Here is a 144179-nt window from a genome sequence, read left to right as displayed (position 1 = left end):
AGTTCTTACAGGCCCGGACGCACTCAACTCACTAATGAAGCTACTGAAGCGGGAACGTGTGAAGATCGCCGTGTGTTTGGCAGACGCGAAGCAACGAACTAACGGCAGCAATCAATTTGGAGTACGCGATGCTGGGAGCCTGTGTTAAGCTCCACCCACGTGGTTCGCGGCTAGCGAAGTCAGATTGTCCGATCCCGTCTGACGAGTACCGTTGCCCTCTTCGCACTACGTTGTGCTTTCGTCCCAGGCGCGTTAGTCCGCGCCATACCGTTGCCAAAAGGAGGCCTAACAGTAAATGTTCGCACAGGTACCGGGCCGGTCACCACCCAGGGTCAGGGCCCGGGGTGGGAATTTCAGCCCCCAGCTCACCCAACTCTGCGGTACGACTGCTGCGGTATGACTGCCACACTTCTTCCCTTGCAAGCTCGCAAGTAAACGGATGACGCACCTTAGACGAAAGCAACAATGAGAACATGATAATGATGATTTAGTTGTAAATCTTTTGAAATGCTTAACTACTACATAACACTTTTTTCAAAATTAATAAGCAAACATATTAATAGTAAGACTGTATTAAAAACTTTCAGTGTTCGGCTCCACAAATTTAAATTATATGTAAAGTTTTACTCCAGTGCGTGGGAAATAAACATCCCAGGTTGGGATGCATAACCTAAAACCAGAGGAGGGGATGGTCTGATCCAGGGGGGGGGGGGGGGGGGGACGCCCCCCCCCCCCCCCCCCCTGTAAATCGCACACTGATGTTGTCCACAGATTCTGAGCACGATAGACAACATATGGTGGTAATAGCTCTCCCACAGCATTCCCACACAGCATAACAGACGTTGAAGTTTTTGAGCTATTCATGATTTTCTCCACATATTTAATCCCTTTCTTGTAAATTACGTTGACTGTGCCAGGATTATCACTAAGGCTGGTCTCATCATAATTCCAAATGTTTTCTGCAGAGACATCCTTAACTGAAACCTCAAGGTGGTCAAAATACTCATTAATGGCAGTCTTGTCAATTGCTGCTCTCACACGTTTGATATTGCTACAAAATCGTGTGGTTAGTTCTTTATGCCTTCTAAGGAAGGATTTAATAAATTCGCAACCAGGCAGGTTGTCTTTGAAGCAGTTGATCACAATGCCTTTCTTGTCCAAATAGCTTTTAATAACAAATCTAACAAGGGAACCTCCCCATCGCACCCCCCTCAGATTTAGTTATAAGTTGGCACAGTGGATAGATCTTGAAAAACTGAACACAGATCAATCGAGAAAACAGGAAGAAGTTGTGTGGAACTATGAAAAAAATAAGCAAAATATACAAACTGAGTAGTCCATGTGCAAGATATGCAACAACAAGGCTAATATGAGCTCAGGAGCGCCGTGGTCCCGTGGTTAGCGTGAGCAGCTTGGTTCAAGTCTTCCCTCGAGTGAAATTTTTACTTTTTTTATTTTCGCAAAGTTATGATCTGTCCGTTCGTTCATTGACGTCTCTGTTCACTGTAATAAGTTTAGTGTCTGTGTTTTGCGACCGCACCGCAAAACCGTGCGATTAGTAGACGAAAGGACGTGCCTCTCCAATGGTAACCGAATACATTTGATCGCAAGGTCATAGGTCAACCGATTCCTCCACAGGAAAACACGTCTGATTTATTCTATTCGACACTGGTGACGGCATGTGCGTCACATGACATGAATATGTTGTCGACCCACCTAACTTGTACACTTGGCGAATGGGTAAAAAGATTCTTCTACCTTGCCCGATTTAGGTTTTCTTGTGGATGTGATAACCACTCTCAAAAAAAGTGATCGCATCGGACGGACAGATAATAATTGTCTGAAAATAAAGAATTAAACTTTTCACTTGAGGGAAGACTTGAACCAAGGACCTCTCGTTCGGCAGGTGCTCACGCTAACCACGGGACCACGGCGCTTCTGAGCTCAAATTAGCCTTGTTTTTGCCTGTCCTGTGCGTGGACTACTCAGTTTGTATATTTTGCTTTTTTTTTCATAGTTCCACACAACTTCTTCCTGTTTTCTCGATTGATCTGTGTTTAGATTTTCAAGGCCTGTCCACTGTGCCCACTTATAACTAAATCTGAGGGGGGTGCGATGGGGATGTTCCCTTGTAAGGTCAGTTTGAACAAGTGGGAAGCTAAATTCAGCCATTTTACTGATGTGATCCACAAACATTTTCTCCTCCTCAGGGCTGAATGTTGCTGGGTGACCATGTTTGTTACTAAATTTCCCTTTCAGTTTATTCTTTAAGGTGCTTCTTGGAATTCCATACGTATTTGCAGCAGTTCTCTGACTTTTTTGCCCTCACCTAATTTCTTACAAATACTTTTCAAGATCTTCTTTTGTATAATTTCCGTAATTTCTCGCCCCAATCTTCCTTTTATATAGACGAACCATATTTATAATCTGAAATTTAAAAAAAGAAAAACAAAACATTGAAAAACAGACCTAAGACAAGTTGAGAACCTAAAGCTAATTTACCTGGGGCTACTTTGGCCCGGGACAAAGTAGCCCCAAAATTGGTGCCAAGTAGCTCACAATTTAATCATTTCCAAATTAACTACAAAGAATTAACCAACCTTATCTTCTCAGCGTAAGAGTAAATGCCTTAGAGGATAAACTGTCTACTTACCAAATTTTTCTCGCTTGTGCTAGTCAGTCAACAGCACAAAGTAGGAACAGAACAAAAATCGTACTTTTTTGTTGCAGTCAGAAAATGACAACACTGCACTCTGGTGGGCATTGTGGGAAGTTTTTGCGATATCACAAAAGGTAGCCGATGCTGCCATCTATGATGTAGTATAAGTACTAGGAGCAATTATTGACGTGTTTGCACGCAATGAAAATCAAAAACTTGTTTTTCGTTGTGAGCCAAAGTAGCCTCGCAAGGGCCAATGTAGCCCCGGTTGACGGTAGTCTTGTGGGCAGTTGATGTGGTGTGTTGTCGTTTGATTGAACACTGCTGCTATGTCTACAAGTAAATGCACCTTTTTTCTAACATAAAAATTGGCTCAGACAAACTCTTAACAGTAAAGCAACTGAAACTTCCACAGACTGTAGAAAAATTATAAGACCAATTAACGAATCAACGCTAAACAAATTGATAAGTAAACTGAATTTAATATACCACTGCAGGTGCAAATGAATCTACCAACAAAGTTCTAGAATTGTTAACTGAAAATTTTGAAGAATGTTGTCCTAAACACTGCAAGAAAATATCAAAGCAATCATTACACCAAACCACAAAATCTAAAGAGCTGGTACACCCCACATCTAAGTAGAATAAGAATCATAATGCTACTCTATCATGATAGGTCCAAGCACAATAATGCTGACAAGGAACTATACATTAAAGTGAAAAAGATTTATAGGTCTGAAATCAAGGCAGCTAAGTGCATAGCAAATGATACATATATACTGAACTCAGTAAATAAATGCAAAGCTGCATGGGAAATTATTAAAACGGAACTGTGAAGATGAAGTATACCAGGCACCAATCCCACCTGATATTGTAAATTTTGTCAGTCCTCAATCAAATAACAGCATAATGGAGAACGTGAGCAAGGCAGAGGCACTGCTGCCAGAAACGAACAATAAGCAGACAGGCAGCTTTCACTGGACTTGTGTAACTGAGAAGATGGTCAATGAATTAATAGCTAAGCTCATGATTCTAGAGCAGACAATTACTATGGTCTCAGATTATGTTATTAAATACATCAGAAATCAAATTGTAACGCCACTGACTAAAATAATCAACAAAATTTTAAATGAAGGCAACTATCCAGAATGTTTAAAATTGTTTTTAAATTTAGTTAAACCAGTACGTAAGAAAGGAGATATAGCATCACCAGATAATTATCGACCAATATCACTTTGATGTAAAAAATAATAGAATACTGCATGCAAAAACAGAAGAGTCAATATTTTGAAGATAATAATATACTCTCCTCCTCACAGTATCGTTTCAGATCTAGCCTTTCTACACTCAAAGCAGTTGAGAGTATAAGAGCAAAAATATACAATTGTTTTAAAAATAAAGGTATTATCTGTGCAACATTGTTTGACCTCAGGAAGGCTTTTGATATGGTCTTCCACAATATTCACATAAAAAAACTCTACCACTACGTAGTGAGAGAGAATGCTCTATGCCTAATGCAGTCATACTTGGACAATAGAAAACAGTTAGTTAAGGTAAATAATCAAATGTCAGAATGTCTCCCAGTTGTAAAGGGTGTACCTCAAGGATCTGTTCTTGGACCTTTCCTTTTCATTATTTATATAAATGACTTACCTGCAGTTGTATCATGTGATGCAGTCCTATATCTATGCTGATGACACAACTCTCATCACATGTGATACCAATCTTGAAAATGTTCAACACAGCATGGCAGTGTCAATGGAGAGGTGCCCTACTTGATTTGAGGCAAATGTACTGCAGAAGAATGATAGTAAAACTGAAGCTATTGTATTCAATCTGAATGCTCCCAGTCATGGTAACAAAACAGTAAGATTATTAGGATTTCATATAGATCGAAAGCTCAACCAAGATACTCACACAGGGAAGATATGTGGCAAATTGGCACATGCCATATATCTACTGTACAAGCTGAGGAGCAGTGTCAGTAAAGAACTTCTATGTATGTGTATTTTGCATTCTTCCATTCGCACCTGAGTTATGGAATACTATTATGGGGAAATTCCATAGGCTCAAAATTAGTGTTTAAATGGCAAAAGAAAGCCATAAGATGCATAACATAACTTTGCCCATATGAATCATGTCAAGATTATTTTAAGAAACGAAATATAATGACAGTGTGTGGCCTGTATATTTACAACTGCCTTGTCTTCATTAAAGAAAATCTGAGTAAATTTGACATAAGGAGAACAGTTCATGACCATAACATAAGAAGTGGACATACAATTAATATGCCATATGCTAGGCTTGCAAAGACACATAACAGCTATAAGTATCTTGGTCCTGTCTACTTCAACAAATTACCTGAAAATGCCTACACAGAGCCAGTAAATAAATTTAAAACTAGTCTTTCGAGGTGGATCAAAAGTAAAGTAATTTACTCTGCTCAAGAGTTCCTTGAGTATGTGGCAAATGACCCATTTTCCTTATGAGAATCAACTATAAATTAACTAAGAACTATTCATATGCCATACTGTGCAACTATTTTATTACTGTTTCATGTACTTATTGTTAATAATCTGATTATTTATTTGTCATTCACTGAACTATGTAGTTCATTTATCTTGTAATTGACCTATTAGGAAACTTCTTGTTGTTATTTACATTTGCACAAATATGTATTGCATCCATCCTGGATCATTATAGTGTAGTTAGTAACATTTGTCATGTTGAAGTTTATAGTATTATTATTGTTATTATTAGTATGTAAACACTGATGACACCAATTGCATGTAAATATGCTCAACAGTGGAATAAAACATTTGCAACATTTGCATTTGAAAATAACTTTTCCTTGAAGAGAAAAAGCTAGTTAAGAAGTTTAATATAAAATTTGCAATGGCACGTACTATTTGACTGCAATATTTGACTGCACAGATTGGGAACTTTGATATCATGCGGGCTGCAGCACAATAAATGAGACAAATGAAACTTGGTTTCTTCTTCTTTTTTTGCCAAAAAAAGTAACTAAGTAAGTAAATAAATACAATTTTTAAACTGTTGTGAAGGGTATTTCACACATTATTAGATATTGTGCTTATGTTCTGTTTGTATAAATATGTGTTTAAAAATGTAAAACATTCCCAGTATCAACATGTTTTGTTAAACAGGTGTCATTAAATCAAAGCTCAGATACTGAAGACCACAGAGCTTTCACATTAATTACACTAATGGAGGGTTGACTTGATACTTCCCCATAATTTCTGCAAAAAATTTACGTAGAGTTGGGTTTTACATACTGAGGCCCACACATGTTACAGTATTTAAGAAACTGCTGATTAATTTATCACAGCTTTTCAGGGGTCCCAGTATTTTCACACGGAAAATATTCTCGAAATAATACTGTTTCAAACATTGTATTGTAGATTGCGGTCCTGACAACTTACTTCAAAATATTTCGAACAATCATAAAGATTTTATCAGCCAGAAACCCAATGTTAAATTTCCATTCAAAGCTTATTTAAACTAGCAAGTTGTTTAGCAATATTAAAAATTTTTGTCGACTGTTCACAGTATTTGGATGCAACAGAAATGTATATAAAGGTACAATTATGGAAAATTCTAACGTCAAACTAACATGAAATGCATACAAATTTACAGTAAACGTAACTTACAGAGGTGATGTTCCATAGTACTGCTTCTCATCATACAGTACGAGTACAGCTGTGCAATCAGTGTACAATATTTACTAATAAAATACATGGCAATGATGCTAGGACATCTGTCTTCAGTGTCGAGAAGAGATAGTAGTCACTTGGGGGCTAGATCTGCACTAGAGGGTGGTTAGTCAATCTCCTGGAAGCCACATTCTTTTACTGCAGCCTTCGTAACTGCCACCGTGTGCACTGGCACATTGTTGTGGATAACACCATGTGACAGCTTTCCTCACCTCTTTAGTTTGATGGAGTCGCGTAATTTGAGCATAAGTTAAACATAGTTTCATGTGTTCACATTGGCATTCCTTCCTTTGAAATCAAATAAGAGAATTCCTCTGGAATCCCAGAAAATTGTTGCCATGACCTCAATTGACTGAGTGACCATCTTTCATGGTGGTGCTTTACATGGTTTATGCCATTCAAGAGATTCTTGTTGGAACAGATGATCATAGTAAGGAACCAGAGTTTCATCCCCTGTAACAACGGATTCTTTCTGGTTGCCATGGCACAGCTCCAAAAACTTGGTAAAACAAGTCACATGCTGCTAATTCTGTACTGCAGAGAGAAGTCTGGGCACCCATCTTGCACTGACCTTTTTCATGTGTAAATGATCATGCGTGACCTGGAAAATGATTGTTTCAGATAATACTAACTATGCTGCAATTTCCTTGAATTTCAACTGCCTGTCATTCAGAACTTCTCCAATAATAGTTATGTTTTCCTCAGTCGCCACCTCAGCAGGTCAATCAACACGTGGGTCATCATCAGAAATGCTCTCTCTACTTATACAAAACTGTTTAGACTCTTCTTTCATTGTGGAGTATAAAGGGGAAGCAACACTACAAACACCATCCAAAAAGACTTTGATTTCAGCTGGTGCAAGCTCTTCTTTTGTCAGGAACTTCACCGCTGCATAATACTTGATTTTATCCATTGTAGCACCACAGTGTGCAATGTCTTACTCAAATGAGTGTTATTTTAAAACGTAAAAGGTTAAAATGAGTAGAGAGCAAAAAAATGCCACCGCCCTTAAGGTGCCGCCCATAGGCCCATGCCTAGTGGGCCTGTATGTAAATCCGCCTCTGTCAGGGAGAGTATCCGGAAGAAAAGGGCAGATCTTTGACACACAGGCAACTGGTTGTTCCACCATGACAACACGCCAGCCCACACTACCCTCTCCATAAAGCAGTTTTTGACCAAAGATGGTATGACACTGATTGTCAAGCCCCCCCTCCCCCCCTACTCACCAGATCTAGTTCCCTGTTATTTATTTTTGTTCTCAAGACTCAAAAGGGACATGAAAGGAAAGCATCTTGACACTGTGGAGCAGGAGAAACAAAAATCGCTGGAAGGCATAAAGAACATCCTGATAAGTGAATTTAAAAACTGTTTTGAACAATGGAAAGATCGTTTGAAGAAGCGTGTTTGGTCAATTGAGAATACTTTGTAGGTGATCAAAATTTGGTGTAAAAATATTAAGAAATAAAGACATTATGACGAATTTCCCATTTTTTGGGTCCCTTCTTGTATTATCTAGTGGACCTGTTGCCTGGACATCTCGCAGGCAAAAATGTGTTGCCAGATATACAACAAAAGTGGAGAATGTTGCAGCATCTGACGCACCTGCTGAAATTATGTGGCTTCACACATTCTTACAGGAGGTCAATGTCAACATGGAACAAGCAGTTCAGCTCTTTGTTGATAGGATAACCAAAGTGCATTGAAATCCTGAAAAAATAATTAACATTAGCAGAAGACTAAACATGTAGAGATAACATTTCATTATGTTTGTGAAAAGATAAGTGATGATTCTATTCTTGTATCCTATGTCAAGTGACATCAGTTGGCAGACATGTTTACAAAATCAGTTACCAAAGAAAATTTCCAAACTAGTCAGAGATCACTAGCAATTGTGTCTTTAAAATCAGCAAACAAGAGGAGAAGTGTCATGTCCTTCAATTCCATCCACGAATTTCTATTTAAAAAATACTACCTTGGAAAAAAGATGTAGTTTTTAAATATAGGATTAAAAACTAATGCTTCATTAATGTTAACACTTATGATGTACATGAGTTTTGTAAACTGAGTTTTTCCACATCATTTTGATAGAAGAATTGTTCAGATGAGCTATGGAACATGTAACAACTAATAAACTAGTATGGCTTGTTCTGTTGATTACATCATGATGTCTGTGTCTGATTTTTTTATATTTTTGCTTCTTTCATATAGGACATGATTTTTTATTCCTTTGCTACTTATTTGTCTTATTACCATTAGCAAGAGAGAGTGTTCTGTCCCTTTTGTTTCAAGTACCTTCTGCTTTATTCAAGTAATAAGATTATTCACCCCAAACTGTAATAACTTGATTACATTCCGTCCAACAATCCCTAAATTTTGTCCCCCCCCCCTCTCACACACACACACACACACACACACACACACACACACACACTCTCTCTCTCTCTCTCTCTCTCTCTCTCTCTCTCTCTCTTCAGAGAAATATATTGGTGAAACACTCTCTCTTTCTCTTTCCGTGTGTGTAATACTTACTTGCACGAAGCAAAAACAACATAATATGTAATAGGGGAATGGGAGGGGAAAAAATCTCAAATAAAAATGGTGTGGGTATAAAATTTCTTGTAATTTTTCTTTTACATTTTCATAGAATATATCACAGTTAATCTTGTAGGACAAATTGTTTGTCATCTTGTGATGTCCACACTGTATCAGTTAACATATTTTCTATATCTGCAACATATACGTAACAATTTCAGTTTACATATTTACTTTATTTACAACATATATGTTAAAATATTTTCTGTATAAAACATAAATTACAAATTCCCTACTATGTTTACAACACACTGATTACAATGTCAGTCAATAAAACATTTGACAACATTCAGCTCACAGTCCCTGTTTACATCTTACAACATAAAGCTTACAGTTACAGTAGGTGTAAGATGGCAGGTCTTCTGGCCCTTCCAAAGGTGGCTATAAGACCTACTATGCCAGTTGACTTTCCATTATTATGTTTGATTTCGCATATATGCAAACTGCCTTTAAATATGTGATGAACATACTTTGTTATGCAAAGCAATGATCAGTCACTCTGTACTGGTATGTAAGGGAAATAATTTGGTTGAGTGAGGGATATAACATTTTTTAAAAATCATTTCTCCTTGCACTTTGCGACTGCTGCCAGCTTTGAGCATGGTCAGCGAGGGGAGAAAGCTGATGGATTCCCAGGAATGCAGCCAACTTGCACAATAGCCACTCCAGCCCAGCAGTGAATAGACTGGGGGCAGGTGAGCTTACCAATTGTAGGACAGGTGCCTAAGATGATGATCGTCTCTCACCTTCTGACATTAGCAATCGTTGACTGGTGGATGCCCTGGACACCATTTAACAAGGGTGAACGCTGTTGTCCAAAGCAGTGCATTTTGCAAGAGAGGATGGAGCACAGATTCTATGGCCTATGGCATTGTTTGCAGGGGATTCAAGGAAGCAGGCATCCATCTTGATGGAGGGTGTGCCACTACAGCACCTCACATAGGCACTGTATTAGCTTAGTCCGTTGCTGTCTCACACCCAAGAGCTTCCCACACAGACATCTCGTGGAGGCTGTGATTGGAAGGTTCGCTCCTATGTCAACTCATGATATGGCTGCTGTGGAGACTGGTGAGAAGAGCTGTCATTAGCAGCTACAGTAACATAATTTTGTAGTAGGAGATTTGCCATTTTTGTTTTATGGCCGTGACTAGCAGAGAAATGGTTGTTGGGCTATGACTGGCTGATAGCTAGTGCAATGGAGCAGAGCTTGTGGCAGAGCTGTGGTGAAAAAAACACAAGAGAGGCATCCTGATTCCTGCAGGAGTTTGTGATTATGTACTCTACTGTACTTTGTTGGAAAATAATTTGTTAAGGTCTTGCCTGTCCAGTCATGCAGACAAATAGTTTTGCACTTGAGTTTGGAGCCCTCAATCTTGAGTGCCATCAGCCTGATAGCTGCACACCCAGCTACGAACTGCAGTAATTGTCTAAAAGCCGAAATTTGCTATTTGTGATAATATATGCTTCTCCAGCTAATAGAGAATCCATCAGTCGATTTCACACCCCAACACAGTAGCCTTCTCCTCACAGTAGATGCACTTAGCATCACTTTCCTGTCATTAGCAATAGTGTGGCAAAATGTTCGATCACTGACACATTAGCTGTGTTCACAATTAATTTGCATCTCTTCGCGACCCCAGTCACATATAGGTGCCTCACAGCAGTTTGTTCAGAAAGCTCCAATACTGGATTTTGCCAGTGCCTCTAGCTATTTTTGTCCATAAATTTGTCAATAACTCATGGTGCTTATGGTTCTCACACAGCTCATATTTGAATTTCAACCTTATATTTGTCTTTGAGCCAATAAAATTCATTTTAATACACTAGGTCAGAATTTCTCTATTGAACTACACAATTCCCCTGTATTCCAACCCATCATTATTTTTAGAGTGGAAAGAATAATCAGTCTCTTAATTAAATTTATGTGAAGTTTAGCCAGCTCAAGATATGCTACATTGGGGCCAAGTTAATTCAGTGCCTTTTCTTTGGTGTAACTGATATGTATAAATCAAAGCTTCATTCCCATTTGATTGCCAGTTAGGGCACTTATGTGGAAGCACAGGCTTCCTTCTGTAGGTTACTGCTAAATCAACTGTTATTCACACAGCAATGTCCCTACACAGCAGCGCTCACTTTATCATTTAGTATCAAATGCTTATCATCTTTTGCTGTAAGTGGCAATCTGCGCTGCTTTATGTTCAACACTGTTTTCTGCTTCAAGCAAATTACACAGGTATAGTGCAGAGTCAATGTTTCAATATCATTTAACACACATTCCCAATAATCATTAGTGCCTATTTCTTTTACTGGTGGGCAATTTATGCCTTTCACTCTATGCATTACACATTGTGCCTCATTTTAAAAGTACACATATCTGCCCTGAGTCCTACGATTTCTGTAATAATCTCTCCTGGCACTTCATATTTTATTAAATCCTCTTTCTTTTTATTGACATGTGGGATCTTATAACTCTTATTTTTGGGATAAGCCACAGTGTCAAACAACATAATCATGTCACTTTTAATAACATCATAAATATTTGCAGTGCTTACACAATATATTTGGCTACCCATGTCTGTTTAATTCATTTTAATATTTTTTGGTTCAAATGTCTTCAGCATATAGCCATAAACAAAATCTACATACAGCATCTTGAAAATACCTAAACACTCGAGCAGTACTCAGGAATAGGATGCACCAGCATCTCCTTTACAAATGAACCACTCTTTCCTAAAAATCTCCCAATAAACCAAAGTCGACCATTCGCCTTCCCTACCACAGTTCTTATTTTGCTCTACGCCACAACATATTCAAAGCTGATTCAAATCAAAGCATATTCCTTTGATAGGATCACTTGTCACTGAAGAAAGTACTCAAGCACACAGCTGAACCAAGGGCCCCAGCACAGGGTTCAGTGACAGTAGCCTTTGGGGCAAGCCTGCAGTAATAGTGTGTGCCCACACAAGACAGGTAGCAGCTCGGAGCTTGGCAGCTAGTCACACCAAGGCACGAATCATGGACCCCAAGGTAGATACCATGAAGTTGGCAGAAGTTGACCACCAGATGGTACTTCAGTTGGAAGACATCAGTTTGACTCGCAGTGATGTTAGGCCTAGGCACAACCAGTAGTTCCAAAGATAGCAAAGGTGGCATCTAGTAGTAGCTACTAGATGACCCATTTCAGTTTGAAAACTGGTGTGGAGTGCCTGTCCTTGCTGGCTGCAGATGGTGGCAGATACTGAATAGCTGAAACAGGCAGTATATAAGGCAGCTCGGTCCACCACTGTTTTGCAAATCCATAGGCCATGTTATGTAGAACAAGGAAGTAACCTGGTGACACCCTGTATGTGTCATAATCTATGTCATCTGCTTTCATACTTCTGTGATGGCAGTGGTGTTAGAGCCCTGGCAATGATTCCTGCAGTACTGGCAGAGTCCGCTTGTAGCTTCTTGTGAAAGTGCCCCTTATATACTAAGATGGTATCTGTTCTTTCGGACGTGTCCGAAAGAACAGATGCCATCGGTGACAATGCAGCTCATTAGAATGAAATTACAATGAAATGAACACCCTTAGCTGCTTACAGGCGTTGACATACGTCAACGGGGACAGATGAAAATGTGTGCCCCAACTGGGACCCAAACCCGGGATCTCCTACTTACATGGCAGACGCTCTATCCATCTGAGCCACCGAGGACACAGACGATAGGGCAACTGCAGGGATTTATCTCTGGCACACCTCCCGTGAAACCCACATTCTCAACGTATTGTCCCGCACTACATTCGCAGTGCCCCCGCCCCTTATACTCATTACTCGCGGCGCGTTGCCGATTCCTGTAAGAGTTCAGGCACTGTTTGTGCATTCGCAGAGAAGAAGAAGATGGTCAAGTGGCCAGTGAGCCTTAACTATATATATACATACTAAGATGGTATCTGTTCTTTCGGACATGTATATACTAAGATGGAATCACGTCAGACATGAAGATTGATTTAATAGCATCACAACTCACCCTGTCATAAAGCAACATGTGTGAGGCAATGCTTTATGGACAATAACATTCTTGAAATGGATTGACCTGCTCAGAGTCCTGATCTGAACCCAATGGAACACTTCTGGGATGACTTATAACAATGACTTCCCTCCAGACCCCAGTGTTCAACATCACTACCTTTTCTGGTTTCTGCTCCTGAGGAAGAATGGGCTTCCATTCCTCCACAGACATTCAAACACCTCACTGAAAGCCTCTGAAGTAGAGTTCAATCCATCATAAAGGCACAGCATGGGCTCATTCCATATTAATATCCAACAGAAAGTGATAGGCTCTAATTCACATGAAAATACAGTGAAGAACTCAACTGCAGAATGGCAAGTTGCATATGAGAACATTCCACCAGTTGAAAAACACCCGCAAAAAGTGCATTTTGTGTATTTGGAAACATTTCATGTCATTATTGCATAGAATTCTGCATATAAAACAGCACACATTGGATCTTGGAAACAGATGGCAAGGGATTGTATTTGATTTCAGAGGGAAACTGAAAATACAGGCCAAATTATAGCCAACATTACATGTTGACTTGGATGCCTAACTCAGTGGCCTATAAAAGGAACCGATCACACAAGTGTCTGTCTTATCTCACCCTCCCTGGAAGGAGGCCAGCAGCCACTGGCAGCTGTTTTGATGTGTGAGATGCGACAGTCTGGTTTATCACACACAACTTAAACAACAGTAGTTAATTTTACCTCAAAATTGTGATTATTGCCAGCCAATGTAATCCATGCAGCACACAGAAGCAGCAAGTGCATTTGAGTCCCTTGAATGTGCATACCTGTTTTTCCTGTTGTTTGTTATATGAAGATACAATGTGTGCTTTTGGAATTGACTTACCTTGAATACATGTATCCTGAAGTGCACATATCTTTGAGATCATGTTCCTTGAAATGTGTAAAATGAAATGTGATGCTTATGTCAACAATCCAGGAATTGCTGACTTATCACATTTTTTGCCTGTCAGGACAAGTTAGAACTTGTTGACTAAGCACAGCAGTGTGTTATAAAAGCAGAAGACCCACTATGAATATCTTATCATTGTGGCTGGAACATAAGATATGTTGCCATCATTTTAGTCATTATATTCATCATCATCATTCAATGTGTTCTTCTTCATGAACACAAAATCTAAGTCTAATATGTACTACATACTATCTCTACTTATAAAATTTACATTTTGTTCACCAGTTACTTGTTCTAATATAAGAAAGCAGGGATTCTTCTGCTTGTACATTGCAGAATTCAAGCATCTGGGTGATGGCAGAAGTGCAATATGTATTGAGAAACTAATGAAACTGGGGAAGAGAGAGCACTACTGAGCACAAGTTGCAGCAACACCAAATTTGGAGTGGCGGCATTTGTAAATGCAGAGAAGTGCAAAATGTATCTACCATCGAGAGTCTCGACTATCAACGATGGTGAGCTAGATTTTCTCAACAGCAGCACAACATGATACAAAAAAAAAGGTGTAATGTAATGAATCAGGTTGGCCATAGTGAAACATATGATACCAGTCATATATAACTAGTGCAATATGACATTTTGTAAATGTTTGATACGAGGGTTGACTGAAAAGTAATGCCTACACCTTTGTAACTCTTCAACAGTTGGCAGCATTGGTGTGCGGCAGGTACTGGCTTGTTCCATAGCCTCTTCTCTACAGCTCCAGTTGGTGGGAAGCCTTAGCACTGAACGGTTATGTTGTTACATAGTAACTGTACGTAGTACAGTGTAATGTATGGAACCCTGTGCAGCCGGTTGGCCAATGTGATTTAAGCAACGTGCAGTCATTGAATTCTTGATAGCAGAAGGTGTCACCCCAAAGGAAATTCATCAGAGAATGAAAGCAGTTTATGGTGATTGTGTTGATGTGAATACTGTGCATTGTTGGGCCAGAAGTTTAAAGATGTTGAAGTGGGAACATCTGACCTGCATCACAAATAAAGAGCTGGGCATCCTGTGACAGCAACCTTCAAGTTTCACAAGCAAAATGTTGACAGATTGATTCAGGATGATTGTCGTATCACTCAGAGAGAAACTGCAAGCACAGTCAGCATTTCACAAGAATGTGTGGGTCACATTATTGGTTTCATTGGTTATTGGAAGACCTGTGCACGATGGGTACCCTACATGCTGACTCCTGAAATGAAAGCGCACAGATTTGAAATTTGCCAAGAACTCCTCTCGCGTTACGAGAATGAAGATGTACAGAACTCAAAATGGTTCAAATGGCTCTGAGCACTATGGGACTTAACTTCTGAGGTCATCAGTCCCCTAGAACTTAGAACTACTTAATCCTAACTAACCTAAGGACATCACACACATCCATGCCCGAAGGAGGATTCGAACCTGCAACCGTAGCGGTCGCGCGGTTCCAGACTGTAGCGCCTAGAACTACTCGGCCACTCCAGCCGGCTACAGTACTCACATCAACACAATCACCATAAACTGCTTTCATTCTCTGATGAATCTCCTTTAGGGTGACACCTTCTGCTGTCAAGAATTCAATGACTGCACATTGCTTAAATCGTATTAACCAACCATCTGCCCAGGGTTCCATACATTACACTGTAACAACACAACTGTTCAATGCTAAGGCTTCCCACCAACTAGAGCTGTAGAGAAGAGGCTATGGAACAAGCTAGAACCTGCCGCATACCAATGCTGCCAACTATTGAAGAGTTACAAAGGGGGAGGCATTACTTTTCAGTCAACACTCTTACATCAGTTACATGATTATCCTTTCCATATTTCATTATTCAACATGATAGCAATTGTGAATAAATGTCAACAGGAAAATCTCCAAAGCTACTTTGTAAACAAAGTATAAACATTGATTTTTCATTGCTCATGAATTGTTTCTATAAAAACTAAATGTAAAGTTTCGAAGTCATGTCACTGATAGGCCCACCTATGTATCACCAAGGTTTTTTCAACTACGCTGCAGAAGTTTCACTAGAAAATTTCCATATTTTTGGGACCCGGAAGAAAGACATTCATGGCCGTGAATTTGCTTTGGACAAAGAGCTGCACAAATAATAGACAATTTACTTACTTTTTTCCATCTATCTCACTTTCATTTGACTGTCCCTTATATATAAAGTAGCATGCACATATGTAAGTATGCATGTATGTATGTATGTCTGCCTGGAATCTGCTACAAACCACTGCTGTGTCAGTATCCGTTCATAAAGTATTAAGCAGTGGAACTATACAAGATAATGTTCATTCTGTAAAAGAAGATTGTTGTGGCACTGTGTTTAATTTGCAATACTGTTTAGTTCTCACATACAAAGTCGTTGGTATGGGTTATGACTGAAACACTTTTTCAGAAGTAACTGTGAAAATAATGTAGTCACTTATGATGGTGTGTTTGCTTTTGTTCTACAATATTACTTTTATTTTTGTTAACCGGTTTTCAGCTTACAAGGCCATCTTCAGACATTTACTGAGTATTGTTACCAAAGAAGTTACAATGTTTGCAAACAACATTGGAAGAGAAGTAACACATCTAGACTAAAGCAGAAACATACAGTAAGAAACATCTTTGACAGAGTCGTGGTAATGCAATGAATTGAACAGTAAATAAATGAAAATGGAGTAGAGAGGAAAAACTTTAACACAAAATAGGGCAGCATGCCCACATAACAGGTTCCATTAATAAACAATACTAATAAAATAAAATTAGTACTTGACGACGCTACATCAGGAGGTATAAAACATGGAGAGTGTTGCACAAACCAATTAAAAAAAGAAACAATTATCAATGTAGCTACAGGATACATAAGGAACTTACGCAATATCAATAAGATAAACAGAAATAAACAAATGTAGGAAAATGGAGATATTTGAGGGAATATACAGAAAATGCTCCAATGAGAACTGAGCATCAAGACCCCCCCCCTCCCCCCCCCAAAAAAAAAACAGGATTATCTATGCCACCTTTTCAGACATATTTTTTACAGCACAGAGAACCATGATACTGCTTGCGCCTTCCGCTCTGTAACAATATAATTAAAAATGTAAATGTTTATTTGTTTAAAATCATAAATCTCTGAACATTCTTCACTGATTGCTTTGAAATTCTGATATAACATTGCCTTCAAATAGATGTGTGCTTTTATATTTAATATATATTATGTATAAATAAATGTGTAACATGTTACCAAAAATCTCAATAAGCTCTTGACCAATTTACTTCAGATTTTTAAACAATATTCTTATACACATTTGAATGGACATGGGCTTTATATTTTTAATATGTGTAATACATAAATATAAATGTAATATACAAAAAAATCCACAAATCTCAAAAAGTACTCAACTGATTTACTTCAAGTTTCACACATTACTGTAATAAATGAGATATAGGTAAACAGGAAAAGTGTATTTATGGCTTTTCAGCATATGATTAAAATATTACTACATAATTTGAATTTGTAGTAACAATGAACAAGGCACAAGGCCAGAGGGGTGGGGAGGGGGAGAATAGCCAGGTTGTATACGACCCGGGACAACCAGGAGATCCGGGAAAACCCGGGAATTTTTTCATCCGAGAGAAAACCTGGAAAAACCCGGGAATTTTTTAGAATTCCGGGAATTTTTCATTTTTTTTGTTTTCAGTTAAATTTTTGTAATTTTGACTGGTTAAGAACCAATACTTTAACAAAGGAATTACTGTATCCCGCTACTGCAGAATAATATTGCAGCAATAAAACATGAACGAGAGAAAAAACGAAAATAAGACTTAAATTGCAAAGGAAATGAGCCATATACAGCAACAAAACACAGTGCTCATGCAAGCGTCTGCCAACAGCAAATGATGTCAAAGGCTTTAGGAAGACTATGCAATGCTTCGTAACAACAAATTGCCTCTGATGAGCGTGACGTCCCAGCTGTTTACATTCGATTCGTTTTAGCAGTTACAAGCGGGATCATGCGCATGCGCAGTTGAGTGGTACCTTCTCCCGCTTCTGGCTACAGAAATGTGGCTGTTGGCTGTGCAAGCAGTCGCAGCAAGCAGCTGGATGCTACCGGGAAAAATTTTACTGGAGCGCCCACGCTACCAGATTCATGCATGCGCAGCAGGCCCAGATCTAAGGGGGGAGGGGGGCAAATTCATATTCTTGAGGGGAAAAAACCTTGTTTCACAAAGCGACTAGCATCCAGCGCACAATTAGTCAATAGATTATTCATATGACTTTGAAACGCATCCCTGTCGATTTTTGAACACATTCTAAGTTGATTACTGAATGAATCGTAAGTTGATTTGTGAATGTGTGCATAATGTACATGATGTCTCTGCCAGGGGAATCCTCGTCACATGTAGAAACAAACTTCCGTACATACAAAAGGGGCTATACGAGCTGAGCGGAATTAAGGTCGAATGGATGAATGCCAACCGCTGTCTGATTGTGTGGTTGATTGGGTTTGTGAATGATGAGCGTTGTTATAATTACTAGCGAAATCCATAGATTCAGACTACAGAAGTGTAAATAAACGAATAACAGGTAAGAAAGATTACGTACTACCTTCTCGGTGTATACAAGAAAATGAAATTTTGACAGAAAATTTTTGGCCATATCGCTATACTAATAAGGGCCAGTTGTACAGTCCCCGGTTAGCAGCCGCTTTAAGTTCTATTCTGGAAGAAGCGCGGAAAATGCGTTGTACGAACATGTAACAACGCCTAACCGGAGAATAATCGCGGGGTAACTAAACCGGTGATTCTGGCAGAATTAGTGAAGTTAAACTGCGGATAAGCTTTGACATTGGTAGGAATAGTTGCAGAATTAGTGATAACAAGACTGTTTGTTAGAACGTAGAAGGAGAAGAAATGGGGACATCACACAAATTATGAAACAATATGACGATTCCAAGTTTTTATAAAAATTTCGTACTACTGTTTTTGGATCTCATGCTTGAGAAACTGGAGCATATGAATGAAGTGTGAACTATTTCCTAACGTAAAGCTTTTTGCTTGTAGTAGGCCTAATAGGCATTTGATATTGGTACTTGTGAATTACATTCCGTCGTGTTATAAAAATGGCCATTTGTGCGTTTATTTGGTGCGTGTTACAAAATTGCTGCAATATTAGAAAGGCCTATTTTGTTTTATCTAGCAGACAGTGACAAAATAGACGTAACCAGATCGAGAAACCGCACCAGTCTAGGGTATTATTTGTGTTAACAGCTTTTTCAGTATTAGATAACGACATTTCGATTTTTCATGTATCAAAACGTTTGGCGAACTTTGATGAGGTAATAGATTCTTTCGCATAAAGGAAAGCACGCCATGTAAAGCTGTAACAAGATTAGAGAGAAAAAAATTCACACAAAGCAAGAAGTTGTTAGCTGATAGGGAATAAGGAGTGCAAATTAAAAAAAAAAAAAGAAAAAAAAGAAAGAAATTGACAGGAAGTTAAACCGGCCGACTGTAAGGAGGAGAGGCACCACAGGACATTTTGATTTCCACTGTCCTGAATATGGCTTGATGGCATCCATTACAAAATATACACTTTTCATTTCCACAGAGCGAAATACAGTGACATGCGAAAGAAGAATGCTGTGTGGGTAGGCGTGGCACTGCACTTTGGCACATTTACGATCAAATAACATGTCTTACATGCCCTCGAACACATATGTTTTATGCATCAGGCTCTTCAGAAAGCTGTGCGCTACAAAATGAACATATTTTTGAAAATCAGATTTTTTTAAAATCTCTGACGTCCTATCTCAAACGCTCGAGGGAGTGGTGGGGTATTGCCCCGGTTCGGAAATACCGTAGATCCGGAGCCGATGCGCAGAACAGTCTGAGTTATAGTGGGGAAGTGGGCAGTCACCACGTGACCCGTGTTTACATCTAGTGATTTTGCTGTTTCCTCTTCGTTTACTGCTCTCACGTCAAAAATGAAAACAAAACAGATTTTTGTGGCCGGGAGCTATCAAGTGAATTAAAATACATTCACATAATTACGGAAGGCTAAAATGTGTTATTAGTTGCAGATTTTATTTTATTTCCACCTTCCTGACAGTCAAGCATTAATTGTCTTGCAGAACAATGAAGTTATTTTTGTCCGTTTGCTAAAGAAATTTTCTTTCATTAATCTTTTCCGCTGAGGCACACAGTATATTTGAAACGAAGTGTTTAATTCCACACGTTGTTGCTGCATTTCAAGTGCACATTTTCAACTTCTAGCACGTATGGCATTATGCCATAATAAAAAACCGAACATTAGATAACACAGTACTAGTACTCAAAGAAAATTTTCGTCCAGAAAACAACACTGAAAAGCTTAATATCAGGTCGTGGCCTTCTTCACGGGGAATCTGGACATACGAATGTGCACTTTAAATGTGCACATTTTTTTATGGGTCATGAAATTCCGATGTTCGTCGAGTATCCTCTGATGTCTTGTTTCTTTTGTGACATAATGTAAGATTTTTTAATGTTTCACGCGTACGAACATACGGGCTCCCTACGACATCGTGGCTGCGCAAGCGCGGTGACGAGTCATCTGGCGCTCTCTAGCAACTGCAGGAACGAACCTATTTCTAACAGGTCGCGGGAAAATATTCCGAACGGTGGTTTGAAAAGCGTTACCATCAAAGTAAATTTCCTTTTACGCAAGTTGAGAATGTACGATGAATTTCTTAAATCACAGAGCGTTTGACTCTCATTTAAAAATCAACTCTTTGATGACGAGCTATTTACATGAATTTCGAGCCCAGAAGATCAGACATAACGTCATTATTAAAAATTTTACTGGCACATTTGTGTAATATATTGTAATACGCGCATAAAAGACCAACATTGTATGTGAAAGCTTAGCTTCTCTTGTAGCGTATTAATCTTATAGACCAATATTATATTTGAAAGCTTTGCGTTTCGTGTAGCGACACTATGTATATTAATATAAACCATTAACTTTTTCTGTTTGTGTGTTCGCGCTACTTAACAGTGATGTTGCTATTGGCTGACTACATCACGAGTCCTAAGCTCTGAATACCAGCTGTCATCGGCTGGCGAGATCATGTGACACGAGCTATGACTGGCTTACAAAAGCGTTTCGTAATCTCGATTTCAATGCTTCGGAAAGTAAGATGCGGACTTTGGTGGAATTCGAATTTATACTTTCGTAATACGAAAATATGCAGCATACATGTTGCTGCACATCAAAGATTTTTCCAAAACGTGTTTTTTTCCCTGTGTTTCGTTTTCTAAAGCGCCGGGAAATTCTATACCCGTGTATAAAACCATAATCATTCAAAGGAATGATAAGTCATACATTTCCTGCCGGTTAACAGGTAAAAAGTATGTTTTCACCCGGGAGAAAGTGCATTTTTATCCGAGAAATCCGGGCGAAATCCGGGAATTTTATTTCCTTGTCCCCGTATACACCCTGACAGCAAATCGGGAGCAGGGGGGAAGTAAATAGACACAGAAAGCAGAAAGAAGGAAATGAACAGAGAGTGAGGGCAGGAGGAGATGGAGAGAAAGGGGATGGAGAAACTGGACATAGAAAGGTGGGGAGAGGGGGGGGGACGAGGAGATGGACAGAGAGAGGGAGCAAGAGGAAATGGAGAGAGAGAGAGAGACAGAGAGAGAGAGGGAGAGAGAGAGAGAGAGAGAGAGAGAGAGAGAGAGAGAGAGAGAGAGAGCTGCGAAGGAGGAGGAGATGAACAAAAATGGGAGGGGGGTGGAGATGAACAAAAAGGGGTGGGAGTGGAGGTGAACAGAGACTGGGGGACGAAGAGCTTGGCACATATTTCCAATTTCCATACATATCAGCAACATGTGCTCTCTCTTTTCTTTATTTTCCATTTAACCAGACTGAGCCATAGCAACACGTGGCCAGGAAAGATTGTGTATGAAATCAAATTTAATGATGAGAGAGCACAGCATTTACAAAGGTGAAATATTAAGGAGAAAGAGAGAGAGAGAGTTAGTTTTGCTGATGAACATTATATGAGCAAGTTACACCCTTTATGTTTTCTTTATGACTACTTTTGAAGATGGTGCAAAAATTTCAGATTGTTTGGATCCTTTTAGCCATAGCCAACATAGCTGCTTTGGGGCTACATTGTGACTGTCTGCTTCTTTTTAATAGTTGCTAAAACTACACTGTTTACATTTAATGGTGGGTAAAATAACAGGTTCTGATAGCAGGTGAGGGGAGGGGATGGAGAGAGGAAAAGGGAAGGCATGATGACATCATTCGAAGCAAGCATGGCTTGTCATGTTGTGATGATTTCATAGATAAGGAGGCTAGGGCTTGTAGTGTCATTCCTCCTCCATGTGAGCAACTGGCAACCCTCCTCTCAGGCACTAATCACCTTGGAAGTGTTCCAGAAGTGGCATCACATCCCTCCTAAAATTTATTGTGAATATATCTGCAGACCATGCAACTGCCTTATTATCAGAGGCTATGTTAATACTTCCTCGACAGAAGTGTGCTCTTTTTGCTCTCCAGTTTACACTGAAAACTGACCTGTGAGTCCAAGTTACTGCAGCCCGGTACCCATATGTGAGAGTACTACCCTGCCAAACAATGACTGCATAAAAACCAACATTGTGGCATATACTCGAGGTGGACAAAAATATGAAATCACCACAAGAAATCCTTACTTGAACATAAATGCAGATTCTAACTAGCCCTGCAAGTTGTGCTGTTATATTTGGCCATGAACAGCACCTGTGCAATGTACTCAATATGTTGCAAATGTCAGTCATGGTCAGAACAGTGTTCTGTGTAGTGTGAGTGCATTATGTTGGAGCTAAGTGAATTTGAATGTGGGCTAACTACTGCAGGTGCTCAAGTGGAGCGTGCTTTTGTAACCAAAGCAGCCAAGGGGTTCACTGTTTCAAGAGGCACTGTATCGAAGATTTATACTGCATACAGGGAAAGCTTTACTGTATGATTAAATGATGATGGTGTCCTCTTGGGTAAAATATTCCAGAGGTAAAATAGTCCCCCATTCGGATCTCCGGGCGGGGACTACTCAAAGGGACGTCATTATCAGGAGAAAGAAAACTGGCGTTCTACGGATTGAAGCGTGGAATGTCAGATCCCTTAATCGGGCAGGTAGGTTAGAAAATTTAAAAAGGGAAATGGATAGGTTAAAGTTAGATATAGTGGGAATTAGTGAGGTTCGGTGGCTGGAGGAACAAGACTTTTGGTCAGGTGAATACAGGGTTATAAATACAAAATCAAATAGGGGTAATGCAGGCAGGAGTAGGTTTCATAATGAATAAAAAAATAGGAGTGCGGGTTACCTACTACAAGCAGCATAGTGAACGCATTATTGTGGCCAAGATAGACACAAAGCCCATGCCTACTACAGTAGTACAAGTTTATATGCCAACTAGCTCTGCAGATGATGAAGAAATTGAAGAAATGTATGACGAGATAAAAGAAATTATTCAGGTGGTGAAGGGAGACAAAACTTTAATAGTCGTGGGTGACTGGAATTCGTCAGTAGGAAAAGGGAGAGAAGGAAACATAGTAGGTGAATATGGATTGGGGGGAAGAAATGGAAGAGGAAGCCGCCTTGTAGAATTTTGCACAGAGCATAACTTAATCATAGCTAACACTTGGTTCAAGAATCATAAAAGAAGGTTGTATACCTGGAAGAATCCTGGAGATACTAAAAGGTATCAGATAGATTATATAATGGTAAGACAGAGATTTAGGAACCAGGTTTTAAATTGTAAGACATTTCCAGGGGCAGATGTGGATTCTGACCACAATCTATTGGTTATGAACTGCAGATTGAAACTGAAGAAACTGCAAAAAGGTGGGGATTTAAGGAGATGGGACCTGGATAAACTGAAAGAACCAGAGGTTGTAGAGAGTTTCAGGGAGAGCATAAGGGAACAATTGACTGGAATGGGGGAAAGAAATACAGTAGAAGAAGAATGGGTAGCTCTGAGGGATGAAGTAGTGAAGGCAGCAGACGATCAAGTAGGTAAAAAGGTGAGGGCTAATAGAAATCCTTGGGTAGCAGAAGAAATATTGAATTTAACTGATGAAAGGAGAAAATATAAAAATGCAGTGAATGAAGCAGGCAAAAAGGAATACAAACGTCTCAAAAATGAGATCAACAGGAAGTGCAAAATGGCTAAGCAGGGATGGCTAGAGGACAAATATAAGGATATAGAGGCTTGTCTCACTAGCGGTAAGATAGATACTGCCTACAGGAAAATTAAAGAGACCTTTGGAGAGAAGAGAACCACTTGTATGAATATCAAGAGCTCAGATGGCAACCCAGTTCTAAGCAAAGAAGGGAAGGCAGAAAGGTGGAAGGAGTATATAGAGGGTTTATACAAGGGCGATGTACTTGAGGACAATGTTATGGAAATGGAAGAGGATGTAGACGAAGATGAAATGGGAGATAAGATACTGCGTGAAGAGTTTGACAGAGCACTGAAAGACCTGAGTCGAAACAAGGCCCCGGGAGTAGACAACATTCCATTAGAACTACTGATGGCCTTGGGAGAGCCAGTCATGACAAAACTCTACCATCTGGTGAGCAAGATGTATGAGACAGGCGAAATACCCTCAGACTTCAAGAAGAATATAATAATCCCAAAGAAAGCAGGTGTTGACAGATGTGAAAATTACTGAACTATCAGTTTAATAAGTCACAGCTGCAAAATACTAACGCGAATTCTTTACAGACGAATGGAAAAATTGGTAGAAGCGGACCTCGGGGAAGATGAGTTTGGATTCCGTAGAAATGTTGGGACACGTGAGGCAATACTGACCTTACGACTTATCTTAGAAGAAAGATTAAGAAAAGGCAAACCTACGTTTCTAGCATTTGTAGACTTAGAGAAAGCTTTTGACAATGTTAACTGGAATACTCTCTTTCAAATTCTGAAGGTGGCAGGGGTAAAATACAGGGAGCGAAAGGCTATTTACAATTTGTACAGAAAGCAGATGGCAGTTATAAGAGTCGAGGGGCATGAAAGGGAAGCAGTGGTTGGGAAAGGAGTGAGACAGGGTTGTAGCCTCTCCCCGATGTTATTCAATCTGTATATTGAACAAGCAGTAAAGGAAACAAAAGAAAAATTCGGAGTAGGTATTAAAATTCATGGAGAAGAAGTAAAAACTTTGAGGTTTGCCGATGACATTGTAATTCTGTCAGAGACAGCAAAGGACTTGGAAGAGCAGTTGAACGGAATGGACAGTGTCTTGAAAGAAGGATATAAGATGAACATCAACAAAAGCAAAACGAGGATAATGGAATGTAGTCAAATTAAATCGGGTGATGCTGAGGGAATTAGATTAGGAAATGAGACTCGTAAAGGAGTTTTGCTATTTAGGGAGTAAAATAAGTGATGATGGTCGAAGTAGAGAGGATATAAAATGTAGACTGGCAATGGCAAGGAAATCGTTTCTGAAGAAGAGAAATTTGTTAACATCGGGTATAGATTTAAGTGTCAGGAAGTCGTTTCTGAAAGTATTTGTATGGAGTGTAGCCATGTATGGAAGTGAAACATGGACGATAACCAGTTTGGACAAGAAGAGAATAGAAGCTTTCGAAATGTGGTGCTACAGAAGAATGCTGAAGATAAGGTGGGTAGATCATGTAACTAATGAGGAGGTATTGAATAGGATTGGGGAGAAGAGAAGTTTGTGGCACAACTTGACTAGAAGAAGGGATCGGTTGGTAGGACATGTTTTGAGGCATCAAGGGATCACAAATTTAGCATTGCAGGGCAGTGTGGAGGGTAAAAATCGTAGAGGTAGACCAAGAGATGAATACACTAAGCAGATTCAGAAGGATGTAGGCTGCAGTAGGTACTGGGAGATGAAGAAGATTGCACAGGATAGAGTAGCATGGAGAGCTGCATCAAACCAGCCTCAGGACTGAAGACCACAACAACAACAACAACAACAGGGAAAGCAGAAAAGCATCATTTGCTATGTTAGAATGAGGATGAAATTGCATGTTGGGTGCTCATGACAAGCAGTTGTTGAGAGGGTTGTTATGACAAATAAGAGTATGACAGCTGCAAAAGTCACCGTAGAACTGAATGTCACTCTCGCAAATCCTGTCAGCATCAAAACAACACAAAGAGAGCTCCATATGCAGAGAATTGCAGGGCAAGCTGCAAATCTAAAACCACTCACCAGCGATGCAAATGCCTGTAACAGAGAAACATGGTACAAAAGCCATAAAATCCCAACTATGGAGCATTGGAGGGACATCATTTGGTCGGATGAGTCTCCTTTCACACTGTTTCCAACTATTGGCCAAGTTTACACCCCAAGAGTGAAACATGATGTGGATTCAGTGATAATTTGGGCAGCCATATTATGGTAATCCATCGGCCCTATGGTTACTCTGCAAGGCTGCATTGCAGCCGAGGGTATTTGATCATTTAGGGTGATCAGGTCTGTCCAGTGTTAGAATGTATGTTCCTCAAAGCGATACTGTGTTCCAAGATGACACCCTGTTCACACAGCTCACTTCATTCAGGACTGGTTTTGTGGGCATATGAGCATGTGGATGAACTGTTGCAGCCCCCTAGCCCACCAGAATCAGCAGATTACAATATTATTAAGTCTTTGTGGTCTGCAAGGGAGAGAAGGGTTTGTGATTGCTATCCACCTCCATCATAATTACCTGAACACTATTTTGCATGAAGAATGGTACAAGATATCCTTGAAAATGATATAGGACTTGTATTTAACCATTACAATATGGCTGGAAGCTGTTTTGAATGCCAGAAAGTTTCCTACACTGTACTGGGCATTGTAACATGTTGTGGTTTTGGTGTTTTCACATTTTTATCCATCGCCTGTACAAACACAGGGAGCTAGAGGTTATATTTTACTAATTTTGTTGAAGGAGGTAGTAATTGTAAAATTTGGCTCAACCACATAAAATTTCTGAAAAGAAGACAAGTGACATGACAAATGCTAAGAGGTGAGATCTACAAAAATACAGGGTGATTCAAAAAGAATACCACAACTTTAGGAATTTAAAACTCTGCAACGACAAAAGGCAGAGCTAAGCACTATCTGTCGGCGAATTAAGGGAGCTATAAAGTTTCATTTAGTTGTACATTTGTTCGCTTGAGGCGCTGTTGACTAGGCGTCAGCGTCAGTTGATGCTAAGATGGCAACCGCTCAACAGAAAGCTTTTTGTGTTATTGAGTATGGCAGAAGTGAATCGACGACAGTTGTTCAGCGTGCATTTCGAACGAAGTATGGTGTTAAACCTCCTGATAGGTGGTGTATTAAACGTTGGTATAAACAGTTTACAGAGAATGGGTGTTTGTGCAAAGGGAAAAGTTCTGGACGGCCGAGAACGAGTGATGAAAATGTAGCACACATCCAGCAAGCATTTGTTCGCAGCCCAGGAAAATCGACTCGCAGAGCTAGCAGAGAGGTGCAAATTCCACAATCAACTGTATGGAGAGTCCTACGAAAAAGGTTGGTTATGAAACCTTATCGTCTGAAATTGGTTCAAGCACTGTCTGCAGCTGATAAGATTAAAAGAATCGATTTCTGTGATTTTATCCTTGCTCAAATGGAAACAGATGAATCTTTCATTTCAAAGATTGTGTTTAGTGATGAAGCAACTTTCCACACTAACAGGAAAGTCAACCGTCACAATGTCTGTATATGGGGCACTGAGAATCCGCGGGAAACAACTCAGTATGAACGTGACTCGCCTAAGGTGAACGTTTTCTGTGCCATATCAGCCAATAAAGTTTTTGGTCCCTTTTTCTTCGAAGGTGCTACTGTAACTGGACTACAGTATCTGGAGATGTTAGAGAATTGGCTGTTCCCTCAGCTCAAACAAGAAGCACAACAATTTATATTTCAGCAGGATGGAGCGCCACCACATTGGCACTTATCTGTCCGTAACTATCTGAACGTCAACTACCCGAGGCGATGGATCGGCCGCCAGGCAGCCCGTGACAGAGCACTTCATCACTGGCCTCCAAGAAGCCCTGATCCTACCCCTGCGATTTTTTCTTATGGGGGTATGTTAAGGATATGGTGTTTCGGCCACCTCTCCCAGCCACCATTGATGATTTGAAACGAGAAATAACAGCAGCTATCCAAACTGTTATGCCTGATATGCTACAGAGAGTGTGGAACGAGTTGGAGTATCGGGTTGATATTGCTCGTGTGTCTGGAGGGGGCCATATTGAACATCTCTGAACTTGTTTTTGAGTGAAAAAAAAACTTTTTAAATACTCTTTGTAATGATGTATAACAGAAGGTTATATTATGTTTCTTTCATTAAATACACATTTTTAAAGTTGTGGTATTCTTTTTGAATCACCCTGTATTTAAAAGTATGGCCTCTCTCTTTTAAGATTCTTGTACATTTTACATGAGAGTGAGTGCCTGCTCTCAAAACATGCCATGGGATTTGTGAGTTTATCAAGATGTTTGTATGGTTGAGCGAAATTGTGATACTTACTTGAATGATCGTTCATCCACAACTTGCACAGAAATGATACTGCTGTTATAAAAGTCAAAGAACACAAAAACGAAATACCAGTTGGGGTTTAGAAGAGAGTGACATGAGGTTGTAACCTTCATTTCTTCAATCTGTACTTTGGACTAAAGGATGATCTTGGAAAATGAATTAATTGAGAAGACATAAAGACTCTAAACCTGCCACTAACATAACAGTCTTGTCAGGGATGGTAAAAGAAGGCAATAGATATGTGTCTTGAAGACAGGTTATCAGATGAAGGTCAATAAAAATCAAACACAAGTAATGGAGTGTAGTTCAATTTAGACACATGATGCTAAGGGGATTAGGTTAGGAAAATAGATGGTTGAAGTAGTAAACAGATTTTACTTTTTGAGGAGAGAACTAAATAATGATGCCAGACATAAAGTGTTACTAAAATTATATGTACATCAAATAGGAAGATTAGGCTGATAGGTCATACTCAATCATCAAGGAATGTTCTTATATAGCCTTCAATCCAAAGATTGCTTTGATGCAGCTCTCCACACTAGTCTATTGTGTACAAGTCTCTTTCTCTCTGTATAACCATTGCACCTGTCAGTGGAGTTTTCTCATGGTGTACAAGTTGTTTGTCAATACCCAAATAAAACTGAATGAAAAACAATAAATTATTTTATTTCATTTGTTTAAATACAATGTTTCATTATAGTGTGTCTCCCTCTAATTATAAGTTATTGTTCTGCTCCATATACTATAGTTACTTTCTGTACTGTCCGGAGTTGTCTGTTACTGTCATGCCAGCTGCGAAGGCATTGGATCTGTTTCCAACATCTCAGCAGTTTCACTCCCTGGAAAAGCACATGTGTGAATGTGCTCTCAGTCCTCTTGCCTTCTGCTTGCTAAGCCTAACCATGGCATTGGTTTGGTTTCCAGCACATTGTGTTGGTTGTTGTTTCCATGTTGTGTATGATTGTATTACTGGTTATGCAATAAAGTTGGAAGTTAAAATATTTAATATTGGTAGTGAAAGTATAGTAAGACACGTATTAAACACCAGTTTTCCATCTCATGCTTCTAATGAAAAGAAACGAGAGACTGACAGTGGGCAGCCATGTCCATCTCTCAAGATGGCAACACATGTGCAAAATACAAGAGGAAGGATTGAAAGACATTTCTATAGAGAAATGTGTGATGTTGCAGAGCAGGTCTATGGGTGTGATGTGGTGAACAAATTTTACTGTTGGACATGTTTGCTACTTTCAAACAAAAAGAACTGTATGTACATCAAGGATACTGGGATCTGAATCATCTGAATACTGCAGTGAAAAAACACACTGAGTCTCAAATCCATCTTTCTAGTTTCTTCAAATTTAACAAATTTATTTCATCTCCTACTGGAATTGATATTTTACAGGTTTGCCAATGAAGAGCTGAACTCTAGCTCTGCAATGAAAAAGTGAAAAAGAGAAGACAGATATTAATGCATGATCTTATTTAGGGAAACAGGAACTGTCATTCCAAGATCACAATGAAATTGAGATTTATATACAATTTCTTACTGCTAGTGCTGAGTTTGATTCTACACCGAAAAACATTCAGCAACTTCTACAGTCTTCCACAGAACCTCAGCAGGTGTTCACAGTGATTTAATAACTTCAGTTGCTGTTGTATTGAGAGATGAGATATATGAAAAGTTCAGAAAACGGACTTTGTGACCATCTACTTGATCAGATATCAGATGTGAGCAAGAAGTCTCAGCTCTCACCCATGTTGCAATGCTTTCGTGTGTCACAAAAAACTGTTGTAGAAAGATTCATTGGATTTGTTGACTTAAGCACCAATGGGAACTGCAAAAGTCCTATTTAATAATGTAACCACAATCATGGACAGATACAACTGTGGCAATAAATTCATTGCCCAGACATACAAATGGGTGGCTACCTTAATGGTCTTCAAACAAAAGTACAGGGTGACACACGGGAGACGGACGGTTTTGAACTGTGTAGTACTGACGACGCGGTGGTGGGAGGTGGTCGTGGTGGGGATAGTTCAGATCCACACAAGATGCCATTTAATTTACTCAGTCACTATGGAGCAGTGGGACTTGCAATGTTGAGTGTTTGTCTATGACAGTTTTGTGAAAAGTGGTGAGTCTATTATTGCTACGCAGCGATTGTTTCGTGCACAGTTTAATGTCGGTTGACATGGAGCTGTTCTGAGCTGTAACATAATCCTCAGATGGGTGGAAAACTTCAGATCAACTGGAAACATACTGGATAAGAAGCATCCTGGCCCGAGGCACAGAGTAACAACACCAGAAAATGTTGAAAGGGTAAGGCAAGTGGCAGTCAGAAGCCCAGGATGGTCAGCCAGACGTCATGCTAGTGAGTTACGTATCAATCGTGAATTGGTTAGACAAATTTTGCATAAAGAATTAAAATTCCATCCCTACAAAATGCTCATTGTCCAACAACTTAAGGAAACTGATTTTGCTGTACGAGAAGACTTTGCTTACAGAATGCAAGTGATTTTGGGATCGAATGAAAATGAAATTTTATTGATGAGCGATGAAGCTCATTTTCATTTAAACAGGACCGTGAATAAGCAAAACCTACATTATTGGACTCCAGAGCATCCACACCTTATCCACCAGTGTCCTCTACACTCAGAAAAAGTAACAGTCTGGTGTGCTCTTGGCTCTGTTGGCATTATTGGACCTTTCTGTTTTTAAGAGAATGGGGCGACAGTTACTGTTAATTGGGTTCATTATATTCGTATGCTTGAAACATTCTTGAAACCAGAACTAAGAAGACAATGAATCCCTATAAAACGCGTTTGGTTCCAGCAGGATGGGGCAACATCGCACACCGCAAACACTTCAATGACAGTTCTTAGATGCATGTCTCCTGGCCGGATTATCTCAGGTTTTGGCAATGTTCCTTGGCCTCCCAGGTCTCCCGACTTGTCAGTATGTGACTTTTTTCTGTGGGGGTACCTTAAGAACTGTTCTATAACCACAAACCATGAAATTTGGACAACTTGAAGAATGTAATCATTCAAGAAATTGCTGCCATCCCTGCAGAGATTTTAGTCCATGTGATGGAGGATTCTGACAAGAGACTTGAGTCCTGCATTCAAAACGATGGACATCAACTTGACGACATTATTTTTCACAAATAACTTTGTTAACTAAAATGGCAAATAATGAGCTTTGATTTTGTGTAAATAAATGTGCATTAATTTTAAAGTTGGCTGAGTATTATTTCATTAAAAACCGTCCATCTCCCATGTGTCACCCTGTATTAGCAAAGTACCCTTAAGCTCTCTTCACACATTACTGTGCTCATATTATTAATTTAGTACTTCAACAGTCTCTAGAGTCCAACAAAGAGCTTAAAGTCTTCTTCAGTGTCTTAAATCTCTACCATCTTTCTTTTCTTATTCTCCTACAAGACTGCACGAACTTTCAGTCTTCATGTACAGAAAGCTACCATCAGTATGGAATTTTACTTTGAGATTTATCCATACAGTAGTTAAGAACAAATAAGAATTGATAATGTTTTTTGAACATGTCTGTGAAAGTACAGATTTCAACAACTTGTCTGAAATGACAGCTAGAGGATTTTCTAACTTTTTGAAGGATTTCACAAATATATTTTTAATAGAAATGTTGCCAAACTTACTGGCATTTTCAGATGTACTGTTCAGTGTACTCCAGTCCATGAATTCTGACATTACTGTAGTTTACTGTAGTAATAAAATTGTTGACTTTCAGCAACAGCTGCAAAAGGAAAGAGATAACTTTCAATCATTATTGTCATCTATTATGGATAAAACTGGGGACGAAGAACTTACAGCAATAAAAAGAGGAAGGCTGAAAGATAAATCATCTGAGAACTATTTTTGAAGATTGTGTTTTGAAATCACAGATAATATCAGCACTCAAATAGAAATTAGACTCTCTTCTTTTGAAAAGTTGCAGTACTTCAGTTTGATAAATTCATCAAAAATGAGTCACTTTAAGAAAAGAAAAAATATTCCTCATCATTTACTGAAAAAATTACAGGAAATCTATGGAGATTTTTAATTTGAACAAGCTCCAAAACGAAACTTTCCATATGAAGTGCTTCTAACGAAGGATCAGAAAAAAAAAAACAATTGTTAATTATTTATTAGAAATTACTCTGCAGATTTGCTTTACAGAAATTTACAAACTTGCCATGCTCACTGCAACAATTCCATCCACAACATCACTTTTTGAAAGGTCATTTTCATCCTTGAACTGCATTCACACATTCTGCTCTGCTACACACCCGGCATTGCACAGTTAATCTAAGCCTCATCTCCACTGAGGGACAGTTGCTTCTACTACAACATGATCCAGAAATTCTTATGGAAAGAATGAAGAATGGAATATTAATTCAAATAACTTTAAGTAATGTGTACAATTTGTTTTTGTTAATTTAGCTTGTTTTTAATTTTTACCATTTTACTTCTATATTTTACTAAACACTCACACAACAAGGCTTTGAATGACACAAGGATGGGAAGAAACCAGGACTTGGAGAGTAGCATCCATGGCCTTAATTAAGGTACAGCCTCAGTGTTTACCTGTTGTGAAAATGGTAAACCACAGTACGTCATATTCAGAGTTACAGTACTGCCAGTCATTATGATGACAAATCAGAATTGGAATTCATGAACAGTTACTGCAAGGGAATGGATTGACAGGCACTGTTGAAGCATGGACAAGTTTCTCACAAAGAAATGCAACTGTGCTGCTTAGGCCATAGCAGTGGTACCAGAGACAACAACAGAGGCACAAGGTGTGTTACGGCCTGTACACCTGAATACGGCATTGTCAGAGCCTCAATTTTATAAAGCCATAGCTCATAGGAGAGAGTGTGATTTATTGTTCATTCATAAAACCAAAGAACCTGATCTATGTGGGAAGGTAGTTTTTGAAATGGTTATTAAAACTGAAAATCACAAAATAAGCTTATTGACCAAGACATTGATCGTTAAGCCATTTTGTACCATAGCAGTACCTCCACAACTGCTTCCCCCCCTCCTGCAGCAGTCTATGTGCTTCTTACCTCTCCCTAAATGATCCCCTCCTCCTGCTTTTCCAATCTTCAACAACAGCAGCAGCATGCTCACCAGATTTGTTTATGAAGTGCCACTTGCACCTATACCCAATGAACTTGCTAACTTTTGTCAATCCTTGGTCTCACTCCAATGTTTATACCCCCCACACAGTTCCTTCCCTTCCCAAACTGATAATTCCTTGATGCCTCAAGATGTATCCTATGATCTTATCCCTTCTGTTAGTCACGTTGAATCATAAATTTCTTTGTGATTCTTCAATTTCTCCAGGCGTATTTCATGACGAAATAAATCTTGGGTGAACAGTGTGGTGTGAGTGTACAAAGGACACAATATTTCGGCAATCGACCTTGTTGCCATCATCAAGTGTGCTGATGTACTGCCAAGGGAGGTGTGAGGTATATATCAGATTCCCCCTATTACTATTGGGCAGTATGTAGTCAGTTAACATTGAACATAAAGAAAACAAACACATGCACAACACAGCATAAACAGGGAAAGCAACTCTGTCACATTAAGCTCAGATGGTAAATCTATAGACTGTGTAACAAACACAAAGTTTTTAGAGATGAGTATTGACTGTCAGTTAACATGGAATGAATATATAAAGATACTGGCAGAAAGAATAATCAGCATGTTATGCTCCGAGGGTTCTTTCATCAATTTGTAACAGCCAGTTGTAATGGTCAATGTCTCACGGTGACATACTATTCCTATATGCATTCAGTTCTTAATTGTGGAATTCATTTCTGGGGACTAAAGGCACAAAACATGGTCATAATTTTTAATATGCAGAAATGGGCCATAAGAATAATAACTAGAAATAATAGTCAGGCTCATTGTAAAGAACTGCTTAAAATATTTCGTATCCTACGTGCACCAGAAAAAACATTATTTCCCTAATAGCTCTATACAGAATAGTGCACCACGATCCAGTTTGGGGCTGCATTTACCAAGGAAAACAAACAAAAAACTCAAAATTGTACTTTCTACCAGGGAATAAAATTGTATAATAAACTGCCCAAGGAAATGAAAAAGGCTTCTGCAATATCTCTGTTTAAAAAGCAGCTAGAACATTCTTCATAATAAATGCTAAGTACACAATTAAAGATACATTAGATTACTCAGAGTAGTGGCTAATAATGAAAGGGATAACAACAACATCTTGTCACATTACAATACATGATCACAATGGAATTTTTTTACAGGAAAATCATGTGCCAAGATTTGTAGTGCAGTAATGTCTTGCCCTTCTTATGAGTCCAACATATCACTCATTATGAGTGGAAGCTGACACAGTTTTTCAGGTTGGTGGAGGGGAGGAAATGAAGACATGCATGGGGCATAGTTGCATATTTACAAGCCTTGAGTCAGTTCTCCACAGCAGATTAGAGTTAGTGCAAGGGCAGAGCAGCATGTTCATGATTCAGAAGTCATCAGCAGGTATCCTGAGTGTGTGCAGTGATGAAGAGCAAAACCACGATTCATACTATAAGACATCTGGGGCAAATTGCGTGTAAATCAGTGAAAGGTGTACAGCTAAATGAGTCAGCACAGTTGCTAAGACACTGAAATATTCAGGAGAACTGAGTTTTCTCTCTCCAGCCCTCCTGATTTAGGTTTTTTGTGGTTTTCCTAAATCATTTCATGTAAATTACGGGATGGTTGCTTCATCATGGCCACAACAGACAACCTTTCCTAAGCTCATAATATTAATATATTTTGTGTGTATGTATATTTTTGAGATATTTATTTTCACTGTATTACAATGACTAATCCTATATCATTGTAAGATGATCAATCACTAAATAAATATTCATTCTGCTTTGGCCATCATCAATTATTTTGCTGTCCAAATAGCAAACTTCATCTACTACTTCTAGTGTCTTATTTTCCTAATAAGAGTGTTGACTGAGAAGTAATGCCTCCACCTTCGTAACTCTTCAACAGCTGGCAGCATTGGTATGCGGCAGGTACTGGCTTGTTCTGTAGCCTCTTCTCTACAGCTCCAGTTGGTGGGAAGCCTTAGCACTGAACGGTTGTGCTGTTACAGTGTAAAGTATGGAACCCTGCGCAGATGGTTCGTCAATGCGATTTAAGCAATGTACAGTCATTGAATTCTTGATAGCAGAAGGTGTCACCCCAAAGGAAATTCATCAGAGAATGAAAGCAGTTTATGGTGATTGTGTTGATGTGAATACTGTGCATTGTTGGGCCAGAAGTTTAAAGATGTTGAAGTGGAAACATCTGACCTGCATCACAAACAAAGAGCTGGACATCCTGTGACAGCAACCTCCAAGTTTCTCAAGCAAAATGTTGACAGACTGATTCAGGATGATTGTCGTATCACTCAGAGAGAAACTGCAAGCAGAGTCAGCATTTCACAAGAATGTGTGGGTCACATTATTGCTATGCTTGGCTATTGGAAGATCTGTGCGAGATGGGTACCCCAGATACTGACTCCTGAAATGAAAGTGCACACAGTTGAAATTTGCAAGGAACTCCTCCCATGTTATGAGAGATGAATCTCCTTTGGGGTGACACCTTCTGCTGTCAAGAATTCAATGACTGCATGTTGCTCAAATCGCACTGACTGACCATCAGCGCAGGGTTCCATACTTTACACTGTAACAACACAACCGTTCAATGCTAAGGCTTCCCGCCAACTGGAGCTATACAGAAGAGGCTACAGAACAAGCCAGTACCTGCCACATACCAATGCTGCCAACTGTTGAAGAGTTACAAAGGTGGAGGCATTACGTTTCAGCCAACCCTCATATATTAGGTTGATGGATAAGTTAGAAGTATTTTTCCATAAGTTTAATAAACACAACATATACACATAACAGAGGCTTTGATCATTAATTATATATTCTCCTTCACTCTTTAGAACAATCTGCCAATGCTGAGGGAATTTTTCGATTCGATGACAGTAGAAATCACCTGGTTTTGATGTGAAGATCTCATCAAGCCATATGCTAGGAACACATTTCCATCCAGGAAAGGAAGTTTCTTGAAAGTTGTCTGATAGAAAGAGGGAAAAGTGAAAATCTGAGGCTGCAAGATCAAGTGAATAAGGTGGGTGCAGTATGACTTCACAACTCAACTCCTGTACAGAATTTCTCCCCCCCCCCCCCCCCCCCCCCGGTCTAGCAGAATGCAGGCAGACATTATTGTGGAGTAGCAAAACTTCACAGAGTCTTCCTGGCCATTGTTCTTGGACTGTGTGTGCAAGACATCTCAGTTATTGACAATAAATGTGAGCAGCAATGGTTACTCCTCAAGAAAACAATTTTTAGTACATCACAATATTGCTGTTCTGTCAGATGCATAACATTATCTTTTGGGTATGGGAAGTTGCTGATTTCTTTGAACTCTACCATTTCTTTCTTTTCCTTATGTTAGCATAAAAACACTGGTAACAAAACAGGATAGGAATGGTTGGTGTTGTTCACAAGCCAATTGATGACGAGAAAGTAGAAATGCGACATATGGCCATCTACTGATTTCTATGATTCTGGCTTAGAGTATGTGGTACTCATACACCCGATTTTTGAACCTTCCCTGTTCCATGCAAATCTTGCACAATGTTGGAACGATCACAGTTCATCACATTTGCCATTTCTCGAGTACACTGGTGTGGATTATTGTGGATTAATGCTTTTAAACAATATTCATCAAGCCCAAATGTTCTTTTTGAATGTGGAGGGTCACTAATGTCAAAATGATCCTCCTTAAAACAAGAAAACCATTTTCTTGCCACGCTCTGCCTAATGGCATTATCCGCATACATGGTGTAAATGTTTCTGGCTGCTCTATATTGAACTCAAACAGAAGAGTATCTAAGAAATGTTCGAATTTCTCCACTTAGCACTCAATTTCCTAGCATCCACAGCTCCACTCACTATCTCCAAATGACAAAATATAAACTCAAATAGTAACAGTGAACTTAAAAAGAAAAGGATTATCGATAAAAAAATCCATGGCAACCAGAATACCAACATGCAAAACAAAAATGTCACAAACTTATGCAGCAACCTAACAAATCCTGAAGCATCCCTTGACTTAATGAAACTGCACTATGGTACCTTGATTTGACTTTTATTGACATATAAATTATAACCTCTTTTTCAGACTCTTTCCATCCTTTCAATTGAACTTCCAAGTCCTTTGCTGTCTCTGATAGAAATGGCAGCCTCACTCAAAGTTTCTGTTTCTTATCGCTGAACTTTAGTTTGCTTTCCAAATACTGCTTGGCTTACTTGCTTGTAAAATGTACATACTGAATTATATTGAGGAATAGGCAACAACTGTGTTAACTCACTCTCCTACTAGTGCTTTCCTTTCATGCCCTTGAACTCTATAACAATATTATGTTTCTGTACAAGTTAAAGTTAATTTTTCAGTAACTGTATTTTATCCCTGCTACCCTCAAAATTTCAAAGAATGTATTTTAATAATTAATGTCTAAATCTAGAAATGCTGTAACTGTAAGTTTACCTTTCTCAAGTCTCTCTTCAAAGACAAGCTGTAAGAAAAGTCATACCACAAGTGTTCCTAGCCAACAGCCTTGATGCAGTGGTAACACCAGTTCCCATCAGGTCACCGAAGTTAAGTGCTGTTGGGCCGGGCTAGCATTTGGATGGGTGACCATCCTGTCTGCCGAGCAATGTTGTCAAGCAGGGTGTGCACTCAACCCTTGTGAGACAAACTGAGGAGCTGTTTGACTGCGAAGTAGCGGCTTCAGTCTCGTAAACTGACATGCGGCCGGGAGAGCAGTGTGCTGACCACATGCCCCTCCATATCCTCATCTGGTGATGCCTGTGGGCTGAGGATGACATGGCGGCCAGTTGGTACCATTCGGCCTTTATGGCCAGTTCGGGCAGAGTTTAGTTTAGTTTAGTTCCAGTGTTCCTAGATTTCTCCAGTATCCACACTGCATTTCCACATTGTCAGCTTCTGGAAGTTTTTCCATCCTTCTGTAAAGAATATATGGTAGTATTTTGCAATTATGACTTATTCGGTGGCAAGATTCACACATGCCAACACGCCCCTTGTTTAAAATAGAATCTATTACAATATTCTTGATGTTTGGGGGTATTTATCGTGTCTCATATATCTTGCCTACCGGTGGAATAATTTTGTCATGGTTGGCTTTTCCAAGGAGCTCATGCCTACTCTTGGGGCCTTATTTCAATTTCAGTCTTCCAGAGCTCTTTCAAACTCCTCTTGCTGTATCGTATCTCACCTCTCATCTTCATCTGCTTCCCCTTCTCTCTCTACAATAGTGTCTTCAAATTCATTTCCCTTGTATATACACTTCGTGTTTCCTTCCATATTGCAGTCTTCCCTTCTTTTGTTAGTACTGGCCATCTGAGTTCTTAACATTTATACATACATGCTTCTCTTTTCTCCAAAGGTCTTTTTAATTTTCATATAGGCAGTATTTATTTTTCCTATGGTCATATATACATCTATAGCTCTGCATTTATCCCTTATCCTTAAGGCATTCCTACCGCATCATTTTGTACTTTCTGTCTGTTGGATTTTACAGACATCTGTTTTTTTGTCTGATTCATTTGCTGCTGCATTTTTATATTTTCTCCTTTTGTCAGTTAAACTGGATATCTTGCGTGTTACCCAAGGATTTCTACTGAGGCCTGTTTTTTTATATTACGGCAGTTCATTCTGTACTGCCTTCAGTATTTCATTACTCAAAGCAATGCATTCACCTTCTACTGTATTCCTTTCCTGCGCTTCAGTCAGCTGGTTTTAATCCACAGTTCATAATCAATAATTTATTGTCAGAACCCACATCTGCCTCTGGAAATGGTTTGTAGATTAAAATCTGGTTTTCAAATCTCTGTCTTACTATTACATAATCTACCTAACATCTTCTGGCGTCTTCAGGTTTCTCCCAAATATTGATCCCTCTTTCTCAAGTCTTAAACGAAGTGTAGCAAAGAGTAAACTGAGTTCTGGACAGAATTCTACAAGGTGGCTTCCCCTGGCCATGTTCCCTTAATATTTTCCCTTCTCTTTCATTACCTGTTATCAAATAAGAGGGATATTTCTTAAATAAGGGCCACTTTTCTATAATCCTATAGTTTGCACACACGTCACGACAAGCTTGTGTGCTACCTCCTGGCATCATTTATGAACAAGCAGGCATCAGCTGCAGCTGTGTAGCTAACCTGCACGCATCTTTAAAATTTTCAAGATTACTGAATTGCCCTCCACTTGTAAGATATGGTCTGTGGTATATTTTCTTAGTGCAAGAAAATTGTTGGCTGCAGACATTCATCACGAGTTTTGTGATGTGTTTGGTAAAAGTGAAATGATTAAAGTGCAAAAATGGTTAAGAGAGTTCAAAAGCAACCATAAAAATGTTCCTGATGAAGAACACACAGGTTGACCATCTGTAATCACAGAAGAATTGGTGACTGAAATTGACATGAAAATTCATGATGGCAAGAGATTCACAATAACCTCACTCTCAATGGATTTTCCTGAAGTGGCTAGGTTTGTAATGTACAAGATTGTGTCTGAAAACCTAAACTTCAGGAAACTGTGCTCCCAGTGAGTACCCATACTCGTCACAGAAGACCACAAATGAAAGAGATTGGCCGTTTTTGACTTACTATGGTGAAGAAGGGGATAACATATTGAACTGAATGATCACAGGAGGTGAAACATGGGTCACTTCACCCCTGAATCCAAGCAACAGCCACTGGAATGGCGACACTCAGCCTTTACTGCCAACATCAAAACCAAACAAATGCTATTGACTCCATGGAGTGTCCTGTGCACCACAACCAGATAATGGATATACTTAGAAGGAGAGACAGCCAGCATTGGTCGTATTTTTCCGTTTTATTAACTGCAAAATCGATTTTCGGTCACTAAGTGACCATCCTCAGTGCTGAAATATACAATTTAAATTGGTAGGCACTGGTGTCAACAAGCTTAGAGCGATTTATGTGATCGCTCTAAGCTTGTTGACACCAGTGCCTACCAATTTAAATTGTATATTTCAGCACTGAGGATGGTCACTAAGTGACCAAAAATCGATTTTGCGGTTAATAAAACATAAAAATACGACCAATGCTGGCTGTCCCTCCTTCTAAGTACAAACAAATGCTGTCACAGTGTAAGATCTTGGCAACTGTGTTCTGGAACAGGAGTTGTTTTGCTGGTGGACTTTATGCCATGAGGAACAATGATCAATGCAGAAACCTACTGCACAACCCTGACCAAACTCCAGAGGGCAGTTCAGAACAAAAGACGTGACATGCTGACAAGGGAATTTTGCTCCTCACGATAATCCAAGGCGTCACACTACTGTCCAGACTCAGGAACTGAGTGACTGTTTTAGGTGGTAAGTTTTGGATCACCCACTGTACAGCCCTGACATTTCAGCCCTTTTTGGCAGCTGAAACACCATCATTTTAGGAAGTGCTTCAATGATAGTGAAAAAGTGGAAAAGCTGTGAACTCTTCACTGTCAGAGCAGGTGGCAAACTACTTTGAAGAGGAATTTAAAAACTTAATTTGACCTAAATGAACAAGGCAACTATGTAGAAAAATAAACATATGTAAAATCTAAAAGTAAATATAGTTTAAAAATAAAATGTGATTTTTTAATAAAAATAAGGCACTTTCTTAAAAAAACATCCCTCATACCACCATACTGCCACAATTAAATTTTCTTTTTACTTGCATGTCTAGATGAAAAGACATTCTTGATGAAATACAGTTATCTGAAATTTCTTTGAAATAAACTCGCTAAATGCAAATAACTTGGTTTCAGCTGTGTTAGATATTAATGCATTATCTATTGGTGATATGGTCCATGTCTCTGCTCCATACAGTGCAATGTTCCAAAGGTAGCACTTTATCAGTTTTTTCCTCAATGCCAAACTCAACTTGCTGGTCAGCAGAGTCCTCTTCTTGTTGAAAGCAGCTTTGGCCATGGTGATTCTTGCTCAGATTTCATTGGTGCAGTGGGTATCCTTTGTGATAAAACTTCCCAGGTACTTGAACTGATTCACATTTTCCAGTTCCCAATTGTCAACAGTTTATCAAAAATACTTAGAGAGCTTTGAAATGTGGTGCTGGAGGAGAATGGAAAAGATCAAGTGGACAGATCGCATAAAAAATGACAATGTACTGCGAAGAGTAGGAGAGAAGTATTCTGCATACAATTCTTCAGAGAAAGGCCAACTGGATTGGACATGTACTTAGACACGAGGGACTCATACATGATGTCACTGAAGGGAAACTCAGAGGAAACGCAGGACAAGGAAGAAGAAGAATTCAACATCTGGATGACATGAAGGATGGAAGGGGATACAACAGACTGAAGGAAGAAGCTGAAGACAGGGAACAGTGGAATCAGAAATTCTTTGTACGAAGACATGGACCTGCCACTATGCAGAATACTACATAATAATAATAATAATAATAATAATAATTGGTGATATACGAAATTTTGTACCGTACCCGGACTCAAATTGAGATTTCCCACTTATTGCGAGCAGTTGCCTTAACCACTAGGTTATCCATGCATTTGTCCTGGACCACCCACAGGTATTACATTAATACCAAATACAGCTGAAGCCAAGTTATTTGCATTCAGCAAATTTATTTTGAAATTAAATTTTCATCTTCCACAAGGATCCCATAATTTCTTTTGGCTCACCATAGTCAGTATGTAATGTTGTAGTACTACAGTAGAGTGTGTTGACTTTGTATCTATCTCAGCTACAAAATGTGCTCACTATGCTGTTCATAGTAGATCACCTGCTTTCCTATTTTTTATTCATTATTATGCCTACTCTAATATTACTTCTGTTGTAACCGCGACTGTTCTGGTCATGGGGTGGCCGAGAACAAAGCATGGCAGGGCCAAACGGAGAGCGGCCTGCAAATGAACAAATGAACGGAAAGGACGGACACGAAACAAGGATCGAGCGAGACCTTATGACAACACCACACAAGAAGTAATGGGATGACAGAGACAACCAAACAAATCCAAGACATCCACCAGTAACGAAAACAAAGAATAGTAACAACGCTGTCCGTTGTCAAGGCGATATGTCAAGAGACGCATGCAAAGATTAGACTGACTGGCCGAGCGAGAGGCAGGCACTTAAATACATGATTGGGGGCACTGCTGTTGGCTGCTCGGACCACGTGTTCCACTGTGGCACCCTCACATTAAACATGGGCCAGGAGGCGCATGCTGCCACGGCTTACGGCACGATGGTGCAGAGACCTCTAGGGGTCTTCAGCGTCCATGCTGTCTGCTGCGGATTCAAATTTCGTGGCACGCGGTACCAGAACTTCCATTTGATTTTAAGATTATAACGCAACACTCACCTGACCATAAATCCTGTTTATTCTGACACTGCACTATATTTATATCTACTGCCTCTGACTGCAACCTAGTCATCTAGGAGCACGTGGAGAATTTTTTGCACAAGGTCATAAAATTCAAATAGTACTTTTTTAAAAGTTTGTTCAATTTAAGAAAAATCCGAAAGAAAATATGCAAAGTTACTGTATCTTAAAAGTTTGAAGGTTATGTAGCCGATATTTTTTAAGTTACCTTACAGTTACACCTTAAAGGAAAGCATATTTCATCAGTACATCCAAAGGACATCTTTTTATATTACTATTTCAATGATGATAATTAATTCTAGAACATATAACTGGATGGACAAAAAATATACCCACCTAGCAGCAGCAACAGCAGCAGCAGCAGGAGAAAACACATATTAAAATTATGGAAATGTGCAAGCTTTTGGAGTCAGTGGCTCCTCTTCCTAGCAGAAGAGTTTAAAAAAAGTCACCCAGAACCCCAGGTCAAGGCATACTACTCACAAGCTGGGATGAGAAGGAAAGACTGAGTGCTGGGGATTGCCCTCGAAGAGATTTAAGAACTTGAGAGTTTAGAGGTGTTAGATAGGATAATAAACAAGACAGAGATTACTGATAAGACACCATGCAAGAGTTAATAAGAGCAGAAAGGTACGTGCATTATATGTGGTAGACATGTCAGAAAATAAAAGATATAGGAAATATAGAAAACTAAAAGGGGACAAAGAACAAGAATAGTAGCCAAAAAGAAATGCTGAGACCAAAGAAATTAACACAAATTTTGGTCAAGTGAGTGGAGAGAACCAGGCACATGTTGTAGCACCAGTTCTCACCTGCAGAGTTCTGAGAAATGGGTATCAGTGGGGATAATCCAGATGGAATTTATGGTGAAGCAGGCACTAAGGTCACGACTATCATACAATAGAGGATGGTCTGCAACTGGATATTGTGTGTTGCCAGTATACATCCTCTGTCTACTCCATTCATCCTATCTAACAACTCTGTGGTAGTCATACTTATGCAGATGGCTAAACAGTGTTTACATAACAGCTGGTGCATAACACTTGTCATTCCACAGGTCACCCTCTCTTTGGTAATATATGTTTTGCCAGTTACAGGGCTGGTATAGATGGTGATAGGGTGGTGCATTGAGCAAGTCACAGTAGTAGGAGCCACAGGGTAGGGAAAGGGATGCAGGAGGAATATAGAGTCTGATCAGTTTATATATATATATATAAAAACAAAGATGATGTGACTTACCAAACGAAAGCGCTGGCACGTCGATAGGCACACAAACAAACACAAACATACACACAAAATTCAAGCTTTCGCAACAAACTGTTGCCTCATCAGCAAAGAGGGAGGGAGAGGGAAAGATGAAAGGATGTGGGTTTTAAGGGAGAGGGTAAGGAGTCATTCCAATCCCGGGAGCGGAAAGACTTACCTTAGGGGGAAAAAAGGACGGGTATACACTCGCACACACACACATATCCATCCACACATATACAGACACAAGCAGACATCTCACAAGCAGACATATTTAAAGACAAAGACTTTGGGCAGAGATGTCAGTCGAGGCGGAAGTGAAGAGGCAAAGATGATGTTGAATGACAGGTGAGGTATGAGTGACGGCAACTTGAAATTAGTGGAGATTGAGGCCTGGTGGGTAACGGGAAGAGAGATGTCTGCTTGTGTCTGTATATGTGTGGATGGATATGTGTGTGTGTGCGAGTGTATACCCGTCCTTTTTTCCCCCTAAGGTAAGTCTTTCCACTCCCGGGATTGGAATGACTCCTTACCCTCTCCCTTAAAACCCACATCCTTTCATCTTTCCCTCTCCTTCCCTCTTTCCTGATGAGGCAACAGTTTGTTGCAAAAGCTTGAATTTTGTGTGTGTGTTTGTGTTTGTTTGTGTGTCTATCGACCTGCCAGCACTTTCGTTCGGTAAGTCACATCATCTTTGTTTTTAGATATATTTTTCCCACGTGGAATGTTTCCCTCTATTTTTTTATATATACCTAGGACATGGTGTTAGTCATACCAAGGTAGAAGGCCGATAACTTGGTGGTAGTCATCCCATTGTAGAAGGTCGAACAGTGTTCACATAACAGCTGGTATATATATAAAAAAACCCACATCCTTTCGTCTTTCCCTCTCCTTCCCTCTTTCCTGATGAGGCAACAGTTTGTTGCGAAAGCTTGAATTTTGTGTGTCTGTCGACCTGCCAGCACTTCCATTTGGTAAGTCACATCATGTTTGTTTTATATATATATATATATATATATATATATATATATATATATATATATATATATATATATATATATATATATATATATGTTTCTTTGGTCTAATCATTTCTTTCCAGTAACTATTCCTCTTTTATACACTCCCTCTTAGTTTTCTTTATTTTCTGTATATTTTTTATAGTCTCCCACAGTCAGTCTTTCCTTCTCATCTTGTCCAGTAACACTCCCCTGACTCAAGGGTATGGATGACTTTTCTGTAGCATTTCCTTAAACTCACCATTCCCTTTCCTTCATCACTCTTCCTGCCTCTTAAAACCTTCTGCCAAAAAAAAGCAGCCACTGATCCCAATATCTTGCACATTTCTGTAACTTCTGTATGTGTTTTCTCCTATAGATGCTTGGGGAGCAGGTTACTTTATCCATCTGATGATATTATATTTTTATATTACTTATGTGAATAATGATGAAAAAAATATTTCGAAACTGTTATAACGTCAAGTTTAACACATATATTTCAGAACGACACAACACATATAAGTCACAGAGTAAGTTGACAAGCAAGACATGTGTACACATTAGCATTCGAATGAGCACTGAGTCCCAGTCTAGCGGCCGCTGCTCGGCTGGCCGCTTAGGTGGCGCAGCTGCTGCATGGCTGGCAGACAGCGCCGCACGTAGAGGACGCGCGTAATTGCGCGGCGGCGCTTTGAATGATCGGCGAGTCACAACACTTTTCCCCCCTTTGAAATTGTTGCACTGGTCTTGATGGAGGTTTTCTGGAGATGGCTAACGTCCATAGGCATTGTTTGACTCGCCGTAAAGTCTCAAGGAGGAGGCTTCCCGTACGGACAGAAGTGTCCCTGATGATAACGGGTTGAGATGACAGGAGATGTAGGGGTCGAATCTGCTGGGGCCCCATGCACCAATCTACCCGTTGTGGCAAGTCCAGTTGATAGGACAGGAGACATGGGCGATGTGTCGGCATCCATTGGAGGAGGAGGCGAATAGATTTGCTCTGACAGAGGATGGTCATCCGGTTCCTGCATGGGCACGTCTCCTGGTGGTGTACGTTCTTGTGCTGGCATCGCAAAGATGGTGAGAGGGCTGCGTTGTGAGTATTGAGAGATGCCAAGATCCTGAGCGTCAGGTAGAGCTGAAGGTGGTGTAGCGGCATTCAGAACAGGCGTTACCAGCACACGAGGCTGAAGCTGGTCCGAATGACGCACTGCAACACCCGTGTCCGTCTGGATTTCATACAGGCGTCTGCCATGGTGTCGTAAGATGCGGCCCGGGCTCCATTTTGGCCGCCTACCAATCCCCGTACCCAGACGAGGTCGTCGGCGGTGAACCGGCTGTGAGGTGGAAGGCCGCAGAAGATGAAGTAGCATGCGGGGCTGTCGGCCATGTAAGAGCTCAGCAAGGCTGTGGTCGCCCATGGGGGTGAAACTGTAAGACGCAGAAACTGGAGAAGCGCATCATCAGCAGCAGAAGAAGTCAGAAGTTTCCGCATATGAGTCTTAAATGTGCGGACCAGTCGTTCAGCCTCACCGTTGGATTGTGTATGGAACAGCGGGGCCGTGAAATGCATAACGCCGTGACGAGCACAAAAATCCGCAAATTCGGAAGAGGCAAATTGTGGACCATTATCAGTAACAAGAGTAGAGGGGAGGCCTTCCAAAGAAAAAATGCGGGCGAGAGCACTGGTGGTTGCCACGGTGGTAGGCGATGTGCAACGGACAATGAAAGGAAAGTTAGAGTAGGTGTCAATTACGAGGAGCCAATAAGTACCTAAAAAGGGTCCTGCAAAGTCAGCATGAATGCACTCCCAGGGCTTCTCAGGCGAAGGCCACGGTTACAAAGATGACTTCGGGGCAGTGGCCTGTGACGCACAAGGGCCGCAGGCAGCGACCATGTGTGCTATTTCAGAGTCGATGCCAGGCCAGTACACATGACGGCGCACCAGAGATTTTGTGTGAGACACACCCCAGTGCCCTTGGTGAAGGACCCGCAAGACCAAAGTACGCAAAGACGCAGGTACCACAACACGCGGCGAAGCATTGTCAGTGGAAAGGAGGATAACACCATCCCTAGCCGTGAGGCAAAGCGTAGTAGTTCCGCAACGGATCAGAAGTCTTAGCGGACGGGCGATCTGGCCAACCCTTCTGAATACAGCATAAAACCCGGGAGAGGGTAGGGTCAGAACCCGTAGCAGCCACCAGCCTGTCCCCAGTGATGGGGAACCCGTCCACAACCCGCTGCTCAGCAACATCCAGATGGAAACACAAAAGTTCGTCCCTATCGAATGCCTGATCAGGACCCATGGGAAGGTGAGACAGAGCATCAGCATTTGCATATTGAGCCGTTGGCCAGAAATGAATCTCATAATTGAAACGAGACAAGTAAAGAGCCCAACGCTGGAGGCGGTGTGCGGCCTTGTCAGGAAGTGACTTTGATGGATGAAACAAGGAAACAAGTGGTTTGTGATCCGTAACAAGATGAAATTTTGAGCCATAGAGAAAAACACCAAACTTATGAAGAGCATAAATAATGGCCAAAGCTTCTTTCTCAATTTGAGAATACTTTTGTTGGGCATCTGTGAGCGTTTTGGAGGCATAAGCAATGGGTTGTTCCGAACCGTCAGAAAAATGGTGCGCAAGGACTGCACCGACCTCGTATTGAGAGGCGTCTGTGGCAAGAACAAGATGTTGGCCAGGTCGATAAGTAGCCAGGCACAGGGCCTGTTTCAGCATAGTCTTCAATTTCTGGAAAGCCGCATCGCTTGACGCGGACCAGTGAAAAGGCACGTTTTTATGCAACAGGCGATGCAACGGCTGAGCTACCAAAGCCGCAGACGGTAAAAAGTTGTGATAGTATGCTATTTTCCCCAAGAAGGCCTGCAGTTCCTTAACAGATGTAGGGCGAGGAAGGGCATTGCTCGCAGCGACAGTTTGCTGAAGTGGACGAATACCATCCTGAGAGAGTTGAAACCCCAAGTACGTGATAGATGCCTGAAAAAATTGTGATTTCTGAAGATTACACTTAAGACCGGCAGTCTGTAAGACATGAAAAAGTGTGCAGAGATTTTGAAGATGTTCTTCAGTGGTGGAGCCAGTGACAACAATGTCGTCCATGTAATTGATACACCCAGGGACAGGGAGCAATAATTTTCCCAAGAATCGCTGAAAGAGAGCAGGGGCGCTAGGAACCCCGAATGGCAAGCGTTGGTATTGATAGAGGCCGAAAGGCGTGTTAAGGACCAGAAACTGCTGGGAAGCAGTGTCGAGAGGAAGTTGATGATAAGCTTCTGACAGGTCAATTTTAGAAAAATACTGGCTTCCAGCAAGTTTAGTGAACAGTTCTTCAGGACGGGGCATAGGGTAAGTGTCGATGAGGCATTGAGCTTTTACAGTGGCTTTGAAATCGCCACAGAGACGAATACCACCATTTGGCTTAGCAACGACAACAACAGGAGAGGATCACTCACTGGAAGTGACAGGGAGCAAGACCCCTGAAGTAGTGAGACGATCCAACTCCCGTTTTACCCGATCACGAAGGGCCACAGGAATGGGCCGAGCCCAACAAAACTTAGGCCGAGCAGTGGGATTGAGCGTGACATGAGCTTCAAAGTCGAAACCATGGCGTAACCCAGGAGAAAAAAGAGACGAAAATGTCGTCGACAAGGAACCCAGTTGAGCATAAGGAATAGCATCAGAGACAATATTGACAGAGTCATCTATGGAGAACCCAAAAACGCGAAAGGCATCGAAACCAAAAAGATTTTCTGCGTTGCTCTGGTCAACCACAAATATGCGAACAGTGCGAACGACGGATTTGTAAGTTACCTCAGCATTAAACTGTCCCAAGAGAGAAATATTCCATTTATTGTACGTCCGTAATTGCCGAGTGATAGGTGACAGGAGTGGAGAACCCAACTGAAGATACGTCTGAGAATTAATTATAGTGGCAGCCGAACCGGTATCCACCTGCATGCGAACATCTCCACCAAGGATTTGGACAGTGGGGAATAACTTCCCTGAAAGGGAAGAAGTGCAATTGACAGACAACACAGAATCAGAGTCATGTTCATGAACATCATGTATGCGGTCGGATTTGCAAATGGAAGACACATGACCTTTCTTTTTGCAATTGTGACACACAGCCCAACGTTGGGGACAATCCTCGCGTGAATGTTTCATAAAACACCGCGGACATGAAGGAAGTTGCCGGGGGTTTTGCTGCAGTTTCTTAGCGGGTTGTTTATGGCTAGGCCGAGGCTGCGAGTGGGAGCGCACTGCGGCAACGTCGGCCGGCGGGGACGCGCCGCACGCGTCGTCAACAGCGCACAGAGGTTGTATTTCCCCGACATCACCCCACGCCTCTATTTGCGCCCCAGCGGCGCGAGAAATTTCAAAATGGAGAGAACTTCATCTAGAGTCAGATTTGCCAACTGAAGGGCCCGTTGCCGAACTACTTTGTCGGGCGCTGACCGGATAATAGCATCCCGTACCATGGAATCGGCATAGGATTCTTTGTGAACGTCAGTAACAAATTGACACTTTCGACTGAGGCCGTGAAGTTCATCAGCCCAAGCGCGATAGGATTGATGTGGCTGTTTTTGACAATGATAAAAGGCAACACGAGAGGCTACCACATGCGTTTGCTTTTGAAAATAGGCAGACAGAAGTTAACACATTTCAGCAAAGGACAAAGACGCAGGATCCTTCAGAGGAGCCAATTGCGACAACAACTGATACATGTGAGGTGAAATCCAGGAAAGGAACAGAGACTTACATGGTTGTTCGTCCATGACATGAAATGCCAAGAAGTGCTGTCGAAGATGTTTTTCACAATCAGACCAGTCTTCCGCCGTCTCATCGTAAGGAGGAAAAGGAGGTATAGCCAACGATGAGATACGCCCCGCATTTGACGCCGGGACGAAATCGCGAATCGCCGCTGTTAGAAGCATTTGCCGTTCAAGGAGATTTTGCAATAGTTGCTCGACAGTAGCCATGGAAACCTGTGGGTCAACGGTGAAAAGGAAAAATCCACTACCTCGTTGCCAATTGTTATAACGTCAAGTTTAACACATATATTTCAGAACGACACAACACATATGTCACAGAGTAAGTTGACAAGCAAGACATGTGAACATGTTAGCATTCGAATGAGCACTGAGTCCCAGTCTAGCGGCCGCTGCTCGGCTGGCCGCTTAGGTGGCGCAGCTGCTGCATGGCTGGCAGACAGCGCCGCACGTAGAGGAAGCGCGTAATTGCGCGGCGGCGCTTTGAATGATCGGTGAGTCACAACAGAAACAACCATCATACTGTCTGGTAGAACCAACTCGTAATAGCCTAGGACTGAAGCTAAATGATCTTTGTTTCCTGATTTGACAACTGGACTACATAACTCATAATTCTATGACTGCCTACTATGCTATGTATCCATCACTTCAAATTTTCTATTCTACTTACTGTGAAGACGTTTGGGTTTTGGAGCACTGAACTGTGCGGTTATCACGCCCATACACATTCCCAATCTGTACGCAGTCCAGTCCAGCCGCTTTCATAAATGATGATGGAATGATGAGGACAACACAAACACCCAGTTCCCGGGCAGAGAAAATCCCCAACCCAGTTGGGAATCGAACCCGGGACCCCATGATACAGAGGTAGGAATCCTACTTACTGTGAAGATAGTGCTATAGTCCCACATATTTCTTTTTCCTTCTTTTTTCTTTTTATGTCACATCAAAGAGAATTGCATCAGTGCGGGTTTTGTGATTCTGAGTGGTGGGCATGCACTCGTATTGATTCTTTCACTTGTAAAACTTTTGAGTTTTGTTATCTAGCTTCTCTGACACCTCGAGTTCAGGTGCAGCTCATGCTATGAGGTCTGCTGGGGCTTGACTGTCAGCAACAGAATCTCTCTAGATTGTGGCCTGAAACTGAGAGCTCTGCTGGTTCGCTCACTGTATTCGGATGGCGTGCTGCCTCAGTTGATGGACATGGCCCTACATACAGCATCCTCAACTCTCATAGGCCTGACACAGGAATAAAATGGTGAGCACCATTTCTGTTGTGTGGTAAAAAGTCTGCCATGGTTCATGAAAACTCCTGCACTTTTGCCACTAAGTTTTGTTTGGTGTTCTTTCTGTTTTGTTTGGTGTTCTTTCTGTAAGCTGAACTGGTTTATTCCATCAGCTATTATTTTTGTCAGTGCACTTAACATGGATCAGCATCAGTGTGACATAGTAAGGTGTGTTCTTCCAATCTGTTGTGTGTTTCTTTTTCCTATTCCCAACATAACCATTTTTTCTTTTCTTTTTTTCTGATATTTATCTTATTTTCAGTACATTTACCTACTGGTATGTAACAGTTAAATGAAAACCTCAGTATTTTATTTAGATTTAACTTCACTTGAATTTATGGTTAGGGTTACCATTTTGGTTGTTCTGTTTATATTCATGTAATTTTTCATTAGGGCAATCCTAATTTGAAAATGTAATAAAGTGATGTTAGCATTACAGCTTGTAAAATGCAAAACTTTTGAGCTAATCAGTATACTTGAGAAAGGTGATCCACATCAAAAATAGTCTGGCATCCCATATCATACGCCCTCTGCTGTTCCTGATCTAGATAAATGATTTAGGAGACAGTCTGAGGAGCACTCTTAGGTTTTTTGCACATGATGCTGTCATTTATCATCTTATAAAGTCATCGTATGATAAAAGTAAATTGCAAAACAGTTTAGACAAGATATCTGTATGGTGCAAAAAGTAACGGTTGTCTGTAAATAATGAAAAGTGTAAAATCATCCAGATGAGTACTGAAAGGATTCCACTAAATTATGGTTACCCAATAATTCATACAAATATAAAAGCAGTAAATTCAACTAAATACTTAGAGATTACATTTATGAATAACTTCAGTTGTAACAATCACATAGATAATGTTGTGGGTAAAGTAAACCAAAGATTATGATTTATTGGTAGAACACTGAGACAGTGCAACAGGTCTGCTACAAAGACAGCCTACAGTACACTTGTACATTCTCTTTTCGAATACTGCTGTGCAGTACAGGATCTGCATCAGACAGCATCGATGAAGGACATCGTAAAAGTTGATAGAAGAACAGCTTGTTTCGCAGTGTCTTGAAGAGTGTGATGGATATGATATGTGAATTGGGCTAGCAATCATAAAAACAAAAGCATTTTTTATTGCAGCAGGATGTTTTCATCAAATTTCAGTCACCAACTTTCTCCTCAGGTGCGAAAATATTTTGTTGGCAACCACCTACACAGGGAGGAATGATGATCGTACTAAAATTGGAGAAATCAGAGCTTGCACAAAAATATTTAAGTGTTCATTCTTTCCATGCATTCTTTGGGAGTGGAACAGTAGAAAACTTGCTTGAAGGCAGTTCAATGAACCCTCTGCCGGGCATTTAATTGTGAACTGCAAAGTAATCTTGTTGATGTAGATGTAGATTCCAAATTTTGACTCCATCAACAATTGCAGTTTGTGGTTTAAAAACTCCCAAGCAAGACCAAGTTGTGTATGCTCCCAGTTTTGACTAACACCACTACTATGCCCATTCTGTACATGAAAATATGTGCACCAACATCTGTGAAACTAAAAACATTAATGTTAAATAACCTTTGAATGATTTCTGTATATTAGACAATTGAACATTTTCAATGAACTGTGTTGTAATTACATGTGTGACGTCATTGGGGCAAGATATTTTTGGAAATACGGTAGTGCTTCTTATTATGGAGTGACATAATTGAACTGCCGCAGTGTATTTTTCTCTGACAAATTACTGCAGGATAATGTTAAGTGTGAACTGTGATATTTTTGTGTAAATGCGAACTGTTTTTTGTGTCTAAAATATGATATCTATTTCATTTTTTAAAAAAAAACATGAAAAAAGGGGCAGAAATTGGATTGACAAAATTTAATGAACATAGAATTTTAGCTTTCATATATGCACTTAGATGATCCCAAATGACATTTTACAGTTGTTCTCTTGCACTGTCACTGTATGTTTCGCTTTTATGTGTTTTATCAAGATGTGCATTTTTGTCTGAACACTCATACATTATTTCTTCATTTTAATGTGATTTACAATGTAAGACCTTTCACCATGCCCAATAGAAAAGTTTGATACGCACAATTTGCATTTTATAGTTTCTCTACTACCAGCAGTAAGAGTAAACTCACTTTTTATATTACTGCTAAATTTACGCTTTCATTTTGGTATGATGGAACAGTGAACATGAACTGGCACTACAAACACGGCAAAACATTAACAGTAAATAAATAAAGATTATAGAGCAAATCGTACAAGTAGCACTTTGCAGTGTATATATACTTGTGCAATATGCAGTAAATTGCAAATCAATCATCTGGTAGTGTAAGTACTTTATCCACGTGGAAGCACAAAAAAGACAGACACTTGAGTGTAACCCCCTGGCCCCCCTCAAGGAAAAAGGGGGGGGGGGCAGATTTTGGAAAAAAACATGAGACTGACCTGGGAAAAACCTGGATGAATGGACATTGTGACTAAAATAAAGGGTGTACATAAAGTCCGGGAACACATTCAATTATTTATTGCACAAGTACTAAACATTTTACAGATGTCATCCATATTGCATTTTGAAGAGATACTCTGAAAGTTTTGTTTACAAACATTCGATATGCAAACCATGAGTGACCCGGCAGACTTTGGACTCCTTACGAATGTCTCTCGTATGTGCTCCACATTCACTTCATTCACACTGGGACGTCCGCTTATCTTTGCCGTGCACACGCAACCTGTCATAACAAATTTGTTGTGCCAGTGGTAAATGGCCTTCTCTGTTGGTGGCTTCTTACCATACTTGGTTCTAAACACCCACTGAACAGCTGTAGTACACTTGTTTTTGTCGAACTCCAACACACAGAAAGCTTGTTCCGCACCTGAACTCGCCATGTTTGCGACTAACGCTGACTATCAGCAAATTAACACACTACACTGTGGCAGTATACATGAAAAAAACTTTCAGAGTTTCTCTTCAAAATGACATACATATGATACCTGTAAAATGTATGGTTCTTGTGCAATAAATAATTGAAAGCATTTCCAGACTTTATGTACACTCTGTAGAATAATGAATTTTTCCACTAAACTGTTAGTGGGTAAATTTAGATGCTGATCTAGTTCTATGTGCTGAGAGTTTTCCTAGTAAATAAACTGGTCATCATCACTAATAACTGAACTTTGCATGGAATAAACGTTTGTATTACTGTAATTCAGATTGTGGTGTTGTGACTCTTCTTGAGCAAACACCGTCTAACATTTAGAGTTTCAGATTCAAGGTGACCAGAAATTTATGCTGCTGAGGAGAGACTATGAAAGCCAGGTCAGTAATACCGTATTCCAGTAATACTGACATGTCAGAGTTAAACAATGATTTAACTGAAAGATGGCTTGCATTTTATGTAGTTCTGTTTCTCGGTGTCTGATCTAGAAAGATTTTCTTTTACCTGCATCACCGGTGTGTGTACTTTTTATGCTTAGGTATATTTAAAATTTTTCATTGTCAGTTAAGCAATGGCAACTCCACATTGGAACATCAACAATATAAGGAAAAAGATAGATTGCTAGTCACCCTAAAGATGACACACTGGGTTCCAGACAGGCACAATGAAAAAGCTGTTAAACTTTTAGCTTTTAGCCAAAGCCTTCTTAGGAAACGCACATATTATATATACACACACCCACCCACACACACACACACCCACACACACACACACACACACACACACACCCACACACACAAAAAAAAAAAGCAAGCATGGGTCATGTCCACCTGATTGCCGTCACATTGAATGGAAGCAGCAGTCTGGAGGGACCGGTGAAGGAGAAAGAACTGCAGGGTACCTGTGGGGTAGAAGAACACTGTCTGATGCAGCATGCAAGAACTAGGAGGCGTAAGACTGCCAGCAGGCACAGCATGAGCAGGCTGTGACAAAGTGAAGAAGGGGAAGGGAGGGAGGGGGGGGGGGAGGAGAATGGGAAGTGGAAAAGGAAAAGAGCAGAGTAGGAGAAAGATGGGCAGGTGTGTTCGCAGAGAGCAGCACACAAATCTGGTGATGGGACATGAATAGAGAGGAGGTGATAGGACAGAGGGGCCAGAAACTGTTGGGTGGAGGGTGTGGGGACAGTAGGTTACCTTACATTGGGGCTAGGATGATTTCTGGAGCGTAGAATGTGTTGTACCTCCCATCTGCGCAGTTCTGAAAAGTTAATGCCGGATGGGAGGATCCAGATGGCCCAGGTTGTGAAGCAGCCGTTGGTGTCATGCATGCTACGGTCAGCTGCATCTTTTACCACAGGGTGATCTACTTTGCACCTTTAGCAGTGGCTGTTCATCCTGGTGGATAGCTGGTTTATAGTCATACAAATATAAAAAGCTGTGCAATAATTGCAGCAGAGCTAGTATACAACATGACTGCTTGCACAGGTGGCTCAGCCTCTGATGGGGGCCAGGCCAGTTATTGTGCATTGGCTAATCCAGGTATTTCAGCCTCTTTATTGGGTTTGAATTTGTCCTCTGTTTCTCTTGTAAATAATTGCTTATGATTGTTGATTTGTTAATACCCCATTTCTTCTTTTAAAGACAGCAGTCTGCCATATTGAAAGTTTTTTTTTCAATGTTTAAAATGTGAGGCATATTTTGCTTGTTGCAATATTTATTTTCAAATAACTGAAGTAATTGTTAACTGCTTCATTGTCTCTGGGGGCAATTTTTCTAATGTTTATCAGTCCAAAGGTTTTGATTTGTTATTAATTAAAGAAAAAGAATTCTCTGAAATATTTAATGGACAGTAATTTAAAGTTTTGCTAACTTATTGTGGTTCCCTTGAGCTTCATTGTCTCTCATTTTTTATGTTGAATTCGTTCTCTGTGGCAAACAAATATTGTTTGTCTTTGCTCTGATAAATTTGGCCAAGAGGGCTGCTTTTGGTGCATAGCATAGACTGTGAGGTTAAAGTACAAATATGCTTCTTGTCATGGACTAATATTTCACAAAGTATAGCTCTGATGCTTGGACAGTGGAGTAAAATGTGTACCACGTGAATTGTTTGCGACACTGAGCAAGTGCTCCTAATTATAAATATAGATGTGACGCATGTTTGCTTTGCATCACTGGCTGCAGATATATCAGTCAATGAGGAGACTATAAATAATTCACTTATGAATGCATCATTAAACAAGTGGCCATTTTCAAGAGGACAATTACAGTGGTAATACTTAAGAAGGAGTACGCCAATATGGTTTATGGGCTGCCAATTTAGAATAACAAATGCAATATCCCACAGTAAAATGTTTCTTCGTCGGACACTATGGCTGTTAGGAAGTTCTCTGCTTGTAAACTTGTTTAAAAAGGTCTACATAAGAAACATACAATTTTTTTCTGAAGTTATACCAATGACTTCTCTTTTTTGTTCCCTATTTCACTTAACTTACTTTGTAACTTATTTGCTTTTCCCCTCTCACATTTTACGTGAACTTGACTTGTTAGTTTTTTCATGTCGAACACCATGAAACACACTGGTATCTTAAGAGAGAAAATAATGATGGTTCAAACTCTAAACACCAACTTACATGTAAACTGTCTGTATCAGGAATCTGCAGTCCAATAGGGGTGTGTGGATATACTGCATAGCAGACCTACATTTTTGTTTCTGCATCTTCAAAGTCCAACTGCACAACCCACACCTGTCAAACTTATCTAGTCATACCCACAGGACACCAACAGCATATTGCACACCAGCCTATCAATTCTGAGAATGAATGTGTTATGAAAATAATATTCAGGGGAAGTTGTTCTACTTGTAAATAAACCACAGGTAAATCTGGTAAAAGCTTAACATATGGTAAATTTGCAACTGCATTATTTATGTAATATGTGCAAAGACAAAGTGATTTTGTGATAACTGTGGAGCCACGTTGTACAACACATCTGTGTGCTGCAGGCCCCAGCCACGTTCTCCCTCCACACTGCTGCCTGACTGGTGCAACAATGATGTCATACCACCACCTTTAAGAATTGTTAATGTTTTTATATTAAAATAGCTTCCATTGATAGTTCCAACTGGTACCCTTGCAGAATGATATTTGTGAGAATTTTACCTCTCTCCTAACTATTACAATTTGTAACTTTAACAGGCCCTTCTTTTTCTCTGACTTTTTAAAGTCACTTTGGACTCTTCCACCTGTTCTGAAAGAAGGGGTGAACTCTACTGCAAACTATGTACTATTTTCACTCAGGACACAATTCATATCCATCCAACAGCCTCCAAACTTTTCCGACACTGTAGCTCCACCCACGTCCCAATCATTTGCATTTCCATGACCAACACTGCCCCATTCTGCCCAATTGCAGAACCCACTTGCCTCTGTCACTCATGAATTCAGATTGAACAGCTGAATTACAACTTGCTTATCTCATGATTGGCTACTCCAATCATGTTGCGATTTTCGCCACAAGTAATCTAATAAAATTATCTGTACAGCTAGATATGCTTACACTTGCTCCTCAGTTCTTTCTTCCATTATTTTAATTTGTTCAATCATGGATGAGGAGGAAAATGATCAGGGACACTGGACAGAAATACCACTGCCAAATCTTAAGTTACCAGGCGCTCTAAATTGTATTTTCAGTGGTTAAGAAAGGTTAACTCTAACCAATTTCTTTTATTAAATGTTTTTCCATAGGAAAATATTATTTGTTAGCAAACACTTTTTCTTTGACATTGTTTTCATTCTTGTAGCATTTATGTGTGGTATACAGGTAAATTCATCCAAAGTGATGCAAAGCTTTCTGTTTTCTTAATTTTTATTACATATAAATATGTATTTGCAGTGTATGTTTATGTATTCTTCCCCTCTTTTGCGTGTTTATCCAAATTTCTGGTCAAATTCACATTGTTTTATGGAATGTGCTAATAAAATATGCATACTGTGTAGTGTTTGCCATTAAGTCAGTTGGCTATGACCAATTAAGCAAGAGTAGAGGTGTTTGCATTGGTAAAGCATTCAGGCCATGTGAAAACTTAAAATCTGACAGATGCATATAGACTGGGGTTTATCTATATCTCAGAACTTGTCATACCATAGTATTCCAGAGCCATCGTGGAATCTTGCTTATGTCTTTTGGTGAATGTTTCAGTCCAGGCGGTTGTTACATTCAGTGAATTCTGAGAACAGCCAAAATTTTATGTTTCAGTTATTCCCAGATTGAAACATAAGTTATTCCCAGATTTTCCTGAAGAGGCGCAGCAACCTTTTCAGTAGTTGCAAGGGCAACAGTCTGGATGATTGACTGATCTGGCCTTGTAACACTAACCAAAACGGCCTTGCTGTGTTGGTACTGTGAACGGCTGAAAGCAAGGGGAAACTACAGCCGTAATTTTACCTGAGGGCATGCAGCTTTACTGTATGGTTAAATGATGATGGCGTCCTCTTGGGTAAAATATTCCGGAAGTAAAATAGTCCCCCATTCTGATCTCTGGGTGGGGACTACTCAAGAGGATGTCGTTATCAGGAGAAAGAAAACTGGCGTTCTACGGATCGGAGTGTGGAATGTCAGATCCCTTAATCAGGCAGGTAGGTTAGAAAATTTAAAAAGGGAAATGGATAGGTTAAAGTTAGATATAGTGGAAATTAGTGAAGTTCAGTGGAAGGAGGAACAAGACTTCTGGTCAAGTGACTACAGGGTTATAAAAACAAAATCAAATAGGGGTAATGCAGGAGTAGGTTTAATAATGAATAGGAAAGCTACTACAAACAGCATAGTGAACGCATTATTGTGGCCAAGATAGATACGAAGCCCACGCCTACTACAGTAGTACTAGTTTGTATGCCAACTAGCTCTGCAGATGACGAAAAAATTGAAGAAATGTATGATGAAATAAAAGAAATTATTCAGATTGTGAAGGGAGACGAAAATTTAATAGTCATGGGTGACTGGAATTCAGCAGTCGGAAAAGGGAGAGAAGGAAACGTAGTAGGTGAATATGGATTGGGAGGAAGAAATGAAAGAGGAAGCCACCTGGTAGAATTTTGCACAAAGCACAACTTAATCATAGCTAACACTTGGTTCAAGAATCATGAGAGAAGGTTGTATACATGGAAGAAGCCTGGAGACACTGACAGGTTTCAGATAGATTATATAATGGTAAGACAGAGATTTAGGAACCAGGTTTTAAATTGTAAGACATTTCCAGGGGCAGATGTGGATTCTGACCACAATCTATTGGTTATGACCTGTAGATTAAAACTGAAGAAACTGCAAAAAGGTGGGAATTTAAGGAGATGGGACCTGGATAAACTGACTAAACCAGAAGTTGCACAGAGTTTCAAGGAGAGCATAAGGGAACAATTGACAGGAATTGGGGAAAGAAATACAGTAGAAGAAGAATGGGTAGCTTTGAGGGATGAAGTAGTGAAGGCAGCAGAGGATCAAGTAGGTAAAAAGACTAGGGCTAGTAGAAATCCTTGGGTGACAGAAGAAATACTGAATTTAATTGATGAAAGGAGAAAATATAAAAATGCAGTAAATGAAGCAGGCTAAAAGGAATGCAAACGTCTCGAAAATGAGATCGACTGGAAGTGCAAAATTGCTAAGCAGGGATGGCTAGAGGACAAATGTAAGGATGTAGAGGCTTATCTCACTACGGGTAAGATAGATAGTGCCTACAGGAAAATTAAAGAGACCTTTGGAGAAAAGAGAACCACTTGTATGAATATCAAGACCTCAGATGGAAACTCAGTTCTAAGCAAAGAAAGGAAAGCAGAAAGGTGGAAGGAGTATATAGAGGGTCTATACAAGGGCGATGTACTTGAGGACAATATTATGGAAATTGAAGAAGATGTAGAAGACGATGAATTGGGAGATATAATACTGCGTAAAGAGTTTGACAGAGCACTGAAAGACCTGAATCGAAACAAGGCCCTGGGAGGAGACAACATTCCATTAGAACTACTGACAGCCTTCGGAGAGCCAGTCCTGACGAAACTCTACCATCTGGTGAGCAAGATGTATGAAACCGGCGAAATACCCTCAGACTTCAAGAAGAATATAATAATTCCAATCCCAAAGAAAGCAGGTGTTGACAAATGTGAAAATTACCAAACTATCAGTTTAATAAGTAACGGCTGCAAAATACTAACGCGGATTCTTTACAGACGAATGGAAAAAGTAGTAGAAGCCGACCTCGGGGAGGATCAGTTTCGATTCCGTAGAAATGTTGGGACACGTGAGGCAATACTGACCCTACGACTTATCTTAGAAGCTAGATTAAGCAAAGGCAAAACTACATTTCTAGCATATGTAGACCTAGAGAAAGCTTTTGACAATGTTGAATGGAATACTCTGTTTCAAATTCTGAAGGTGGCAGAGGTAAAATACAGGGAGCGAAAGGCTATTTACAATTTGTACAGAAACCAGACGACAGTTATAAGGGTCGAGGGACATGAAAGGGAAGCAGTGGTTGGGAAAGGAGTGAGACAGGGTTGTAGTCTCTCCCCGATGTTATTCACTCTGTATATTGAGCAAGCAGTGAAGGAAACAAAAGAAAAATTTGGAGTAGGTATTAAAATCCATGGAGAAGAAATAAAAACTTTGAGGCTCGCCGATGACATTGTAATTCTGTCAGAGACAGCAAAGGACTTGGAAGAGCAGTTGAATGGAATGGACAGTGTCTTGAAAGGAGGATATAAGATCAACATCAACAAAAGCAAAACGAGGATAATGGAATGTAGTCGAATTAAGTCGAGTGATGCTGAGGGAATTAGATTAGGAAATGAGACACTTAAAGTAGTAAAGGAATTTTGCCATTTGGGGAGCAAAATAACTGATGATGGTCGAGGTAGAGAGGATATAAAATGTAGACTGGCAATGGCAAGGAAAGTGTTTCTGAAGAAGAGAAATCTGTTAACATCGAGTATAGATTTAAGTGTCAGGAAGTCATTTCTGAAAGTTTTTGTATGGAGTGTAGCCATGTATGGAAGTGAAACATGGACGATAAATAGTTTGGACAAGAAGAGAATAGAAGCTTTTGAAATGTGGTGCTACAGAAGAATTCTGAAGATTAGATGGGTAGGTGACGTAACTAATGAGGAAGTATTGAATTGGATTGGGGAGAAGAGAAGTTTGTGGCACAACTTGACTAAAGGAATGGATCGGTTGGTAGGACATGTGTTGAGGCATCAAGGGATCACTAATTTAGTATTTGAGGGCAGCGTGGAGGGTAAAAATCGTAGAGGGAGACCAAAAGATGAATACACGAAGCAGATTCAGAAGGATATAGGTTGCAGTAGGTACTGGGAGATGAACAAGCTTGCACAGGATAGAGTAGCATGGAGAGCTGCATCAAACCAGTCTCAGGACTGAAGACCACAACAACAACATTCCCAGATTACGTACTAGAGATCTTATAATCATTTCATTTAAAAAACATGAAGTTTTCTCCACTTTTAATATTTTTGGTCAACTTATGTTCCAGTGTGAAACATCAGTTATTATTAGTAAATTTTTTGGTAAGAACACAGTCATTTCCGGCACAATGAATATTAGAAAGGTTCCTGTTTTGTTGTATATAGTATAGTTTATGAAATAAATGGAAAACATGGAGCATAAATCATGTTTAAATTGTGTTAATGAACATACAATAAAGGATGAAAAGGCAGAAGCTGTTAGAGAATCACAAAAAGAAGCGGTCAAAAAGATAGAAAAGCTAGTTAAAAAATTCTAACAAAAATTGAAGGAATTTGTGCGAGAATAAAAATATGTGTTATGAATAAAAATCTCTGAGGCTATGATAGAAATATTATGGGGAATTTAAAAATGAATTTCAGAAACAATCAAAGTAGTTAAAGTGTGTGTCATAGACGAGTGTCATAGACGAAAAGCTACGCTTCTTAGTTACAAACATTAATGCCCAAGCTGTTTAGCACAAAGAAAGGAGAACTGAAGGAAAGAAATATTGTGATCAGATTTTCCATGAACATGGCAGGAAGAAAAAGAAATATTGTGATCAGCTTTTCCATGAACATGGCAGGAAGAAAAAAAAGAGGTAGAAGTGGACGAAATTAAAGAGACCATTTCTGAAATTATGAATTGGGAGGATAATTTAGAAAATAAAGTACAAAATAAAAATTTTACATCGCCACTTGTGGTACTACATGTAAGATATGCTAATACCTTTAATAATAAAGAGTGAGGCAAAAGCATGTTAACATTAAATAGGTTTTTAATTATGTGAAATTACAAGGCACGGATTTGTTACAGGATTTCAATTTGGCACCCATCCTGCTCAAAGCATTTATATAGTCTATACACTGTTGATTGTGAGGCCCACAGGGTCATTTGGGCAAGGATAGAAGCAATGACCTCACTAATGCAGTGCTTCACGTTGTCCAAGTTGCTATGTTTGCTGGCATAGAAACACTCCTTGATCATGTCCCACAGCCAAAAATCACACGGAGCCAGATCAGGTGAATGTGCTGGCTGTGTGAGAGGACTACCTTTACCAACTCAACATTTACTCAACTTGTTAGTCAGGTAATCCCAAACCATCTGACTGTTAATGGGCAGGGGCGTTGTATTGATGAATGTAGCCTCACTGGAAAATGGCAAGCAGTGTGTTGTCCTCCATCCATGGACTTGCTGAGCATGGCAAGGTAACTCTCTCCCCTGACAGTCTGTTCTTCAAAAAATTAAGAATCCAATCACTCCAAATTTGCTCGCTGCGCACCAAAAGTTCACCAACAGGCAATCCTGCATATGCTCGCCAACTTCCAGGGTGCGCTCAGTCACCCAACTAACACAGCTACACTTATTCATATGACTGTTTATGTGGAATGTTGCTTCATCAAAAAACATGAACCGAATGTCAGGCTCCATGGGCACCATTTGATTGGTTGTGTTGTAAGGTACAGGAACTAAATGGCAGGGTCATCGGTCCCTTTCTTCTTAGGCACACAGGTCTAGGATTAAAACCACACCCCCAAAAGAATCCTATCGCCTGAAATCCGGAGAAGGAACAAAATGTGCAGAACTAAGTGTGTAACCACACTGAAGAAGAAAACAAAACAAGCAAGCCAAAAGTGGAACAGAGATAGAAGGTGTTAACACAATATAGCAGATGGCCTGGGCTGGCTGATTACAAGAATAAAAAAGGATGAGCCAGCCATTCTGCGACCCACTAAAATCTCCAACCTAAAAACACAAGGCAAGAGAAACCCATATGGTGAAAAGATGAACATGAAGTTGAACAGACAGCACCTGGGGGAGGAAGGAAGAGTTAAAATGGAGGTAGGGTAAAGACCAGGGAGAAAAGGCCACATGCACACCCTTAGATTGAGTGATAAAAATCTCCCTCTCAAATAAAAGATAAAACTAGATCAGCTGTTGAGGCATTGTCACCTACCAATGTAGGTAGTGCATTAGGAAGGTTAAAAGTCTATCTCAGGGTAGCTAAAGTTGGACAGTCCAACAAGATGAACTACTGTCAGGCGTGAACCATAGCAACACTGAGGTGGTGCCTCACGATGTAGGAGGTGACTGTGAGTCAGCCAAGTATGGCCGATGCCGAGCCGGCAAACACAATGGAGTCCTTGCGAGAGGCTTGCATGGAGGACTGCCACATATTCATTACCTCCTTTACCATATGTCGCTTGTTCAGCTAGGTCAGGGAGCACCATTCCATATTCCAGAGTCCAGAAACTTTGTGGCGTAATACCGAGTGAAGTTTGGATTCCAGTATGCTGATCACATGACTCAGTTCACGAGTAGCCTCTTTGGCTAGCCTGTTAGCAAGTTCATTTTCCAGGATTCTCCTGTGTCTGGGGTTTGTACAAAGACCACTGACCATCCACATTGTAAGAGGATTTAAATGGACTCTTGGATGGTCATTACCAAAGGATGGCAAAGATACCACTGGTCAAGAGCTTGTAGGGTGCTCAAGGAGTCATTACACATGAGGTAGGACTCTCTGGCGCAGGAATAGATATGCTCAAGAGCACAACAGATGGCTACGAGCTCTGCAGTTGAAACACTGCAGCCATTTGGCAAGAAGCACAGTTCAGTGTGCACTGTATGTGACCATCAACCATCTAGCCATCAGTGGAAACTACCTCTGATTCCTGGGATGCATCAAAATCAGAGAGTACAGGTGGTGGAGGGCAGGTTGAACTGAGTCTTTTGGGATTTGTGATAGGTGCAGACAAAGCTGTGGTCAAAGTATACACAATGCAGGTGTATGTGAGTGGACTCGGACTAGGAGTGGAAGAAAGAAAGACTCAAGTTCAGTGAGAAGGAACCAGACACATACTGCAATTGTTATCCCTGATCTGGGCTGCCATTGTGGGAGACAGATTGTCGTGTCAGGGAAAAGGAGATGGTAACTTTGATGTTTAGGCAAGCTTAAAATATGTGCAATATAGTTAGCAAGCAGTTGTTGTCACCTGATCCGCAATGGAGGAACCCCAGCTTTCACAAGTAGGCTGTTTACAGGGCTTGTCAGAAAGCTCCCATCACAAGTCAAACTCCATAGTGGTGTATAAGGGTACAGCATCCACAATGCACAGGGTGATGCCGAACCATATACTATGCTCCCATATTCAAGACGGAATTGTACAAGGACTTTGTACAGCTGCAACAGTTTAAAGTAATTTACACCTCAGTCGGTGTAACTCATGCATCAAACAATGTTAAGGTGCTCCAAGTACTTTTGCTTAATCTGATGAAAATGGGGAAGCCAAGTTGGACAGGCATTAAAAACCAGTCCCAAAAAGTGATACGGGTCCATTAAATTAAGGAGATAATCATCAAGATAAAGTTGTGGTTGCAGGTGAATGGTTCAATGATGACAGAAGTGCATGATACAAGTTTTGGTGGCTGAAAACTGAAAGTTGTTGGTGAGGGCCCATGACTACACCTTTTGCATGTCTCCCTGCAGTTGACGTTCAGCCACACCAACAGCAGATAAGCAAAAGCAAGTACAAAAGTCGTCAGCATATACTGAGAACCCCACAACTGCTGTGACGCCATTAATGGCCACTAAGAAGAGTGAGAGACTCAGTACAGAGCCCTATGGGAAGCCATTCTCTTGTATATAGAGGGAACTGTATGAAGCACTGACATGAATGCTGAAGGTGTGGAGCGACAAGAAGTTCAGTGTAAAAATTGCAATGCAATATAAGGAGGATGTGGTGTTGCCAAGTGGTGCAATAGGCTTTCGTCGGGTCAAAAAAGACAGCAATAAGGAATGATGGTGGGAAAAGACCATTCAGATGGCAGACTCAAGGTATACTAAGTTGTCAAATGATGGAGCGACGTTGGCAAAAACCGCCCTGGGATGGAGCGAGAAGGCCCTAAGACTCAAGGAGCCAACACAACTACCGGCTCACCATACGGTCGAGTAGTTTACACAGAATGTTGGTGAGGCTAATAGGATAACAGCTATCCATATCTAGTGAGTTCTTAAAAGGTTTTAGCACTGGAACGATGATACTTTCTTGCTACTGGGAAGGGAATTCGCCAATGCTCCAGATGCTGTTGAAGACGGCAAGGAGGTAGCACCGGTAATCCGACGACAGATGTTTAATCATTTGGTAATGGATGTGGTCTGGCTAAGGGGTAGTGTCAGGATAATCTGCAAGGACATAGAGAAATTCCCACTCATTGAATGGAACATTGTATCGCTCGGGGCGGCGTGTAGTAAAAGATAGGTGTTGTCATTCCACCCGCTGTTTTAGGGTACGAAAGGTGGGGTGGTAATTCTTGGATGCAGAGGTTTGAGCACAATGCTTGGCAAAACACTTTGTGATTGATATACAGGCCCCATGTGTGGAATGCCCAGGTATACCTGCAGGGGTCTGATAGCCATAAAAGCATCTGAGAATAGTCCAAACCCAGGAAGGAGATGTTTGTGTTCAATGGTGGAGACGTACCATTCCCAGCACTTCTGTTTCTGTCTTTTGATTAGCTGACAAACCCAGGCAGGATGCTGGTTGAAGGCAATGAGGTGCTCCATTGATGAGTGTCACTTATGACATGGTAGGGCCTGCCTACAACTCCTAACCCTTTAACTGCTCTGGACGTGTTAACGTGCACGCCTTTGTACCTGTCCCTGTGTGATCTGAACACGTTTATGCATGCCACCAGTCCTTCTACCTGGTACTCTAAAAGTGTCTACGCACAGACACGTTCAGAGTACCATGTACAAGGACTGGTGGTGCGCATAAACACGTTCAGTGCACACAGGGACAGGTACAAAGGTGCGCACATTAACACGTCTAGAGCAGTTAAAGGGCTAATGGCTGCAGCGATTACCAGCAACCACCAATGCACTGTCTTCTGCTGGGGGCAACCTGAGGAACAAGGGATTGCTGATTCAGCTGCAGAAACAATGGAGATCCAACAGTGGTAGTGGTAGCAGCGGTGAAAGTGTCCCTGTCAGCCTTGGTAAGAGCTCATCTGGGCAAGTGTCCAGGTGAGTGATAAAAGGGGGGGGGGGGGCAGGAGCAGCAGAAAGTCATCACTATCATACAAGTCATCGTGAGCTGTCCAAAGGATAGATGGTAGAAGGCCAGGAGATTAATGGCCAAGTATGTGCCATGTGCCATGTGCCAACCTGAAATGAGTGGCGGAACCTGTATTTAGGAGGGAAAGGTCGAGTTGAGTTAGTAGATTCTCGATATCTTTACCATGGCCAGTAATCTTGGTTCCATCCCACAAAGGGTTATGGGTGTTAAAATCACCCAGAAGTAGAAATTGTGGGGGGAGTTGAGAAATTAGAGCAGCAAATACATGTTGTGGTACTTCTCCATCTGGAGGAAGGTAGGTGTTGCAGGTGGTAATTTCCTGCATTGTCCTCATCCTGACGGCCGCAGCTTCTGAAGGTCTTTGAAGGGGCACAGGTTTGGCATACTCCACCTGACATGCTTTTACACTCAGAACTGTAGTGATACATCCCATTCCTTGAACGAGAGGTTGCATGTCCTTGCCGGCCGGGGTGGCTGAGCAGTTCTAGGCACTACAGTCTCGAACTGTGCGACCGCTGTGGTCGCAGGTTCAGATCCAGCCTTGGGCATGGATGTGTGTGATGTCCTTGGGTTAGTTAGGTTTAATGAGTTATAAGTGCTAGGGGACTGATGACCTCAGAAATTAAGTCCCATAGTGCTCAGAGCCATTTGAACCATTTCTCATGTCCTTAAATGCATATGTCAGAGAAAAGATGTTTGTGGCAGAGCAGTTGTAAATGGTGAGCACCCCACTGTTTGGAGCTGTTTTAAAACATAGGTGCTGATATCAGAGCTAACGATCCAGTGACTGATGGAGCAGTCATATGGTAGCAGTAAGATAACCCTACCTGCTGAAGTGGAGATAGGAGTTCCGTGGAGCAGGTGGTTTGGAAGAAAGATCTCCATGAAATCTAAGAACACAAAATGTCAAAGACAACAGATGTATTGCAATTATTAATAATCAAGTTGATCATGAGCTCTGTTATATATGTAGTTACGAGAGGCATTAAACGAGTTGGTAGTTCTCCTCATTTATCACATAGTGATTGAATCTCACTTATTTATGTGGTGGAATGAATGAGAATGAGAAATTAATTTTCAGCAGCTTTATCTGCAGCCTGTCAGGAGATGAAGTCTGAGCCAAGTTGGAGGAAGAAGGCACACAGATTCAGGACACAGACTAACTGGACCCTGATTAATAGTACTTAACACTGACCAAATATTCAGTAAAAAACATTCATTGTATATAAAAGGAGTGTTCAGGTGGCAACTTATTTAAGTGTTTGATGCATGAGGTGAAGACCACCACACAGTGCAAGCCAGGCTGGAACACTTCATGTGGTGACCTTAGCAGCTGAAAGACAGATAAAGGGTAACCAAAAAGCCAAATTTCAAGAAAATTTCAAAAGAAAGTACCAAGAAGAAAATCCATTGCCAAGGGCAATGTAAATAAAACAGAAAGACATTCTATATGGTACAGATGTCACACTGAATCATAAACCAACAATAAAATTGAGTGAAAAAGGAAGAAGAACTCTGCTGGGGAGAAACGAACCAGTATCTACCCAATGAAAGTATGCAATCTACAAGCAGTCATGAAAATAATGCAGTGCACATGCAGCCGTCAGTAACCTGCAGCCTACATGCAGTTCACTGGCAATACGCAGTCGTCTGCAGGTTGCAGACCACACCAACCACATCGGCAGCACACAGCGTGAGCAACTAGCAGTCAATACACAGTCCGTCGGCAGCAAGCAGTATAAAGTTAATGGTTAGCTATGCTTGCGACCAATTTAAAAAGTTGTATGTGTTTTGAGTGATACAATAAGACACATGTAGAATACAATTAATTTTAAAATTAAAAACATCAATATAATTGATAAGCATATTGAGACAAAAAAATAAAATATCTGTTTATGCCTGTCATTACAAAAAAGATGATAGCAGATACAAAATCAGTTTAAAGGACATTAATAATAAAATACAGTCATACAAGGTGGTGGTACTTAAGAGTAATAATGACAGATTTGCTCAATTTGAAGAGAAACTTGAGCATTTGGAGGAGCATTTAACGAATACATTAAATCATAAATTAAATGTTTTTAAACATGAAATACATACTGAAATGCTTCAACAATACAACCTTGTATGTAACAAAATTCAAGAACATATAAGGGAAATTTATACTGATGTAGATACACTTTTGGCCATTATAATTGCCACACCACGAAGATGACGTGCTACAGACGTGAAATTTAACTGACAGGAAGAAGATGCTGTGGTATGCAGCTTAGATTTTCAGAGCATTCACACAAGGTTGGCGCTAGTGGCAACACCTACAACGTGTTGACACGAGGAAAGTTTCCAACAGATTTCTCATACACAAACAGCAGTTGGCCGGCGTTGCCTCGTGAAACATTGTTGTGATGCATCGTAAGGAGGAGAAATGCGTACCATCACGTTTCCGACTTTGATAAATGTCGGATTGTAGCCTATCGCGATTGTGGTTTATTGTATCACGACATTGCTGCTCGCGTTGGTCAGGATCCAATGACTGTTAGCAGAAAATGGAATCGATGGGTTCAGGAGGGTAATATGGAACACAGTGCTGGATCCCAACGGCCTCGTATCACTAGCAGTCGAGATGACAGGCATCTTATCCGCACGGCTGTAACGGATCGTGCAGTCATGTCTCGATCCCCGAGTCAACAGATGGGGACATTTGCAAGACAATAACCATCTGCATGAACAGTTCGACGTCGTTTGCAGCAGCATGGACTATCAGCTCGGAGACCATGGCTGCAGTTACCACCCTTGACGCTGCATCACAGACAGGAGCGCCTGCGATGGTGTACTCAATGATAAACCTGGGTGCACGAATGGCAAAACGTCATTTTTTTGGATAAATCCAGGTTCTGTTTACAGCATCATGATGATCGCATCCATGTTTGGCGACATCGAGGTGAACGTACACTGGAAGCATGTATCCGTCATCGCCATACTGGCCTGTCACATGGCGTGATGGTATGGGGTGCCATTGGTTACACATCTCGGTCACCTCTTGTTCGCATTGACAGCACTTTGAACAGTGGACGCTACATTTCAGAAGTGTTGCGACCCGTGGCTCTAACCTTCATTTGATCCCTGCAAAACCCTACATTTCAGCAGGATAATGCACGACCGCATGTTGCAGGTCCTGTACGGGCCTTTCTGGATACAGAAAATGTTCAACTGCTGCCCTTGCCAGCACATTCTCCAGATCTCTCACCAATTGAAAACGTCTGGTCAATGGTGGCTGAGCAACTGGCTCGTCACAATACGCCAGTCACTACTCTTGATGAACTGTGGTATCGTGTTGAAGCTGCATGGGCAGCTGTACCTGTACATGCCATCCAAGCTCTGTTTGACTCAATGCCCAGGTGTATCAAGGCCATTATTACGGCCAGAGGTGGTTGTTCTGGGTACTGATTTCTCAGGCTCTATTCACCCAAATTGTGTGAAAATGTAATCACATGTCAGTTCTAGAATAATATATTTGTCCAATGAATACCCGTTTATCATCTGCATTTCTTCTTGGTGTAGCAATTTTAATGGTCAATAGTGTAGTTTGCTGGAATTTGCAGTAAAGCAGTGTAAATTTATAAAAAATCAGAACTCAGATGCACAACATCTTATTGAACTTTTAGAGGTAGGGAGTGAGAACAGAGAGTCCTTTTCTTTACAATATCTTTATGGGTTTTGAGGAAAGAGTACAGGCCTTAACAGATCAAAAATTTCAAGAGAGTGCATGAACTTTAAATAGTGTACAGCTTCCTGGGTGTGAAGTAACTCATCCAAATAATGAATTTAAACAATTGTGGGATGAGTTAGAAAGTCAGTGTACAGGAAAATCTTTAGATACAAATACTTTATGAGAAAAACTACAATTAGACAGTAGCATGAAGCTATATAAGCATTTCCCAAAGTTTAAACGTGATGCACATGTACACTCAACACACTTCTTATCAGTTTTTTTTTTCTTTTTTTTTTGAGTTCTTTACCTCAAAACTTGGAGATTTTACATTAATTTATCTAGTAGGGTATGCTGCTGAGTGGGGAAATTCTCACTTGGCAGAATTTAGTTCAGGACAGGACTTTAAAGAGAAATTTAGACATAAATAGTGGTCACAAATGATACAAGACATAATTAATGATCCATATTTTCTTGATAAATGGGTAACACTGAACCAGGGAAGAATGATAGATGACAACATGTCGGGCACGACTATCCTAAGGAATGCATTATTTCGGAGAGTCATGAAAGATAGACTAAAATGGAGACTGTGTGTACCACAAACAGTGGAGCTTGATTTAATTCCTTTTATTCACAGAAGGTATGGACATTCTGGAGTACGCAAATGTATACAACACATGTTTAAATTTTATTATGTTAAAAACTTGAGCTGTAAAGTATTATCAGTAATAAGATCTTGTGAAGTATGTCAAAGAAAGAAAGACAATAATCAAGCAGCGCTTTATAAGTTGTACCTGATAACGCCCAAGGGATTGCATGACCTCACAGCATCTGATTTTTTTGGTCAACTACAAACTAGCAGGGGAGGAGTGACTTACATATTTGTACCAGTATAATGATGGTCAAAGTATGTTCAGTTCTATCCAATCAAACAAGCTAACACTGAAACAGTAATTAGTTGTTTAAAGGAATATTTCAAGTATATAAGAAAACCTCATAGGATATTGACAGACATTGGATCACAGTTTACCAGTCAAGCCTTTAAAGAATTTTTTGGATGAGAAAACATTAAACACATTGCTATTTCAGAATACCACCCACAAAGTAATCCCCGTGCACAAATAATGAAGAAAACTGCTAGACTTCGTAGAACTTATTGTTCGAGGCAACATACAGGTTGAGCACAACTGATTCCCGAGCTTCAATGATTATTAACGAATTGCCACATCTAACTAAAGGCCTATCATCAATAGAAATAATGGAGAAACAGTTTATAGAAGACCATCGTTACAGTTCTTTAGTTGGCCAAAACACAAAACCTTGACAATACAAGAAGTACGACAGGTAACTAAAAACTTAATATACAGGGCAGGTCTATGAGTCCAACAGTACAATGAGCAAGCGCAAGTACCACAGTTTAACATTCGAGATCTAGTGTTAATCAATGATCATCATGTGAGCTCAAATATTAAGAAAGAGCCCAGTAATTTTTTTCCTAAGTATGTTGGACGCTACACAGCTGAGGGAGTTTCCCATCCAAAAGTATTATTTCTGGTAGAGCCAGCAACAGGAAAAGAAAACTGACTGTGCAACATAGAGATGGTTAAGAAATTTAAACAACAGATAATCTGACTGGAATCCCAGTCAAGCATTGTTTTTTTTACTCTGAACAATATGAGTTAAATTGTTATATTTAATGATGGCCTCGTAAGTGGGTTTGCGTTCATTTTGGAGGGGAGGTGTGGGATTTGCAGACATTACAAGTCAGACACAGACAATTAACACAGCACTATTGTTTACCCTGTAAAGGCATTCCATAGCAGGGTGTTGGACTCACCTATCGGGACCTGTTTGGGTGAAGTCAGGACATTACCGTTCTTTAAAGCATATCAACCAGTCTGAATGTCCTCCGGCATCCCGATGCAGAATTGGGCAGGGAAGGTGTCCTGGAGTAGGGCTGTGGGAAGGGATTTTGTCTTTGAGACTATCTTCTTTCCTTCTTCAGGTCCAATACACTGATTCTCTATTTTCACTTTCTTACTTCTCAATTATGAGGACCAACTCTGAATTCCCCCTTTCCATATTCATATGTCTGTATCCCTGAGAGCCTTTCCTGTTTTCTGTGCCAATAGCATCATTTGTCATGGACTGATTATAAAGTTCAGTGAACTGGCCAAAACACACACACACACACACACACACACACACACACACACAGAGAGAGAGAGAGAGAGAGAGAGAGAGAGAGAGAGAACACAATCATGCATAGAATCTGAATTAGACATAAGAAACATAGGAATAAAAATATTATTTTTGTTTTTTTAGGAGTTAGCCTTTTCATTTTTTAAGGGGAGGAGTAAAGGGGCCAGGTGTCAGAATAACCCAGAGATAAGAGTGACAGGCTAATATGTAAAAGGAAAAGGGTTTTGGAGGAGAGGAGTGATAGGAAGAACAGTCAAGCAGGAGAACTGTCCAGAGAAAATCAGGAGTCTGCAGAAGTCTGGTGGGGGATGTAGATATAGAAAAATGAAAAACAGAGGGGAGAAGTACTGGAGTACTCAAAATAATAGTAAAGAAGTTATGTGATTAGTAAAGAAGTTATGGGAGTTTATGGGTGAGTTACCCCAAAGAAGGGAACTCCTACCAGGTTCGGGCAGTGGTGAATACAGAAAAACCTCAAGATATCTTGAGCTACCTTTACTTTTACCATAATAAAAAATAATCAAGTCACATGCAAAGTTTAAAAAAGTTTTATTTAAACTGATTATACACGTATACAAGTCAATGCCATCTTATGATATAAAAAAGTTACAATTGTGGTTCTCTTCCTTAAATGATGAATTCTATGCACCTATTCTTCCTGGCAAATTGGTTAATTACATTGTCAATAGGATAATCAATGTCAGGGTGTGTGTCCAACAGAGCTAAGCCATTAGGTCAATCCTCCTCCATTCTTTGTACGCCACAATGTTGAAAAACTTCTTTCCACTGTAGAAATAAATGTAGGTAGACGAGCAAATATTTTTTACAGCGTGTGCAAAGTATGATAGTCAGATCTAGGACAAACAGACAATGTTTGCATAAGTGAATCACGATCATTAAGGGTGTTTATGCTTGTTTGCTTCTTTTCCAACATGTCATAGCATCATCATTATTATGATTGCAGTTTTCCCTGTGTCTTCATCTGCCTGTAAGAAGAGGAACACTCATCTCCACGTCTAACTCTTCCATAACAGCCTTCGCCTGACAAAAGAAATGAACGAATACAAATAGCATGCCGGCTGACTGGCAGAGGCAGCGCAAGTAGCAATGAGAGCGGCCCCACAAGGGGGGAGGGGGGGGGGGGGGCACGGAGTTCGGATGGACCCAAGGAAAGGAGGACCCCAACCACTTTGTGGGAAGAGAGAAACATCAAATTAGTGAGGGTATGAAGTTAGGGGAAAGTGTACTTAATCCCTAGGAAGGGCAATGTTGAGAAACATTTATGAGTATTATTATTTGCACGGGGTTGGAGACCCTTGATAAGGGAGCATATCCTCCAGATTGATTAAATAAAATTATTAAAATTAAGTAATTAACCTGTTTCCAAGGACACAATGGAATCTCTGAGTGCTCTGTTGTTTGATTCTAGAATTAAAGATAATATTTGCTTTCTTCATGAAAGAAAGAGATTTTCGTGATAAGGTATAATGAAATACGTGTTAATGGTAAAAAAAAAAAAAAAAAAAAAAAAAAAAACCATAAAGAAATACTTGCAATGATAAACTTAAAGAAAAACTGAAAGTGATAATGAAGCTATCATGTCTATTTATGTAACACTTGTATAATAATTAAAGTTGAATGTGTGGTCACAACGCCTTTTCTTTTAGTGGAGGGTTACGTAGTGATACATCCCATTCCTTGACAGAGAGGTATTATGTTCTTAAATACAAATGTCAGAGAACGGAGGTTTGTGACAAAGTAGTCAATTAGCGGTGAGCACCCCATTGTTGGGAGGTGTTTTAAATCGCAGGTGCTGATACCAGAGCTAATGATACAGTGACTGTACGGTAGTGGGTTGCAGTCAGATGACCCTACCTGCTGAGGTGGAGATAGGAGTTCCATTGAGCATGTGGCGTGGAAGAAAGAGGTCCATGAAATCTAAGAAGCAAAATGTCAAAGATAAAAAATGTATTGTAATTGTTAATTATTAAGTTGAATATCATATCTGAAAAGCACAAAGCAAAAATGATGATAGTCTCTTTTTTGTAACTTTTCAGGATGACAAATTTTCTGCTCTAGTCTCTCGTATATCATAAATGTTCACCATATAATTTTCACAACAACATTTTTATTGTTCTATATCTATTTGTTTAGGTAATAAATGTAATACAATAAACAATTTTCAATTTTAAGGTACTTTATTAATTAAGAACTTAAATAGGTACACAAAAAACACAGTAAAAGTGATGGTAGTCATAAAAAACTTGGTAAAAACAATGAAAGTCCACTATCTTTCTGTGCTTCTTCAGTGGATCTTGTAACCTGTAAACAGATTGTTTACTGTTTATTTATAAGATTTATAATATTCTAGATTTTAACACATTAGGCCCATATAGATTTTATTTTAATACTGTTACTTACAACTTATGTTTTGTCAATGAGGAAGTTCTTCAAAGTACTTTTGAGCAGATGGACTGCAAAACTGCTTCAGGTGCTGCAGGTCTTGGTACTTTACAGGTTTTAGTTTAATCAGATTTGGAAATAAGCAAACTTTTGGGCTAAAACAAGGAAACCTGTTGGTGGTTTTTGACATAAAATAGTAACCTACCTACTTACATAGCGTATTATGAATTTAACTAATAACCTAACCAAATAACTGTTGCAATAACGGCAAAAATATTTCCTATACTGACAAGTTTTCATTACTTTCAAGGTTACACTATTGTTATGAGGTATTATTCTATAACTCATTATAGGTCTATAGATTATTGATATGTTAAAGCAAAGGTAAAGTGTCAAGTCATTTTCTCTTACCTTCATGCAGAGTTGGTGGTAAAGAGGACATATTATCACCAGGGTCTTCTGTCTCTCTTAAAAGCTTGGTAAGTTGTTGTTGTGTTAGGATCGGTGACATAAGAAAGTACCCAGTGTAAGATGATCTGTGTTCAACTAACCTACAACGATCTTTTGAAAATTTTATTTCATGAATTGGTTGTGTAGCAAATGGGCATTTCTTGTGATAGTGATTTTCCAAAAAAGCAGTCCATTTTCTAAATAGGTTTTGGTCAGCTCCAATCACAGTGAAATGCGAAGGCTTTACTCTGGCATTCTTTATTTCATTTACCCCATGTTCTGGTATTTCTGCGGGAAATTTGCCGTTTATCAGGGCTATATCGCTATCGCATTCTTGGTAAGAGTGGCCGCGAATAGGGAATATGATTGTTATGCAGTCTAGTTTTTTTAGGATTTATACTACATAATGACAGAAGCGAAACATGGTGTAGTTCTTGTTCTGTCCACTACAAGAATCACAAAATATGTACAAGTTTTTGACACTGGACTGTAACATGGTGAAGATATAATAGCGCAACATTGATACTACTTCGTCTGCACCTTTACCTCCTTCTGTTTCTGGGTAAGCAAAAAAAGTTGCATTTCCTGTAGATAGGCTGTGGACATTGAACAAATACAATGACAATTGATGGCAGTAGTAAATGTCATTTGTGGTCAAATTAGGTAAGCTTAATTTTTTTTGAAAATAAATGGTAAGTGCCCCAGTATCCTCCCTTTTCCTTGAAATTTTCTTACATTTTCTCTTTGTGTCATAAAACATGTTAGCTTTCCCCAAGTGTAGTTCATTCTCACATTGTTTTGTCTTAATGCTGCTTAAAATATTTGCTTTTTCCTTGACATCATTAGTCTGTTCCAGCTGGAGGTTTAGAGCTTTCATTTCTGCTTGGTACCTGTCACATGCACTGCAGGTGTTGCTTCTGGGATATCTGAAAGCTATGTTAAACTTTGATACGAATATCTGTCTATAATATTCATAGGACACAATCTTACCACTAGGCCTACCTGTCTTGTACAATGTGTACATTTTTTTCAAATTTAAAGTGTCTGGCAAGTCTGTTTTTTTAGTTTTATCAAAACTATAATGGCTTGTACAGCCCTTAAACGATGCAATGTGATCAATGACACTTTGCTTAACTTCTTCTGAGGTCCTACCAATGTCTGTGGTCATACTTTCCTCTCTTGCCTGTTGGGGGTTCACCTGTTTCTTTCAGACTCGTTTGAATAGTTTGAACCCTTCTCCCAGTTACACCAAAAATAGACAAAAATGCTTTATAACACACAGGGGTGTCAATAAAATTATCACCATCCTTTATTCTTACTTTGTAGGTGTAGCTCTTATCATTAAAACATGACTCGTTTTCACGCTTCCTTGGTCTGCGATTTTTGATGTCATAAACATTGATAAGCCCAGCCAAGTATGTGGACTGAGCATCATTAGATTCTAAACTATTAAAATGAGAAATTAATCTTTTTCTTTCACTTTCACAAACTCTATCAAAACACTGTAGTCTTATAAATCTGCAATTGGGCCCAGTTTTGTGAATACACACTTTAAGTTTCTTTCATCACATCTCTTCTTTGTGCTAGGTTTACTGACGTTTTCGCAATCTTCATCCACGCTTGATTCAATTCACTCATTTTCACAGAAACTACTACCAAGAACACAAGCTATAAACTTTGGCAACTTTCTGACCACAAACACAAAGTAAACAAAAGAATGAAGACAACATGTTGAACTCCTAATCAAGCAGGTTTTGCCAACGTTCTGAAATGACTCATCATATGTGCCGTGAACACAGATGACATTCATCGGTTTTACCGTGCACAATAAAAATAAAATGGCAAATAACTTAGTAACTGCCAGCATTCTTGCCGTGTACACCCCATTACAAATTTGGCCGTATTTGAGCTACAAATTCCTGTCCTAACCTGAAAATGGGAAAAAATTGACTATCATCATTTTTGCCTTCTGCTCTTCATCTGTTATGTACGTTATGCAAAGAGGCAGCATATACAAGTTCGTAGCTGTCATCATTTATCATGTATTGAGTTGTAATTTTGAAGATAATATAAGAAGGTGGATTGAATGTCACTTCTTATCAGAAGACAAGGTCTGAGTCCAGTTGGAGGAAGAAGGCACATGGATTCAGGGCACAGACCAGCTGGACCCTCATTAGTAACACTTAACGGCGACCGAATGGTCAGTAAGCAACATTCATTGTACATAAAAGAAATGTTCAGCTGGTAACTTCTTTAAGTGTTTGGTGCATGAGGTGAAGTATAACAAACCACCACGCAGCCCAAACCAACCTGGAACAATTCAGTATGATTTTTATAATACCCCCAATAGCCACGAAGGGCGGATTGTATTGGTGGAAACCAGTTTTCCTGAAGGGAAACGCAGAAAGCAAGTGTAATGCTTAAGAGTTGTCATAGCTCAGCCAGGAGGTGGAAAAAACTGCCACAATTACACTGCAGGACAATGCTTTCTGTAGTTTGGGAAGGCGTGAAGAGACCAAAGAAGCATTCTATGACTTAGGGTCATCTGTGGCCACCAGCTGAGTGCAGGCACCTATGACCATTGCTGCCAAGATGTCAGCGAGATCTAGGTCCTCGAGGGACACTAACATCTCCATCTCATCTTCAGATGCTGAACTGGTAGGAAATTGTGCTGTGGGGGCCACCAGAGTTTCTGGTTTCTTAGTAGATTTTTTCTTCGTCAGTTCACCCTCTCTCTTCTTTTTAGGGGCTTGGTGGGAGGACTTCTCTGAAGTAGCCTCTGGTACAGAGAAAGAACATGGAGCCCTTTGGCCGGCAGCTTGTGACTCCTTCAGCCACTGGCTGGTGTCCACGTTTGCACAGGGGGAGACCTTGGAAGGTAGAGTCCCAAGAGACCACTTCCACACAAGAGAAGCCAGAAGGCTGTTGCTTCTCTGGTTGGGGGAGGGGACCGATGACCCCAGTGTTTGGGTGGGCATTGCTCCCAAAGTAGATGATTTGAGAGCAACAGAAGAAGAAGTGCCCTCAATCACCAAGGAGGAGAGCAGGGGGAAGAGGGAGGGGGGGGGGGAGCAGCTGGGCAGCCCTGAGGGCCAACTGTACAAGGCACAGATGAGGAGACGATTGTTGCCAGCGAGGGCAATGCTGTGGCTGCAGCTGCAGTGTAGGAAGATGTCAAGTGAACAGGACGCAACTGGTCATACTGCTTCTTAGCCTCCGGATAAGTTGGCATATCCAGGGTCTTGTATGCCATAATCTTCCTCTCCTTTTAGAGTACCACACAGTCCGATGAGCAGGGAGAAGGGGCACATGGAGTATTTGGATGCAGCGGATGTCTGCAGTCTCTACATGTGGCGTTGGAATTACACCGGTACGAGATGTGCCCCAATTTCCAGCACTTAAGCCACTGTGTAGGGAGAGGGACATACGGTTGTATGTCACGTTGGTATACCATCACCTTAACCTTTTCAGGTAATGAACCACCTTCAAAGGCCTACGCCCAGATGACGGCACCTGTAGTGATCCTATTATCTTTAGGTTCCCTATAGACACACTGGATGAAGTGAGTACCCCGCCATTCTAAATTGGCACATAGCTCGTCGTTGGGCTGCAGTAAGAGGTCTTGATGAAAGATAAGCCCCTTGACCATGTTTAGCCTTTTGTGGGGAGTGATTGAAATGGGAATATCACCCAGCTTGTCGCAGGTGAGCAACATCAGTGACTGGGCTCGGAATGCCGTGCTGGGGATGCTGTCTGAATGAGGACTGACTCATTTCACATTTTGGACAGCACCTCCACTTCTCCAAACTTATCCTCCAGGTTTTCTACAAAAAAATGAGGCTCTGTAGCCAGAAAGGGGTCCTCATCGGTTCTGCAAGCATGCTAAGTATCGAGGCAAATACGGCTCTCTTTCTTTTTCAGTAGCCCAACATTCCTCCCATGGTGCAGCCAGGGAGGGGACCAATTTGGCATCATACTTCACTGCATTGAAGTCTACCTTTCCTTTCTTAGAGACTGCTGGGGCCATTCAGTCACCAGCAAAAAGATGACTTGGTTTGCTTCATTGTGGATTATCCACCCTGATGTCACCCACTCTGACCAGGGGCTCTCTCCACAGGCGTCACCCATCCACAGCAAGGGCCACCTAGCAGGATGATCATTGCTGGGAGTTCTGATGACCCAGGCAGAAGGGCTTCTACTCCTTGGCATACATGGGGAATTTGCAGCTCAGGCATCAGCAGTGTGATCCCTGGGTTGTCAGGGGGATATAACCACATGGGTACATGACAGTCCCACCATGACATACTGGTTGCCATGCTGGATATTTGGTTCAAAGAAATCCAGTATTCTCGTGGGGGCAAAAGAGGAAGGTGGACAACAGATGTAGACGATACACTCCGTATGATGCCCTCACACATACTGCTGGATTACGAGTGGAGTTGCAGAGCCATGACAATAAGCAGTGCAGGAAGTCTAAGCATATGATTTGATTTGATTTATTATTTATTGGTCCTGTGGATCATACAAATTGTACAGCAAAGCACATCATGATACAGGACAAGTCAATTTGAAAAATTATGTTAAGATGGTATATGATGAGAGATGACAGTAGTGGCACATAACTCACATAGCAGAATACATATATGATATATAGACAAAATATAAAAAAAGGTGGTGTGTGATAAGAGATGACGGTGGTGCATACTGCACATAGCAGAATACATATAAGAGATACAGACAGAATATGAGTAACAAACAATAATTAAATTATCCTACTAAGTAGAAATATCTACAAATGAATATACGGCTTATTACAAGTAATTAAAATATTGTGGTACATAGTTCACATAGCAGAATACATATATGAGATACAGGCAGAACATAGATAAGATATACAATAATTAAATTATCTTACTAAATAGAAACATCTATAACTGCATAAACAGCTTATTGCAAGTAATTAAAATTTTGTTTCAAGAAATTCATGCACAGAATAGAAACAGTGATTTAGTAGCAATTCCTTTAATTTAATTCTCATTATTTTTGGGGTTTTGCTTGTTTTTATGTTTGTTGGGAGGTGGTTGTATATTTTAATGCCCATGCATTTAACCCCATTCGCATATAATTTTGTGTTGTGGGCTATAATTTGTAACTGTGTTTTGTTTCTGGTGTCGTGTGTGGCGGTCTGCATTTCTGTCGAGGGCGTCCAAGTGCTGTACTGTAAAACAAGCTAGTTCCAATATATAGAGGCATGGCAGTGGCAGGATTTTTAGCTGTTGAAATAGTGGTTTACAGTGTTCAGTTCTTTTTTTACATTTCATTATTCTTACTACTTGTTTTTGTAACTTGAAAATTGTGAGCGAATCAGAGTTCTTTCCCCAGAATATTAGGCCATAGCTCAAGACAGACTCAAACAGGGCATGGTACACCAGCTGCAAGGTATCTACACTGGCTGTGTCTTTTAATGATCATAATAGATAGCAGGTTTTACTAAGCTTTTGTGACAATGCCTCAATATGTGGTTTCCGTCCAAGAAATTTGGTGTCCTGCCTGTTCGTAATGTCATCTTTGCCGATAACTATAACTGCATTGAAGGTGGTTAGATTTTGTCCAGTATGGAAGTTCATACTTACAGTTTTTTGAGTATTTATGAGTAGTCTATTTGCTTCAAACCACGATTGTAAATGACAAGTAGTTTCATTAACTGCATCTTGCAAAGTGTCACCTCTACTGGTTATCAGGATATTTGTGTCGTCTGCATACAGAAAGGAGCTGGCATTTGGTATGTGTTCTGGGAGATCATTTATGAACAACATGAAAAGAACAGGGCCAAGGACATATCCCTGAGGGACGCCATTTGTTGTATGTGGTATATATGTGACCTGCAGTGCCTGAATGTCTCTGATTTTCTTATTTCTACATATTGCTTTCTTTGACTAAGGTAGCTATGGAACCAATTGTGGGCTACACCTCTAATCCCATACTTATGGATTTTCATAAGCAGCAGCTTGTGGTCGACCATGTCAAAGGCCTTGGACTGATCAAGAAATATACCAATAGCAGGTTGTTTATGGTCAAGGAAACTTGAGCACTTTTCTAGAAATGCATACAGAGCATGTGTGGTGGACCTATTTTTCCGAAATCCGTATTGGGAAGATGTGATTATGTTGTTAGAATTTAAACATATTTCTAATCTAGTTAACATACAGTATTCAAATATTTTTGAGAAGGCGGATAGTATAGCAATTGGCCTATAGTTTGTCATGTCCGTTTTCTCTCCCTTCTTGTAGAGAGGTATAATTTTAGCAAGTTTTAGCTGGTTTGGAAATGTTCCCTCTAGAAATGAGGTATTTATGATATCTGTCAGGGATCCACTGATGTAATTTGAACAATTATGAAGTAAGAAGCAGGGTATCAGATCATGCCCTGCAGAATAAATCTTTTTTACTTTTTTTTAATAATATCTTCAATTTCATACGGTGTTGTAGGAGATAGGAACAACCTCCACCTGATTCAGGCTCTGAATTTAGCTAAACACGCGTACAAAAAAAGAATTGCTGTGAACTTTGAAATAGAGAGACTAGCCAGAAATCATTTCACAACACATGGCCTACACCTAAACAAATGTGGCAAGGAGATTATCTGCAGTAGACTGGCCTTCTTGACAACTATGAGTGACAATAAGAAACCAAAAGTCAGAAACCATAAACAGACGCTAATAAGCAATTGGATAAAGACAAACAGGATGGGAAATAAAAAGAGTAATAGTGGCCATACTGTGCAAACTACACTAGACAAATGGGTCAAGAAGTCACAGAGACGAAACACAAACCCCCTGACCCCTCAAAAAGGTCAGGAACCTGAAAGGATCAAAAATGGGATGGTGAACATTATCGAGACATCCCTCCAAAACGTCAATGTGATGCCTCAACAGTGTGAAGTGCATGTGGATACTTTTCAGGCCCACCTGGAAGATGAGATGGCACCCAAGGACGACCAACAGAACCAGCACAACTGCTCAGAAGTCTGCATACCTGGAATACAGCACAATTTAAACTAAAGGTCAGTGACACAGTAAATATGACTTCGAGCCCCCTGAGTAAACCACACTCAGACCTGAAAATCTATTATCACAATGTCCAATCCTTGAGCAACAAAACTGATGACTTAAGCATTTTGCTGACCAGTGAACTCAGTGATATCTCAGTAGTATGCCTAGCAGAGCATTGGCTCTGCACTGATGTGGTTAAGCTAATCTCACTACCCAACTTCAAATTGTGTGAACACTACTCCAGATCAAACGATGGACATGGTGGGGTTGCCATCTTCATCAAACAACACATTGAATATAGCCCACTTCCTACCCTAAAGGAAATAGGAACAGATAAGATCTTTGAATGTGCAGCCATAAAGCTTACAGATCTAAATCTAATTGTAGCTACAATCTACCGTCCCCCCTCCAGTAGTATTAATGATTTTCTGTTAAAAATGGACTTGTTTTTATCCAAAATAAGTCAGTGGAAACAGGAGGTGATTATATGTGGTGACTTTAATATAGACTTTCTCACCCACAACAGAAACAGGGAAACATTGATTAACATTGCAAAAACTTATAATCTGCATGGCCTTGTAAACGAGCCCACTAGAATAACACCTACATCCAAGACAGCTCTAGATCAAATTTTTGCAAATAGAAATAAACTTAACCCAACTCTAGAAGTATACAATGCAGGATTCAGTGACCACCAAGCTGTCATTCTAAAGGTCGATGTTAGCAAAGATACCTCAAACCCAGCCCCACCTAAAACTTTACGAAGGTTTTTCACCCAAGAGAACTTGAACAAGCTAAATGCCCTCCTTAGTAAAGAAAAGTGGACAGAGATGTACACAGTCAAAGATGTCAACACGAAATTCAACATATTTCTTGACAAAATGATCCACCACTTTGAAGAGGCCTTTCCGCAAAAACCAGTAAGAATAAATAATAATAGAAACAAGAGTTGGATTACACCAGCTATAAAAATCTCTTGCAAACATAAAAGAATACTCCACATGTTATGTAAACAAAGTAGTGACTCCCCCCAACTAACAGAATACTATAAAAACTACACATGTATCCTAAGAAGAGTGATAAGACAAGCAAAAAGGATGCAGAATGATGAGTACATTGACAAATCGAGCAATAAAGTAATAGCAATGTGGAATATCATAAAAAGGGAAAGAGGGGAAATTAAAGCTTCACATACGAACATAGAAATCAAACTCCACAATGAATATATACCTAATCCCGAAGTAGTGGTGAACTCATTCAACAATTTCTTTACAAGCATAGCTGAAAAACTGGTCCAAAATAATCCTAACACAAATTACCAACCAGCAAACAAAAAATATCACACATGTGCAGAGTCAATTTTCATTACCAAAGTCACTGAAAATGATGTTGCAAAAGCCCTCAGAGAGTTAAAAAATTCATATTCAGCTGGAATTGATGGTATCCCAGCAGTTGTAATCAAAAATTGTGAACACACAATTGCTGAACCATTAACTCACCTCTGTGACTGTTCTTTCCAGGCAGGTATCTTCCCTGAAGCTCTGAAACTTTCTAAAGTAATTCCTGTCTTCAAAAAAGGTGATAATAAAGATATGAATAACTACAGGCCTATCTCAATCTCATCCTGCTTTTCTAAAGTTTTTGAAAAAATAATGTCCAAAAAAATGATGGACTTCATTGAAAAAAAAGGTTTACTAAGTTTAGCTCAACATGGGTTCAGAAGCAACAAATCTACAGAAACTGCAGTATATGATTGCATAAATACGCTTTTAGAACTGTTAGATAGAAAACAACCCACAACAGGCATATTTCTGGATCTGTCAAAGGCTTTTGACACTGTTGACCACAAAATATTACTGGAAAAATTAGAACACTACGGTATCAGAGGAATTGCAAACAACTGGATTGCTACATTCCTAACCAATCGGACGCAGAGAGTCAGCATGAAATATACTAATAGACAAAGCAACTCAATAACCGAAATACTATCAAGTAATAAAACTGTAAAGCAAGGTGTTCCACAGGGCTCAGTATTGGGACCCCTACTTTTCCTCCTGTATATTAATGACTTGAGCCTGAATGTTGATGCACACAAAACAATAATTTTTGCTGATGACACAACTGTACTCCTCAAAGGGGAGAATACAGAGGCGGTGCAAAAAGCTGTGAACGTGGCTACTGATCAACTCAGCAATTGGGCAAAAATCAACAGATTAACCATCAACACCAAAAAGACAGCTTCCATGAATTTCCACACAACACAAAATGCAAATTACTCTCAGCCATCTGTCACTATAAATAACCAGTCAATAGATACCAACACTGTTTTCAAATTCCTAGGTCTGTGGGTTCAAGATAACTTGAAATGGAATACACATACAGGAAAGGTAAATGCCAGGATCTGTACTGGCTGTTATGCATTGAGGGTGCTGAAAACATGTACTAGCCTGAAAACATTAACCAGTGCATACTACGCTTATATACAAGCCCACCTAAAATATGGTGTAATATTCTGGGGAAATGCTCCAACTGCTCTGAGCACATTCAGAATCCAGAAGAGAGCATTAAGGATTATTAATGGGAGCAAACCCAGAGACTCCTGCAAACCCATCTTCAGAAAGTTAGAAATCCTAACACTGCCTTGCCTCTACATTCTTGAGACTCTAAAATTCTTCAGAAAACATATAGTGCCAACTGACCCCAGAGTCGTAAAAAATAATCAAATACATGAACACAACACCAGGAAAAACGCAAACCTGCATGTTATACGAACAAATACTCAACTGTGTCAAAAGGGAGTTTTCCACATGGGCCTCCAACTGTTCGACAATCTTCCCACTAATATTAAGTCCATTGAAGATAACATAGAATTTAACAAAGCCGTGAAGTCATATTTGTTGTGTCACTGTTTTTACTCTGTAAATGAATACTTAGACAAGTAATCTTGCTGTTTGTGCTAAATTGAAAACATTGAGCAATATAATACATTAGAATACTATAGGCTTACATTAATACATGTTAACAATGTTAAATGACATTTTCCGACATCTGCAACACACTGTGTACCAACAGATCACATGGAATAAATAAATAAATAAATAAACAAAAAAAAAAAAAAAGAGTTCAGAGGAGTATTATTTTTGAGACTAGAGTGTGCAGTGTTTGGAGAGTTAGTCAGGAGATTTGTGGGAGGAGAGTGAACAGTGTTTGAAGAGTTGGTTAGGAGATTTGTCGAAATTTCTGGAAAATAGCTGTTGAATTTATTGTCAATTTTATGTGCATTTTCAGTCTTTTGTCCTTCTATATTTAGTGTGATTTTATCCTCTATCCTTAACTTTCTACCAGTCTGTTCATTTACTGTACCCCAGATGGTCTTACATTTGTTGGAAGAGAACCTAATTGTTTTATCATTATGAGCTTTTTTAGCCCATTTGATAACTCTCCTGTATGTGTTTTTGTAATTTTTATAGTATACCTTGAACTCTTTGGATTTTCCACTGTCCAGTTTGCTAAGTCTGTGCAGCAGCCTCACATTTTCTTATGAAGTTTTAATACCTTTTGTGACCCAAGCATTCTGTTTTTTGTTAGTGATAGTCTTTGTTTTCTCTGGGAAATGGCAATTAAAGTAATATTCAAATATCTGCAGAAAATTGTTATATTTTTCATTTGTTGTTGAGGAAGTAAATACACTTTGCCAGTCTTCTTTCTCTAAGCTAAGTACAAAGTTGTTTATGTTGCTATCACTATAACTTCTACATTTAGTAAGTGTTTCTCCTGTTGGGAGTACATTGCGTGGTGGATTAAAATATATTGTTAGTGCACTGTGATCTGAAAAACCAACATCTATAATTTTTACAGTGCAATCAATGTTAGTAGCAACCTGATCAAGACAGCTGCTCAATCTCGTAGGACATATAACTTTCCTATTTAAGTTCAATGACATCATTAAATTTACTAATTGGGACTTTCGAGCAGATTCCTCAAGGAAATCAATGTTGAGATCACCACATATTATTATATTTTTTGAGTTGTTGTGACAAGCTTTTTCTAGCAATAGTGCAAAGTTTCTGAGGAAGACTGAAAAGTTACCACTAGGTGATCTATATACACACATTATATACATATTTAGGTCGGCAAGTATTACCCCAGCTATTTCAATGTCTTTGTCTAAGGAATACACTTCACAGGGATGGAAAGGTTCACAGCTAATGCTATTTCTTATGTGTATACAAGTTCCACCACCTTTGTAATTTTTCCTAGAATAGTGGTGGACTAATCTGAAGTTTTGAATATACTGATAAGGTAATTCTGACTCTTTTAGCCAGTGTCCACTAATACACAGTAAGTGCATGTCTGACAAAACATTAGTATCACTTGCAAGAATTTCAAGTTCACTTACTTTATTTCTCAATCCTTGTACATTGTGACAATAGATGTTAAGGTTGTCACATTGTTTTATGTGAGGAAGATTTATGTCTGCTGTGTCCTCTTGTGAAAGATGTGACTTGACCACAAAAAATCTTCGTTATTAGCTGACACTTTTTTTGTTTTTCTTGAAGATCTTCTCATGTTGAGATCTTGCTGCTTGAAGCTGTACTCCCAGAAGAAACATGACTCTCCAATGATGGATATATGAAGCACTATGTAATATGTCCTTCCCCAAATGGCCCTCTATTCAGAAAAATTTGGAAATTGTGGAGATCAAACCATAAAGGGGACCATGATACTGAAGGCCGAAAACTAGGAGATTCCATTTAGTCAGCTCTTATGACAAGCAGGAATACCTCAGGACTATTCTAACCCCTGAACCCAGAGGGGGATGCATTATTTCCAAGGTAATTTGTGCAGCACTCACATGTGCTTGCTGTTTCACATTTGTGAGCTGCTGCACAATCACGGTGCAAACTTCTAACCACTGATCTTTGGGAAATGTTAGTCTCTAGAGAAAGTCGGGGCGAGGACTTGGTTGGGCTGGCTACCATCACTCCCTGGACAAGAATGATATCCTCTTCAGTTCAAACAGCTTTCCTTCTACCACCGTTTCTCTTGCAATCCTCTTGAACAGGCCCTCTCCTTACAAACTTCTCGCAGATCCGACCAATTGTCAGGCACAATGGTGCATTCTGTTTGGTCCAGGCCTTGAATTTTTCTTGTACGATGCTTCAGAACTGAGAGACCTTCATCCAGGCAGCACCCTTCCCTCGTTCCTCAATGGAATATTGGGACACCATGGTTTAATCTGTGAAAAAAAGTAAAACAGAGAACACTCATTTAATGTTAACATCTTTCTGCCTCAGCCTGTATAGTTTTTGATCCTATTGAGGAAGTACTCCCCCTTTCTTTCATGAACAGTTTAAGAAGTTGGTTAACTGCAGAATGTGCAGAGAAAGACAAACTGAGAAGGGAAAATGTTGCTTGAAGGGAGAAAGTTTCGATTGGGGAATGGATGCACTGGAAAGATATGAGCCTTTTGAGGATTTTGCCTCTGGATTTATAGAACTATACTGATCTAAAGAATAACAAAGTGATATTATTGAAGTCTTTACGAAGGCACCATGGTATAATAGCAGAACTGGAAAAAGTGTGAAAGAGTACCATGGAAGGCAGATAAGTACACTAAAACATATGAGCAGCCTACATGTAGTGTTTACAATAGTCGTGTTAAACACTGATATGTTCCAGTGAGTAATGCAAGGCACGTATAAATATGTGTCATGATTTTGTATTATAAATTTTAAATGAATTACACTGTTCTACAAAAAAAAAACCTTTTTTCCTATTTATGATAAAAAATATTGTGGTCCTAGTTGTATTTTGAGTGCTGAATTGAAAACTGTTTTTGGTTTTTTTCTGTCAGGGATAGTTTATGAGTAATCGCAATTTTATTTCTCTTTTCAGTTTCTGATGTAGTGCAGCAAACGTGAGGTGAAATTCGACAAACAAATACACATCTTTATGTTGTTATAAGTTCATCACATTAATGGATGGTAGGATCTAACATATAACACAGTAACCTTTGTGTATACACTTTGAAGCATTTGACATGAGAAATTACAGAAAATTGACAAACAATGAGCCACTGCCTTGTAATGCACATCACTTTTTTCTCTTGTATTGTGAATCTTTCTTCTCTCGAATGATATTCCAGGAATAATCTGCTAACATAGAAGGTACCCACTTCCCTTCATAGTGCCTTTATATGGTAGAAATGTCTTTATGGAATCTTTTCCCATGTTCATCCGATACGTCACTACAACTCTCTGTGAAGTAGTCCAGATGGGAGGCCATCATATGTACCTTCAAAGACATATTGCACCCCAAATCCTGATATGCTTTGATCATATCCTTCACCATTGCTTTGTAGTTAGTAGCTCTTCTTCTTCCGAGGAAGTTTTCCGACACCATCTTGAAACAGTCCCACGCGGTTTTTTCTTTATCAGTTAAACATGCTTCAAAATTTGCATCTTTCTGCAGCTCCCTGATTTGTGGGCCCACAAATACACCTTCCATTATTTTTGCAGCTGAAAGATGGGGGAATTTGGTAGCTAGATATGCAAACCCACAGCCTGTTGGATCCATTGCCTTCACGAATTGTTTCATCAGGCCAAGTTTGATGTGAAGCGGTGGAAGTAGTATATATTCAAGAGCTACCAGACTTTCACGTTGTATATTCTTTTCACCAACTTTCCATCTTTGCCTAGGCCATTTCTTTTCACGTAGTGAGAATTTCGGTCTTGACTATCCCACTCGCAAAGAAAACAGGCATACTTTGTGTAGCCTTGTTGCATTCCCAGTACCATAGCAATTACCTTGAAATCTGCACATATTTTCCATTTGTGTTCATTGTATTTTAATGAATTTAGCATCCTTTGTACGAATTCGTAATTCTCTTTTGCCAAACTAGCATAAGCTACTGGAACAGAGGGTATTTTATTTCCGTTATTGAGCAAAACACCCTTCAGACTTGTTTTCGATGCATCTATGAAAAGTCTCCACTCCTGTGACATATAAGTGAAGTTCAGCACTTTCATCAGGCCAGCAACGTCATTGCAAAATGTCAGTGCTTCGTCAGTTGAAAAATAAGAAATAAAGGCATGTTCTCTGTGCCTGAACACACTGATTTTAGTACTTTGGTGCAGTAGATTACTCTTGTAATCTTGAACCAAGCAGCTGTGCCTTTTGTTTAGTCCTAGATCACGTACTAAATCATTTAAATCTGCCTGTGTTAACAAATGTGGCGATGACTCACTTGTGCAGTGATATAAAGAATCATCATCTGTGATTTTTTCAGTACTACTTATTTCACTGTCACTCAGGATTTGACCTCGAGCTCTTGAAGGTACTGGAAGGTTGTCGGAATGCTGTACTGGCATTCTTGCTGAAGGCAGATCTGGGTAAACAATGTGCCTCTTTGACTTTTTGTTTGTAAAACCCTGAATTTTTGTTAGACAGAAATGACAATCAGTAACATGATCCTTACGCTCCCTCCACGCCATGGGAACAGCAAACAACGCCACATTCTCTTTACCTTTCCACCACGGAATTAGTTTGCAGTAACATGTAGCACAACAGAAATGTGGTGCCCATTCTTTATCTTGGTCTCTTACCTCTACTCCAAAGTAATGTTTGTATGCATTCTTTATGACTGAAGAAATTTTCTTCCTATTTCTGGCCAAAGTGAACTTCCCACAGATGTAGCAGAAGTTGTCCGGCTTATATCGACATCCACGACAATGTGGAATGTCTGCAAATTTAAAAATACCACTTTGGTAATACACCTGTATTAAATTAATAGTAGGGAACTAGAGGAACGCTGATGTGTAAAAACAAGCAGTCGTTTTACCTTCAGCACCAGGCTCAATCAGTTTACACACAGGAACTAAAAAATTCAACCATGCTTGGAAATATGACACAGTTACTTGTCAGCCAACACACCCACTCATTAAGACTGACACAAATTGCGGCTAACACCACAGTTGTAAACTCGATGCACCTGCCCCTAGGAGGCGTGAAGCTTTACTGCCGAGGCAGCGACCGGCTGTCGCCGTTCGAGTTAATGAGATGTTTCAGGTGGTCTTAATGACATAGGTGTGGCGGGGGATAACCTAATTATGTCTGATTCTTCCCACCTGCTGTTGCACAAGAAATTATCACGTTCTATCACTACTGGATGCGGCAACATACCCGTATTTCTCTATAACGTCTCTGTGTTTGCCATGAATTGTGAATATACATATATATACATATTACATAAAAAGTATCCCTGACAACGATATTTTGTTTACATATTTGAATTTCCCACGGTAAAATGGTCTAGAAGCACATACTTTAATATGAGAAATAGAACCCATGTCGAACAGTGTTATTGTATTAAAAATGCTACATTTGTTATTTATTTCTTGTTCTGCAATCAAGTCCAGACAATGTGTCCCTGTGCTGTGCTGCACTGACAAGGCAGAAGTGGCTGTATCAGGCACTACTGGAGTCCAACCAAGAGCCAGCCGGCAGCAGCAGCAGCAGCAGTAGTAGTGGTGGTGGCAGTAGTAGTAGAGAAGAGGAAGCAGAAAGAATACAGGGTGGTGCATTTCCTTCACATAATAGTTTTGAGGAAGAGAAGGAATATTTTCTGAAATTATTAAGTTGATGAGGATAAAAGTGTAGCAACTTGTAAAACGAAGGCAGCAGATTTATTCGCAATTCTAATGGAATCAGAAGGCAACATATATTAAAAAATAAGCGAGAAATAATAACTGGACAAAGAGTAATATTGAGCAGGACTTATTACATGAGACTTATGATATTAGCACTTAACTACCTCTTGTGAAAATTTGTATTTATGGTAGAGAAGAGAAAACCCTTTTACACACTGGTACTGAAATTAATTCAGTTGCTGAAAGCTTTTTTTGATTGTGTAAAGGAACATAATGATATAATCAACATGCCAGTATCTGGACTAAATATAGTGTGTGCTACTGGTAAATTAAGTGAAGCTGTTAAGTATCAAAAACTTTTGGAATATAAAATTAACAGCATGGAGTTTGGCTGAATTTTTCCCACAAGTGTTAGAAGTGTGAAGTTGTCTGTAACCTCATCAAGTATAAATGAGCAAGTGTATCTCTAATGACTTTTATTAAAAGGGTTATGATGTCTAAAAACCATAGAAGTATATATGACATTCCATATTAGTTCAGATATTTGTTTGTGATGCTCCTTGGGCAACGTACATTGATTAGAGTTCGTAAGCAGATATCCCTACATTACAGCAGGAGCTGCATGGAGATGATAACACCACACAGACTGTCAAGGAGGGCTTCAGAATACTCCACTGCAAGAGTCACCACTGAAGACTCAAGACAGTAATGTTAACAGCACTGATAGTGAAAATCTTGTAAAATCTGAGTGTGAGCTTATTATCTGCTCAACATACATCTCTGAACACAATCATTTAATAAATATTGATTGTTACACATCATCACTGAAGATAATTTTGAAAAAGTAGAAATAGAAAAATATGTAGTAATCAAGATTTTACGAAGAAAACCCAAACCAAGAATTAACATTTTTTTGCCAACCGAGATCCTTTCATGTGGTGACTGTGATGAGAAATGAATCTGCAGTGACCAAGTACGAGTTGAAATTGAGAAATAAGAAGAAAAGACATCAATTTAGTAAGGACCATTTTCATGTGAACCTTGGTGAAGATAACTGAATGCCAAGAATTAACAAATGCAGATAACTTCATTATGCACATTAACACTGCAGTACAGTGAACATCATTGAACAACTGTACATTATATAAAAGCACTAAACCCCTTGTAATGACTTCTAATGTAATACAGAACTGAAGGTTGGACTTTATGTTTCATATAAAATGTGTTAACAGATTATTTTAAAATGACAATTAAGTACTGTGACTAAGTGCAAATTGCTCCATTCTGCTCTGGCCTGGTGCAGCAACAGTGGTTCCTTTTCAAATAAAAGACAGCCTCCTTGCAATGTTTACTGACTGATAACATGTTTTATGCTCTTAGCGCATCATCAGATTAACTTCAGAATGTACAAAGTAATTATTACCTGAAAGTTTTGATTCTCAAACCTAACTAAACCATTAACAGCAGAATAAGCTGGTGCGAGGATGCAGGTGTATCTTAGAAAGGCAGCAGCAGTCACACTAGTCAGCATTAAAAGCCAGGTGGCAATCACCTTAGTTAACATTAAAATCGTGGAAAAAATGGTTGAAATGTAGTTGCAATCATCAAACAGAAGATAAAAATTCAAAATTATACAAAAAATAACCATGCTGGAATGAAAAACCACAAAACACATGTAATGCCGAATGTTCAGTATAAGTGAAGCAAATGAACTCACCAAGCACCAGTAGCAAAAGGTGTATATAGACCAGTGTTTACAAGGATGTGTCTACATCTATATGGATACTCCACAAATCACACTTGTGTGCCTGACAGAGGTTTCATCGAACCACCTTCACAATACTTCTCTGTTATTCCAGTCTCGAACAGCACACGGAAAATACGAACACCCATATCTTTCTGTGCGAGTTCTGATTTTGCTTATTTATTATGATGACTGTTTCTCCCTTCGTAAGTCAGCGCCAACAAAATATTTTCATATTCGGAGGAGAAAGCTGGTGATTGAAATTTTGTGAGAAAATTCCATTACAAAGAAAAATGCCTTTCTTTTAACTATGTCCGCCTCAATTCCTGTATCATTTCAGTGACCCTCTCTCCCTATTTCATGATAATACAAAACATGCTGCCCTTCTCTGAACTTTCTCGATGTACTCTGTTGATCCTATCTGGTAAGGATCCCATACCGTGCAGCAGTACTCCAAAATAGGATGGACAAGCGTATTGTAGAATCTGTTACATTTTCTAAGTGTCCTGCCAATAAAACGCAGTCTTTGGTTTGCCTTCCCCACATTTTCTATGTGTTCTTCCCAATTTAAGTTGTTTGTAATTGTAATTCCTAGGTATTTAGTTGAATATACAGCCTTTACATTTGACTAACTGACCATGTAACTGAAGTTTAACTGATTTCTTTTAGTATTCATGTGGATGACCTCACACTTTTTGTTACTTAGGGTCAATTGCCAAATTTTGCACTATACAGATAAGTTTTCTAAATTTGTTTGATGATCTGATGACTTTACTAGATGATAAATGACAGCATCATCTGCAAACAACCTAAGGCAGCTGCTCAGGTTATCTTCTAAATCGTAGATATAGATAAGGAACAGCAAAGGGCCTATAACAGTACCTTGGGGAAAGCCAGAAATCACTTCTGGTTTACTTGATGACTTTCCAGCAATTACTACGAACTGTGAGCTCTCTGATAGGAAATCACGAACCCAGTCACATAACTGAAATGATATTTCATAAGTATGCATTTCACTATTAGCCAATTGTATGGTAGTGTCAAAAGCCTTCTGGAAATGTAGAAATACAGAATAAATTTGAAATCCCATGTCAATAGCACTCAACACTTCACGTGTTAAGAGCTAGTTGTGTTTCACAAGAATGATGTTTTCTAAATCTGTGTTGACTAAGTGTCAATAAACTGTTCTCTTCAAGGCAACTCATAATGTTCGAACACCGTGTATGTTCCAAAATCCTGCTGCATATTGATGTTAATGATATGGGTCTGTAATTTAATGGATTGCTCCTACCAACTTTCTTGAATATTGGTGTGACCTGTTCAACTATCCAGTCTGTGGGTATGGATCTTTCAGCGAGCAAGAGCTTGTATATGATTGTTAAATATGGAGCTATTGAATCAGCATACACTGAAAGGAACCTAACTGGTATACAGTCTGGACCAGAAGACTTCCTTTTATTAAGTTATTTAAGTTGCTTCACTACTCCGTGGACATCTACTTCTAAGTTATGCATGTTGGCAGCTGTTCTTGATTTGTATTCTGTAATGTTTATGTCGTCATCTTTGTTGAAGGAATTTCGGAAGGCTGTGTTTAGTAACTCTGCTTTGGCAGCATTGTCATCAATAGTATTTCCATTGCTATTGCGCAGAGAAGGTATTGATTGTTTCTTGCCACTAGCATACTTTACATATGACCAGAATCTCTTTGGATTTTCTGCCAAGTTTCGAAACAAAGTTTTGTTGTGGAAATTATTATAAACATCTCACATTGATGCCAACACTAAATTTCGAGCTTCTGTAAAAGATAATCAATTTTGGAGATTTTGTGTTCATTTAAATTAATTTATTTGGTATAAATCTCAATTGCTGTTGATACTATTTCTTTAAATTCAAGCCACATCTGGTCTGTACTTACATTGTTAGTTTGGAAGGAGTGGAGATCATCTCTCAGGAAAGCATCAAGTGCATTTTTATCTGTTTTTCTGAATAGATATATTTTTCATTACTTTTTGGAGGATTTGGGGGTTACAATATTCAATCTCGCTATGACAACCCTGTGTTCACTAATCCCTGCATCCGTTTTGATGCTTGTAGCTTTGAGCTTTGTAGCTCCGGATTATTTGTTGCTAAGAGGTCAAGTGTGTTTTCACAACCATTTACTGTTCACGTGGGCTCATGAACTAACTGCTCAAAATAATTTTCAGAGAATGCGTTTAGCACAATTTCGGATGATGTTTTTGCGTACCTCTGGATTTATATACGTATTTTCACCAACATATTGAGGGTAAATTAAAATCACTGCCAACTATGAGTGTATGCGTCAGGTACACGCTTGCAATTAAACTCAAGTTTTCTTTGAACCTTTCAGCAACTTCATCACTGAGTTGGGAGGTTGGTAAGAGATTTCAGTTGCCAAGAATTACCTCTGCCCATACTAACTGACAGGAACTATCCACTTCAATTTTGTGACAAGATAAACTACTTGTAACAGCAAAAAACATGCCACCGCCAACTGTGTTTAGCCTATCCTTTCAGAACACCGTTAGGTTCTTTGCAAAAATTTCGGATGAACTTATCTCCGGCTTTAGCCAGCTTTCAGTGCCTTTAACAATTTGAGCAGCAGTGATTTCTATTAGTGCTTGGAACTCTGGTACATTTCCTACACAGCTATGACAATTTACGTCTGTTATACTTATGGTTCCTGTGTTTGGCCTGCACCCTTTGAGACTGAAGTCCTTTTTGTGTTTTCCCAAGACCTTCTAACCTAAAAACCGCCCAGCCCACACCACACAGCTCCTGCAACCTGTGTAACTGTCTCCTGCATCTAGTGGACTCCTGACCTACTGACCCATTCAGTGGAACCAGATACCCAACCACAGTATGGCACAAGTCGAGGAATCTGCTACCTACACACTTGCAGAACCGTCTGAGCCTCCACTCAGCTCTGTATCAGAGGTCCACAATTGGTTCTGTCGACAATGCTGCAAATGGTGAGCTCCGCTTTCGTCTCGCAAGCAAGACTGGCAGCCTTTACCCTTCTGTCAGCCACTCAAAACCAAAGAGAATCTCTTCCTATGCAAAGTGACACACGTCATTGGTACTGACATGAGCCACCACCTGCAATTAGCAGCTCCCTGTGCTCTTCATAGCATCCAGAAGGACCCGTTCCACATCTGGAACGATTCCACCTGGTACGCACTTGGGGTGCATATTGGCTTCATCCCCTCCTTGGCAGCCATGTCCCTAAAGAGACCCATAACACACTTAAAAATGGAGCTCCCAACTACTAATACTCCCATCCTCTGTGATTGCCTGAATCTTGCAGGCTGAGAGGTTTCCTCCGAAACAGGACAGGTGACTGCATATGGCTGAGCAATAGTGTCAGCCACATACATCATCTGGAGCCTGTTTGAGAGACTAATCTGGGAGGCCTTACATGTGGCCACCTGGGAAGTCTTTCATCCCTACCATGCCCCAAGGTGACCTCCCAGTTGACCACAGGTGATGGGTCAACCTCAGTGCAAGCAGTAACTGAGCTGGCCACTGATTCGGACCTATCGGAGGACTCAGACATGCTGGTTGTCCGTTGGATCCCCACAGCCAGCCCATAACAGAGATGCCCATCCACTGCAGCTTCAAGGTGTGTGAACAAAGCCATCACAGCCTGAAGTTGAGAGCAAAGTGTCACCAACTCAGCTTGCATCTGCACAAAGCAATCACAGTCCCTATTGATACTAAAGACCATATAAAACTACAATCCACAGACAAACAGACTATCAACACATGCTGCGTAACTCTGCTGTAGACACTGATGAAAATACAAGAACTGTGTCTAAGAAATTAAATTAATACACAGACATTCAAAAACTGAACTTCCAAAGCACTCAGGTGAGACTAAATAATTTGCTCCTGATTAGGGACTTCTAATGTGTCACAACATCAGGTAACTTTCTGATACAAATGAAAACATGAGAACTGTGGCTATTAAATATTAAACTAACATGCAGACACTCACAGAACTGAACACACACAGATGGAACTATACAATTTGCTCCTGGTTAGGAACTTGTAAAATGACACAAAATTGGTCACTTCCCTGTCGCTGCGTATGTCACAGCCGGTTGCTGCTGCCTGACACTCACAAATAAACAAATGCTGCTGCCCATGAAATGTGTGCCAAAGCATGAAGTACTTGGAGTCAACTGAGGTAAAAGTGATGCCCTGTACAGCCAAAGGAAACATTTCTGAGAAAGATCAATGTTGCGTTTCTTCCACTGAACTGCACAATTCATCAGTAGCCTTTGGACCTGGGCATAATACACTCCATTAAAGCCAAATACAGTGTAGCAGTCATCCAGAAACCAACTATATTCCTTAAGACAAAGGAAGTGGTGAGGCTTATCATTTTACAGGCCATTCACATGTTTGTTGTTGCCTGAAATCATATTGCACAACAGGCTGTGCTAAATTATTTTGCAAAGGCTGGATGTGTTACATCAGTTGCTGATGAAGATAGTGTTGTTCCACAAGAAGAATACAGCAGAATCAGAGACATTCCTGAAAATGGGACATTTCCAGAACTTTGTTTCTTGTTATGTCTATGTTTTGACTTCCATGCCTGAGATGACTGTGAATGAGATGTGTGAAGTTTCACTGAAGGAACACTGAGAGGCAGGAGGTTGCGGTGACAAAAATTGTGAAGAAGAAGAAGAAGAAGAAGAAGAAGAAGATGATGATGATGAGGAGGAGGAGGAGGAGGAGGAGGAGGGGAGGTTGTTGGTTGCTGGAATGAAAAAACAACTCCTCTTGATTTTTTTTTTAAAAAATAATGTGTTCTGCAAAAAATTCAATATGCATGTTTTCTGCATTTAAATTTGTAGCAGATCATCAGTAAGTTTTTAACTAAATAGCTCTTTTCTTGAATTATGATTCTGGGTCACTCCTTCCATGTACTTACGCAAAACCTCCATTTAAGGACAAACCTCTACTCCAGGAAAAAAAATATTTGGGTCAAACCCTCATTTCAGGAAAAAATATTTGGGTCCTCATGGAGTCATTAAAATGGTGTTCAGGGGTTTCACTGTAGCACTAGGATTGTGTAAGTTTCTAAAGATGATTAGCTTAACTACAGTCCAGATAGTCAAGCTTATTCTTATTTTTCCATACCCAAAGAATTTGAGAATGGATGGCATGAGTAATTTCGAGCAGAGTCCAAGTAACTTGCGACTGACTTTCCCCTCCCCCCCCCCCCCCCCCCCACTAAAATGAGCTTATGTTTACTTAATACTAAATATCAATGATATTTTTTTGTAAGGGTGTAAGAGCAATGAATTACATAAATACCATATGGCAGACTGTTTCAATTTACATACATGCCTGAGACTGGTGAAATGGGCACAGGCACATGTGGGTAGGGGTGGTACTATAAAGTATGTAAATCTGCATTGCAACCAATTTATTTTTTCATAAAGTGAGGGTATAAAATGTAATCACTTTATTATTAAAATACATACCATGAGCATTATAACATTACCATAAAGAAGAACTGGGCTCTTAATATCGCTGCCATCTCGCGACTGCTATATTTTTGCTGACACAAGGACAGCCACGCCTGGCACAGTCAATGCACATACGATGGATGGCAGGTGACCACCATCCTCAGCCCAACCTGCCCCCTCTCACCAGACTGCTACCCTAGAAAGTTGTGGAAGAAGTCAAATTAACAATTTAAACTGAAATCATTTTGTTCGTTAAATAGGCACTGTGGCTCTCTTTTGCCACAAACAAAGATTTCCATTTCATCACAGGTGCTAGGTGCCTTGTGTAAAATTTCTAAATTATCTTGTATGTGATATGCTTTGAGTTTATTAGTGTTCAGATGATTACCGAGGGTACATCTTTTAATATAACTTGTGCATTCCCACTCTTTTCTGTCCATGCTACAGTGGCTGTAACAAGGCTAGTAATATCTGTGCACAACCCCACATCACCTGGCATCAATTTTCATTTTGTCAAGTTTCTGCTCTTGTGCTTCACCTCACACAGAATATTCTGGTATGTTGCACTCCTGTGAGTGATTAATTGTCTCATTTCTTGCCCATTTGTTTCTTAATGACCTCACTTCAATGATTCTGTCCCCTTACTCATTCCTTTATTTCTCAAGAACCTTCCACTATTAAATATGTCTCATTACTTCTTTATTACTCAAGAACCATGCTTTATTGATTCTACCTCCTTGCTCATTCCTTTATCACTCAAGAACTTCCCTCCCTTAATTATGTCCTATTAATCCACAATGCCTCGTCATTAGCCTGCGTAATGGCCCCACCAGCCAAGTGTCCATCACATCTCTGTGCTGTCTGTCCTGTTTAGCACTGTCCAGCTCCTCTGCCATGTCTGGGTCTTACATGCTTCCAAGTTAAAATCTGCCTTAAGATTTTCTCCATATTGATAAAGAACAGGCTTGGTTCTCCAGCATGCTTACACAATCACAGTCAGCAGCCTGACCCTTTCACCACCCTTCTGCAGGTGTAAGTTCCAAATTGCATATATTGTGACTCAGATTATTTGCATTACCATGAGTCTTTCTAGGACAATGTATGACTTCAGGATCGAACTCACTCAATAGTAAAGCACTGCCTCAAGTGGCTGGATCCCGAAGTCCCAGAAGCTATTTCAGTGCTGTGTGATTTGTTGTGACTTTACAATGTTAACCATACAAGTAGCAATGGAAATAAGTGATTCTGTAAATCAAACTGAGTATATCTTTCTTAGTAGTCAAGCAAATTTTCTCTGTCCTATTTAGCTGGCCAGAATCATAATCTATTAGGTACTCTATTCCATCAATTCCTAGACAGGATGTATCCTAAGCCATTATTGCTCACATCACATGATATTATAAGTTGTTTCTGATAGTTTGGGAATGCAAGGACAGGACTCTTGCACAACGGTTTCTTCGCATTTCAGAATCCAATGAAACTTCACCTCCTTTTTCAGTGAACGTGTCTTGCTATTTCTGCAAATTTTGACAAATTCCCTATAATAATAAGTTATCTCAATATAGGAGTGCAGCTCTTACTTGGTTCTAGGTATCGGGAATTCCTGCACAGATTGTACAAGATGAGGATCAGTTTGCACTCCATCCTAGTCAATAATACGGACCAAATAGCGATCTTCTATTAGTACAAAATGATACTTTGTCAAATCAAGTATTAGTGGTAATTGATTAAAGACATCATGTTTCACACCAGAATATCCTTAGAAAAGACAATATCATCAAGTTATATCAAACAGTGTTTTGGTTTCAAACGATGTAGCCCATGTTCAATAGGTGCTTGAATGTCAGTGGTTCAATCCAAGTGACATTCACTGGTACTGAAAATGACTGAGTCGATCCTCTGGTGCTGCCTCTAATTGATGGTATCCACATGCAATGTAGCAGAATAGGACAAAATTTAACAAAAACTATTATTCTGGTGATAATGAAGAATCCAATACCTGACAGTGAAGTTTACATGAAGTTACGTAAATGACAGAGCTTGTACTAACATTATTAGATTACTGTATAAATGAAATTAAGTCAACTTGAGATGTACTGAGACCAATTATGATGAACTGTAATTAACTGATACAGATATCAAACTAAAAACTGAAAATACATCAAAATCAATGCAAACGAAAGTCCAATTTATCATTCACAAAATTTGAACATAGAAAAGTGATGGTAGTTATGATACAACTAATTGCAAAGTCACATGATTTATATTAGGAACAAAGACCAATTTGTACTTATAAAATTATTAATGAAAATAATTAAAACTTTGTTGTGAATGTGTATTTCATGTAATTTTGCCACGAGCATTATAATATTTTGACATACTAACTAATTCAAAAAACGTCACAATGATTCCTAAAGCAAAACCCATAATCAGTTTTGTTAAAGTATTGAAATCTTAATCGTAAACTCAAATAAGTGTGACTGAAACAATGTACAATACAGTTTTCTCATTGTTGGAAGCCATATAAGGAGCAACAGCAATAGCCATGGGAAAGTCAGTCTTATGTCATGTTTTAGGCACAGAACTCATGTTATTCACGCAAACACAATTCACACGCACATGAACACTATCTCTGGCCGCTGAGGCCGGACTGTGAGCAACTGTGCATGATGGAAGAAGCAGTCTGGGTGGTGGGGATAAGGAGGAGGCTGGGGTAAGGAGGGGGAGTGATAGCAGGATAGGGGTAGGGGAGTGTAAAGCACTGCTTGTGGGGGCATGCAAGGATGGGGTAGGATGAGGACAAGATGAGAGAGCTACATACAGTCAGAAGGTTAGAGGGAGGGGGGGGGGGAGTAGAGGAGGGGAAAAAAAAGACTGTGGGTGCATTGGTGAGACAGTGGTCATGTGTGTGTGTGAGTTGTGCTTGTGTAAATGTATGTGTGTTGTCTACTTTCGAAGACTGCCTTTTGGCCATAGGTCACATGGTTAGCACTTTTCATATTATCATTATTTCATCCTGGGTTTTCCATTTTTTTTTTCTTCTTCTAATAATATTTCCATCTCCTACCTATCACATCCTTCCAAATGTGACACTTTCCCCCACAGATGGGTTAAGTCAAATTACAGTACCAGATTGAATATTATTCCCTGAAATCACTTTCTTCCTCCTACAAGTTAGCTATCTGTACGCCTTGTGATAGCTCCACTTCTAATGAACCAAAATTGTCCATGCTGATGTGTGCAATCTGGCTCGCATCCACTTCTTGTACACAGGACAAACAGTGGCCAATAAAACATTGTGCCTTATCCAGTTCTTTGTTTTCTGCCACGGGCTCATCCACACACAAAATATTAACTGGCATGTCTGGTCCTACATTCACCCATATTATCTTTCCTGTGCCTTTCAGTATATTCTGCAAGTCAAGTCTCAGAGACCTGGAACACAGCTTTGTCAGTTTACCCAGCACCTGGAGTGTCTATTTTGCTTGTCAGTTTCTCCTTTTAGCTCTAAAACTGAGATGGGACAAGGTCCACCCAGCTCCACTCTCTGCTGCTGTATATCGACTTCAGTGTGATGTTTAATCAGGAGATCTAGCCCCAATATGACTTCATAGCTTAAGCGTATGCTGCGGAGAACTTCCACAGAAGCCCAAAAGCCTTTAATGCCCTCCCTCCCCTACCCTCCTGCACCGCTTCCCCCTCCCCAACTCGGAAACCCAACATTGTAGAAACACAGGAGTTAATATTTCCTCTTCCTACCCCACTTAACCTACAAGGTTGGTTCAGATTCCTTACACCAAATACATCCTTACTGGCTACAGGTAACTGTGATCCCCTATCTAACAAAAATTTGCACACTCTTCCTCCAATTATTCCAGTTAAACAATAGTCTGCCACTGATTTTGCATGGGGTGCCTCATTGGTACCAACATATACTGGGAACACTACACAATAATTCTAACATTCCCTCTTCAATTTAACTTTGCAGTGCTTTTATACTTGACAAGGCAGGTATTATTGTGGTCGAGGTCATCTACATGGCCTGCTGAAACATTTTGAAATGTCTGTTATTGCCCCCATCACCCAAGTCATAGTTGCAGAGCCACTAGCATGGAGTAAATGCTTGAGTCATACCACTACTATACTATTTGGTTGGTGTGTTAGTTCATAACATTTTTGTTTTGAACATTGGTATTCCACTTACTCTGGGTTTATTTACTGATCATCATTTTTTATTTGTAGTTCGCTGTTGCTATTTGAGTTTACTTACTGACATTTTGTCATCTGGAGATAGTGAGTGGAGCTGTGGATACTAGAAAATAGAGTGCCAAGTGGAGAAGTTTGAACATTTTTGACATATTCTTCTGTTTGATTTCAATAGAGGAGTTACAGCAGTGGAGGCTGCTTGAAACATTTGTGCCATGTATGGCGTAATGCCACTGGATAGAGCAAGGCAAGAAAATGGTTTTCTCATTTTGAGGCTTGTTTTGACACTAGTGACTCTCCACATTCAGGAAGATCTTTGGGGTTTGATGAAGATCGTTTAAACAAATTAATCCACAATGAATCACACCAGTGAACCCAAGAAGTGGCAAATGTGATGAGTTGTGATCATTTCACCATCGTGTGACATTTGCATGCAATGGGGAAGGTTCAAAAACTGGGTGTATGGGTACTGCACGCTCTAAGCCAAAATTATAAATACCAACAGGTGGCCTGCTTGTCATCAATTGTCTCATGGCAACACCAGCCATTCCTATCCTGTATCATTACTGGTGATGACAAATGGTGTCCTTTTGCTACCATATGGAAATGAACGGAATGGCTGAGCCCAAACAAAAAGGCAACTCCCCGAACAAAGACCTACATGTATCCACGAAAAGATAATGTTATGCAGCTGCTGGAACATTGATTGTGTGGTGTACTATGAATTGCTTCTTTGAGGTGTAACCATCACTACTGACATTTATTGTCAACAACTGAGATGTCTTGCAGACACAGTCCAAGAACAATGGTCAGGAAGACTGCGTAAAGTGATGCTATTCCACAATAATGCCTGCTCGCATTCTGCTACACTGACAAAAAACTCTATATAGGTGTTGGGTTGGGAAGTAATTCTGCACCCACCTCAGACTTTTACCTTTTCTGCTCCCGTGGAACAACCTTCAAGGAACTCTGTTTCCAGATGAAAACGCACTCCGAAAATGGCTCAATGAGTTGTTCACATCTAAAACGCTTGATTTCTGCAGTCATGGAATCAGAAAGTTAGCCCAGTACTGACAGATTGTTGTAAATATTGAAACAATATATATTATTGATGGCTAAAGTTTCTGTTATGTGTATCCATTGTGTTCATTAAACTTATGGTAAAACACTATGAAATTTTGTGCTAACCTAATATAAAAGATAAATTTACATTTTTCATTTTACTATGCCCCATTTCCCCAAATACTAGTAATAACAACTACTTTTATCTAGATAAGTACTAATAAACTAAATAAATAACACTCAATTGTACAGATAAAAGTAATGTATACAAAATGTTTTACAGTGTGCTATACTGCAGGAACACTGAGAAGCAATTTTTTAAAATGGAAACACTATTTTTTAAGTAAATTAGCACTGTAAATTAGAACTAATGCTCAGCACCAGAAACACAGTTCTTCACTCAAACAGTACATTTTCCTCCACATGTTGATTTCCATAGGTACATTAAACAGAAAAGAAAGCAGAAAAAATTCTCATATATTATCCAACCCAGGACTGTATCATTTATCAGACTGGGTTGTGCAAAAACTTAAAAGAATTTGTAATTCAGCTGCATGTATTTTCCTCCCCAACAGCTAGGGCATCTCTCTCATGAGTGTACTCTCATCTATAGGCCATGGGTCTTGAAAAGGTCTTTCAGAAACACATTTATCAATGTTGAAGCAAGAGAGAACATACTTCTACACTTAACGAAACTGTCTGTTAGTTCTACTGAATGTGTGAATGACCTTCTGTCCTGACTGTAAGGTCAAGGAACTACTTTTGAAGACTTTTTTCTTTGTGAAGTTGCATAAATTCGGTAAATGTTTCAAGCCATGTTTTGATTTCAGAAATCTATGCCAGAAGCAGCTCATATATGAGATCAAATTTGGAAAATTGTTGCTACTGCACAAATTTCTGTCACACTGTTGGTAATGGACACACTTCAAATTTTTATCTGCAGCTTCATGCCCAGTGCTGTTTGGTTTGTGTTGTGTTTAAAGGAACAGAAGAATAACTGGCCAACTATGAAATTGTTACACATATTCAAAGTTATTAAGATGAAATATACAGATTTTTAATATAAGTTAAATTGTTGCTTTTCTATGTTCTTACATCACTTTTATGCTATTGTAAATTGTACTCTTAACACAACATATTTTTTGCACAACATACATGACCTATACCATAAGCTCATTTCTTTTATAACTTAATTCTGAACTCGAAACATATTCTTTGTTTGTAGCAAGTCTTCAGTTACCTTGTTGTATCCATTGTTTGTAATGTTTTCTTCTTGTTGGCACTATAATTTTTCAGTGCATGTGCTAATGTGTGTGTGTGTGTGTGTGTTGTGTTGTGTTGTGGGATAAAAAGTTACTCTCTCTGGGGCAATTTGTGTGTGTATGTGTGTGTGTGTGTGGGACACAAAGTTACTCTCTCTGGGGCAATTTGCTTTTTGATATTGACTTTATTATTTCAAACAATGAAAACTCCATGTAGCAATATCAACAATGTAGGTAAAGACAGAGTGCTACTTACCGTAAAGAAGACATGTAAAGTTGCAGACAGGCACAATCAAAAGAACGCATAAAGCTTTTGGCCACAGCTTTCATCAGTAAAAGAAAGACAGACACACACACACACACACACACATTAGCACATGCACTGAAAAATTATAGTGCCAACAAGAAGAAAACATTACAAACAATGGATACAACAAGGTAACTGAAGACTTGCTACAAACAAAGAATATGTTTGAAGGCCGGGATAATTATGCGAGTGGAGAATGTGTTGTAAGGATAACTCTCATCTGCACAGGTCAGAAAAACAGGTGGTGGAGGGAGGGATCCAGATGGCTCAGGTAGTGAAGCAGCCATTAAAATCAAGTGTTTTATGTTCAGCTGCCTTGACCACAATTTGGCAGTGGCCGCTCATCTTGGTGGACAGAAGTTTAGTGGTCATACCAATATAAAAAGCTGTGCAATGACTGCAGCAGCGCTGGTAAATGACATGGCTGCTTCGACAGGGGGCCTAGCCCCTGATGGGGCAGAATAAGCCTGTGACAAGAGTGGAATAGCAAGTGCTGGGTGGGTTGATTGGGCAGGTTTTGCACCTCTGTTTTCCAAAGGGATGTGATCCTTGTGGCACGGGGTTGAGATTGGGAGTTGCCTAGGGATGGACTAAGATGTTGTGGAGGTTGAGTGGGTGACAGAAAACCACTTTAGGAGGGGTGGGAAGTATCTCAGGTAGGATGTCCCTCATTTCAGGGCACAATGATAGGTAATCAAAGCCCTGGTGAATGATGTGGTTCAGTTGTTCCAGTCTGGGGTGGTACTGAGTGATGAAGGGGACACCCCTTTGTGGCTGGTTCTTGGGGCTGGTGGGAGGATTGAGGCTGTAAGGTGAAATGGCACAGCAGATTTGTTTGTGGACTAGATCTGGGGTAGTGTCTGCCTGTGAAGGCCTTGGTGAGACCCTCAGATACTGAGCAAGAGAGTTTTTGTCCCTGCAGATACACATCCAGAGGTGGACAGGATGTATGGAGCGATTTTTTGGTGTGAAAGGAATGATGGCTGTCAAAATGCAGGTATTATTCGTGGTTGGTGGATTTAATGTGGACAGCGGTCCAGATGGAGCCAGCAGAGAGGAGGTGGTCAATGCCCAGGAACCTGACAATGTGGATTGAAGAGGGCTATGTGAAGCGGATGGGAGAAAAGACGTTGCGGTTATGAAGGAATGAGAACAGAGTTTCTTTGTCCTGAGTCCAGATCATGAAGATATCATCAATGAACCTGAGCCAGACCAGGTGTTTTGTATTTTGGGAGGCTAAGAAGGTCTCCTATAGATGGCCCATAAAAAGGTGGCTGTGTGCGGATTTGTTTATATACCCTACCTTCACATGAGAAGTACCTGTGGGTTAGGATAAAGTTAGTAAGGTGTATGAAGATGAGGCAGTGGGTTTGGAGTCTGAAGGACGTTGGGAAAGGTAGTACTCAATAGTGGTAACACAATGGGCATGAGAGTTGGTGTATCAGGAGCCAGTGTCAAGAGTGTCAGTAGGGATCCAGGAGGTAACATACTTCCCCACACACCGCCTACGCAACAGTTTCAACCCCCTCTGTCTTATCATCTCCTCCCCATTCTCATCTCCCAGCCTCTTTGTTTTCTGTCCTCTGCCAATGCACACGCCCATCTTTCCCCACTCCTCTCCTTTCACTCTTTTTTCCCCCTCCTCTCTGCTCCACAACCCCCTGGCAGTCTAGTCTCTGCACACTCCACCAGACAGCATTTGTCTCTCTCCCCACCTGTACACTACTATCCCTTCCCCTTTCCCGCTCCCTCCAGAGTGCTGGTTGCATCCCACATGATATCTGCATTCCAGCACGAGATGCTGGACATGGCGGTTGTGTGTGGATGAGGTGTGCTTGCTTGTGCATGTGAATGGTGTGTGTCTTTCTTTTACTGATGAAGGCTGTGGCCAAAAGCTTTATGTAAGTGTCTGTCTGCAACTTGACGTGTCTTCTTTATGGTAAGTAGCAATCTGTCTTTTCCTATATTGCTGACTATTGTCTTGTATCTGGTTTATTAGTATATTGTGATGAATATATGTCTTTAATTCCTATACAAATAACATTACAGCATAATAATGGAACAGGCTCACAACTGGTTTGCAGCCACCATCTTAACCTTAATCCTGTAGAAACTCACACTATGCAATTCCAAACAAATAAAAATGACTTACAGGTAACAGAAGTTAAGATCATTGGGTGTACACTGGATTAGGTCCCGTTTGTGAAGCTGTTGGGTATCAAGATGGATAATAAACTGAGTTGGCACTAGCACATGGATAAGTTACCCAAAAAGTTCAGTTTTGCCTGCTTTGTACTCAGAAATCCCTCTCACTTCGTTGACATCCAGACAAGATGCTGAGCACACTTTGTGCACTTTCACTCAATTCTGTCCTGTGACACAATCCTCAGGGGCATTGTAGCTAATGTGAAAAACCTCTGTTCTACAGACAGGGGCAGATCCAAGTTGGACTCATGAGAGGGGGGGTGAGGGTGGGGGGTGTGTGATGAAAAAATTTTCAATAATCTGAAGCTGTTGTATATTAGTCCTTAATTAAACTGTTTAGAGTGCCTTTTGCTACCAGTAACCAGAGTTAGGATATTTAGGGCTGTTAGAAAAATCCAAGAAGGTAGATCCTTTTAGTAACACAATACTTAATTTGAGAAACAAAGTCATTCTTCAGTATTTGAATAAGAAAGTATTAATAACAATGGAAATGTCTCGTGTTTAAATTCTAGAAGAACAGTGATCAAAAGATTGTCTTAGGGGTCAACATTGTACATTCCTTTTAACACTTTTGTTGAATCTCTGAATTACGTAGTCCATGTTAGCACTAATATCTCTGTGAATACAGAGCAAGTTTTTGAAATTTTTGAGTTTAGTCTCACAAACCAGAATTATTTCCATATTTCTGCATTGTCTAACAAGAGACACCCAGGGAAAAAGCACCACAGGTGCTAAGACACAACGTCATCGAGACTCAGCACTTGCACAAGTTCCACCAGTTCACTGGTGGCGCTCAGGATGAAGATATCGACTTCGCCTTGACCAACTGCCAGCCAAGTACAATCTGCCAATGACTGGACGACAACATACAGAAGCCTACTTGGAAGATATAAGAGCAGCTCTCACCCACTTGGCTATAAATCATTGTCCAGGGCTGACTCTCACAGAACACAATTTAGTGAACTCTTAGAAATGAACAGACTGTTGTTGTAAATTGCATTTGCTATGCACTGTGAAGTTTACCTATGATTTTTTGCACTTAGCCATTGAGGGCTTCTTTGTGTTATATTACACTTCTCATACATGACATAGGTGATACTGAAATAAATGTAGTTAAGAATGAGGAAAAGATCTTCTGATTATCCGTGCTTTGTTCAAGACTTTGAAAATGGCAGAGATACAGTCATAGGTGGCAAATCTGTGTAAAAAGATGGAGGTAGCAGCTCTGTAGGTAGGGGTTGAGCTAAACTTGCCTCTATCTTGTGGCCATCTTCTACTTTCTTCAAACGTCGATTTCTACATTTCAGTAAGGTCAAACATAATGCAGGTGTTTTTGATGGTCCTCAGATCAGGGAGCTTATAAAAGATCAACATGTCGATGTTACTGTGGAAGATACAGAGAGGAATGCCTAGTTGGAACTGAAATCAATTAAAAAAAAGAAAAACAAATCTGGCTACTATATGAGCATAGAGTATGAAAATGCTGTTGAGAAACTCCGGCAGAACTTCCACATTCTTGCTGCTCATATGTCTACAAAGATGCACCCGTCAGCTCACATTTAGATTACTCCCCTGACAAATGTGGAGATTATACTGGGGAACAAGATGAGCATTTCATAGAGATATTAGAGGATGGAGGAGTGGTACTGGGGTCATTGGGGTGTGAACATGCTTACTGGCTATTGATGGTGCCTCAAGAGAGATATTCCAGATGCAAAACACTTACAGAAGTCCTTAAAAGAGCCTTTCTTCCATAAAATAATGTTCATGTGGGATCTTACATGCATCATTTAGACTTCATCCACATGCAAGACTGTTTTCTAACTACACTAGTGTCCAACATTAAACGAACAAACCGCTGTTTCTCCATCTGTGTCTAATTCATGATATAGTCATACAAATTGTCAACAAATGTCTGCAGGAACATGTTCTGCACAGCAGATGGCCTTCCAGTCAACAGACAACCACATCAACAATGACGTCAGGGCACCTATCAAACAGGGTAGTGTTTGTCAGGTAGTCCCAAAACACCAGTCACAGTGTGCACTGTCACAGATGGCACAGTATAGCACAGAGAAAATGCCTACCAGTCACTCTGCAGTGGAGGGCCATAGGGAGAATGGAAGCAGGACAGTCGCAAACTGACGTGACCTAATGTGAATCATTCTGTTGTTTCTTGGATGTTGCATCAGTTTATAGAGACCAAAACTGTATCCTGAAGATCAGAGCAGGGCTGACCACATGTGACAACAGAAGGAGAGAACTGTTATTTGGCTATAAGAGCATGATGTGCCACCTTAGTACTGCAGTGTAACTGGCATCTGACCTCTCAGCACCCACTGGATGTGTTGTACCAAGGCAAACGATGTACAGAAGACTTCAACAGAGTGGCCTTTATTGTCGAGACCTGCTATATGTTTTCCTCTGACATGTCTTCACAGAAGGGAACATCTAGAGTGGAGACATCAACATGACACTTGGATAGTCAAACAGAGGGCCAATGTTCTTTTTACAGATGAGTGCCAATTTGGTCTGGAGAGTGATTCTCAACAGATTTGCATCTGGATGGCAGGGGGAACATGATTTCAGGAACCAAGCATTATGGAAAGAGACTGATACTAGGAAGGTCCCTAATGGTGTGGGCAGGGATTATGTTGACCACTCTAACACCCCTCTATGAAATTGTATGGGTGAATCGGTAACGTCAGGTATCGTGATATCTTGGGACCTCATGTACAGTTGTGGCGAGATGCTGTGGGCTCAGACTTTGTATTCAAGAACAACAATGCTCGACCTCATAGGGCTTGTGTGGTTGATGTTTTCTTGGAAATGGAAGATATTCCATGTCTGGCATGGCCTGCCCACTCTCCATATTTGAATCCCATAAAGCACGTCTGGGATGCACTAGGGAGATGGGTTGCATCATATCGGCATCCACCAACCACACTCCAAGACTTGCGAGCAGCCCTGCAAGAAGAACGAGCCTTATTGCCTCAACATGAGACTGATGCCATCATTCACAGCATGCCCCATCATTTTCAGGCCTGTATTGCTGACAGAGGAGGCCACACCACGTGCTGAGCACATTAACCAGTTGTCGGAAAGTGTGGGGAAACCCATTTCGTTGGAAAAAACGAAGAACATTTTTGTCTACCATTATGCCTGTTGCAGCTGCTTATGTTCTGTAATATACAGATTGTTCCTACTTTACTATCACTTGTTTATGGTGTTTTGTGGCAAGATAAATGCAATCTTGGAAAATTTCAGTTTGTTCTTTAATTTTGGGTACCAGTATGTAATCAGCATACTTGTATATATTGTATTAAAAAAATTTCTAGGATGCCATATTTTAAAAAGTGAAACAACAATGAAACCTGACCTGACTCAACAAAATGAGCAACATTTCTGAATTCTGAGGGCACGAAAGATTAAGAATCAGCTTAAAAAACCCTGACCTCAACAATGACAAAGACCAGTGTTATTTTTGTCACTCCCTCTAAGCAGCTTGTGACAAGGAAAGTCAAATTATCTGCAGCAGGTTTCAAGTGCCATGTTGTCTCTCACCTCAGTTCTGACCATTAGACATGATAACATATAAATTTCTTTCCAAAGTGTCTGGAGCAGAGCAGAAAGAACTGTAATCATTGCACCTCACTGCAGCAATCATCAGACCCAAAGATCTAACCATGCAGTTACTTCGGATGCAGAATATTTCAACACATATGTATAAATATCTGTCCTTGGCTACACGCTGATGACATTGTGCAGAGGAGATTTCTACATGCACATTTGGAAGTGCACAACCTTCTGGCTCTTATCCCAGATCCAACTGTCATGTTGTCAGAATTGGAGCAATGCTACAGCATTAAGACACTCATCAATCTCTTGCAATGTTCTGGAAATATAAGCCACAAAAGCATTTCAGAATTCTTGCTTCAGGCTAAAGCCACTGTATGGTGACAGAAATGGATGGCCTAGATATGCAGTCATCTTGTGAGATACTTCCATCAGCAATTTGTAGTGCCCTGGGTTGAGACCTGTACTGTTGTCAGGATGACAGAGCGTGGACAGCGGTGGAGCAGCCTACTCGGTGAACTGGGTACTAATGACACAACATTAGTGAAACAAGAATTTATTAGTTAAAATTTACAATAATTCATTCTCTTCTATGTAGGCTCCCAGGCTGGTTGTGGTGTTGCATAGTGGCATTGGAAGTTACTGATTGTGTCTCAGCGAACCCCAGTGGGTGTTGTTCTCAGCATGTGGCTCACGCTATCATGGTGTCATGTGAGTGGCGGGCATCAGAGGCAAATGGCATAACTTGTCAGGCAGACAGATTGTGCTCTGTGCCTGTTTGTCACTCTGATTGTGACACAGGGTGTTGACCTGGCTAGGTGCAGGCTATAGAGAACTCTGAAAGTATTTTACATTTGTCTGTTATAACACTTCATCCAGAATGAACAGTAACATTAAAAACCTAGAATCCTTTACTGTTGAGGATAAACAGCATGCTTTGTTAGCTGTCTTTTTTTCTCTCCATGTTGCTATTTCATCTACCACTTCCACCACCAGACCTTAGTCTTCAGCAAATTGATGCATAGCTTTGTGATACTCTATCCACACGTGTTCACACAGAGACTTCAGAGAAGCACTTACCTTTGATAGCAGTAGAATCTGACATTTTGTATGTTTCCCAAAAAAGATGCTGTAGTTTTTATCACGTCAACAGCATTTCTCCCTTCAGGTACCTTGTTCAAAGAAGATAGGGAATTGCTTGACTTATGATTGAATCAAGATGGCCCCGATGCATTCACGCGTATACCTGGATTTCCTTAACTGCTCCTCGTGCTTTGGAAACCATGCCAGTGCATTCATTGGTGCTGATGCCAACACATTTATCAGTTGACAGCCCTATCTTCTTCAGGATCCTCAAGCCCATTCAACCAACAGCCTTTCATATAAGGCTCACCACATAATCAAGCTGATTAGGTTGGCCACCATGACGATTATCTTTACTCTTCCTATGGATACTTCTATACAAATGGTTTTAGATTCTTCTTCATTGGAAAGGTAAGAACTTTTTTCGTCTTTTTTAGCTTCAACAAGGCTCAAGTGCATTGAAGAATTCTAAAAAGCCTTCACACACTTTCTGGCAGTAAACACAGCATAAAAGTAGGATTAGTTGAGAACTCCCAGAAGTATCTGTGGTTTCATCAAACACAACTGAGTAGATCCCACTCTCACTAACTCTCTTCAAAATCTACAGCTTATTCCCTGTCCACAGTTGGAAAAAAATTCATTCTGAGCAGTCTTGCTAATATGGAAATGGAAGATATTCCATGTCTGGCATGGCCTGCCCACTCTCCATATTTGAATCCCATAAATCATGTCTGGGATGCACTAAGGAGATGGGTTGCATCATATCGGCATCCACCAACCACACTCCAAGACTTGCAAGCAGCTCTGCAAGAAGAATGAGCCTTATTGCCTCAACATGAGACTGATGCCATCATTCACAGCATGCCCCATCATTTTCAGGCTGTCATTCTGATTGTGACACAGGGTGTTGACCTGGCTAGGTGCAGGCTGTAGAGAACTCTGAAAGAATCTGTCTTCAAATGATCTTCTAGCTTTGTGTCACCACTATCCACTCTATTGCAAAAGTAATCAGCAGTTCTTACCATCTGAGACTTCACTTTCACAATCTTGACCAGTATGAGAATCTTCTTTTAAAAAAACAAAGGTCCATCATCTTGGTGACTTCTTCATGTGATATTCTGATGGCTTAAAAAATTATACTATCAACAATTGGCTTAAGCCTCTCTATTTTCTTATGTAAGCTTCTGGTTCATTCTACAAATGATGTCCTCCCCTGGATTTTCATTGCTATGCAAGAAATCATTGTCCTTGGTGTTGGCAATAATGGTATCAGGCACCATTAAAGGAGCAGGTTCCAAGGAAGCCAACGGCTCTCACTACTCAGAGGCTCTGCATCATTATCAGCAGGACTGGGCTTCAACTACTTCACGAAAAAGAATAATGATTCAATGCCCATGACTTGGAGTATGTTTTCTCCTTGTACTCTGAAGACAGGTACAGCCATTTTCCTCAACCTTACATCTATTTGTCTCATGTTACAAGCTCTTCATTCTGTTACTAGGACATGGATGATATTTTTATTAAATGTCAGATGTGTTGAGAAACAGATGAAATTGTTAAAACTGAACAAAGCTCCTGGCCCTGATGGAATCCCTGCCAGATTCTATACTGAATTTGCAATTGGATTAGCCCCTCTTCTAACTATAATCTGTCGTGAATCCCTCAAACAAAAATCCACGCTCAGTTCTACGAAAAGGGCACAGGTCACACCCATCTACAAGAAGGGTAGTAGAAGTGATCCACAAAACTACAGTCCAGAATCCTTGACATCGATTTGCTGTAGAATCTTAGAACATATTCTGAGGTCTAACATAATAAGGGATCTAGAACAGAGTGACTTCCTCAATGTCAACCAGCATGGATTTCGAAAACATCAATCATATGAAACCCAACTCGCACTTTTCTCCCATGGCATACTGAAAGCTTTGGACCAAGGCAACCAGATAGATGCAGTATTTCTTGATTTTCGGAAAGTATTTGACTCACTACCACAGCTACACTTATTGTGAAAAGTATGATCATATGCGGTATCAAGTGAAATTTGTGACTGGATTGAGGGGCTTTTTGGAAGGGAGGACACAGCATGTTATCTTGGATGGAGAAAGTCATCATCAGATGTAGAAGTAACTTTGGATGTGCCCCAGGGAAGTGTGTTGGGACCCTTGCTGTTCATGTTGTATATAAATGACCTTGCAGACAATATTAATAGTAAAATCAGGCTTTTTGCAGATAATGCAGTTATCTTTAATGAAGTACTATCTGAAAAAAACTGCACAAATATTCAGTCAGATCTTAAGATTTGAACATGGTTCAGAGACTGGCATTTTGATTAAATGTTCAGAAATGATCCACTGTTGGAATCAGCCAACACATATAAATACCAGGGTGTAACACTTTGTAGGGGTATCAAATGAAATTATCACTTAGATTCCGTCTTGGGTAAGACAGGTGATAGACTTAGTCTACTGGTAGAATACTGAGGAAGTACGATCAGTCTTCAAAGATGATTGTTTACAAATTACTCATGCAACCATTTTGCAAGTGGGCGGGACCTATACCACATAGAACTGACAAAGGATATTGAATGTGTACAGAGAAGGGCAGCACAAATGGTCACAGATTTGTTTAATCACAGAGATACTGAAGGAACTGAACGGGAAGACTCTTCAAGACAGACGTAAACTACGCCAAGAAAATTGATTAACAAAGTTTCAAAAACCGGCTTTAAACTATTACTCTAGGAATACACTACAACCCCATATGTATCGCTCACATACGGATCATGAGGATAAGATTAAAATAATTACTGCATTACAGAGGCAATCAAACAATCATTCTTCCCACACTCCATACATGAATGCAACAGGGAAACCCAAATAACTGGTACAGTGGGACATATCCTCTGCCATGCCCCTCACAGTGGTTGAACAGCGTAGATGTAGATGACGAGTACCTCCATTAGCCTGGTGATGATTCATTCTCACTTATAACTTCCAGCCAATCCATGATGACTGTAGCACCCATCTATCAAACTTGCTATTACTGTGCGCTGTGCACATTCTGATAGCTACAATGCTCACTGCCATGCTGCTACCATACATAAACCAATAGAGTTTGTCATATTTTAGTTGAACCCTCTGCTCACAAGCAATAGAGGAGTGGAGGAAGTGGCACATGAACTCCCAAGTGGGAAGATGAGCACAGGGGTAGAATTTCTGACATCGCATTCTAGCTACAATCACACACAACACATGCTTCTCGCTTCATACCTATCAGCTTATATCGTAAAACTGACACATCAAAGTTTCACGAAATACCAACAATGTAGGAATAGACAGATTGCTACTTACCATACAGAAGACATGTCAAGTTGCAGACTAGACTGCCAAGAGGCGCAGCGTCAGGAGGTTGTGGTGCAGGGAGGTGGGGAAAAAAAGGAACAAAAAAGGAGAGGAGCGAGGAAAGATGGGTGGATGCATTGGCAGAGGGCTGCAAATAAACAGAATGGGAGATGAGAATGGGGAGGAGATGACAGAAGAGATGGAGTGGAAACTGTTGGGAGGAGGGTGTGGTGACAGTATGTTACTGTAGGTTGAGGCTGGCATAATTACGAGAGGATAACTCCCACCTGCATAGTTCATAAAAGCTGGTTGTGGAGGGAAGTATCCAGATGACTCAGATAGTGAAGCAGCCATTGAAATCAAGTGTGTCATGTTCAGCTGCATGTTGTGCCACAGGGTGTTCTACTTTTCTCTTGGCCACAGTTAGGTGATGGCCATTCATCCTGGTGGACAGCTGGTTGGCAGCCATGCCAATACAAAAAACTGTGCAATAATAGCAGCAAAGCTGGTAAATGACATGGCTGTTTTCACAGGTCGCCCAGCCCCTGATGGGGTAGGATAAACCTGTGACAAGACTGGAATAGCAAGTGCTGGATGTATGGATTGGGCAGGTTTTGCACCTTGGTCTTCCACAGGGGTATGATCCTTGTGGCAAGGGCTTGGGATTGGGAGTGGCATAGGGATGGACTAGGATTTTGTGGAGGTTGGGTGGGTGACAGAACTCGACTTTAGGAGGGGTGGGAAGTATCTCAGGTAGGATGTCCCTCATTTCAGGGCATGATGATAGGTAATCAAAGCCCTGGGGAAGGATGTGGTTCAGTTGTTGCAGTCTGGGGTGGTACAGGGTGATGAAGGGGCCACTCCTTTGTGGCTGGTTTTTGGGGGTGGTGGGAGGATTGGCACTGTGAGAGGAAATGGCACGGGAGACCTAGTCCACAAACAGTCCACTCTTTCACTCACCATCTTGGAGTCGCAATCAAGAGTTATGAAGACTAACTTTTCAGCACTGGTCCCTGTGCTGCTGGGACGGGAGGATTCAAATGACCCTCCCTCTACCTGCCCCCTGCCTTCCCCACCCCCCCAGATCTGCCTATCCCTACAGAAGTATCCAATAAGAATACTGTGTGACGTTAATAAAATACCAAATTAGTCAAATACAAAGCAAAAGAAAACCACTCCTTCTACAATATATCTGAATTCTTAGGAACATTAACTGTGCCTAACTCTATTACATCCATCAGATAGATCCTGATTTTGTCAATATATAGATAGCCAATAGTGGTGTGTGCAAGGTTAAAATGCTTTGTTTGAGGTATTGGATAATAATGCAGCTGAGTAGTATAGAGACAGGAGCAGTGGCTATTTCAGAGTACCCGTTTTCCTCCTAACACAGACATAAAATCTAGACGTAATTTCAATAATTATCAGTTTGAGTAGATTATTGCTAGTCATAATATGTTTTTGTATACTTTACAGAAGTAACCAGCAGTGGTTGCTTCTGCCTTTTAATGCATAACTTGACTCATTCTAAATCCCTGATGGGATTGACCCAACACGATGTGTGAATGAATGTGTACATTATGGTACATTGAGAAGTCATCATTACTAGGTGAGAAATTGCTGATTTATTGTTTAAATATAAATTAGCAACACTCATAACTAGCTATTAAATAGCTCCGTAAATTGTATTAAGTTTGCTTTTGTACAGCTATTCTGTACACTTCACCAGGAAGAAATATGCCGTATAATACGAGGGCCGTTCAGAAAGTAACCTCCGGTTGATTTAAAAAAATACACCAAGTTAAATAAAAATATCTTAATATATACATCTTACAACTACATCTTTGCACTATTTTTCTACATAGTCTCCATAGCGATTGAGGCACTTAACGTATCTCTTCAAAAGCTTTCAAATTCCTTCTGCATAAAAATCACCCGCTTGTGCCTGGAGCCAGCCTGTGACCGCATCTTTGAGCTCTTCGTCGTCATCAAACCGCTGTGACCCGAGCCATTTCTTCAAATGCATGAAGAGGTGATAATCACTTGGCGCCAGGTCTGGGCTGTAAGGTGGATGGTTGATAACGTCCCACTTGAAGGACTCAAGAAGGGCCGTTGTTCTGCGAGCAGAGTGAGGACGGGCGTTATCGTGCAAAAAAACGATACCGGAAGTCAGCATACCACGGCGTTTGTTCTGTATAGCCCGTCGTAACTTTTTTATTGTTTCACAGTACACGTCTTGATTAATGGTCGTACCACGTTCCATGAATTCAACCAACAACACCCCTTTGGCATCCCAAAACACCGTTGCCATCAGTTTTCTGGCAGAAAAATCTTGCGAGGCTTTTCTTGGTTTGGTAGGCGAATCTGAATGTGCCCACATCTTTGATTGTTCTTTTGTCTCAGGGTTCACGTACTTAATCCAGGTTTCGTCACCGGTCACGATTCTGTTTAACAATGGTTCTCCTTCGTCCTCATAACGTGGCAGAAAGTCTAATGCAGAGGCCATTCTTTGAGTTTTGTGGTGGTCGGTAAGAATTTTGGGCACCCATCGTGCACAGAACTTACGGTAACTCAATCTTGCTGTCACTATCTCGTACAAGAGAGTCTTAGAAATCTGTGGAAAACCAGTAGACAACTCCGACATTGAGAAACGTCGATTTTCACGAACTTTTGCATCAACTGTCTGAACGAGTTCGTCAGTCACCAATGATGGTCTACCACTCCTCTCTTCATCATGAACGTTTTCTCGTCCACTTTTAAATAAACGTACCCATTCACGGACAACTCCTTCACTCATAACTCTTGGTCCGTACACGGCACAAAGCTCACGATGAATAGCTGCTGCAGAATATCCTTTGGCTGTAAAAAACCTTATGACAGCACGCACTTCACATTTGGCGGGGTTTTCTATTGCAGCACACATTTCAAACTGCCACAAAAACTAAACTAGCGCAGGTACGACGTTCACTCGACCACGGCTTGATGCCGACTGACCTGTTGAGTGCGTGAACGCACAGATGGCGTCGCTACTCCCCCCACAACCCGCACTGTGACCAATCGGAGGTTACTTTCTGAACCGCCCTCGTAAAAACTTGTACCGCTATTTGGGAATTTCAGTATGAATCTTTTAATACCTCTCTATCATTTGAAACATTGCTTTGAAATGAAATAGTTTACACCAAAATCAATTTTTCAAGACTTTTTTATGAAGTTCTCAGTCATGACTTTGTGGAAGTTCCAGGGATGAAAGTAGTAATGTGGAACACAGCAATCATACTCCAGCAATATTGTGCCAGTAGATTGCATTGTATATTTATTGGTCCAACTTTAGCTTGCAGTGAAAGTTATACAAGTGCTTTTGGTCTGGTCAAAATGCCATAACAAAGCATCATTTCAAAAAGACAGGAAACATGACCAATGAATGTAACTCACTAAGAAATTTAATAGCAAAGTATGGTAACATCAAGATGACAGAAAACTTTAAATATCAATATCAAATGGCTCTAAGCACTATATGACTTAACATATGAGGTCATCAGTCCCCTAGACTTAGAACTACTTAAACCTAACTAACCTAAGAACAACATACACAATTATGCCCGAGGCAGGATTAGAACCTGCAACCGTAGCAGCAGTGTGGTTCCAGACTGAAGCATCTAGAACCGCTTGGCCACAGAGGTTGGTGTTATCAATATCATCATCATCATCTAAATTCATAAGTTAGGTTTGAGGAACCTGTTCTGGCTTCAGCTTCTTAATTCCGTTATTTATCAGCTGAAGCCAGTAAGAGGTTAATTTTTTATACCAGTAGAGTCTAATGGCCTCTAGCTAACCTCTATTCTTGGAGGACAGGGAACTGTGATTTCAGTGTTCTTACCTTCTCTATGTGTTGTAGGTCCATTTTGGCTTCCCCTCACCTCTTCCTATTCATCAAGCTAGTGAAGTAGACCCTCTGGACCAAACGTCTTGATCACTGGGTACTGAGCCCTCCTACCACATCAAGGTGAGGCCCACAGGAGGAAACTTAAATATCTGGGTGAAAACATAAAAGTGAAAAAGAAGCAATCAAAGTCATAACTGAAAAAATGAAAAGATCATATGTGAAAGTGAGACATATATACAATAAAAATTTTTTTTCTAAAGATATTAAATAAAGATATTGTAACACAATTGTAAAACCAGAAATCCTCCATGTGTCAGAAACACTACTTTTATCTGGTTGTCGGAAGATTTGTAAAAGTTCGAAATAAGAATTTTCAGGAAAATGTTAGGTCCAGTCAAGAATAAAGGTGGCAATTGCATTTTGATACTGAATAAGGAAATAGACTCACTCTTCCCTAAAGCAGATTAGAATAGGAAAAGACATCTTATAGACATCTAGACAGAATGAAGGAAGATGGATTAACAAAGAAGATTCATACATTCTTCCAAAACAGACACAGAAATTGGGTGGGGAGGCAAGACAAAAATGGACTTACAATTATAAGAAATGTAGATTGAACAGGTGGCATTAATCAATGGAGACAGTTTCAGACTAGAAGTCAACAAATTCAGAGATTTTCCTGAAAATTGACACAAACAGAAAATTACTGCAGTCAGATGGTCAGCTGAGAGGTAAAGAGCTCATTCTGAGAAAATGAAAGAGTTTTGGAAAAGGACGATGGAAAAGAGAAATAAATAGTTAACTTGATGTGGTCCTTAGTTGATATGAAACAAAATAAAAAAATAGGTACAAACAAAAAAGAAAAATATGCTCATACTTTAGTTCAGTGATTGATTTAGATTTGAATAAAGATTACAGCTTTCACATATTCAAAAGTTCTTGAACAGAACAAAAACAGTTTGTATAAAGATTGTCTTTGTTTTTTCCTTAAATATTAGCTGCAAATCAATTTATACTTGTTGTAATGTGTTACTGTACATTGTGACACCACAGTGAATTACTCTTCTGATAGGATCTGGAAAACATTTGGTGGATATTTGACTATCCTTTGGTACCATAACTGTGTATATTTTTCCTGTTAGTATTACATTTCATGTACCAACTGTAGTAATAAGTATTGAAGGAAATGAAAGGGAGGCAGTAACTGAGAAGGGAATGAGACAGGGTTGTGGCATAATTCCTACGATATTTTCAGTCTGTACAGTGAGTAAGTTCTGAAGGAAACAAAGGAGACATTTGGGAGGGAACTGAAGTTCAGAGACAAGAAATACAAACTTTTAAGATTTGTCAATGATACTGTAATTCTGGCAGAAATGACATAGTGCTTGGAAGTTCAGTTGAATGAAATTCATAGTTTTTGAAAGGAGTTATACTACATATCAACAAAAGCAAAACAAGGATGATAGAGTGTAGTTGAATTAAATCAGATGATGCTGAGAAAATTGAATTAGGAGATAAAACAATAAAGATTGTAGACGAGTTCTGTTTTTCGGGCTGTAAAAAAAATTGATAGTTGCAGAAGCAGAGAGGATGTAAGATGCAGACTGGCAACTACAAGAAAGCTGTTCCTGAAGAAGATAAATATGTCAGCATAAAATATAAATTTAAGTGTCAGGAAGTCTTTTCACAGTGTATTTGTTAGGCAATACAGTCTTATACGGAAGGGAAAGATGAATGATAAGCAATACAGACAAGAAGAGTAGAGAAGCATTTGAAATGTGGTTACAACAGATGAAAGTTGAAGAAACAGTAAGTAGACAAGATAACCAAAGAAGATGTACTGAATTCAATTGATTAATCAAGAAATTTATGGTGCAACTTGACTAACTTAAAGGTCTGTTTGATGTGACATATCTTGAGGCATCACGGAATATTTACCTTGAAACTGGAAGGGATGTGTGGATGGTAAGAATCATGTAAAGCCATAAAGCCATGGCTAGACTACAGCACTCAGGTTCATACAGATGTAGGGTGCAGTGCTTATGCAGAGATGATGAGTCATGTGCATGACAGACTAGCACAGGGAACTATATCAGGGGAAATAGTCTTCAATTTGAGTACCACAATGACAACATGTTAAGTCACAATTTTTATTCACTTGTGCTTTTAACTGAATCGCTACATGCTAAAAGGGTCCCAGTCACAAAATATCCTACATGGAGTTAAGAACATTCAGATGTTATGCAGAGTAGGCACATCTTTTAATGCTGGAAAGCACAATTCAGATGCTTGGTTACATAACAGAAGTTCTTGTAGCATGTCAAGTGAGCTGTTCCAGCAGAAACTGGAGAAGCTATGCGGTAAAACATTGAAAGTTTACCACTAAAAAGAAGTCATTATGCTGGCAAGGGCACTAGACATTTAGATGCCAGATTTAACATTCTACCAGGTGTACTGGTATGAAATGAGCATTTAGATACAAATGTGTCGATAGGGAACATTTGTTGTGAACGAGCCTTAATTATTTTTTTTTTTTTTTTTTTGTACCAGAAAGTGATGATTTGTGAAAAGCATTAATTTTTTGTTTTCATTTGAAAAAAAGTGCTGCAGAGTCACATCAAATGCTTGTCGAGGCATATGGTGATCATGCTCTATCAGAAGCAACATGCAAAAGATGGTTTCAACGGTTCAGAAATAATGATTTTGATGTAAGAAATGAAGAACGTGGAAGACCAGCAAAACAGTTCAAAGATGCCGAATTGCAAGCAATATTGGATGAAGATGATACTTTGCGTCAGAAGCAAATGGCAGCAATGCTAAATGTTGCACAACAAACAATTTCTGACCATTTGAAAGCTATGGGAAAGATCCAAAAGTGTGGAAAATGGGTGCCACATGAATTGAAGAAAGACAGATGGAAAACCGAAACACCATTTGTCAAATTTTGCATCAAAGACATGAAAGAAAATCAGTTTTGCATCAAATTGTTACTGGCAATGAAAAATGGATTTATTTTAAGAATCCTAAATGGGAAAAATCATGAGTTAATCCGGGACAACCATCAACATTGACTGCAAAACCAGATCGATTCAGCAAGAAGACAATGCTCTGTGTTTGGTGGGATCAGAAAGGTGTGGTGTATCATGAGCTTCTAAAACCCGGTGAAACTGTGAATACTAATCACTACAGACAAAAAATGATCAATTTGAACTATGCATCGAAAAAAGACCAGAATGGGCCAGAACACATGGCAAAGTAATTTTTTTACGCAACAATGCACTTGCACACAAAGCAAAACTGGTTCAGGATACAATCAAAACACTTGGCTGGGAGCTGCTACCCCCCCCCCCCCTCCCTCCCGCCGTATTCACCAGACTTGGCCCCTTCCAACTACCACTTGTTTTCATCAATGGGACACGCATTGGCTGAGGAACACTTCGATTCCTACGAAGAAGTCGAAAATTGGGTGTCTGATTGGTTTGCTTCAAAAGACGAACATTTCTATTGGTGTGGTGTCCCCAAATTGCCAGAAAGGTTGTCAAAATGTATAGAAAGCAATGGTCAGTACTTTGAATAAAATGTTTTTACTTTTCAATTCAAAATTAGTGTTTCATTCTCACAAAAAAAAAAAAAAAAAAAAAAAAACACTCATTTCATACCGGTACACCTGGTAGTGATTTATAAGTTGATCAAGGATAATCAGCCCCAGACAAAGGTCACCTTAGGCAAAATTTTTCAAGGAAAATTTCAGTTTGCATTTTGGATGACCTTGTGAAGAGCAGACAATGAAAATGAGAATACCTCACCTTAACGATGTTGCAAAGCTATATGCCACTGGAGAGGTAGTGGTTCAAGAGAGAAGGGACCAAAAATTCCATACTAAGCTTACAGAAGAAACTAAAAGCATAGGCGATCCCATTGTACTTGCTATTAGTTTTGACTACATGCAACATGTACAAGTTCCACAGATTCCCGTCCAGCATGCATTTTATCTGTGACGGTTGACAGCTCATACATTTTGTATTCTTGACATTAAAAAAAATTATGTGCGCGCGCGCGTGCCCACACACACACACACAAACACACACACACACACACACACACACACTTGTGTGTGTTTTCCTCCATTAGTCATCCAAATAGATTTATATTCCAACTATGGAGGACAGAACAAAAATTATTCTGTACTAAGCATGTTATTGGCATTGACTGACCATAACCAGTTTGTAAAAACTGAACACTATTTCCCTACCAGGAGACATTCTTGTCTTTCTTGCGATGGGGATCTGAGCATAACCAAAACTGAACCTAGAAAGTATGAAAAGTTCTACATGGTACACAAACTAACAAAGCTCATGATAAAATCCAGCGAAGGCCAAAAATTTATTGTAACAAAAATTGATGCCGTACATGTGCTGTACTTCAAGACTTGGTTGCAGCAGTTTCACAAGAAAACTTGTGTTTCAGTTGAAACTTGCTGTTAAAGTGTTCCAAGAGATAAGAAAATCCACCTTCTCATCAGAAATATGGTACATTTTAAATACAGTATCAGTGTACTACCTCTGAAATACATTTGTAATTATTAAAGCCACTGCTGAACTCATTTATCAAGGAAAAAAACAGTAACTGTTACAGAAGGTCTCAAAACGTGCTAAAAGGACCTCAGGCATCTACGTTTAAACTATTTTATGTGCACATTTTTTTATTTTTTCACACCATGAAAAGAACACTGATATTCACACCAATATTACGCATTACTGATATTCTTTTTAGCAGAAAGGAAAGAACAGTTTAAGTGTAATTGATTTTTATTAGTTTTCTGAATCCCTCACCCACTGCAGAGTCCCAGGTGACTGGAAAAAAGTGCAGGTGACTCCAGTATATAAGAAAGGTAAAAGAATAGACCAGGAAAATTACAGACCAATATCCCTAACTTCTGTTTGCTGCAGAATCCTTGAACATATTCTCAGTTCGAATATAATAAAACTTTCTTGAGACTGAGAAGCTTATGTGCACATATCAGCATGGTTTTAGAAAGCACCACTTGTGCAAAATTCAGCTTGCCCTCTTCGCACATGATATAATGAGAACTATCAATGAAGAGCAACAGGCAGATTGAATATTTTTAGATTTCCAGAAAGCATTTGACACGGTGCTCCATTGCAGGCTGTTAATGGAGGTACAACCATATGGAATAAGTTCACAGATATGAGAGTGATTCTTCTTACATAATAGAACCCACTATGTTGTCCTCGATGGCGTGTTCGCCACAGACAAGGTTATCATCAGGAGTGCCCCAGAGAAGTGTGATAGGACCCTTTTTTTTTCTCTACATACATAAATGATTTGGCTGACATGGTGGGCAGCAATACGCAGTTGTTTTCTAATGATGGTGTAGTATACTGTAAAGTGTTGAAGCTGAGTGATCCTAGGAAGGTACAAGATGACTTATACAAAATTTCCAGTTGTTATGGAAAAATGTAAGTTAATGCAGATGAGTAGAAAGATCAAACCTGTAATGCTCGGATACAGTATTACTAGTGTCCTGCTTGGTGCAGTGAAGTCATTTAAATATCTAGGCATAACGTTGCAAATGTAAGTTAATGCTGATGAGTAGGAAGATCAAACCTGTAATGTTAGGATACAGTGTCCTGCTTGGTGCAGTGAAGTCATTTAAATATCTGGGCATAATGTTGCAAAGTGATATGAGGTGGAATGAGCATATGAGAACTGTCATAGGGGAAGACGAATGGTCGACTTCTGTTTATTGGGAGAATTTTAGGAAAGAATGGTTCATTTGTAAATGAAACCGCATATAGGACACTGGTGCAACCTATTCTTGAGTACTGCTCAAGTGTTTTGGATTCGTACCACGTTGGAGTGAAGCAAGACATCAAAGCAGTTCAGAGGTGGGCTGCTAGATTTGTTACCAGCAGGTTCGAACAACACGTAAGTGTCATGGATATGCTTCAGGAACTCAAATGTGAATCCCTGGAGGGAAGGCGATGATCTTTTTGAGAAACACCTTTGAGAACATTTAGAGAACCGGCAATTGAAGCTGACCCCCAAATGATTCTACTGCCACCAACATACATTGCGCGTAAAGACCATGAAGATAAGATACGAGTAATTAGAGCTCATAAGGAGGCATACAGACAGTCATTTTCCCCTCACTCTACTTGTGACTGGAGCAGGTAAGGAAATGACAAGCAGTGGTACAGGGTATCCTCTGCCACACACTGTATGGTGGCTTGTGGAGAGTATCTATGTAGATGTAGAAATTTTGTTGGAATAATTAAGGCCCTTTCAGCATGTGGCAGTTCAAGTGTTCTCAGTCGCAATTATTTTTATGTTATTTGCACTGTGTATCAGTAACTTTTTTCCTGTCCTTGCTTACAACAGCTAAATTTAATAAAGTAAATTAGAAAGAAAGCTACTACAGTGAAAAAACACTTGCCGCGTTGGTTACACTAAAAAAGCTGTGTGTTGCAGTGGTTCAGTGGTCAAGTAGCAGACTACAAATCAAAAGGTCAAAGATTTATTCACCAGTCTTCCAAAGGCATGGCCAAATGAAATCATCTTAGTTTACAAGCCGCATGACTTCGAATAAAACATTTTAATATCTAACAGCAGCACCAAAGACCTTGCCGCGGTGGTTCCTGTCAGATCAACAAAGCTAAGCGCTATCTGGCTGGGCTAGGACTTGGATGGGTGACCATCCAGCCTGCTGAGCACTGTTGGCCAGCAGAGTGCACTCAGCCCTTGTGAGGCAAACTGAGGAGCTACTTGATTGAGAAGTAGTGGCTCTGGCCTTGTACACTGACATATGGCCAGGAGAGTGGTGTGCTGACCACATGGCCATCTGTATCCGCCTCCAGTGACACCTGTGGGCTGATGATGACACGGCAGCAGGTTGGTACCACTGGGCCTTCATGGCCTGTTCGGGTGGAGTTTAGTTTTAATATCTAACAGCTATCTCCACCATTGACATCAGGAGTTTTTTAAAAAAAAAAAAAAAAAAAAAAAAAAAAAAAAACTGACTGCTAGGGCTGGCATGGTGTTTTGCTTGTACAGACACAAAGCAACGTCTGGGACCTTCAAGACAGGAACTGAAATACGGGAAGGTAAGTTGTGTAGCTCATAGCAGCTCTGGCCCCACCGCAAGACCAGTGACATCAGATGGCGTGAAGGGCTGATGTCACTCCCATCTCCCAACAAGTGTCAGGAGTATGCTTTGTCTTCATTCAATACCCAAAGCCTACCCCCATGTCCTGCAAAGCATGTACCCCTAGCCTCTGATAAAACTGTTGTGGTTTGTTCTAATCTTGGCCACCTCCTGTATAGCAGAGTCCCATTATGGCAGCGCTTGAAGTACTACTTTCCTCTCTTCAAATTATAAGGCAGTCTTGGCTATGGCCAACTTCAAGATATTCGTGATATTGAGTGATAATTGGAACAAAAAGGCTCAAATAAACCAATAAGATTATCAAAACTGGAGGCTGGCGTTTAATTTCTGGCAAATTAATCTCATTTTTATATGAATTGCAATATTAACATACTGAGCCACAAGTAATAACTAAGCTGTTTTGATATTTACAAGACAATCAAGAACTGTAGTAGAAGGGCCCCACTTACTTTCTTAGCTAATACATGAGTGAATAGGGCTAACTTTATGTCAAATGTGACTTTGACCACTAACAGCCAAGAAACCGAGTAAGGGTCACAGTACCCAAAAAGGAATTTTTGTTCAGTGACAAGCTCAATGTATTGTAAAACAGTCAACAGTGTGTTCAGTCTGACAAAATACATTAGTGATACCCTTGAAGTACAGAATCAGAGACACTTTCTTTCATTTACATAACTGTATACAAATGCAAATTTTCCATAACCACCTACTGCTAAAAAAGGAATGACCAATGTTGTTATAATACTAGTTACCATCATGCTTTTTTGTAGATATTTCTTACTGCCTGATTCCATACACCAATACATGTACAAGTACCACTAGAAGCAACGCAAGGAATCTCAGGCAATGATCAATTTACCGCTATACTTCAAACAGCCCTATCAATTTACAAGTGGTTTACCTAAAATAGTCTGATTTTGTTGTGTTACATTTACATAGAATTGCATTTGACATGGCCAGCATAAGGCACTGACTAATGAATATGTGGCCCACACTGGATTACTTTAATGTTGTCATATGGTTGTAACTTCGCAGAAAATTCAATTTAAATCAATTAATAAATTGACATGTAACACACTACATAAAGAATATAATAGAGGGAAACATTCCACGTGGGAAAAATATATCTAAAAACACAGATGATGTGACTTACCGAACGGAAGTGCTGGCAGGTCGATAGACACACAAACAAACACAAACATACACACGAAATTCAAGCTTTCGCAACAAACTGTTGCCTCATCAGGAAAGAGGGAAGGAGAGGGAAAGACGAAAGGATGTGGGTTTTAAGGGAGAGGGTGAGGAGTCATTCCAATCCCGGGAGTGGAAAGACTTACCTTAGGGGGAAAAAAGGACAGGTATACACTCGCACACACACACATATCCATCCGCACATACACAGACACAAGCAGAAATGTGTTTGTTTGTGTGTCTATCGATCTGCCAGCACTTTTGTTCGGTAAGTCACATCATCTGTGTTTTTAGATACACTACATAAAGAAGTATAGTATGCTGTTTACTTCAAATAGGACACAGTTAATGAAAGTCTGGGCTACTCTAGATTAGAGCAAATTTTATTTTAAAACAGTTTTTCACTGTTATCAACATTATTTCTTTAAAATATCTTTTGTTTACCTGTGTCAGTGGTAAATTTTAATCAAATTTGTTCATTTTGTATAAAACTTATAACATGATCTGTATATAATTGCAAAATATGCTCCATGGGCATAAATAAACTAGAACTAAACATGTGAAATAATCCCAGTTTCACAAATAATTTTTACACTAATTGCTTTTATGTTAGCTGGGACAAGTGTGCACCACAAATAAATTTAATATTGCTAGTCTATCATGAAACATTCTGCAAACTAAACATGGTAACCAATAGTCAGAAAATGATGTTTTCATTAATTTATCGTGTGTGTGTGCGTGTGTGTGTGTGTGTGTGTGTGTGTGTGTGTGTGTGTGTGTGTGTGTGTGTGTGTGCGCGCGCACCTGCACCGGCTGTGTACATTTTTACTATCTACAGATACTTCGATTTGATGGCAAAAACCACTCCAGCAGAATGAAACTGTAATCATTAGGATTCAGATTTTTATAAGGAACACAAATAAAATTACACCATAGCTATTTTATACTCATAATTTAATCGAGTATATCCATTTATACATGCAGTCACAAATCTAAGAAAATTTTTAGTTGCTTCCAGTATGACATGGCAAGGCTATAAACTAGTTTTGATACAGTATATAGGAAAGGTAACATAAATCTTGGGTGCAATAATATGTGTGCTGAAGCAATGGAGAGGTATGCTTTTCACACCGGACCAGTGCGAGAAAATATGAAGATTCATAGAGTGCAGCTATAAGAAGTATGCTACAATAAAATAATATGTCAGGAAGTTGGGGGGAGGAGGAGGAGGAGAAAGGATCTTATGTATCAAAACAAGATGCACAGGGTTGTGAAGAAACAAACCACTTGTTGCTACAGAGACAGGTGTGGGATCCAATGTTCAGAGCAAGAAGATTCATACAACATACTAAAAAAGGAAACATAATAACAAATGTGAGAAGCTGCATTTTAGTAACATGGACACAGCACCAACACAAGCTCTGAAACTGAGAGCACCCCCACCACCACCACCCTGCAACCAATCAAACAGAAGTAACAGGGGATACTGAATACACAGGAAAGAAGGGTTACATGAATGATCCCAGGTTTGTTTGAATCATGGGATAGCTTCACGGAAATTCGGAAAACTTGAACTGGTAGACACTTGGAGATAGATGCAAACTATATTCGAAACCTACTTCTAAGTTTCAAGAGAGTACTCTAGGAATAAACTAAAATCCCCAATGTATCACTCCCAAAGGATCCGTAAAACAGGAATAAGCTAATTATAATGCACACAGATGCATTTGAGCAATCATTCTTCTCATGCTCAATATGTCAATGGAATGAGAAGTACCACTAATAAGTAGTGCAAAGGGACATGCCGTCTGTCATACAAGCAGCCAAAAATAGAAAGTGAGCATGTATCAAGAAAGTTTTACAAATGGCAAAAAACATTAGCAAAAATTAATTACCAGAAAAGAAAATGTGAATAGTCACACAAGGGACTCGATCACTTATAGTAAAAAATCAAATTGGTCATTAATAGATCTCAAAATGTCATTGCTTTCTTCTTGTAGCTGAACTAACCTACGAAACATTTTTAATTTTTCACTAGAAATTACAAGTTTTTCTTTTTCACATTTGAGCTTTTCTTCTTCAAATGCAATCATTCTCTCTGCTTGTTGAAGCTTCATTTTCTTTAACTGCAGTAACTCATCATTTCTCCTTTCTAAGCCTTCAAGTCTCTCCCTGTCTACTTCCAGTTTTTTCTCATAGTAAAGTTTCCTGTCAGCTCTTATCTGTTGTAAGAACGACTGTTTCAGCTTCCTTCTCTTTTCTGGTGGACTAACTGATGATTCAGAAGGATTAGTAAATAACTGTTTGCTACTGCTTGCTGCTGGTGCAGGTTCGTTACTACCTGGTGGTGGCTCAAGTTTATTACTACTCCTATCACTGTTCACATTGGATTTTCCACTGATAAGTAATAATTGTTTACTACTACTACTACTACTTGGTGTCAGCTCAGGTTCACTACTAATCCCATCACTGTTCCCATTGGATTTTCCACTGATGAGTAACACTTGTTTACTACTACTACTTGGTGTCAGCTCAGGTTTACTACTAATCCCATCACTGTTCCCATTGGATTTTCCACTGATGAGTAACAATTGTTTACTACTACTTGGTGGTAGCTCAGGTTCACTGTTAATCCTGTCATTGTTCCCATTCGTTTTTGCACTGATAATGAATAATTGTTTATTACTACCTGGTGCTGGCTCAGGTTCACCACTAATCCTTTCATTGTTCACACAGGGTTTTCCAGTGATAATGAATAACTGTTTACCACTATTTAGTGATGGTTCGGTTTCGCTAGGCCTACACATCACATCGCTGTTCACAGTGGGTTTTGCACTGATAATGAAGAAATTTTTACTTGTTAAAGGCGCAGGTTCACTACTAATCCCATCACTATTCACACTGGAGTTTCCTCTGATAATGAATAATTGTTTACCACTACCTGCTGATGGCTCAGGTTCACTACTAATCACTTCACTGTTCGCATTAGATTTTCCACTATTAATTAATAATTCGTTACCATTATTTGGTACTGTCTCAGGTTCACTACCATTGTTCCCTACCTGTACATTCGATTTTTCACCACTACCAAGTACACCTGTCTCATCCGACTGCGGCATTGGTCTGATGATGTCTTCTCCCTTCAGTATTTTCTGCATCGCATCTTGGTACACAAAGTCCTTTCTTCTCCTCGATAACTTCAAATTATTGTCTGTCGCTCTCTTGTAACTGCGCAAAAGAACTCTCCACCTGTTCTCGCACTGGGCTGGTGTGAAGTTCATCCCCATCTCATTCTTCAGTGCGAGGGATATTGCAACCCACATGTAGTTCTTAAAACGAAAGTCTTTACCTAAGCGATCCCTCTGTACTTCATACGCGTTCAACAAAGCTAGCGTCGCTTCTCGGCTCCAGAATACTGGAAGATCACTCTGTACGCCGACATCTGTAAATACACGCACAAAATTACAAACTATCCCATGTGCTGTCACACTGTACGAGTCATACACATACACAACTAACAACTGTCAATTAATTATTGTAGTACAGTATGTTATACCTTTGGCGCTTTCCATCACGATTTTCGCAATTTGCAGCGGAATACCAATTTTGTTTATGTACCAGTTTCCAACCGTCTTGCGCATGCGCAGTGAGGAAATTAGCGGATTTGTCTACACCTTCTGCTGCTTTCATGACGTGCAGCGCTCAACGCGGTAAGTGACGAAAACAGGTACCTTCGAACACAGCTGAAATCCCAAACTGTTCCGAGCCGCGCATGCGTAGCAGAACCAGTTTACAAACTGGGTTTGCTCGACTAACGATTGCAGCTGTAGTAATCTAGCGGTTGCGTCCGGCAGCGACAGTCCCCAGGTCCAGTTAGTTCTCGTTGTGATTGGCAGAAAGCCATTACTTGTGTCTAGGGACAGCAAATCTTGATGCCGATCTGCTATGCTCGCATTTTGCAGCTCGTAGCGGATAATGAAAGCCAGTAGTCTCCTGTGTATTGTTCACGTGTTTTGGTTATTGTGCGTTGATTATGTTAATACTACTTTCATTTGGGTAACGGAAAAATATAGTTGAAATTTGAAAAATATAGTTGCAATTTGTGCACTGAAACATAGGACAGTAATACAAAGTTATATTGCAAAATTGTCCAATATACATACAGGTTTCCCGTTAACGTGCATAGCCATACTACAGATGAAATTTCAAGATCACTCTCCCTGACTTGAACATCTCAAACCTTGCTATCCCCAAAAATTACGGAAAGAATGATGTTGCCACAAGGTTCTCCTTCCCGCATACCAAATATTAGGCTTTTCATGTGTGTAGTTCATACAGAATTTCGTCAGAACCGAAACTGATGAAATTAAAGAAAAGTATTTGAAGAATCTGATGTGGAGTGTCTCATTTGATGTGCGTGCAATTTAAATATCTCATTTCTGAGGCCTTCATAAGTTTACAAATATCAAAGAAACATATGCCACCTGTTTTATCACGCTTCTCCTCATAAAAATTGTGCTTTGACAATTTGCTGTCATTCAGTGACAACTTTCATTTCATGAAATGATTATTAATTAGACACCCTAGCTGCAAACAGGCGTTGATATACTTCACTGGGGACATGTTGAAAATGTGTGCCCCGACCGGGACTCGAACCCGGGATCTCCTGCTTACATGGCAGACGCTCTATCCATCTGAGCCACCGCAGGCACAGAGGATAGTGCGTCTGCAGGGACTTATCCCTTGCACGCTCCCCGTGAGATCCACATTCCCAACATGTCCACACCACTACATTCGTAGTGCGCCTAATAGATGTTTGCCCATCATACTCATTACTCGTGGCAGATTAATCTACCAAGTCCCGTAAGAGTTCGGGCATAGCATGTGCGTTCACACAAGAAGTTCAATGATCGGGAAGCCATATTTTAACTATATATGACGGTAGTATCTGTTCCCGAAAGAACACATATCGTGGATGACCATGCAGCTTTGCTAGAAATGAAATGATAATTAATTAGACACCCTAGCTGCAAACAGGCGTTGATATACTTCACTGGGGACATGTTGAAAATGTGTGCCCCGACCGGGACTCGAACCCGGGATCTCCTGCTTACATGGCAGACGCTCTATCCATCTGAGCCACCGCGGGCACAGAGGATAGTGCGTCTTCAGGGACTTATCCCTTGCACGCTCCCCGTGAATGTAGTGGTGTGGACATGTTGGGAATGTCGATCTCACGGGGAGCGTGCAAGGGATAAGTCCCTGCAGACGCACTATCCTCTGTGCCCGCGGTGGCTCAGATGGATAGAGCATCTGCCATGTAAGCAGGAGATCCCGGGTTCGAGTCCCGGTCGGGGCACACATTTTCAACATGTCCCCAGTGAAGTATATCAACGCCTGTTTGCAGCTAGGGTGTCTAATTAATTATCATTTCATTTCTAGCAAAGCTCCATGGTCATCCACGATATGTGTTCTTTCAGGAACAGATACTACCGTCATATATATAACTTTCATTTCACTTTTATCTATCGGCAAAACACTAATGGTAATCAGACAACACAGGTAGTTTTATTCCAAACTCATATGGTTGTACTAAAGTAGTCTTAATATCAATAATCCTTAATTCCTACAACACAGTATACCGTATAGGCATTTCCTTCATGTGCACCATCTTGAACAAGAAAATTTTGTAAGTCACAGCTATTGTGACTATGGTCTATAGAAACAGTTCACCCAATTTACAAAGATTTCGAACACTTATAAAAATTCGTAGACACTGAAATTGTGTATATCTTGCTCTAATAATAGACTCCTTAAGCTAATTAGCTTATATCGCAAAACCTGTCAGCTGTTTCTGATTCTCCAGTCCAGTCCAATACATTAATAAATACTTCTCCACCTCAAGGACTATAAGATATAATTACAATATCTTTTGTGCTATTGGAAAATTCAGTCAATTAATAGGAATGTTTCATAAAAACACATAACTACTCATAAACCGCTGTAGTTGGATAGGAACTTCTTGAGAGAAATACCCAAATCTCCATTATTTAAAGACCAAATTAAGCTCTAGGTTAGTGAAGGAAACCAAAGGACATGATGTTTAGGCAGATATCGATGACAAACATCAGATTCAGACCAATCTAACTGTGTTGTCTTCTATGTTCAGAAATGTGTAGAATTAGTCAGTTAGGATAATAATTTTTGAAGATTTTTTTGTAAAGTGAACTGTAGGCCCTAAAACATGGAGATTGTGATAAATTATACAAGGTTAAAAACTTCAGTAAGTAACAATTTTGAATTTCATGTGGAATGAACAAACAATTGCTTATCCTAAAAGTGAATGTAAACTTTCGTTGTTTGCCTCAAGAAAACGTTCTGACATGCATCCAAGAGCAGTCGATTGGCTCACCCGATCTGCACCAGGATTTACTGTCCCTAGACACAAGTAAAACTGCTCGAGTGACGACCAGTGGCTGGTCGTAACGAGTATTGACTGAGCAGAGGTACTTTTCTGGCGATTCCTGAAAGAACTATTCTGGCAGATTCTTGAAAATAGATTGAAACTATCCTGATAAAGTCTACAGATAAAGTATCAAGAACCAGCTTTAAACAATGACTGTAGAAATATACCTCAACCCCCTACATGTCACTCCCATACGGATCATGAGAATAAGATCGGATAGATTACACATACACAGAAGCATTTAAACAGTGATTTTTCCTGCACTCTATACGTCAATGAAATGGAAAGAAGTCCTAATAACTGGTACAGTAGGAAACCCTTGTTCTATGCACTTCACAGCCCTCCCCGGAGTACCGATATAGGCGTAGAAAGGCTTTAATAGCGTTGCTCCAAAGAGACACACCAATCCAAGCACAAATCTTTTTGTGTTGTCTTGTAGCCTTCTAGTACTAGGTTCCTGTTACTGCTAGCCTTTTAAAGGGATGGTACATCACAATATTGTGAAAATTTAATAGATCCTAGTTTACTTTATTCCGTTGAGGGGTTTTTATTTTTTATTTTTTTTATTTTTTGGTCATCGAAAGCAAAAGTACCTCACTATCCTCTGTTAGGTTCACTTTTAAAATGAATAAATTTTCTCTCTTCCATGCAAGGATCAGATCACAATGGTCAGATGATTGTGGGTCATATACTATACTCATTGCTATAAACGACTTGCATACATTAACTTGGCCCACATTAGATGGGAGGTGGCATTGGTAGGAATATGCATGCTATACCATTACATACATATTGGTGAAATTAAGCTGCATAGGAGACTCATAACCACCAGATACATTGCCGACACTCCCTATAAACCAACTTAAATAATTAAGATTTTTATTGAAATTAGATAATTTCCAGCATTTGTAATATTTGGGCACTTACTACTCTTTAGTTTATTAACATTGGTACTAATTATCTGCTAAGTACTGTCAATCAGCAACAAATTGTCATAATATACATATAATAAAATTATGTATAAAAATTAGAAAAACTGTATATTAATAACAGTACATTAATGTTGAAAGCAGTAAGTGTCAGAACTAAATCAGAATTTCTTCAGTTAACGTTCTGTATCGCTTCTGCTCCAAGAAATGCTGATCATAAATGGGAACCAGAAACGTCTGACTCTTTCATTTATCTTAATCGATGTTTCTGGGTAGCCTGAAGCTGTGTCAGTCATTATTTGAATAATAAAACACTGCAGCAGTAACCCATTTTTTCATGCTTAGCGCAATGCGTTTTGAGAACATCTTAGTCATGACCTAATGTTAATAGAAGTTTCCACAATGAAATTTTCTACTCTGCAGTGGGATGTGTACTGATATGAAACATATAGGCAGATTAAAACTGTGTGCCAGACTTGGGTAACTCAGTCAGTAGAGAACCTGTCCACGAAAAAACAAAGGCACTGAGTTCGAGTCTCAGTCCAGCATATAGTTTTAATCTGCCTCAGAATTTCAAATCAGCGCACACTCCATTGCAGAGTGGCAAATTTCATTCTGGAAACATTCTCCAGGCTGTGGCTAAGCCATGTCTCCACAGTATCTTTTCTCCCAGGAGTGCTAGTCTTGCAAGTTTCACAAAAGAGTTTCTGTCAATTTGGGATGGAGCTAGAAGATGAGGTACTGGCGGAAGTAAAGCTGTGAGGATGGGTCATGAGTCACGTTTGTCGCCAGAGTGCTTGACCAAGAAAGGCAGAGCTCCCAATTTCGAATCTCAGTCCAGCCAACAGTTTTGATATGTCAGAAAGTTTCATATGAGCGCACACTCCACGGTGGAGTGGAAAAATTCATTCTGGAAACATCCTCCCGGCTGTGGCTAGCCATGTCTCGGCAATATCCTTCCTTCCAAGATAGCTAGTTTTGCTAGCTCGACAGGAGAGTTTCTGTGAGGTATGGAAGGTCAGAGATGAGGTACTGGCATAGGTAAAGCTGTGAGTACAGGTCGTGATCCATGCTTGAGTAGATCAGCTGGTAGAGCACTTGACCATTAAATGCAAAGCTCCCGAGTTTGAGTCTCGATCAGACACTCAGTTTTATTCTCCCAGGAAGTTTCATTGCAGAAGCGTTTTGTGTGTTGTTCTGCTTCTCTTGGATTGCAGTCGCCTTTTAGCGTTTATAAGGTACTGCGCCTACTGCATTATGCAGAAAACTACACATGTAGAGTGAAATTTCACACACACTGTGAGTGATGAGATAGTATAGTGCAAGAGAGGCACAACACACATACAAGCATCGCACAAAATACTTGACGAATATTTGCACTGACAATGACAATAAATTCTCGAAATACATAGTGCTAAACATGAAAAAATATGTACCTGTTGCAGTGTTTCATTATTTAAATCACAAACGTTTGAACAAAGTGAAGAGAGCAAAGGACAAGTGACTGAAATTCTAAGCCACAACCCGCATTTGGCATATGTATGGCGTTCTCATCATGTGGCAATGCTAGCCCACAGTGGGTTGTGCAATCTTTGTCTTGACCGCCGCATTTACGACAGCGTTTTTTTACGATGCCATCACAGCAAAATATTCGTGACAACCAAGAACATAAATGTTGTTGCTGATCGTTTCACTTGCGTGAGTTTCGTCTTTCGCTGTTTTATCAGACTTAAGTCACAAAATCGAAGAAAGTGGTTCCTGAGAGAGCTCGTTCGTGTATGTAAGCAAAAGTGAATATTGTACAACATAGATCTATCATATGAATAAGGAAGAGCCAGACAAACCCGAAGGTGTGGAAAAATATTAGTATGCGGAAGGCTGTGAACCTACTTCCTCCAGCTCCACACCCGCACAACTCTAATCAGCTAACTACACCGATAACAAGAAGTTTGCAGCATTAGTATTGTTTATTCTAGGATCTTCTGAAGTACTTTTACCATCGATATCTTGTTAACTGACATTTAATTGTATCAAATCGCACCAAGAGTGAAATTTGTGATAAATCTTAAATGCGCCAGTGCTCTGAATGGCATACTGTCGTAACAGTCATGTTATAATCCGGAAACAACAAAATACACTAAAATTCAAGATGGCATCTACAAAGCAGCGAGCCAGGGACTTCACGTGACCCAATTCGAATGCCAGTTGTAGCTTCCAAATTGCTGTCACTTGTGAGCAACACGGTCTACATAGGGAAAGTCTGGACTGCAGTGTTCCTTGTGGAGTCACCACATTGGCGCTAAAGCAGATGGCACAGTTTAATAAAGCTAGGGAATAGTGCAGCTGCTTTCTGGAATTATCGTTCTGAAGTTAGTTGTGTACGTTTTAAGTAGCAAATTTTCTTTTTTTAAGTTTAAAAATTAAATGTCGGTTTTGGATAGGACAGATATTGCTCATTTAGTTTGAGCAAAATGGTATACCTTCAGAAATGTTCATACCTGCTCAATGCAAACACTTGGCAATAAAATTTCGTGCAGGAGTATTAGCATCGAGCTATCGCTGTCATTTGTGCTAGTGAAGCATCCGGACAAACAGTTACATATGTTGTGTATTTTACCCATGCTATCTTTACCTAGAGAAAGTTGTGTGGGCATATGACAATGAAAACACCATTTGCAAACGATTAGTTTTGAGGATATTTAAAAAATCTGGAGTTTAAATTAGTCTCTATAACATTTTAGTCTTCACCAAATCCTTAGTGAACAATAAACTTGTCAAACAGGCACTATGTAAAGTATCATATGAAATCAAAAATTGTTCAAATGGCTCTGAGCACCATGGGACTTAACATCTGTGGTCATCAGTCCCCTAGAACTTAGAACTACTTAAACCTAACTAACCTAAGGACGTCACACACATCCATGACTGAGGCAGGATTCGAACCTGCGACGGTAGCAGTCACGTGGTTCCAGACTGAAGCGCCTAGAACTGCATGGCCACACCGGCCGGCATTTGAAATCACTAGTAACTCATTACCCACCACGTTTTCCCTTCTCATGTGCTTACATATAATGATAATAGGTGAAACAATTGACAGAAAAGATACTAGGCTTACCTTTCCACCACCATCAAATCCCCTTTTTTTACTAATAGTGTTGTGCTTCAATTATTGGAAGGTGGGTTAGGATGACCTATTTTAATCATCCTCTCCAGATATCTTTGGGGGAAGACGAATTTTGTAACTGAAAACACATCCTTTTCCTCTCAATGCGGGACAGTTTTATATATATATATATATATATATATATATATATATATATATATGGATACTCTGCAAATCACACTTAAGTGCCCGACACCACAGTAATTCTCTATTATTCCACTCTTTAATAGCGTATGTTAAAAATGAACACCTATATCTTTCTGTGTGAGCTCTGACTTTACTTTATTATGGTAATCGTTTCTCCCTACATAAGTCAACATCAACAAAATATTTTCACATTCGGAGGAGAAGCTCAGTGATTGAAATTTCGTGAGAAGATTTCGTTGCAACGAAAAAGTCTTTGTTTTAATGGTGTCCATCCTAAGTCCTGTATTGTGACTGTGACATTCTCTCCCCCATTTTGCGATAATACAAAATGTGTTGTTCTTCTTTGAATTTTCTCAATATACTCCACTAATTTTATCTGGTAAGGATCCAAGACCACGGATCAGTACTCCAAGAAAGAATGGACGAGAGGAGTGAAGGAAGTCTCATTAGTAGATCTGTTACGTACATACATACATATATACATACATAGTTCTGTTAATTAATTAATTATTTAAATAATTTTTAACAGTTACTACTCCATATATAAGAATTCATCTATTGAGTAGCAGGAGTTGTCATTCAGGAATTCTTTTAATTTGCCTATAAATGTTGGTTGGCTATCTGTCAGACTTTTCCTATTATTTGGCAAATGACCAACGATTTTTAAGGCAGCATAATTCACCTCTTTCTGTGCCAAAGTGAGATTTAATCCAGACTAGTGAATACCATCTTTCCTTCTAGTGTTGTAGCTACACACTTTACTGTTATTTTTGAATTGGGATGGGTTATTAATGACAAATTTCATGAGTGAATATATGTATTGTGAAGGTACTGTGAATATCCTGAGTTCCTTAAATAAATGTCTGCAAGGTGATCTTGGGTGAGCTCCAGCTAGTATTCTGATTACACACTTTTGTGCAATGAATACTTTCTCTCTTAATGACGAATTGCCCCAAAATATGATGCCATATGAAAGCAGTGGATGAAAATAGGCGTAGTGGGCTAATTTACTGATATATTTATCACCAAAATTTGCAATAACCCTAATAGCATAAGTAGTTGAACTTTACTGTTTCAGCAGATCATCGATGTGTTTCTTCCAATTAAATTTCTCATCAATGAACACATTCAGAAATTTTGAGTATTCTACCTTAGCAACAGACTTCTGTTCATAGTCTATATTTATTTATGTGTTATACCATTTACTGTACATAATTGTATAAACTGTGTTTTCTCAAAATTTAGTGACAGTCCATTTGCAGAGAACCACTTAATAATTTTCTGAAAGACATTATTTACAATTTCCTCTGCTGATTCTTGCAACTTGAGTGTGATTGCTGTACTTGTCTCATCAGCAAAAAGAACTAGGTTTGCATCCTCATGAATATATAGTGGCAAGTCGTTAATATACATTAAGAACAATAAGGGACCTAAAACTGAATCCTGTGGGACACCATTCTTGATACCTCCCCAGTTAGACGATTCCGCTGGTTTTTGCTAACTTTCTGTGGTGTTAATTCCTTCTGCATTCTTCCAATTAAGTATGAATGAAACTATTTGTGCACTGTCCCACTCATACCGCAATACTTAAGCTTATCTAGAAGAATTTCATGATTCACACAATCAGAAGCCTTTGAGAGAGCACAAAATATCCCAGTGGGTGATGTTCGGTTATTCAATGCATTTAATATCAGTGAAAGCATATATAGCATTTTCTGTTGAAAAGCCTTTCTGAAAACCAAATTGACATTTCGTTAGTACTTCATTTTTACAAATATGTGATGCTACTCTTGAATACATTCCTTTTTCAAGAATTTTGGATAAAGTGAGATTGGGAAGTAGTTGTTAGCGTCAGATCTATCACTTTTTTAATGCAATTGTTTAACAATAGTGTATTTCAGTCTATCTGAAAAAATGCCCTGTTTCAGTGAGCTACTACATATGTGGGTGAGAATCCTACTTATTTTCTGGGAACAAGCTTTTAGTGCTCTGTCGGAAATGCCATCTATTCCATGTGAGCTTTTACTTTTAAGTGAATTTATTATTTTCCTAATTTTAGTTGAGGTGGGCTGAATTTCAATTTTATCAAATTTCATAGGTACTGCTTCTTCTATATGCTGCCTTGCATTTTCTAATGAATAGCTGGATTCTGTTTTCTCTACAACACTTAAAAATGATTATTAAAAATATTTTCCACTTCTGACTTCTTGTTAACAAACTTTTAATTGTGTTTGATATGAATACAGTCTTCCTGTGCTCTCGGTTGCCCTGTTTTCCTTTTCACAATGTTCCAAATTGTTTTAATTTTACTATCATATGTGCTAATCTCAGAGATAATGCATGTACTTATGGACTTTTTAATAACTTTTCTTTATACAGTGCAGTATTTTTTATAATGTTTCACTGTTTTGGGATCATTACTCCTCCTAGCTATAAGATACATTTCCGTTTTCTGTTTACAAGATATTTTTATCCCTTTAGTAAGCCAAGGCTTTTTACATGGTTTCTTACAGTTATATTTCCCTGTTTTCTTAGGGAAACTGTTTTCAAACATACTCACAAAGGTATCATGAAATAGGTTAAATTTTAAATTACCATTATGGTCCCTGTATACCTCATCCCAGTCTAAGTGTTGCAAGCTTTCCCTAAAGTTTTGAATTGTTAAATCGTTAATGGAACACACTATTTTGGAGGACTCTTTTGCATTATTGTATGGAGCTATATCATATACTGTACCTAGCTGTGCATCATCTGTCATCAGACAGACCATTCTTAACAGGAAAATTTTTTATTTGATTAAATTTATCTTGGTCTATGAAAACGTTATCTGTCAGTGTGCTGCTTTCCTGTACCAACCAAGCAGGAAAATCAATAACTGATGTCAAATTGAAAGAACCAGTAATACTTCAAGGTCAAGCTTTCTCTTGGACTCTTTCAGAAAATCTACATTGAAATCCCCACAAACAATAATTTGCTTTCCTTTGTCTGGCAGGTAGCACAATGAAGAATCCAAGTTTTCCAAAAATGGTTGAAAAATTTCCCAATGGGGACCTATACATGACTACATTTATAAAAGTGCCATTATTTAGTTTAAGCTCACATGCACATGCTTCTATATGTTTCTCTCACAATTTTTTTTTAATTTCCAAATTTTTCACGCTATGACTGATTTTAACATATATGGCGACTCCTCCTCTCTCCATAGTGCCTCTACTTACATGTACTGAAAGCCTATATCCACCTATATATACCATTTCCATACCTGTGACTATATGATGTTCAGAAAGGCATAGCACATCTATTCCAGCCTCAGTTTCTAAATCTTCTAAACAAATAAGAAGCTCATCTACTTTATTTTTTAATCTCCTGATATTCTGATGCAGTATATTAACATTATTTTTCACTGTGCTTTTTTGTGAATCTTGTTACATACTAACATTATTTTTCACTGTATTGTTATGAGGATCTTGTGATATTTTCGCATCGCTAGTACCTGCCTGTATGAACTTCTTATTGAGCTTAATTTCAATCAATGTAGGATGATTGGACACTGATCTTAGCCTAAAAAAGTACTCCCATGAGTTTCAGTGCCCCCCCCCCCTAAAAATTTTGTTATCATCCCAGCCAGTTTACCCTTCCCTTTTCTATTGAGATGCAGGCCATATCTTGTGAAGTACCACTTACCAATACCACCAACAGGAACCAAACCCATGCCTGACAAAGTAGCCACCCAAAGCAGCTGATCTAGGTCCATACTGACCCTCCTGACAGAGCTGTTCAATTGGGGCTGGTCATACCGCATGAAAGCAGCGACCAAGCCAACATTTTATCGCTCGTTGCAGATGCTGTTTTTACCAGGTCACACTCAATATTGTAGCCCTGATCCCTACCAGTACTATTTCCCACTCCACTCAATACCACAATATGATTCTGCTTCATAAAACCCTTGCGCAATGTACCACATCCTCTATCACTTGGCTAAGACAAGCACTGGGTTTGAAAATACTTGTGACCTGGTACCTGTCATCTAATTTTTCCTGCAAGGTCTGGCCCACTCCTCTTCCATGGTTACTACCTAACAACAGAACTTTCCTCCTACTTTCTACTTTTTTCAGAACAGTTGGTTTGCTAGTGAAAGCCTGTTGAGTACTGACTACACTTACATCTACTTGAGCCTCTTCCTTAGCTGACTGAGGTAGCAAGGCCAATCTATTGTTTATGCCAATGATGAAACGGTCTGATACTGATCTCTTTCTGTGGCCCCTGTTCCTTGCTACCACTTCCCACCTGTCTTTGCCCTCCTACCCCCTTAACCTCATCAGTTCCTCCCTAGCACTATCCAGTTCAACCTCAAGTGCTCTAATCCTCCCTTCCTGTTCCGGTATTTTCCTATCCCTTGAACATAATATGCAATACCATGGAAGAGACCCATTTACTTCCCCAATTCCCATGCCACTACATTCACCCCAATGTAACCATCTGTCATAACATTTTCTACGTGTTCTCCCAATAAAACGTCTGTGTGTTCTTTCCAATTTAAATTGTTCATAATTGTAATTCCTAGGTATTTAGTTGAATTTAAGGCCTGATTTATCGTGTAACGGAAGTTTAATGGATTCCTTTTAGCACTCATGTAGATGACCTCACACTTTTCATTACTTAGAGATAACTACCAGTTTTTGCACCATTTATGTATATTTTTTAAACCGTTTTGCAATTTGTTTTGATCTTCTGATGAGTTTACTAGACGATAAACGACAGGTGACCTCCCAGACAGGAAATCACGAATCCAGTAACATAACTGAGACAATATTCCATAAGCACGCAATTTCACTAGCCTTTTCGAAATCTTTAAATACGGAATATATTTGAAATAACTTGTCAATATCACTCAACACTCCGAGTGTGTAAAAACTTAGTTGTGTTTCACAAGACAGATGTTTACTAAATCCGTGTTGACTGTGTATCATTAGATCGCTTTATTCGAGGTAATTCATATTGATCGAACACAATATATGTTCCAAGATCCTGCTTCATATCGTCGTTAATGATATGCGCCTGTAATCTAGGGGATTACTCCTACCGCTTTTCTTGAATATTGGTGTGACCTGTGCAACTTTCCAGTCTTGGGTATGGATCTTTCGTCAGGCGAGTAGTTGTATTATACAGGGTGATCCATTGTTCGTGACCATGCCATATATGTCACGAAATAAGCGTCAAACGATAAAACTACAATGAACGAAACTTTCTAGCTTGAAGAGGGAAACCAGATGGCGCTATGGTTGCCCCGCTAGATAGCGCTGCCATAGGTCAAACAGACATCGACGGCGTTTTTTAAAATAGGAACCCCCATTTTTATACATACTCGTGTAGTACGTAAAGAAATTTGAATGTTTTAGTTGGTCCACTTCTTTCGCTTTGTGATAGATGGCGCTGTAAAAGTCACAAACATATGGCTCACAATTTTAGACGAACAGTTGGTAACAGGTAGGTTTTTTAAATTAAAATACAGAACGTAGGTATGTTTGAACATTTTATTTCGGTTGTTCCAATGAGATACATGTACCTTTGTAAACTTACCATTTCTGAGAACACATGTTGTAATAGAGTGATCTGTAAATACCACATTAATGCAATAAAT

At 39.8% G+C, this 144179-nt stretch overlaps 1 protein-coding gene and 3 non-coding genes across 7 annotated transcripts; 1 reads left to right on the top strand and 3 right to left on the bottom strand.

Annotated features, from left to right (window-relative positions):
* Positions 1-87205: 87205 nt before the first annotated feature.
* Positions 87206-131526, bottom strand: LOC126195299 (uncharacterized). 4 transcript variants are annotated; one of them, XM_049933850.1, is made up of 5 exons: positions 131390-131526; positions 129729-131275; positions 119451-119605; positions 98567-98727; positions 87206-87877 (listed from the first exon to the last, which is right to left on the bottom strand). In XM_049933850.1, the coding sequence occupies exons 1-2, from the start codon at positions 131472-131474 to the stop codon at positions 129771-129773; spliced, it is 1590 nt and encodes a 529-aa protein (XP_049789807.1). In that variant the 5' UTR covers positions 131475-131526; the 3' UTR covers positions 87206-87877; positions 98567-98727; positions 119451-119605; positions 129729-129770. The 4 variants fall into 4 exon arrangements, with proteins under 4 accessions (XP_049789807.1, XP_049789809.1, XP_049789808.1 ...); XM_049933852.1 differs by having other exon boundaries at positions 129844-131275; XM_049933851.1 differs by lacking the exon at positions 98567-98727.
* Positions 131527-132468: 942 nt separating this feature from the next.
* On the bottom strand, positions 132469-132543 carry Trnat-ugu (transfer RNA threonine (anticodon UGU)). Its single transcript has one exon. It is a non-coding gene; the product is annotated as a tRNA-Thr (tRNA).
* Positions 132544-132908: 365 nt separating this feature from the next.
* Positions 132909-132983, bottom strand: Trnat-ugu (transfer RNA threonine (anticodon UGU)). The gene has a single exon. It is a non-coding gene; the product is annotated as a tRNA-Thr (tRNA).
* A 134-nt stretch (positions 132984-133117) lies between these two features.
* Positions 133118-133192, top strand: Trnat-ugu (transfer RNA threonine (anticodon UGU)). The gene has a single exon. It is a non-coding gene; the product is annotated as a tRNA-Thr (tRNA).
* Positions 133193-144179: the final 10987 nt, after the last annotated feature.

The sequence above is a fragment of the Schistocerca nitens genome, chromosome 7 (assembly GCF_023898315.1).
Source record: "Schistocerca nitens isolate TAMUIC-IGC-003100 chromosome 7, iqSchNite1.1, whole genome shotgun sequence".
NCBI lineage: Eukaryota > Metazoa > Arthropoda > Insecta > Orthoptera > Acrididae > Schistocerca > Schistocerca nitens.
Note: the sequence above shows the minus strand (reverse complement) of the source record. Positions and strands in the feature narration are given on the sequence as shown.

Excerpts from the sequence above, each read along its gene's own strand:
- LOC126195299 (XM_049933850.1), bottom strand. The coding sequence starts at position 131,474 with ATGCGCAAGACGGTTGGAAACTGGTACATAAACAAAATTGGTATTCCG. Across the intron at positions 131,276-131,389 it reads CGTGATGGAAAGCGCCAAAG|ATGTCGGCGTACAGAGTGAT; the intron begins GTATAACATACT and ends GTGTATTTACAG.